General features: G+C 43.2%; 3 protein-coding genes across 5 annotated transcripts; all 3 read right to left on the reverse strand.

Moving 5' to 3' along the window:
- Positions 1-30,208: 30,208 nt before the first annotated feature.
- On the reverse strand, positions 30,209-66,265 carry LOC130192480 (tyrosine-protein kinase CSK). The gene is made up of 13 exons (XM_056412502.1): positions 66,068-66,265; positions 46,984-47,066; positions 44,048-44,161; positions 41,035-41,147; positions 38,085-38,304; positions 34,943-35,036; positions 34,753-34,818; positions 34,549-34,648; positions 34,371-34,461; positions 34,070-34,143; positions 32,195-32,390; positions 31,781-31,867; positions 30,209-31,611 (listed from the first exon to the last, which is right to left on the reverse strand). Exons 2-13 carry the CDS (start codon positions 46,996-46,998, stop codon positions 31,429-31,431), a joined length of 1,353 nt encoding a protein of 450 aa, XP_056268477.1. The 5' UTR covers positions 46,999-47,066; positions 66,068-66,265; the 3' UTR covers positions 30,209-31,428.
- A 6,981-nt stretch (positions 66,266-73,246) lies between these two features.
- On the reverse strand, positions 73,247-96,697 carry LOC130192563 (enhancer of mRNA-decapping protein 3-like). 3 transcript variants are annotated; one of them, XM_056412645.1, is made up of 8 exons: positions 96,238-96,697; positions 95,557-95,736; positions 94,741-94,937; positions 88,014-88,367; positions 77,896-77,949; positions 77,626-77,779; positions 75,880-76,097; positions 73,247-75,538 (listed from the first exon to the last, which is right to left on the reverse strand). In XM_056412645.1, the coding sequence occupies exons 2-8, from the start codon at positions 95,718-95,720 to the stop codon at positions 75,204-75,206; spliced, it is 1,476 nt and encodes a 491-aa protein (XP_056268620.1). In that variant the 5' UTR covers positions 95,721-95,736; positions 96,238-96,697; the 3' UTR covers positions 73,247-75,203. The 3 variants fall into 3 exon arrangements, with proteins under 3 accessions (XP_056268620.1, XP_056268619.1, XP_056268621.1); XM_056412644.1 differs by having other exon boundaries at positions 77,896-77,952; XM_056412646.1 differs by lacking the exon at positions 77,896-77,949.
- Positions 96,698-96,936: 239 nt separating this feature from the next.
- LOC130192580 (cytochrome P450 1A1) lies at positions 96,937-100,600 on the reverse strand. Its single transcript, XM_056412667.1, has 7 exons — positions 100,459-100,600; positions 99,154-100,048; positions 98,913-99,039; positions 98,681-98,770; positions 98,436-98,559; positions 98,183-98,269; positions 96,937-98,071 (listed from the first exon to the last, which is right to left on the reverse strand). Exons 2-7 carry the CDS (start codon positions 99,991-99,993, stop codon positions 97,774-97,776), a joined length of 1,566 nt encoding a protein of 521 aa, XP_056268642.1. The 5' UTR covers positions 99,994-100,048; positions 100,459-100,600; the 3' UTR covers positions 96,937-97,773.
- Between the last annotated feature and the right edge of the window lie 19,866 nt (positions 100,601-120,466).

Here is a 120,466-nt window from a genome sequence, read left to right on the forward strand (position 1 = left end):
TCTGTGAAGCTAGACACACTCTACCTGCACCATCAGGGCCTGTGAAGCTAGACACACTCTACCTGCACCAGGGCCTGTGAACGGCGATTCAGCATTGCAGGACTCATAATAGGATTTCATAGTATTCATATATTGCTAAGTTCATCCTAGCTCATACTCCTTGTTCATGGCGGCCACAACACCCAAACAAATAAACTTCATAATTCTCAAAATGCTGACCCTTTGTTTTGTTTTTTAACAGCATTTACTTTTACTTTTACTTTCAATACTTAAGTACATTTAATATCAGAAAATAACTTTTGATACTTAAAGCCCCACTATGTAGTTTTTCCCTTTTAGCGCCCCCTTCATTTTTTTAGGTATTTAACGTTTACTTCAGTGTCGTAAATACCCAGTTACGATAGATGCAGCCTCGCATACACTTGTATTGAGTTGGGATCATGTGTTGTCCTGTATTATAATTATTATTATTGTTATTATTTGTACGTGTCACGGGTTATAAAAGGTGACGAGGGGGAGGTGACGCAAGGTTTTTTTTGTTTGGAGCGCGCTGACAGGCGGCGGACTCAGAACGGCAGCAATCCGGCGACTGTTTCTATTTTGGATTCATACCAACGGGCGGGATCACTAATAGAAGACTGCGCAGGAACACTGTGAACTGGGCCAGCACCTACCGGACTAGGGTGAAGTAGCGCGGGGATTGAACGCGGCGCCTCGCCACGTTTCCGCCTGGTCGGTCAGCTGTTTGCCGGCTTTTGGGGGGGGGGGGGGGGGGTGTGTGTGCGTGCAGTCATTTACTTTTGTTTGGGGGGACTGCAAAGACTTTGGGGACTGTCAGGATCCGGGGATTATATTTCGTTTTGAGTGGGTTTGATTTTTTTGTGTATGTGTTCATTTTGGGGGCTTGCAGATGCATTGAATTTGATTTAATATAATAACATTTGGGTTTCCGCATATCGACTGTGTGTTTTTCTTTTACGACCATTTGAGCAGAGAGAGTTAACACCAGAATTCGCAGATCCGCCCATTCCCTCTTTTTTTTAGCGTATTGTACCTTTTTCCCTTGATTTAGTTGCTAAGTGCGAATGAAACAACATAACCAAAAGAATGACAACATTTAGTTTAGATGAAATACCGATGGCGTTTTCAGCCTATATACGTTGTTTTCTAAATGTTTGAATGTGGAGTACGTGTGATCGAATACAATATTGTTGACAACACCAAAAAGCTACATAAAAAAGCTACCCTTATACTGGAGCTGCGAGCGTGGAGTAGCACTTTATGACATTGCGTAATCACTGCCAGAAAGTAGGTCGAAGTACATCCGCCCCGGAGCGAGCGGCTCCAGAATCTTACATAGCGGAGTTATTTCCCCACAGACCCCCGATGGCAATAGCGGAGGCGCAAATCGTCATATTAAAAGTCATTGTAGCGGCACCATTTTTTTCAAGCTGTTATTTTAAGGTACAATTGTTACATAGTGTTGCTTTAAGTACAAAAAAAATCAGATACTTTAATACTTTTACTCAAGTAGTATTCTCATAGGTGACTTTTACTTTTACTTGAGTAATTTTCCAGTCAAGTATCTTTACTTTTACTCAAGTATGACTTTTGGGTACTTTATACACCACTGGGCGCAGGGGAAATGCAGAAAGACCTTTATTGATAACTTCACATATTACACACGGTCAAAGTACACCGACATAAAACTAAGTCATGAATAAATAAATGTTGAAATGCTTGTACCTTATTGTAAATGTTTACGTTACGGCATTAACAAGTTACGCCTGCGCATGCGCGACAGCGACTTGCCAGGTCTTACCTCCGTGAGTTCGGCTTTTCTGCTGTTGTCCTTCAAAACAAAAGCTCAACATTGAGCTTTTTTCTTGTCTGGTGGAGCAATCTGGTTTACTTGAAAGTGATTGCAATTGTATTAATTCTAATATTTGAAAAAGCATAGATACAGGAGTCACAAATGGGGATCTCATATTTATTATTTTTAGAATTATTTAAATCTTGTTGAAAAAAATCACCAAATCAAAGACCAGGAGCTGCATTACTGACAGACAGCTCACAGACTGCCTCAGACTGTCTGTCTGCTTATGAACTAACTACAAGCTCACAGACATAGTTCAGTCACAGCCATCACACTGACTGGAGTCACATGACTTGATGGCATTGTGACGAAGCTACACATAGACAGCTGTTTGAAGGTCTGTGGTTTTGGGAGGGTTAATCATTTTCAAAAAAATGCCCCCGCCCCTGAGATTTTTTTCATGAGCCGCCACTGGTCGTATGTGTACAGACTGTAAAGCCCTCTGAGGCAAATTTGTAATTTGTGATATTAGGCTGTACAAAATAAACTGAATTTAATTTAATTGAAATATTAGTCATACAAAACCCGATGCTGGAGGATTATCGCCATGCCGTCTTGTCCTCTCCATCACTGAGTGAAAGGCGTGATGAGGTCACCCTGCTCACCCTCGCCATCACACTCGAGGACAGTTCCTCCCCCTTGCTCGGATTCCCGCCTGCAGCCTCTACTACACTCAGGTCCTCGTCGTACCACGACGAGTAAACCAATAGACAGAGCTCTCTCCTTCACTCCTCGTTCTCTTAAATAGTCCTTTAAAGTACCTATTTTTATTTCATGGATTGTGCTCTTCGAAACTGTATTTTAAACTCATATATTTCCGTCACTGGTGACAGGAACCCCGACTGGGATTCCAATTACACGATGGCGTGGTTGAAACTGTGAAAAGAGGCTGCCAAGACGACGCACTCGGCGACAGAATTCACAGCAGAGAAATACGTGGATCAAGAGCAGTGTTGGGAGTAACGCGTTACTTTGTAACGCGTTACTGTAATTCCACTACTTTTAGCGGTAACGAGAGTGTAACGAAGTATTTTTTTAAATCAACTAACGCAGTTACAGTTACTGAAATTTAAATGAGTTCGTTACTCGCATTACTCTCTTTTGTGAAAAATGAACACTTGCAGACAAGAAGACAAGCTAGGCTACTTTAGCTGCTTCTGATCTGACATCGCAGGACCTTGGTGGCGCAATGATATTGTAACGTCTCGGACGTTATGGCACTGATGACACGGAGACGGGACGACGTTATTATTCCTCCCTTTATTGGGCATCCACCAACACAGACAGCGTGCTCCTCTCGGCTCAGCAGCTCGAATGTCAACAACAACGGTTCCCGTCAACCACCCGTAACTTCCGTTTTCCGACAGGTTAACCCCGCCTCCCCTCTACTCCGCCAATCACAGGCACGCCTCCCCTCTACTCCGCCAATCACAGGCACGCCCCCTCGACCAGCAAGCACGGTGCCACACTGTGATTGACAGCCACTTCCAGTGTTGCCAGGTCCGCGGTTTTTGCCGCTGGTTGAATTTTGTGTCCGCTGGTTCGGGTAGACCTATTTTGCATGCAAATTACATGAATATCTTTAAATAAAAATCCATATTTTAAATGAAATAATTTATTTATACCCAAATCCTACCAAACTGACTCCAGATCAGCACGTACACGCCGACACATCCGCGCACACAGGTGAGCACCCCCCCCCCCTCAATTATATGATATGCAGCACCTCAAGGCACCTTTGTTTTCTCTTTTAATTAGTGTTAATACTGTAGGCCAATCACTTTTATTTCATTGGGCCTAATGTGGTAAAAAAAAAACACTGTTAAATCACTGAGACAGTTACAACATGTTTATTGTGTTTGACTGTTCATGACATTAAAAAAGCAGACATAAAAGTAACTTAAAAGTTACTTTCCCTAGTAACTAATTACTTTGGATATACAGTAACTAGTAAAGTAATTCAATTACTTTTAAAAGAAGTAACTAGTAACTATAACTAATTACTAATTTTCAGTAACTTGCCCAACACTGATCAAGAGTGAGAACGACGAAACACAAATGTTCAGGGAATTGACCGAAATAGGTTGTGTAAAATAAAAAAAGAGAAGAAAAAAAGGCCCAAAACAGCTGCTTCTAAAATAGCCAGCGGACTGGGACTGCGCTGCAGAAAGGAGAGAGACACATCATCACTTTAAATTAGGGCTGTCAGCGTTAACGCGTTAATCTATGCGATTAATTTGCCCGCGATTAACGCACTAAAATATTTTAACGCATTAACGCAACTTTGTTTACTTCCGGTGTGCGTTGAAGTTGTTGCACTCCTCTGAGTGTCAAGCCGCAGCAGTCCGCCTCCTTCCTCCCGTCTGCTCCTCGATATTCACAGAGAAACAGAGGGCGACGTGTCGGACGGAAGGTGCAGGCAGTGTTGCCAGGTCCGCGGTTTTCCCGCGGAATTGGGCTACTTTTGAAGTGTTGCCGCGGGTTGAATTTTTTGTCCGCTGGTTTGGGAAGACCTATTTTGCATGCAAATTACATGAATATTTATAAATAAAAATCCATATCTTAAATGAAATAAATTATTTATACCCAAATCCTACCAAACTGACTCCAGATTAGCACGTACACGCCGACACATCCGCGCACATAGGTGAGCACACTCTCACTAGCACCCCCCACCCCCCATATATGCAAAAGCCTTTAAAAGGTGAATTTAAATTTTTTTGTAAAATCGAGAAAATGAGCCCAGACTCCAGAGGGTTAACATGACATATTTGTCAGTTTTCCAAGGCCACTGGTTCTGCTGTTCAGTGTTAAAGATGACAGGACCAATGGGGTCTCAAATACACCTTTGTTTACTAATCTGGATGTTTCACTGAAGAAACAATTTATCATCCACGATATTAAATACCTCGCTGGCACTTTATAGGTAGGAGCCTCTTTGAAAACACAGCTCTGTGTGAAGTTTTGTCTTTAAAAAAGAATACAATTAAACAAGTGTCTAAAATACACGCTGTCTCAAGTGATTACTCGTTCATTTAGAAGATTTAGTCTTTAGAAGAAAAAAAACCTTTTAATCGAGATTAATCGCGATTAATGAATTTCAAGATGTGCGATTAATTAGTTAATTTTTTTTAATCGATTGACAGCCCTACTTTAAATACAGTTAGTTAGTTTGGGTGCGGGCTGCCTCTCGGTTCGGCCTCTTGATTCTATTTAATGGAATTACTAATGTCCCAGCAGGCCATGATATTTTAGACAATGATGTCTTTAATAATCACTTTCCTAACACACAAACAAACACACACACACACACACTCACACACACTCTCTCAAGTATTGTTTAATCTGCACATAGTGCATTAAGTGTTGCTGCCAACCTGTTTAAAAAACACTTTCAAGAAACCGGCCGACATCAAATGTTGCTCCTACCTCCATGCATGCGTAGACTCGTATTAATATCAACATGCTCCAATTCCGAGTGTTTAAATGCATGAACTTGTATAAGCGTAATTAGCTCCGGTGCATTAAAGCCCTTATGAGCACTTTGCAGCTTTTACTTCATGGTTAAGATTTGAGTCTACGCTATGAGCATATGGCTGGCGGCTCAGCCCGCTCCGGTGCTGTGATGTCGAGTTTAGCTTTTCTTTCCTCTTGTGCTTCTTCGACACCTCTCCCTCACTGCTCTCACCCCCCCCCCCCCCCCCCACACACACACACACACTCTTCTATAACCCTTCCGTCTTATCCTCTCTCGCCCTCCTTCCTTACCCTCAGCCCTAATTCCTTCCCTCTGTCAAATCTCTACCATCCTCCCTCCCATCCCTCCTCACGTCTCCCCCTGCCTCATTTATACCTCCTGCCTGAGTGGAGCGTCAGAGCACAACGGGTTAGCGACGGCTGAACTTAAATGGAATGAGAAAACCGTAAAATTCTCCTTCGTGGAATAGAAGCAAACAATCGGCAGTGTGAGGAGATGAGAGGAGAGGAGAGGAGAGGAGAGGCAGTGAGATGAGTAAGACAAGGATGGAGAGAAATGGCTGCTGGGATGGCTGGAAGATGAGGTGAAGGTCACTGGAGAGGTGGAGGGAGGGAGTGACAGAGAATGATGATGGTCTTTTAATTCCAGATGCCATTTATATGGAATCTTTCCATTGGAATTTTGAATTATTGCAGATAAAACTTGAGTTGGCCAACGTTTATGAGACTCAAGCACATTTTGTGTTGTATTTCATCTAAAAGAACATTTGAACATTGTTCTAACCACATTTCCCAGCAAATGCATTTGTGCTCTTCCATTTCCTTCATCCCAAAGTCAGTGGGCTTTTTGATTGGCTCTCTGGTTAACTGGCTTGTAACTCATTTTACACAGTGGCCAAACGGTGGAATTACAACTTCTGGGTTCGCCACATGACGCCATTGGGCCCCGAAATACCTTTTCCCAGAGAAAGGCACACAATCTAAAATAGCCTTATTTTAAATAATTAGCCTGCAAATACTGCAAACGAACATCCAAAGTGAGATGACTCAATCTTGCAGAAGCATTTGTATCATTAACTTTCATCAGAATGATTTTTCGTCAAATGTATTTTTTAATTACACCTATTTAGCAATCCTGAACCTTTGGTTTGACATTCTCAATGGATTCATTACACACTATACGATATATATACTTCATCTTTCCCATGATGCAGCATGCCCTATCTTATTTATACATCTCATCATCTTGCCATGACCCCTGAGGTCTGCCTGAAGTGTCATTCTCCATCTGTTTCTTGTGTGTTGGAGTTACAGCTAAATTTCTCCCTCCCCATCTCCTCTCGTTCTCTCTTTCTCTCTCTCTATCCCTCTCTGCTCTCTCTCTCGTAGCCATGCCAACAACATGCATCAGTTTCTTCTGCTTACATAACTCCCCTCCCCCAACAGCACAAGGAGAAGTTATGACAGAAGTTATGTCCCCAAGTCTGTACCACGCTCCTCACTCCTGCTCCTCCTGCACAATAACACAAGCACATGCACATGTGTGCTTTGCTGTCACTGAACGATGACGTCTCCCGGCACAGAGTCACATTCGGTTGAGTCACAGCAGAGGTGTGCCTTGGTGTGTTTACACTATGAGCACCAACTTACAGTCTGACCTCAGACAACCTGCACTTTGGTTTATCTTTATCCTGGCTAGCTCCCCTCCCCCTTTCTCCCACCACCCCCCTTCAGAAAAAATGGGAAAATTCAAGGATTCAAAGCAAACAATGGAGAAGAAAAGGGAGTGTCCGCCTCAGGAATGAGAGAGATTTTCTGGATTTTTGAGATCCGTATGGCCTGCAGCCTCCACAGTCCTCACTGTCACCCACACTGACCCAACTTCTGCCACAATATCCTCACCGACCGCGTGTTTACGTGTGTGTGTGTGTGTGTATGTGTGTGTGTTTGCTCTGGCACGCGTGCAGCTTCCCTGTCTGTCCATTCACCGGAAGGTTTAGAGCAGCGATGTTGAACACGGTCTCAGCGGACACAACCGATCTGACAACAGCTGAACCGCCGCGAACACGCGGCCGCGTGGAGTTGAGTCAGACTGGAGCGGGGGCATTCTCATGCGCTATAAATAGGCGTCCGGCATTTGTTTCCAATCATCAAATTGTGCCGCGAGAGCTTTTTGACGGCAGCATGCAAACATGTGGGGGGAGCAGATTGAATGGCTATCTCTTACTACCTGATTAAACTGTTCCATCTAAAACATCTGTTTTATATTTTTCATACGCTACATGTGTGACATATGCTGCAACCAACTCTTCCTCACAGAGCTGCCGCTCCGGATGAACTCCCCCAAGCTCGCCTTTGCCGATGACCTCATCTGATCTCGGCCCTGGCACATCACTGCTCCTGAATTCCAGTTATCCTGAGAGGGCTCATAACTGTAAGCACCTAAATATGAACACACGCACACACACACACACACACACACAGTGACTTAGCGAGAGGCCGCGTTGTTCCCCATGTGAGGAGGGAGTATGAGTCAGTGTGTGTACGTGTGCACGTGCAGCGAGGATGGGTGGAGGTGGGGCTCGTCCTCATCCTGTCACTTTCTCTGTTCCTCTGCCGGCTCAGGTTCTGGGAGAACCGCACGGACAAACAAACCGACCTCAGACGCAGAGCAGGTTATAGGCTGAGTTTGGGTCAGACAGCTGATTTATCTATAGGGTAATCTAGGAAAGAGAGCGATAGCGTTGTGGCGAGAGGCCCAGAAAAACAACACACACATTGGTTCGAATTTGATATTCTCTTTGAACGTTGTACGTTTCTGTCTTGTAAAGGCAGGTTCAATTAAATTGCGGATTCTGAATGAAGTCAGATGACGTTAACATACGAGCCATGGTTTCTCCACAGCCACTCGCCCAGCGGAGCGCAATGAGTTGTTACATAAGATCCTGTGTATTGGTAAATGTCTCTGCCCAACCTCAGACGACACGAGGCCCGCTCTGATGAAACCCACTGAAAACGGCTCATATGCTCTACTGAATCAAGCCCTCACCCCAAAGGAAAACTCATCATCTTCCTCCCTGTTGGAGCGATAACGGCCCCTTCCTCTCCTTTCGCTCACCAAAATTCAATTAACTCTGGCTCAATCAGAGCGTCACAGCCCAAGGTGAAGGTTAGGCGAGTTACCGAACTAGGCCGTCGCAGTCTGAGAAGTCCGGGCCGTGCGCCAGAGCCATCAAACTTCCGGTATGCTGGAGAGGATGTAGGATTTATGTGACAGGCTGCCTGAAGACATTAGCCTTCCCTTCTCGCCACGTGACTAAGACGGTTGCACGTAGACGTTCCCCCTCGCAGCCAGGGGAGAGTGTCCGTCACGGCTTGTCCTCGCCAACCATGCGACCTGTCACAGCTCAACACCGCACACCTGGCTGACGCATCACACAGGAAACGCAGCGGTTATATAAACGCCAAAACAAGACAAATCTCTTTGGATACGTTCTGCTGAACAGGTAATCAGAAAGACCAGGATGTAAACAATGCAATCAAACGTTGTGTCGTATCTGTGTCTGTTCAGTGTCCTATTTATTTGTACGTGTTGAATATCTTTTAGTGAGCTTCAGGCCAACAGACATATAGGCCTGTGTGCGACGGAGGCGCTGTATGTAACGTGATTGACAGAAGCATCTTACCACGTTTTATCAAAGATGATGGACGCTCCTTCTTGCTTCTGGTGGTGCTCTCCCTGTGGGGCTGTGAACCGGCCGAGGACACGAGATGAACGGGTTGAACTAAAGGCAGCTCTCAGTTGATGTGGTCTATATGTGATTCACAGCGAGAACATTCGCCATTAAAATGGCTCAATGTCGAGCTTAATGGCATTCACTGTAAAGAGCGGCAATTTCACCACACAGGAGGCATGCACGCCGCCGCTGCCCACAGCTGTGCACGTGCACGTCTGTGTATGTGCACAGCTGTGTATGTGTGTGGGGGCTGATGAGTAATCCAGCTTGGACCGAGGCAGGAGGCGAGCACAGACCGACCGGGCTGAACACACCGCTAATACAAATCAGTAAAGCCAGTTAGTCACTTTGGTCAAAATTCAACTTTTTGAAATCCCATTCGGAGGGTTTAAATGTCTCAATGATATAATATGGTAATAGGTTGGCAGTTCATTAAGGCAGCCCGCTGAGCACAAATTAACTTCTGACTTCTGACCGTCACCGTCGCGGCGGGAACGAGCCGCAGCAAAGTGGCTGCAGGAGCACGTAAGTGTGAAATGAAACTGTCCTCAGGCAGGAGAACAACAAAAGGTTGCATGTAACTCTTACGTAAAGTGTATCAGTGGACTGAGGTCGCTGCTGTCGGCTGCTGCTCCTGCTCTACCAGGTTGTTGAGAGAGATGCAGCTGCATGGTCACAAGGTCATCAAGAAAAGACAACACTATATATTTAGGTAGGTGTCTGAGAATGTAGCTCGACATGAGGAGCAGCATATTCAGAAAAAGCTAATTTCCCAGACATCTGCTTGCAGCGGACAGTAAACAAAGACTCCACCTCCTCCCTCACACACTCGCTCATGTAGCTGTTGGGAGGAGTTGGCTGAGCACTGCTGCACTGCTATCTGCCAGGTTTCAGTGAACACAAAGGCAAGATTGTGCTAAACATCCATCCATTCATTATCTATAACCGCTTATCCTCTTCTAATAACCTAAGCCGGTCTTTGGACTTTGGAGGAAAAGCTGGAAAACGGGGAGAACACAGAAAGCCCAACTAGTCCCGGGAATCGAATCTGATCTCCTCTTACTGTGAGGCAACGGATCTAGCTACAACAACGCCATGAAAAACTGTTTAATAAATAATGGTTTCCCTGTGAAAGACCTGGTGTTTAATGACGCTTAAAGAACAGATATAAAATATCATATTAGGGGATTAGTTGAGTGCATCTTGTTCATTCTACGACTGGAACATGAAGTCCTGCTTCTGGCCGTTGATGAGTACGAGGCAGTGGGTCCATGCACAATGACAGGGAAAAGGGGATTAAACGCCACCCTCATCCGGAGTTCTATCAGTAAATCCCAAAAGGCTAGAGTCAGGGACCAGGGTGAGAGGGGAGAGCGAAGCGAGAGGATTGATAATTACTGAGCAGGTTATTGAGGCTTCTGTGCCTCAGCCTGCATCGTCTGGCTGAAGCCTCAGTACTCCAGATCTTCTTGGGTGGAGGTCATCTGAACGGAAACCACTGCGAGCAGTAGTGACGTGCGGTGAGGTTCATGGTTGGTGAGGCACTGACTCCTTTAGTGTCAGATTTACAAATATATAAACCCAAAAGTGTAGCTTATTCAATTGGCTGCTGGTTATTTCATGTCTCATCAGCATTCTTCACACAACACACACGCGCACACACACACACACGGTACATATTACAGATACGTAAAGGTAAACAAAAGTTTGAAGCACACCTTTTAGCTCCGGCATTGGTCTACCTGTGTTAATCACGTCCACTTTTGACTGAAATTCCAGTTTTGAGACATTTTTAAGCTTAGATATATATATACTCCTCTTCAGGCACGTGCACAGACATTTTGGGGGGCAGGTGCTCAAACCAAAAAAAAGGGCACCCAATGCCAAAAAAAAATTCTGACAGAGTTGAAGCATTAGCATCAATACACTAGTGAAGCTGTCCTCGACCTGCGTCTCCTCTGGGCAGCATCAGACAGCTAGCTTACATTTTCTTTATGAATAAAGATGAATTATTATTAGTGCTGTGAAAAATAACGCGTTAACTCAGTTAATCCAATTACAGGTTTAACTAGTTTTTTTTTTTTTAACGCATTTAACGCATGCGCAGAATGAGCTTCCAATCCGTCTGTTGTTGGTCGTTGGGACGAAAAAAAAGTCACTTGCAAAATGAGCTTCCAATCCACCACTTCAATCTGAACTCTGTCCGCTCTCATGCAGACGGTCTGTTCATCGGTAATGATCCTTCCGCAGGTTCACCTACGGAAACCTTGTTACGACTTTTACTTCCTGTAGATCAGGGTCTCAGCACCCGCCAGTCGATCGCGGCGTAGTGTTGGTAGATCGCATGACATTAAAAAGATTGGCCCGCCCCCTGACATGTTCTCTATAGCACGTCTTTGTTCTTTATTAAACTAAACGTCTGTTGTTGATCGTATCTCCACAGCAGCATGTCATCTCTGTCTCTACGCGTTGCGTTAACACTTATCGATCTCCGTCTGGCGCGCCACAGAGCTCCGTGCGCGCATCGGGACCGAGCAAAAAAAGTCACTTGTCAATCTGTCCACCTTTAGATTGTATCATGGTGGAGTTAATGGTTGACAAACAAGAGAAAGATGTTCTGTTTAACCCTCCTGTTACCTTTACATTTACTGACATATTTTACCCTCGGGGTCAATTTGACCCCAGCAATTAAAACCTCCAGAAAATTATTAGAATTAATATTGTTTCCCAAGTTTAAGTGTGAGGTACTTTATGTTTGTTTGTTGACTACCTAAATAGCCCTTTAAATAAATAAAAAGGTGATATTTCTGATATGTTTGACACAGTGAAAAACAGCCTGGGGTCAAATTGACCCCAAAGAACACCGACATTAAACATTGAATGGGGTCAAATTGACCCGAAAGGTAACAGGAGGGTTAAACATTCTGTTTAGGATGAAGATGTATTAATGTTCCATATGGAAGAAAACTGCTAAATAACTGCTGAGTTGCAGCACCATTGTATAGAAGAATGTATAAATGTATATATCCGTCTTTTGTCAGAAATCTCTATGTTCTCACAAAATATACCGAGAATATCGGTAATATGTGATTAATCATGATTAATCCACAAAAACCTGTGATTAACCCGATTAAAAATTTTAATCGTTTCACAGCCCTAATTATTATATAGCAACAACAGTACAAGCGTTCTGATTGGCTAATGGGCGTCATGCCAGCCACGTATCGCCCTCCTCGCTGGTCTGATACGGATCCGTATTGCCCTCTTACGTCATTTTCAAAATGAGCGATATTGATAGACATCAACAGCCAAGAGCAGTGGTCCTCAAACTAAGGCCCGTGGGCCGGATACGGCCCGCCTCCACATTTGGCCCGGCCCTCTGAACAAGAGAGGCCTTATGATTTTTTTTCAGTCTGGCCACGCAAATCCTAGACTAGCCCGTTAAATAGAACGGAATAAGAATCAGTCAGTGGGGCTCACAGAGACGTGCATGCATTTGGCGCCGGGCTGGCTTTGTTATAGTTGCTATATATATTTTTGCAATGGTCTGAATTTCACTTTGAACACCTTAAATATCTGAATTTGGTGATTCTGCAGCTTTATTTCTATTGTTCTGCTTCACTTATAATTCTCTGGTGAAGCTGCTCCTGCTGCACCGTGTTTACTCCTCTTTTCTGCATTTTTAAGACAGAGAGGAGGACAATGTCGGTTGGAAAGCCACTAGCGGAGTGGAGCGGAATCACAATGGTGACTCCCAGGGGCCGTGGGGCCCTTCACCCTCTGCTTATTGGTATGTGTGTTGGCACGGTCCACCCTCCTTCCCACTGGCAACCAGCAGGCCGGGGGCCCCGGGGCAGGGGGAGGGTAAATGTCAGGAGGAAAATGCAGATTCATGCTGACAAGCGGCGCAGAAAACATGTTCTCTGCGACTCGGTGGAACCTTTGATATTTCTCAAAAGTCAAATGAACATGTCAGCCAACACTCCAGGGCAACTATTGGGTTATTTAAAGAGGAGGTTCAGAAAGCAAGCCGGTGTTACATCACAGGCAGCAGAGACTGTTTCCGTGCAGCTCAGCGGACACGGCTCTCTCCTTTTGTTGTGGTCGTTATCCTCCTCCAGTCTCCCTCTGTCTGTGAGCCATCACCGGCTCTCAGAGACATTGCGACGGTGGGCCGGTAGAGGAGACGACGCATACTGGCTCGCATTAGTCCGTCATTACATCGCTGCAGAGCTCTCGAGTAGTAATATAAGGACAGTATTGAGGGGTGGGAGGGGAGGGGAGGGGAGAGGGGGAAGGGGGGCGGCAGTGCTGTATGTTAATGACAGCTCTGTCTGTTAATGGGTGTGTGTGTGTGTATGTGAGGGTGTGTTGGGGGGCTCATGCATGTGCTGTAGTTGGCAGGGGGGCGCTGTTTGGGGCTGCCTTTATTTACACCGTTGAAATATCTAATAATAGTGTGCCTGCTCCTAGTTAAGTGATAAAAACCTTGTATACCCTTTTCTATTATTTTACACAATTGAGGAAAAAAAGGCCATGGGAAAAAACCTTAATTATGGTTATTTATTTTTAAAATGTAAACATATTAAACAGGTATATGCAGGTAAGACACCAATGCATGTCGTCCATGCAATGTTTTAGTGTATTAACTTAATAAAATGAACAGTATGTGGTTTGTATGTGTTGGTTTTAGGCTTTTATAAGTCCTTTTCCTGGGCTTTTATTATCGGTATAGGGGTGTTTTTTCGAGGGAGGAGGAGGAGGTGTAGGAGGGGAGGGTTATTAAATAAGTATATATAATAAAAGTGTTAAAAGGGGTATGCTATTGGCGAATCGGTGCATCCTGCATGCTAAGTATTATGCTATTTGAAGCGTGGCATACAACGTCTTGGCTGGATCACTGTGTATGTACAGCTGATGCTCATGACTGTCTCCAGGATGTTGCAATCTTGTATGAGCTACAGCAGATCACATACCTGTCTCTATGATATTGCATGTTGAGAGTCTACCTGAGTTGACCAGTAATGATGATAACCATGAACACCACTTTAAAGTAGATTGGTCAAAGCTCACAGAAGATGATTTATTGTATTACAATCCACAAACTGATAAGAGCCTCAGAAATATTGATATACCGCTTGATGCGATTCTGTGTGGCAACATCAACTGTAAAAATCAAAACCACAATAATAATCTCTGTGTAATGTATGATAACATTGTGAATTGTCTAAATAATATAAGCAAATCATTTTGTAAAAAAAAGGCTAAACAACATAATCTTAGGCCAGGATGGAATGAATATGTGTCTGAACTCCATAGAGAAGCTAGAGAAGCTTTTAAAAACTGGGTTTTATCAGGAAAAGCAAGACATGGTCCAGAGTGCGAACACAAGAAACACACAAATGCACGATTTAAATATGCTGTGCGCTTCATTAAAAGAAATGAACAGGCCATGAGGGCAAACTCCATGGCCAACATTTTCAGCAGAATAATGCCCTTGACTTCTGGAAAGAAGTTAAAGTTGTCAATAACATGAAGACGCCTCTGCCATCCAGTATTGATGGGGCAGATGGTTCGGACAGTATTGCTGATCTGTGGAGTAAACACTATAGGGACATTTTCAATAGTGTTAAGAGTGACACATTTAATATTGGTAATGTTCCTAATGATGCTGGTGTGTGTAGACCTGATGAAGTGTTGTATGCTATTGAAAAATTGTCATTGAACAAAGCATGTGGCCTTGACCAAATAACAGCAGAACATCTGAGGCATGCTAGCAACAGGTTGTCAGTGTTACTTGCTGTGTGTTTTTCTGGTTTTTTAATGCACGGCGTACTTCCTGACTCTATGCTCACTGTGTTGTTAGTGCCAGTAATCAAAAATAAAACTGGTAAAATATCTAGCATTGACAACTATCGACCAATTGCTCTGGCCAGTATACTTTCTAAAGTATTAGAACGAATCCTCTTAGATAGGCTTCAAGATTACATCTTAACCACTGATAATCAATTTGGTTTTAAAAGTAAACATAGCACAGACTTATGTATATATGCACTGAAGGAAATTGTTAGTAAGTACAGGAGACATAACACCACAGTATTTATGTGTTTCCTGGATGCATCTAAAGCTTTTGATCGAATTAATCATTCCAAATTGTTTGTCAAATTACAAGAGCGTAGGGTGCCACCATATTTGATTCGGATTTTTCACTTTTGGTATGCGCGTCAAACCATGCGAGTTAGATGGGGTAAGAGTGTATCTGCACCCTTCCCAGTGACAAATGGTGTCCGACAAGGTGGAATACTGTCCCCATGCACTGTTTAATCTCTATATGGATGACCTCTCTAAGGAGTTAAAGGTGTAAGACAGGATGTATGGTGGGAGAAAGTCTTATTAATCATCTCATCTACGCTGACGACTTGGTGGTCCTGTCACCTTATAGTGCTGGCTTACAGCAATTGCTCAGAGTGTGCTCAAGGTATGGGGTGGACTATGATATAGAATAGAATATACACTTTTATTTATCCCCAAGGGGAAATTAGTTCTCTGCATTTAACCCATCCTTAGTTATTAAGGAGCAGTGGGCTATCGAGTTCAACTCCAAAAAGAGTGTTATTATGATAGCAAAAACCAGGGAGGATCAGAAGCTACATTTTCCTTCATTCTTTTTGGGAGTCCAGGAGTTAAATGTGGTTCAGAAATACAGGTATTTGGGTCACATCATCAGGAACGACCTCAGTGATGATGATGATGTGCAGAGGCAGTGTTGCAAACTGTATGCACAAGCCAACATCCTGGCACGTAAATTTCATATGTGTACAGAAGATGTTAAAACTGCTCTGTTTTGAGCCTACTGTACACCTCTGTATACAGCCCACCTGTGGTGCAGTTATAGTAAAGGGAAAATGAAAAAGATGCAGGGGGCTTTCAATGATGCCTTCAGAATCCTGCTCAAGCTTCCGAGATAGACAAGTGCAAGTCAGATGTTTGTGAGCCGGAATGTTCCCACTTTTCATGCTGTTTTGAGGAATTTTATGTATAAATTTAAATGTCGACTAAATGTCTTTGAGAATGTAGTTATAAAAGCCTTGGCTGACCCAGCACTGAGTGATACCAGGTATTCGTCTTGTTTCTGGAAGCAATGGAACAAATGTTTGTATGTTTTTTAATCCCGAGTGATTTTTGTGGCTGCAATGGCTGGACCGGTGTCCTCGTATTGTATTTTATATATTGTTGTTGTATTTGTGTTTGTTGTTTTATGGACCCATGAGTCTGGAATAAAGATATATATATATTTGAATGGGCTGTTGTTTTAGACTTTTATAAGTCCTGTTCCTGACCTTTATTATCGATATATGACTGTTTTAAGAGATCCTGTGCCTTTATTATCGATATATGACTGATTTTGAGAATTAGTAGCAGGGTGGCCTAAACATTGGTGTAGGAGGGGAGGGGTTATTAAATAAGTATATATAATAAAAGTGTTAAAAGGGGGTAGGCTATTTGAAGGTGGGCTGTTGTTTTAGACTTTTATAAGTCCTGTTCCTGACCTTTATTATCGATATATGACTGTTTTAAGAGATCCGGTGCCTTTATTATCGATATATGACTGATTTTGAGAATTAGTAGCAGTGTGACCTAAACCTTGGCAAGACAGTGTCTCAGCATGTGTCCTGAGGATGGTGGTTTGTATGTTATTGGCCGTTGTATTCCCTTTTCTATTATTTTACACAACTGAGGAAAAAAGGTCATTGACAGTATTTGGGGGAGGAGGGGAGGGGAGAGGAGGTGGGGAGGGGAGAGGGGGGGGGCGGTAGCGCTGTATGTTAATGACAGCTCTGTCTGTTAATGGGGTGTGTGTGTGTGTGTATGTGAGGGGGTGTTGGGGAGGGGGGGTCATGCACGTGCTGTAGTTGGCAGGGGGGCGCTGTTGGGGCTGCCTTTATTGGCACCGTTGAAATATCTAATAATGGTGTGCATGATCCTAGTTAAGTGATAAAAACCTTGTATACCCTTTTCTATTATTTTACACAATTGAGGAAAAAAGGCCATGGGAAAAACCTTAATTATGTTTTTTATTTTTTAAATGTAAACATATTAAGCAGGCAGGTAAGACACCAATGCATGTAATCCATGCAATGTTTTAGGGAATTAACTTAATAAAATGAACAGTATGTGGTTTGTATGTGTTGGTTTTAGGCTTTTATAAGTCCTTTTCCTGGGCTTTTATTATCGGTATAGGAGTGTTTTTTCGAGGGAGGAGGAGGAGGTGTAGGAGAGGAGGGGTTATTAAATAAGTATATATAATAAAAGTGTTAAAAGGGGTATGCTATTTGAATGGGCTGTTGTTTTAGACTTTTATAAGTCCTGTTCCTGACCTTTATTATCGATATATGACTGTTTTAAGAGATCCTGTGCCTTTATTATCGATATATGACGGATTTTGAGAATTAGTAGCAGGGTGGCCTAAACATTGGTGTAGGAGGGGAGGGGTTATTAAATAAGTATGTATAATAAAAGTGTTAAAAGGGGTATGCTATTTGAATGGGCTGTTGTTTTAGACTTTTATAAGTCCTGTTCCTGACCTTTATTATCGATATATGACTGTTTTAAGAGATCCTGTGCCTTTATTATCGATATATGACTGATTTTGAGAATTAGTAGCAGTGGGGCCTAAACCTTGGGGGGGAAAGACAGTGTCTCAGAATGTGTCCTGAGGATGGTGGTTTGTATGTTATTGGCCGCTGTATTCCCTTTTCTATTATTTTACACAACAGAGGAAAATAGGTCATGTACCCTTCACCATGATTTGTCAACATTTTGCGAAAAAAATGACATGATGTTATTATAGTGAAGCCATATTGTGAATAGGTTGTGCCAATAGTGGTGTTCTATTTTCTATTTCTCAACATGTATATAATGTAGGTTTATTTATTTATGTACAATACATATTTATTGGAGAAAAAAAAATGTAATGGTCATTTTTTATTTGCACACACATCATGAAGCTTTATCTGCAATATGAAGTAATTTCTCAGTCCCATCTTTATCATTTTGTTGAATGTGGGACGGACCACATAATTTTTACTCAAAAACGATAATAACAAATATAGTTTCCCACATTTATTTACATGTATCTAGCATTGTATTCAGATATTTCACTGCTTTTGTGAACCTATGACCTTTGGTAAACCAATTTCAAACACCAAAACAGTTCGTCCACATGAGTAAAGGCGTGTTTTCAGAAGAGATATGAAGATTTTTTTTTAAATCGAACATCAATTTTCAGCTTTAGGGCCATATTTTCTCTTTCCACTTGTACCGGAGGACAATTGTGACTCATTATATAGAGAGCTGAGACAATACGTCCATTATTTTGAGGGGTATAAAACAATAAGAATTATTGGAGCTTGATTTAATTTGTTGTGTAATAATATGTTTTGAATGTTGAAAGTGATTCCATTGATCATTTTTCCAGTAAACGTCGATTTCTTTAACTTTGCACCTTCAATTGAAATGTATAAAAATCAGACGCAATCTACATGATTACATGATGTGACCAAATGATCCTGGCCCGGCCCCATCTGTCACATTTTAGAACCGATTGCGGCCCGCAAGTCAAAAAGGTTGCACAACCAATGCCCCAATGCATGTAGTCCATGCAATGTTTTCGGGAATTAACTTAATAAAATGAACAGTATGTGGTTTGTATGTGTTGTTTTAGGCTTTTATAAGTCCTTTACGGGGCGTTTATAAGCCCTTTTCCGGAGCTTTTATTCTCGATATAGGGGTGTGTTTTTTTGAGGGAGGAGGAGAAGGAGTAGGAGGGGAGGGGGGATATTAAAGAAGTATATGAAATAAAAGGGTCAAAAGTTAGAGTGGGTATACGTCGCACCTCGTCAGACACATTTATACATCTCAGGAGTGGTACATTGCTATTGCCAACCAGTTGATAGTCTACAATATCACTATATACATATATGTTATAACAGCCCCCCTGCAGTTCAACCTGCCAGGTGTCGATATTTCTCTGAAATTCATACGGGCTAAAGATGCATTTGCCCTAATGACAGCAGCGGATACGCTGTACAGAGTTAAGATTGTATCAGCCAGTATTTTTGTGAAAAAGGTTATTGTGGCCCCCACTGTCAGGATGGCTCATAGCCGAGCCCTACAGCACACAAATGCTAAATATGCTCTTGACAGAGTGGCTTTAAAAACTTTTTCCATACCCGCGGGGACAAGAGTATGCAATCAGGAGAATTTATACAGGGGCCAGCTCCCTAAATTCATGGTATTATGCTTTGTGGACAATGAAGGATATACCGTTAGCTACGCAAGAAACCCTTTTAATTTTGAACACTATGATTTAGAGTATTTGTGCATCTCTGCAGACGGACAGGCACATCCATCAAGACCGTTCCAGCCATCGTTCCAAAACGGTCTCTACACCAGAGAATATTACCATATGATTCAAACTACAGGGAGGCATTTAAAGGACAGACCGTTGGCTGTCACCCGCAATGATTTTGGGAATGGTTACTCAATGTTCTGCATTAATCTGGAGCCTGACGAAGGATGTTCGGGGAACGTGTCTCTGATTAGAACAGGCAACGTTCGTCTGGAGGCTCGATTCCGTGTACCTCTGCCTAGAACAGTGACGTTGATATGTTATTCAGTGTTTGACTCTGTACTTGAGATATCAAATCAGCGCCAGGTATTGATGGATGCATATTGATGGATACCTGCTGAAATACGATGAATACCATAGAGTTGACTAGTATAGTCAGAAATTGCGTGATTAATGGCACACGTTTTGTGGGGGTACTGGCCTGTGATCACCTATCAGACAGAATTATACACGTAAGAAATCAGGATTTAGAAAAGACCACAGCACCGAGACAGCACCGGTGAAAATTACAAATTACCTCTTAATGGCAGCAGATAAAGGACTCCTCTCTGTCCTGGTCTTGTTAGACCTTAGTGCTGCATTCGACACCATTGACCATGACATCCTGTTACAGAGACTGGAGCAGTCGATTGGCATTTCAGGCACGGCACTAATTTGGTTTAAATCCTATTTATCAGATCGATCACAATTTGTATTTGTAAACGATGACGCCTCGATAACCACCGACGTTAATCACGGAGTTCCACAAGGTTCTGTGCTTGGACCAATTTTATTTACCTTATACAGGACTGTCTCAGAAAATTAGAATATTGTGATAAAGTTCTTTATTTTCTGTAATGCAATTCAAAAAACAAAAATGTCATGCATTCTGGATTCATTACAAATCAACTGAAATATTGCAAGCCTTTTATTCTTTTAATATTGCTGATTATGGCTTACAGCTTAAGAAAACTCTAAAATCCTATCTCATAAAATTTTAATATTTCCTCAGACCAAGTAAAAAAAAAGATTTATAACAGCTGAGTGTTTGTCAAGGCTCAGGAAACCCTTGCAGGTGTTTCGAGTGAATTAGACAATTCAAGTGATTTGTTTAATACCCTACTAGTATACTTTTTCATGATATTCTAATATTTAGAGATAGGATATTTGAGTTTTCTTAAGCTGTAAGCCATAATCAGCAATAAATCAGAATAAAAGGCTTGCAATATTTCAGTTGATTTGTAATGAATCCAGAATGCATGACATTTTTGTTTTTTTAATTGCATTACAGAAAATAAAGAACTTCATCACAATATTCTAATTTTCTGAGACAGTCCTGTACATGCTTCATTTGGGCAATATTATCAGGAAACACTCCATAAACTTTCATTGTTATGCAGATGATACTCAACTATATCTATCGATAAAACCAGAGGAGAGCAACCAACTCGGTAAAATTCAAGCATGTCTTAACCCTTGTGTTGCCTTCGGGTCATTTTGACCCGATTCAATATTTAACCCTCCTGTCGCCTTCGGGTCAATTTGACCCGATTCAATGTTTAATGTCGGTGTTCTTTCGGGAGTCAACAAACAAACATAAAGTACCTCACACTTAAACTTGGAAAACAATATTAATTCTAATAATTTTCTGGAGATTTTAATAGCTGGGGTCATATTGACCTCAAGGGTAAAATATGTTAGAAAATATAAAGGCGACAGGAGGGTGAAACATTGAATCGGGTCAAATTGACCCGAAGGCAACACAAGGGTTAAAGACATAAAAACATGGATGACCTGCAACTTCTTGATGTTAAACTCAGACAAAACCGAAGTAATTTTAATCGGCCCTGAGCACCTCAGAGAGCAATTATCTGGTGATGTGGTTTCTGTAGACGGCATTGCCCTGGCATCCAACACCACTGTAAAGAATCTTGGCGTTATCTTTGATCGGGACTTGTCCTTTAACTCCCACGTAAAGCAAATCTCAAGGACTGCATTCTTTCATCTACGTAATATTTCAAAAATCAGGCACATCTTGTCTCAAAAAGATGCAGAAAAATTGGTTCATGCGTTTGTTACTTCGAGACTGGATTACTGCAACTCCTTATTATCAGGCTGCTCTAATAAGTCTCTTAGATCCCTCCAGTTGATCCAGAATGCTGCAGCTCGTATTCTCACTAAAACTAAGAAAAGAGATCACATCACTCCTGCACTAGCTGCTCTGCACTGGCTACCCATAAAATCAAGAATCACTTTTAAAATTATTCTCTTAACGTACAAAGCCTTGATTGGTGATGCACCATCATATCTTAAGGAGCTTGTAGTACCATATTGCCCCACTAGAGAGCTACGCTCACTAAATGCGGGACTACTTGTAGTTCCTAGAGTCTTAAAAAGTAGAATGGGAGCCAGAGCCTTTAGTTATCAAGCTCCTCTTCTATGGAACCAGCTTCCACCTTCAGTCCGGGAGGCAGACACAGTCACCTCGTTTAAGAGTCGACTTAAGACTTTCCTCTTTGACAGAGCTTATAGTTAGGGCTGAATCAGGTTCACCTGGTCCAGCCCCTTGATATGCTGCTATAGGCTTATAGGCTGCTGGGGGACGTTTTAGGATGCACTGAGTACCTATCTCCTCTTTTTTCTCTCCTTAAGGATGAATTTTCATCTCTCAATCACACGTTACTAACTCTGCTTTCTCCCCGGAGTCCTTTTGACTTCACGTCTCATGGGGTCATCGGACCCTATGAGACGGCATAGATCCTATCTGCCTGATGGATCATCGAGGTCTGGGTCGTGGAATTCCTGCTCCTGACTACGCCACTGTCCTGTTGAGACTCTGCCCACTGTTGAGACTCCGCCCACTCCTCCTCCCCACCGCCATCTGCCTGATGGATCGTGGAGGTCTCCATCGTGGAATATGCCTACTATGAACTATTCATACACTCTGTCACATTCATTGAATGTATTTAAACTCTAAATCTGTCCTTCTGTACACATTACATCTATTGCACCTGTCCATTCTGGAGAGGGATCCTCCTCTGTTGCTCTCCTGAAGGTTTCTTCCCTTTTTTTTTTCCCCCTGAAGGGTTATTTGGGAGTTTTTCCTGATCCGATGCGAGGTTTTGGGGCAGGGATGTCTATGTGTACAGATTGTAAAGCACTCCGAGACAAATTTGTAATTTTTTTAATTGGGCTATACAAATGAACTGAATTGAATTGAATTGAATTGATGCTGCATCAGAGGAAATGGAGCGTGCGGCAGAATAATAACCTGAATGCGGCACATGGTGAACAAAGGAGGGATTCAGGATGCAACAACCTCCAACGCCACAAAACCCCAGAGACACGGCAACAAGGGGGCCTGAATGCAACAAAAAAAAGATAAAGTGGCACTTGTGTGTGTGAAAGGCTGACATCACGCGAACATAAACGTCCCCAAATATAGCAACTAATTGCAACAGGAAACTGCATATTTTTAGGCTGCTTTTCGGCAAAGTGGCGAGTCCCAAACAGGAAAAGGCATGTGATGCGCCCGAGTGATGTGTCCGTGTGAAAGGATCCTGTCACCGAGGACATTTGCACATTTGACACAGCCGGCCGCACACTGGCCTGATAACGTCAATACCGTTTCCGTCATCTCCTGTCAGCCCAACCGCTCCTTGTCACTGAAACGGGCAGGATATGGAGCCTCGACTCCCACGCTGACTTAATGACGGGGCTGGAGCTGCACAAACAGGCCGCTCAGGGTCAGTAACTTAGGGGGAACCCCCCCCGCAGTGAGAAGGTTGATACCACTCTTTGCAGGGCAAACTGTGGCGCCACATATAGCCAGCAACGTGTTAGCTTAGCATACATTCCCCAAAACTATTCTTTCAACATGACTAAACAGGTATAGAACCTCCATCGAAAAATAGATGGAAAGTCTATAATTAATTATCGTTTCAGAAATGGTGTTAAGAGACAGAATTAAGCCTGTGACTGTGTTGAAATGACTCTTTATTATCACATATTCAGGTGCCCTTGACAACGACCTCCAGGTGCTTCGGTGTCACTGACTTTTACAGTGCAAATACAGTGCATGGGCTTGTGCTTTGGGGGGAGGGGGGGCGGGGGGTAATGCTGTGTGATCCGGGCCAGAGAAGCGCGTCTTCCCGGTGAGTCTTGTGTCTTTAAGAAATCTGCCATGCGATAAACTGGCAACGGCCCATGCTGTGACGCATGTGAATGTGTCAGGTCCAGGGCGGCGATGCACATGCTAACTCCACAACAACAACAGACCACACACAAAAACAGCACGTGCAGCCCTCGGCATCTTCCTCGGAGTCGCTCCCCCCCCATCCCGAAAATGGAGTTGGCGTAATCAGATTAAATTCAGAAGCTAATTGGTTGCCGCTGAGTTTGTGCCTCTGCTGCACGGATCCATAACTTATCGAAGGCTGATTAACGCATCAACCCTCCTGCTTGTGCCTACTCAGAACTCAGAGCTGTGTGGTTGTCAGGATGCTTACGTGTGAACGGCCGACCGAGGCATCCAGACGCCAAAGCTGCACGTTAACATCTCTCCCGTCACCACAGTCAGGCACGTGCACAGACATTTTGGGGGGCAGGTGCTCAAACCAAAAAAAAGGGCACCTAATGCCAAAAAAAAATAGTGACCGAGTTGAAGCATTAGCAGTAAAACACTGATGATGCTGTCCTCGACCTGCGTTTCCTCTGGCAGCATCAGACCGCTAGCTTACATTTTCTTTATGAATAAAGATGAATTATTATATAGCAACAGCAGTACAAGCGTTCTGATTGGCTAATGGGTCGTCATGCCAGCCACGTATCGCCCTCCTCGCTGGTCTGACACGGATCCGTATTGCCCTCTTACGTCATTTTCAAAATGAGCGATATTGATAGACATCAACAGCCAAGAGCAGTGGTCCTCAAACTAAGGCCCGCGGGCCGGATACAGCCCGCCTCCACATTTGGCCCGGCCCTCTGAACAAGAGAGGCCGTATGATTTTTTTTTTCAGTCTGGCCAAGCAAATCCTAGACTAGCCCCTGTTAAATAGAACGGAATAAGAATAAAAATTGAAACATTTTACCCACCACACTCTCTCTTCTATCTCTTCTCTCTCTCCCTCTCTCTATTCTCTAAACATAACTAACGTCAGTAAACAGCTGCAAAGCTTTGAAATCACGGATTTCGTGAGTTTTTGTTTGTTTATTTTTTTAGGAAACGTCGGACCAGTTGTGACGTCATGTTTTCAGCAGCGCTAATGTTGTGGTTGATTTATCACAAAACAACGTCAGGGGACAAACACCGTCATGACCTGTGTGTCTGATGCTGCGGGTCAGAGGAGAAGGAGGTGCAGCCGTTTGGTCAGTAGGGGCGAGATCCCCCTAGCGACGCTGGCACTCAGTGGCACCTCAGTGGCAAGTCTGTGGTAAGTGCCGCTCGGTGCCAGTACTCAGCGACAACTCACTGGCACCTCACTGGCAACTCACTGGCAACTCACTGGCAACTCACTGGCACCTCACTGGCACCTCACTGGCAACTCACTGGCACCTCACTGGCACCTCACTGGCAACTCACTGGCACCTCACTGGCAACTCACTGGCACCTCACTGGCAACTCACTGGCACCTCACTGGCACCTCAGTGCATAGATAATGTATTTTTTTAGACTTAGTTAAAATATGCAATACGATATTGCTGTACAATACTGCTGTACTATATTGAATATTGTTTTGCTACTACTACGTTTCACTTCGTAATATATAACACTTATATACCATGATATGTATAATGTACCCGCCTTTCTTTAATAATAAAAAATATATAATTATTTTTTTTACCATGTCATACTGTTATACCTCCATGAAATTCTCCTTTGAGGAGATGCCACTGTTAGTCTAAAGTTTAAGCACTGGCACTCAGTGACACTTGCCGGCACTTGCCATCAGTTGCCAGCAGTTGCCAGCAGATGCCACTACTAGTCAAAAAGTGCCACTACTAGTTAAAAAGTGCCACTACTAGTCAAAAAGTGCCACTACTAGTCAAAAAGTGCCAGCAGACGGAGGGTCGGCCGCAGTGACGAGTCTGCGACGATTTAGTGACAAGCTTCACTGAAGTGCCCGGACAGCGGAAGAAATCACTTTCATGATCACAGAATGGAGGAGCTGCGGTTTAGCTAGATAGATAGATAGCTAAAATAGCTAGATACACAGATGGATGTGTGTGTATATATATAAAAAAGACACTAATTAATATATATATATAGTGTCTTTAGACACTACTGACAATATGCAATAAGATAGTGCTGTACATTACTGCTGTACTATATTTAATATTGTTTTGCTACTACTACGTTTCACTTCGTAATCTATTACACTTATATACCATGATATTGTAACGTCTCGGACGTTATGGCACTGATGACACGGAGACGGGACGACGTTATTAATCCTCCCTTTATTGGGCATCCACCAACACAGACAGCGTGTTCCTCTCAGCTTAGCAGGTCGAAAGTCAACAACAACGGTTCCCGTCAACCACCCTTAACTCCCGTTTTCCGACAGGTTAACCCCGCCTCCCCTCTACTCCGCCAATCACAGGCACGCCCCCTCGACCAGCATGCACGGTGCCACACTGTGATTGACAGCCACTTCACAGGGTCGCTACAATATATTACGAAGTGAAACGTAGTAGAAGCAAAACAATATTAAATATAGTACAGCAGTAATGTACAGCACTATCGCATATTGTAAGTAAGTGTCTACAAAAAGACACTATATATATATATATATATATATATATCCATCTGTGTATCTAGCTATTTTAGCTATCTATCTATCTATCTATCTAGCTAAACCGCAGCTCCTCCATTCTGTGATCATGAAAGTGATTTCTTCCGCTGTCCGGGCACTTCAGTGAAGCTTGTCACTAAATCGTCGCAGACTCGTCACTGCGGCCGACCCTCCGTCTGCTGGCACTTTTTGACTAGTAGTGGCACTTTTTGACTAGTAGTGGCACTTTTTAACTAGTAGTGGCACTTTTTGACTAGTAGTGGCATCTGCTGGCAACTGATGGCAACTGATGGCAAGTGCCGGCAAGTGTCACTGAGTGCCAGTGCTTAAACTTTAGACTAACAGTGGCATCTCCTCAAAGGAGAATTTCATGGAGGTATAACAGTATGACATGGTAAAAAAAATAATTATATATTTTTTATTATTAAAGAAAGGCGGGTACATTATACATATCATGGTATATAAGTGTTATATATTACGAAGTGAAACGTAGTAGTAGCAAAACAATATTCAATATAGTACAGCAGTATTGTACAGCAATATCGTATTGCATATTTTAACTAAGTCTAAAAAAATACATTATCTATGCACTGAGGTGCCAGTGAGGTGCCAGTGAGTTGTCGCTGAGTACTGGCACCGAGCGGCACTTGCCACAGACTTGCCACTGAGGTGCCAGTGAGGTGCCAGTGAGTTGTCGGTGCCAGTGATTGCACTCGCCCTCTCTCCGTTTGGTAGTGCGAGGAGCACTGCGCGGAGGAGGAAGTGGAGGAGGGGGGGGGCACGTCGGGGGGGGGGGGCTCGTGAGCGTCGCGGAGCATGTCGGGGCGAAATTCTCAAATAAATGCCCCGTCGGATATTAAAACACATTTGGGGGGACTTGATGACAGAGAGAGTAACTTGTATTCTTAAATACTGATGAATGAAAAATGTGGCTCCAACAAAAAGGGCACTTTACTCATCCAGGGCAAAGGGGCTGGTGCTTGAGCACCACTAGGGCTCTATCTGTGCACGTGCCTGACCACAGTGATATCTCCAGTTGGGCTTTACGTTTTAATATGTGCCACAATATCTCAAGGGCTACTGTTCTGATTTGGACTGATGTCTAAATAAAGGACGTCTGCCAGCCAGCACGCTGTTCTGGCTCTTCTGACCCACACCGCTCGAGACAGCGGGTCAAAGTTCAAAGTGCAATGATAGATAGATAGATAGATATATACTTTATTAATCCCCAAGGGGAAATTTGTCGAGACAGTAGCAGCAACACACAAGAATTTAAAAAAAAACACAAAATATAAGAAACAGGGATGAAAGATATATAAGTGTACAAGTAAGATAAAGTAAAATACAAAACAAAATATATATGTAATATACAACACACATGCATACACAACACACAACAACATTGGATATTGTATAGTTTATTCTCATTCTTATTCTTTTTTTAGTCTGCTACTGCTGTCGGGTGTTTTGCACATAAGAATTTCACAAACCGATTATACTTGTATAAAAGGGGATGTGACAATAAAAACTTGAAACTTGAAACTTGAACTGACAAATCAAATACAAAAATATTAAATATAGACAGAGTGCAAAAAGCAAAGTGTGTGTATGAGTGCAGAGCAAATTAAATGAAGGGTTAGGGTGATCTGGCAAGAGGTGAACTGTTGTAGAGCCTCATAGCCGTCGGCAGGAATGTTCTCCTGTATCTGTCCTTGTGGCAGCGGAGCGTGAGGAGACGTCTGGAGAAAGTACTCCTCTGTCCCTGTAGGAGGTGGTGGAGAGGGTGGTCCGGGTTGTCCAATATGGACACCAGTTTCTTCAACGTCCTCCTCTCCACCACCTGTTCCAGGAGCTCCAGCTGGCAGCCGATGATGGAGCCAGCCTTCCTAACCAGTTTGTTAAGACGGCTGGTGTCACCGGCTCCGATATGAGAAGAAGTAACAAAGTCCCTCCCCTTTTGGATAAAATGTGTACAATATTTAACAGCAAGCGACGAATATTCTTATTTAAATCTAGTTTGAATTGTGACTTGAATTAAAATCTGAATCAAACACTTGAAGGATAAGACTGCGAAAACACGCAATTAGAGTCGCCATCTTCGGATATGGCCTTTGCCAATTTTTTTGCAGCCGATTAACGGAAGATAACATATTTGGTCAGCGGAATGAGTGACGTAGCGTAGCGACAGCGACTTGTCAATCACGGTGAACCCGCCCTAAACCTTATTACGCTTTATGGTCTATTTGACTCTAAATGGACCATAAATTACTAAATGAACATCATGCTGTATTGAAGAAAACTTGAGATTGAGACCATAAACTCATGTTTACTGAGGGAATAACTCAAGTGAGAAGTAGTCATTTTCTCATAGACTTTTATACAATCTGACTTATTTTTGAAACCAGAGGAGTCGCCTGTTAATGTGAAACAAATATCTTAAATTGACAAATTCATGCCACAGCCTACAGTGCATGTTTCTCCTGAGAAAAGATTCAATGGGGGGGGGGGGGGAGTACTTTGAAGGGCACAACGGGCAGTAATACCAAAACTCCTTCCCAGATGCAGTTTAATCCGATATTAGGCCTCAGACTGTCTTAAGCCTCCTAGCCGTGACGTTTGGAAGTCAGGCGACATCCAAAAATCGTCTAATGAGCCGAGGGCGGAGAGGAACTCTGCAGCAGCCCGTCTCGTGCTGCCGTCGCAGGGCGGTGGAACCCGAGCCGGCGTGATGCGTCCTGACAGCGGCACAGTCGTGGCCACGAGCACACACGGCCTCTCTTACGTAACCAGCCCGTTGTCACCGCCCCTGTCCCGTCAGAGGACTCGCACAGCGCCCGGCTGTCAAAACACCGACACTCCTTCACACCTTGAAGGCTCCGCTGACGCTTCACCACCTGTTCGTGGCACTTCTGCAATCAAAAGAAAGACGATCGCCGGAGGACTTTATTTATAGAGGTCGGTCCTTTGGAGAACAAATGCGAGACGCACTGCTTTACAGAGCACCGGGAGCAGTGGGTCTCGTGACCCCCGAGACCCACCCTCCCACAGCGCCGAAGTTTAAAAATCCCAAATTACTATTTTCGGGTTGTTTTATGAGACTCAGACACAAACACTCTAGTCGCTGTTTTAAAACCTGTTGTAGCAATGTAAACCCGACACCCGGATGGCCCTTTGAGCAAGGCATTCATCTTTTGCATCACTCACAGGCCCTGTATGTGCACCCTCCTGTTCATACTGGACATGAGGAAATAGGGTCCCCCACTCTAAGATATGGGGGACACCATCTACAGTGCGTTTGTGCGGACATTTATTTTTGTAATAAATAAAAACAATGCATTTTGAAACATAACTCTGAATATCTCTTCCATTGTGATCGTGTTAGTAACGAATCTGGACATGGTCAGCAGAAACCGTGGAAATGTTTAGTGATTAAAATGATTCCAATGTGTATAAATAAGGGTTGGACTTGCACCATGTGACCCCACCTTTAGTACATTCACCCCGATCTCACGCGTTTCCTCATACGCTCCAGGACTGTAAACCATGTTACAACTCGAAAAGCGTTCTCACGATCTCCATTTTGGAACCAGGATGATTTATCAGCTTTATCAACTAGTCCTACCCAGCTGCCCTTGAGCAAGGCGCTTCTCCCTGATCCACTCCAGCGGGGCTCTGAAGTGACAGGTAGCATCCAAGTGTGGAAGAAGATGAACGTGAACCAGATTGCAAACTTCCCTGAGTTGAATTAATCAAACAGAAAATTTTGGATTTCTTTATGGCCAAATATTCGACTTCCTGCTGTTTAATATTTCCACCATGAAGGACTCCGGGTGTTATTTACATAAAAGCCCAATATGTTAAACTCAAAGACTGTGTGCCTCTGGATCTCCACCCACATACACACTGATCCAATGATGCAGGTGTCTCCACACTGTTCAGATGGAATGATTTATTCATAATCATGATAGCATAATAAAACAATGAACATTGAAAGCACTGACAGTTGAACCCAAGGCCTCTCCCAGCATGCACCACTCCGACCCCAGCGTTCACAGAGACACTGAACGTTCCTAACGCCAAGAGACTTCTGGCTTCTTAAAGTCCTTTTTTTATTTGTTACTCTCCGCCCTAGTCAGTTTTTTCCTTGTTCGTTTTTACTTTTGTTGAATCCTTTAAATATATTTTGAAATAAAAAAACACACCCACTGATGATGAAACAACCGTGTTTGTGAACTGCCTCTCTGCCCTTCTCCCGTTATTGTCCTGCCCCCCACCCCCCTCTCCCAGTATTGGTTAGAGAACATATATTGATACTGGCCCCCTGAATCCTCTTTCTTCCTGTTCACGCTCTCTTCATGGACACGTGGTACAAAAAAAATAAAAAATACATCCCAGTCTGACTGGGTGAGGATGGAGGTGCAGGAGATGACACTAAAATAAAAATAAAACACGGTTCGATATCCTCCCTGAAAAAAAATTAAAGCAATACAAAATATCTCTTAAAAAAAGGAATTCTAAATAATAATAATAATAATAAAAGACATGCTGGAGGGAAGTCTGGAGCTCTGTAGACTGGAGGCACTGTAGCACAGAGCGAAGGCCCCACGCCTGACACCACGCCGGGGGGGGGGGGGGGGGGGGGGATGGAATGACAAGAGAGCTGGGCTGAATTAATGCAGAGCAAGACAGCGATGCAGAAATCCAGAAATGATGGGGGGGGGGGGAGATTGAGAGGAAAGAGCACCTGACGAACGTGGAGAAAAAAGGCCAGCCTTCCCTCCAGTTAATGCCATGTTCAGGAGAGGAGGAAGGAAAACAAGATTGGAAAAAGAAGGATCTTCCAGGTGGAGGAGGAAGAGAAACTTTGACCAAGAGAGGAAAGAGAGAGAGAGCGAGCAGCGGTGGGAATAGAGGAGAGAAAACAGTCCGGGAAAAGCTTTACAACACAAACAGGGAAACGGTCCTTGTGTGGCTGCAGAGGGCGGCTGGCGGGAACCCTGAGGTCAAAGGTCGGGTTTGGGGCACAGTAGGGCAGTCCCACAGGTCATTGGGCTGGGCAGGCAGGAGGAAGATGCTGTGGTTCCTCTTCTTCTCCTCTTCCTCCTCCGACCACCACTGTGTCTCGCCATGCTCTCCCCCCTACCCCCCTCCTCTTCACAGGTAGAGCTCCTTGGCTCTGATATGCTGCAGCTTCTCCCTCAGCATGTGGAAAGAGGGCCGCACGACAGAGTCCAGGGTCCAGCACTGCTTCATCAGGTCGTACACCACGGGCGAGCAGCCGTCCGGGGCGTCCATCTTGTATCCCTTCTCCACCCGGGGCACCACCTCTTTCAGTGGCTGAGAGAGAGAGAGAGATGTTGAGCATGTTGACTGATATTCAGCCGGTAGTAAAGTAAAACGACGAAATATGTAAATGCCACAATGCAGAAATATTGAAATTTAATAAAGCAAATATCGGTCGCACGCACGCACGCACACACACACACACACACACTTCGGCACTCACAATTCTAGGATAAGGTACGCGCCCGAAGGAGTAGATCTCCCAAAGTAGGATTCCGTAACTCCAGACATCTGACTTGGTGGAAAACCTCTGTCGGACAGGAAAACGAAATAGAGTGAGGAAACATGACTAGAGTGACGATAAACACAGACGCAACAAAAAAAATGCACTCAGTGAGTTGGAATTCCATATCAAAAGAGCAGATTTGAAAGACTTAATGGGAAGAAGATGAAGGAAGTTAAACACTATCAAATAAAGTCCCCAGTGGGATTCCAGTCCAAAAGGAGTAAATCCTGAGCACTCAGAACTGCAGACAGCAGGGTTGGCATCACATAGAACACTCTTCTCTTTAACTCTTCTTAATGCTGCTAGAGGAGCACAGAGGCATGAGCCCCGGTCTGTTTCACCGCCTCTCACCTTCTCTCTTATTGCCTCGGGGGAGGTCCACTTGACGGGCAGCTTGGCCATGTCCTGTATGGAGGACGCCTCCTTGGTGAGGCCGAAGTCGCTGACCTTGGCGATGTTGTCGTCGGACACCAGCACGTTGCGGGCCGCCAGGTCTCTGTGGACGAAGTTGTTGGCCTCCAGGTACTCCATGGCTTCGCACACGTCACTGGGCGACACGGCGAGAGGAGGAAAGATGACAAGATGAGGTCAAACCCGCAGGCGTGCGTCCCCTCCCTTAATCTACGTGGACATCGTTGTGGCTTTTCCAAACACGTCGAATCACAAACGCAGCTCAAGTCTGATCTATGTGTGACAAGTGCAAATGCTATTGTTGATAATCTGTTATTATTTTGAATAGTGATTTGCCCATGTTTTATTTGAGCTATTTGTGTTGAGGGTTGATTGGTAATTGTTTTATCAGTCATCTACTGAGTAGCATGATCAGCTATCTGGGATCCATTACTTTTGGCTGCGCCTGGATACTCGGAGGATTCGCGGGGTTTTCCTCAAACCAGCTTGCTGAGAAAACGCCACAACATCACTCATGTGATTATGTCTCCCCTTATTCAGGGAGGGTCATGTTGCTCTACAGTGGTGAAATGCTTGTAATGATTTCCTGATGAGTCCAAGGTGACGAGAGAATGTATATGTTGTTTTCAAAATAAGTTCAGAGAGAGAACAGTGTAATGTAGCGCTAGCCCCGATTACCTCGTTGGCTAGCACTAGCGCTGATTAGCTCATTACAGGGCTCGCAAGTGTCACGCATTGAGCGTGAGACTCACGCATTTCGGTCTTAACTCACGCACTCCCGCCACACATCGTATTTCTCACGCTGAAAAAAACTCGGCTATTTAATGTTTGAATGCAGGGGTGCTCAATACGTCGATCGTGGTCGCCGCAGAGCTCTGACGCCGGCCCCCCCCCCCTGTCAACAACGCTCAGCCGTGATGCGCGCACAGGTGAGCACACTCTCACTAGCACCCAGTGGTGTAGTCCAGGGTATACGCAGGTATACGGCGTATACCCACTTATTTTTCAGTCAGCATTGCGTATACCCAACTATCAATCACCGCTGGTGCCTGGTGCGCATTATTTATAAAACAGGGTGTTTATCCTTTACTGTATGGAAGGGCTCTTCAATAGGCGTCCCGCGGGCCGAATCCGGTCCCCGAGCTGCTTTGGACTGGCCCCCGGAGTGTGCTCCAGTAAAAAAAAATGTCTCGCCCCCCCCCCTCCCGTCAACAACTCTCCTTTGCGCGAGTATACCCACTTCTCCAGGGACCACTACGCCACTGATAGCACCCCCCCCCCCCCCCCCGGGTGCTGATGGGTGCTGATGGAAATGTCACGCTTGCCTGTCTTCAAAACTTGAGAGCCCTGCATTAGCTGTGATTATGTCTCCCTTTATTCAGGGGCGTAACATATGCAGGAAAGGTGGTGAGGATTGAAGCGGTCACACGGCTCACAATGTGAAAATGAATCCTAAAATACTTCCTTGTTTTGATGCCTGCTGATCGGAGTGTTTACACTCGTATAACATTTGCACTAATTTTGAGTTGTGCCGGGTCACAGAGTCGGCTAAATGACTGTAAATTAAAAAATGTTTAAAAAAGACTTTAAGTTGAGGCACTTGCAGATAAAGCAGCCGCGCATCAAGAGACCAGCGTGGCGCTTGCTTGGGTAAACAAAGGCCTATTTATGCCACTTTGTGAGCGTGACAACATTCCTTTGAAGCTCCATTCAGATCCCGGCAGCAGCTTAGCTCTCGACCCGAGATGTGCCGATTAATCGCTTGTCTGTTGTACGAAAGTCATGAGAACAGGAAGAGAGATGAAGAAGACTCACAGCGAGAACTTGAGTAAGCAGTCTCCGCTGAGCACGGTCCGGCCTCGGGAGCGCAGGTAGTCGACGAGGCTGCCCTGTGACACAGAGGGGAAGGGGGGGGGGGGGTCAGCCTGATGAGAAGTTGCCAGAGAGAAACTCGGGGACGCCACTGCTCCGAGCTTCGTACACAAATCCCCTCTAAAACGGCTTCCGCGTTTGTAGAGATTCAACAAACCACTTACGGGTTCATCAAACACTCGGTAAACACATTTTAAAACATGGCAAGAAGATTGTGAGAAGAAAAAAAACGCGTGGGACAAACCTTCGCCATGTACTCTGTGACGATGTAGAGACTGCCCCTCTCTTCCACAATCACCCCGAGCAACTGCACCAGGTTGTTGTGCCTTAGTTGCCTGAGAGCAGAAAACAGATGATGGTAATAAAAAAACAACTTGTGATAGAAAAAAACCGTTTATTCATTAATCATCAAGGGGTCTCACGTCATGACGGAGGCCTCGGCGATGAAGGCCTGCGCCGTGGCGTCATTTTTGATGCACTTGACCGCCACCTTGTTCCCTCTGTAGTCTCCGACCATCACGTCTGACGAGGACACAGACGGGGAAGATGTTTTGGTTCAATATGAGAGGCGAGCGAGGCCGCTTGTTACTACGGCTCTGAAGTGTGAAAAGGAATGATGTCCTCACCTCCAAACTCCCCCTTGCCAATGGTCTGCAGGAGCTTCAGCTCCTTCCTGTTCAGGGCCCAGCCGCCTGCCAAGAGAGGACAACACTTAACAGACCTCACAGTCCACGAGTCAGGCTACAAGTCTCATGACATTACTGTAAAAATATATATATATATATATATTCATTAATAAGCTCAGCGTGTCCTTACTCCTGGAGAACTCGTCTTGTGCGGCCACCGTTCCCTCCATCAGCTTGGGTTTGATCAGCCGGGTGCAAAGGCCATCGGCGTCTTTGGTGTAGTGCTGCGGACAGACAGGAGACAATCACATGAAAATATTTTATTACGTCAGTGTGTTACGGTTTTACTCGATACAAATCCAGGCTGTCATTTTTATAAAAGGGTTACGTCGTCTGCAGAATATAATACAATGGTTCACTCCGACTCTGCCGTCTTCGACCTATTGAAGGATCACGGGCCGGAAAGATCACATCGGAGTGGCGTTCGCCTTCACCAAGAGATTGTGAAGGGGAGGATGGCGGTCTTGAGGAAATTCCCGCCACAAAAGATGGAATGAAATAGGAGATACGTGGGATATGTGATGCATATTTGAGCACTGCGCTCCTCAAATCAGCTCCGGCACACGGGGAATTATTAGGTTTTGATGGCGTGAAGAGAGTCGTTAACTTCTTTCTTACAGTTTGACACTTGTCTCATACACAAACATAATTGGAATAAAAGCAGATCACTGAAACCCAGTGCAGCCGTCGAGACTTCGTTCATCGATTCGAGGTGACGGGATCGGGGAAATGAATTAACCTCCGCTGACGATTGGTGGTCCGCATGAGGCGTCTTTTGAGAGGAGCTGTGAAGGCTTCTTGTGGGAACTGGCAGCAGCGACAAGTGTGTGAGTGTGAGAGAGGTCAATGCATCGGATCTACACAACCACCACCACCACCCAGAGACGCAGCTAACCAAACGACCCGTCAATATCTGCTCAGAGGCCTGAAATCAGACTCGACATTGTGACCTTGTGAAAGCAGACGCCACGTTTTGGACGCCAGAGAGAGAAATGTGAGAATACAAAAAAGTCTTCCAAACGAACATGGGTCATCAAACCTCTTTGTGACCACTACGCAGGAATTAATTAAAGAATGAGAAGAAGCTACCCCACCAACAACAAAACAAATGGGGTGTTTTAATGTTATACAACTGCAGCATGCCGAATTGACCACAGAGTGCAAGTTATCGTGGCAACCACCAGGGGGCAGCATGGTGAAGGAGGAGGGGGGGTTGTGGTCCAATGCATTGTTCAGCACCAACACTCACATGTGGCCACATATGTTGAATAACAACACCCAGAAACTCATTTACACAAATGTAGATTTACAATAACTCACAATGTTGCATAATTAGCACTCAACACTACGTTAAAATATTTTTCTAGTTCTCATTTGTGCTGGATAAATCGAGATCCTCTCATATGTAATCAAAGCAGAAGGGTGTAATCACAGAGTAAAAACACCAAATGATGAATGTTGCTGGAAAAATAAACTTTCCCCCGTGTTGTCACACCCTTCGGAACCACAGGGAGCCATCTTTGTTTCACTCCATGCCGAATCGCGGCATTCATGTGACACATAATGACACTGTTGGCTGCTGGGATTGACAGGGAGGAGTATGTGTGTGTATGTATATATATATATATATATATATATATATATATATATATAGGCGAAGACTACTGTGAGGGGCCAATGAGAGCGAGCCAGATGAACATACAAGAATGCGAGGCATCCTCTCACAGCCCGTTATGGAGAGAAAGGAGAAGGCACAGGGGAATGCAGATGGCGGGGAGGGTAAAGATGGAGGGGGAGAGGGAGAGAGAGAGAGAGAGAAACTGAGGGCGGGCGAGGCCAGGGAAGAGGTGTATAACAAAGAGAGAAGGAGAGGAAGCAATATGCCAGGTATAGACGAGGGAGGTGGAGGGAAAATAAGTGGAAGGCAGAAGCAAGCCTGGGGGGGTGTGAACGAGAGAGAGAGAGAGAGAGAGAGAGATAAGATTGCGGGCTGATATCGAGAAAGCAGCGGGGACGTAGATGGTCTCGGTGCCAGCTGGCACAATCCTGTCATCTACTTCCAAATGGCCCGCGAGGCAAAGAGATGGGGTCCAATTAAAAGTGCGACAGGCGCCAATCCAGCTTCTCTCTTTATCTGAGAGAATGAAAAGCACCCCCCCCCCCCAATCTTTTTTTCTCTCTCCTACCCTCCACCATCAATGTCTCCTACCTTACCCTCTCCACATTCTGTCCTTCCACTGAACCGGCACGCAGATAACAGGCAGCGAGTGAGAGGATCAGACGGCTTTTTAAAGACTGTGAACAATTACTTGAGTGCAATTTTCTTTTTACAGTGGGGAACTCCATGGGGACACTCAGAGTGTTTGTGTTTGTGTGTGTTTCTTGTGTTTACAGAGTTACGTAATCATACTGCGCATGATTGATCGCAGTTTAACTCAATTTAATTGTACTTGTCGTTTAGCATCGGCACACCTTTTCAAGCTGGATTCTAAATCTCAACCATAACAGGATGAATACATACAGTACATCCTCAAAACAGACCTGGATTGCTTCAATAACCTAAATATGACTCAACACAAAGTGAGAACCAATGCAAAGTGAACGAGATGACTTTTTTGTCCCCAGGTTAAAAAACAAGAGGTGATGAAAATTCAATACAGCCACTCGGGGCTTTAACTAATGCATGACTGCAGATTATTTGGTTTATAGAATGTTAGAACATTTTGAAGGATACAATATCCTCGAGTCTGACGGGAAGTCTTCAATTTAGCATGTTTAGTCCAACAGATACTCCATAGCCCAAAAATATTCAGTTAACCATCACAACAATTCCTCTCAACTGAGAAGCAGCAAAAGGGGAATATGTGACTTTTTTGGGTAAAAAAAGGGAAGAAGATTAACAAATAATCAAACTGACTTTCAGCTCTCCAGTCTTTCTGAGGAAACTGCACTATGGCATACAATTTGTGGAATCCTAAATCCGGTTCTCAGCTGCAGTATAACGAGTTGCCGGTAGCCTGAAAATGTTAGCGTGACATCTTGATGGCGCTTTAGGAGAGAGGAAGTATCTTCACAGGCAACATGAAACAAGACAACATGTCAGTGAGTGGTCAGAGGTTTCATTTTCTTTGCGAACAACTTCCTTTCCTACCTCTTTGTGGTTTGGCTGAAACACTCTCGACTTTCGGTTCCCACTCAACGGCACTGATATAGAGCGGCCAGTGCACAATGCTGTCGGTACCTAAACGCGCTGGAAGATAGGAGTCCCTCACCTCAACCAGCTGCATGAGGTTCTCAAAGTACTCCTCCTCGTCGATGGTGAGCTTGCCGTTGTGGTAGATGATGCGGTAATGCTCCACCTTGCCGTCGCAGCTGACGCACAGGGTGTAATCTCCGGGGTAGTTGGTGCTCTCCCTCACCAGGAACAAGCCCGTCTCCGGAGGGTAGAGGAGCCGCTCGGCCTGCTCCCGAGTTATCTTCCCGTGGAACCAGCTGCGTGGAGAGGGGAGGGGGGGTGGACAGAACGTTAACGGCAAGATGAGGTGAGAAACAAAAAAGGGAAATATTATGGGGAGAAAGTGTTTAAACAAAAAACAACAAAACAAAATACACAGACATAATCCTCACTGGGTTTCTGTGTTTACCAGCAAAATAATTGTGACCTGTGGTCTCCAAAAATGTTTAAGTGAATTGCATTTCCTCTTAGAAATGTGGCTCCTCTTGACTCCCTCTAATCCGAGAGTAGCTTGTGTGTGTCCACTAAAGTAGCCCTTTGGTGGACACAAACAAGGCGCTCTATTCACGGCAATTAACCACCGCCGTACACTACATCACGGTAAAACAAAGGCACAAAACATGTGGTGAACAACAGGGAAGGAAGGCAGCGGGGTCGAACACCCCGGTTTTCTTTGGTGGCGAGGTTCACATTATGTGTGGCAGATGTCAGCCACACGGGGGCAGCAGAGGGAACAGGCTGTCCAGAGGAAGGGAGGCGAGGACTGTATCCACCGGCCAGTATCAGTCAAGCGGTCAGGGCGCGACTGGGGACAGGGGGAACCACAGCTGAACCCTTATGTAACCCAGAAGAGGAGGAGAGTTCTTCTTTGAGACATCTGTTAGAGATTCATAATAAAATCAATGAGTCCCCTGTGGGAATGGAGGGAAAGGGGCTCCAGAAGAACGACTTCTGATGACTTGAGTGTTTTCTAAAAAAAAAGGGCGGTGTAACGGAAGGAGGTCATCAAGCAGAACTGTTTAGGAGTCTTCTCATTCCTTTGAGCGTCATAAGTGGTTGGGGAAAAAAAGAGTAAAAAGTGTACAACAGACTGCAAGAATCATACCATGATCACTCAAAGTGACCATCTCCAAAGTTAAATCCAATCGGAGCAGCAACGTAGGAGGAGCTCTGGACTTTAGCAGCTCATGCACGTTTCCAAAGCCCTCCTGGTTGCACGAGGCTAAACTAAAGTTAGCTCTTCAGACCACACATGCAGCATCGAGCCAGAGCCGAGTGACCCCCGCGGCCGCGTTGAAATCAGTGCAGACAGGCGGCGTGAGTGGCGACAAAAAGGGAGAGGTGAAAGCTCTCAGCGGCCGGCTGGCGAAGTGAGACAAAGAGGGTCAAAAGTCGATTTCAATGTTTCCTGCCAACAGGATGTTACAGTGGCATGCCGTGGACTCTAAGCGCCGCTGAACAATACGACGCAAGGACAGGGCGGTTGAGTCACACAACACACGCCCTAATATTACAAAGTCAATATTATTATAACACATTTGATTATATTCTCTATCAGCACACAGCTAGAAAGACTGACTAGCTGTATTTAACAATACACGGGAATGGTGGGAAATATTATACCGCTATGAAACTTCCCCAGTTGATTATTTATATAAATACGCTTTTATCAATTAGCATTTGGAAGAATTAGAATTAGAAGATCTACAGATGCAAAAAGACAAAGCAGTGAAACAAAAACACCTAAATGTGTATTTTGGATGTTTTCTTTCCACTAGTCTGGAAGAAGACCAGAACCCAACATCTTAATTTTGTGTTATTGTAATTAGTGGTTGGTAGATTTGGATGCAAAAAAAACACTGGTGTGTGTGCGTGTGTGTGTGTGTGTGTGTGTGTTCTGAGGACCCTCAGAGGGCCACACTGGTTTGTCCGGGGCAGTTTTAAAGGACTGTACTCGACACAGATGAGACCAGCAGTGAGGCTACGCGCTAACGGAAAATGGGAGGTTCTGTGTTTGCTTCTGGCCTCTGACACTTAAGAATATTAATGCATTAAACTTTAAATCTCAAATGTCCTCCACTAAAGGATTTTTTGTTAATCTTCTTTTATTAAAAAAGAACCATGTGCTGTATTTCAAGGTGCCATATAAACATAGTTTATAGTTCATTATTATGAATGCAGTTGATGGTGGAGCATGTCTCACAGAGCACCACTTCTCTGCGAGAGAGTTCCTCTTATTATCATCAGACACTTCCTCTTAACCGAAACCGTTCAATTAAAAGCTTCTCTTAATCTGTAAAGTCGCACGCAATTGCTCACGCAGCTTTTCAGATGACGGCATTTCATAACTTGTGATGATACCGCTGAGGCCCGGGTGCTCTCGGCCGGCCTGTCTCGCTTCATTTGCATAGGCCTTTCGTTAAGTTTTCCTCTTTTTTTGCTCTTTAAAAAAAGAAAAGCTGCCGTTTCAAAGAGCCCGATTAAATGTCGTGCGCAGCTGGTCCCGGCCTCCGTGGCAGCCGGACGCAGCCGAGACAGAACACACAGAGTACGAGCCCAAAGACGGTAAAAGACGGAATTTCCACCTTTTGATGATTTAACTCACTTCTGACATCACCACACACACACACACACACACACACACACACACACACACACACACACACACACACACACACACACACACACACACACACACACACACACACACACACACACACACACACACACACACACACACACACACACACACACACACACACACACACACACACACACACACACACACACACACACACACACACACTTTTATTTGGAGTACCGATGAAAATAGGCATGTTATGAACTCAAAATGTATGTAGACAAGACCAAAACATAATTCAAAACAATGTTTAAATGAGTATGTTTCTAATCAAATACACAAGACATTGATTACAAACGGAAACGTTAGATTGGGTTTCCTCCTCCATTACCCTCCCGGTACTTACGGCATAAGACTAAGCTTCCCTCCTGATTTGACTCCTTCTCTTTTCTGGACGTAGTTCGCCGGGATGGTGCCCTCTCTGCCCACCGAGTTCCTCGCTCTGTACCAGTTGGGATCCTGAAACCAAACACAGCCTTAGTGCTGCTGATAATAACCGGGAGTCTTCCCGTGCATGGCGAGCAATTAATGTCCCTTATATCCCTCCCTAAACGCAGCTGGCAGCAGAAGTGATGCTTACATAGCTGCAGCACTCAACACATAGTGGAGAATGGATAATTAAATCCACTTATTGGCATAAACTGTTGAAGAAATTATGTTCACTGGCATCTCGGGTTATATATTTAACCGATATACCGGATCCTGTAGCTCTTATTTTCGAGCTCGTAGACATACATTACAGTTTATTTTGCAAATTGCATTGGACTGTTGAGTATTTCAGTTGATATATTAATGGTATTAGGATATTAGCATCAACTATAAACTATTGGAATTAGTTTGTAATTTAACGCAAAACAAAAAAATACGAACATCAATTCTTATGTAAAGACAGGAGTCATTTAAGTGAAGATACTGTGGCCCAAATACGACATTACGCACTGATTGCAAGTTACTAAATGTTATTGTTTGCTGAAACAAATCAGTTATATGAAACTGCTGCGTTGGCCATTGTAAGCTAGAAGAAGCACCTGTTCTTTTACCGATCAATAACAAACTGCTTTCTGAGACCTGGAAGAAGACGTGGTAATATATAAGATGACATGATTGTAAAATGTTCTTTTACCCTCAAAATTGCAATTGCAAGTTTCAAGTATTAATGATCATTAACTGTGGAAACAGAAACTGTGCCATATAATTCTAGATAATTAACTCTTTTTGAATTGTGTGTATGTATGTATATATATATATATATATATATATATATATATTAGAGATGCACCGATCAGGTTTTTTGGTGCCGATCACCGATCACTGAAATCAGTATCTGCCGATCCGATAATACCGATCACCGATCACGGTGTCGATTGAAGCATTCTATTTATTGTGTAGCATTATTGCCTAGGAATATGAGGAAATACATATATAAAGCACCTCAAACATTAAAGAAATTACCGATTTCTTTAAACATTTAGGACTTTTACTTTGAAAAATGCCCGAGTTGATACATTAAAATTGATTGATTGCCAGTGTAGGGGATTTCAGATATACAGGACTGTCTCAGAAAATTAGAATATTGTGATGAAGTTCTTTATTTTCTGTAATGCAATTAAAAAAACAAAAATGTCATGCATTCTGGATTCATTACAAATCAACTGAAATATTGCAAGCCTTTTATTCTGATTTATTGCTGATTATGGCTTACAGCTTAAGAAAACTCAAATATCCTATCTCTAAATATTAGAATATCATGAAAAAGTATACTAGTAGGGTATTAAACAAATCACTTGAATTGTCTAATTAACTCGAAACACCTGCAAGGGTTTCCTGAGCCTTGACAAACACTCAGCTGTTATAAATCTTTTTTTTTACTTGGTCTGAGGAAATATTAAAATTTTATGAGATAGGATTTTAGAGTTTTCTTAAGCTGTAAGCCATAATCAGCAATATTAAAATAATAAAAGGCGTGCAATATTTCAGTTGATTTGTAATGAATCCAGAATGCATGACATTTTTGTTTTTTTAATTGCATTACAGAAAATAAAGAACTTTATCACAATATTCTAATTTTCTGAGACAGTCCTGTATATGGAACACATATGCATCATTCATTTCCTGGAACTCTTGGGGAAATCTATATACAGGACTTTTCTGAACACCCAAAAGTCTGACTTATTTTTATAAACTCTTCCTTGGTACAGTAAAAATGTTTTAATGTTAGCATAATTTAAGCTAAATCTCAGAAATGATCTCTAAATATACAAAATCAGTTCATTGTTTACTTTTATATGTTAGTGTATGATTTGTCGACATCTTATTTTGACAAACGGATGTTGTTTAACCTGGTTCTTTCCGCTAACTTTGCAAAACCGGATGTTGTCACTTAAATCCTTCCGCTAACTTTATCAAAACCCTCGCGCGCTCCCGATCGAATGCGTTTACCGTGAACATCAGTCTATCGGGGCAGACATGTGAGTGTCGGCTGATTTGACTGCAGTGATTCAACTCGGGGGACGGGGACGCCGCTCGGTGCGTGAGGATCCCCTCGTGGACCTCTGACCTCTGCCGGCCCTCGCCGGGCGCATCGTCTCCGTTGCGGTTCGCTGCGATTGAAACGTCTCTGATAGTTCTCGCAGATGTTACGTCATCTGATCGGCCAAGTTTGATCGGCCGTTTTGAGAACGCCGATCAAAAGAGATAATGGGAATATCGGCCGATCAGATCGGTGCATCCCTAATATATATACACACATATACACTACCGTTCAAGAGTTTGGGGTCATCCAGACAATTTCGTGTCTTCCATGAAAACTCACTTTTATTTATCAAATGAATTGAAAATTGAATAGAAAATATAGTCAAGACATTGACAAGGTGAGAAATAATGATTAATATTTGAAGTATTAATTTTGTTCTACAAACTTCAAGCTCAAAGGAAGGCCAGTTGTATAGCTTGTATCACCAGCATAACTGTTTTCAGCTGTGCTAGCATAATTGCACAAGGGTTTTCTAATCAGACATTAGTCTTCTAAGGCGATTAGCAAACACAATGTACCATTAAAACACTGGAGTGATAGTTGATGGAAATGAGCCTCTATACATCTCTGGAGATATTTCATTAGAAACCAGACGTTTCCACCTAGAATAGTCATTTACCACATTAACAATGTATAGTGTGTATTTTTGATTAATTTAATGTTATCTTTATTGAAAAAACAGTGCTTTTCTTTGAAAACTAAAGACATTTCTCAGTGACCCCAAACTATTGAACGGTAGTGTATATATATATATATATACATACATATACATACATACATATAGATATAGATATATATATACATACACATACACACACAAACTCACCCTGGTGGCTCCAATGATGGTCAGTAAATCTCCTTTACAGAAAGGCAGGTCCTGTTCGTTGGCAGTCTGGAAGTTGTACTTGGCTACACACTCTGTGCCAGTCGACCATGGTGCCTACATCACGCAAGACATAGAGGAACAAACGTTTTGTGATTTTTCACACAAACACACACACAGCGCCACCATTTGTTATTAATTGGTAAGAAGACAAAAAAAAACAGACCATATCTTAAAATCAGATTGAGAGCATGCACAGATCCCTGGTAATAACATATCTCTGTGGATACACCCCGAGGTAGCTGTGTAAATCCTAGCAAAAGGTTGAGGAGACTGCCCTGCGGAGAGCAGGAACTACAGAGGCAGTGAAGTTGAGTTGAAGAAGGCCGGAAAAAAACCGGTGAAACCAATAGACCGGATATAATGCCTTCAAACTAAGTATGTGGTTTTAGGCTGATTATTTCACATTGCCGCAGAAAAACTACATTACACCAAGCGGCAACCTCTGGGTCTGTTAAGTCAAACCAATGTGGAAGGGCGGGGCCATCGTGATTGACAAGTCGCTACCACGCCCAGAATCGTTACGGCCATCTTTAGGTCAGTCCTCGGCAGTCCAAATATGGTCATTTCCATTCAGTGGTTGCAACATTTCAAGATGGCAATGGCTAAAATGCTAAACTTCAGTTTTCCCAAACTACAGTCCACAAACCAATGGGTGAGGTCATGACAACTTTGTCCACGTCTTATACAGTCTATGCATAATACCAGATACCGCACTCTGATCTTTCGGTATGCGAGGGGAAAATGTGTATCGAAAAACAAAATGTGTTTCAGCTCTCTGGTCTAGTTTAACTTGTTTCTTTAAGGATATGATACACTTTCATTATCTACAGTCCATAGCTTACAGGATTTAGGAGTTTCTCCGTTTTAGTCAGCGGCTGTCAGTCTGCTATTATTTTGGCCAACTGTGGCCTTCTCACAGCTCGCTATCCTGTTACTGCAGTGGGCTAAATGCACTAAACTTAATTAAAACAAACCATCCGCCCACATGAAGTTGCTTGCACTGTGATGGACTCATTCTCATTGCTGCGTTCCAAATTAGTTATGTCTCATGTAAACAGCATATTCTGTTTGGACATTATGAATTAGGCCTTATTCCAAAGGGAGCATTTTCCGAGTAAGACCTCTGGGACGTGCCGATGTTGTTCATGTTTTAGGGGCATTCTTTGGACATATTCAGCGCATTCGGAGTATCCATCTCAATCTGGATTTTTTACAGATCTTTGGGACCCACTCTCAGCGCGTTGTACACAAACCGATTGACCAATAGTTTTCAAAGTTAAAGTAAAGATGAATGCCTTAAGAAAAGGAGAAACTCTTCTACTTTTAAGCAAAAATCTGTGATGTTTTTAAGACAGTGGATTTCCACAGCTGTATGTAAACGTGAATATTCGTTGTTATTAGCCATGTAAACAGTTTGAGGAAAAAAAAATGTTTAGGTCATTGACGTCGTCAATGACAGCCCAGCTGGAACAGTCTTCAGTTTTTTCAGTGAACCCTCAACAGATATGAATTGATAACCAATGAGACACCAACAGGTGGAACAACTTCCACCTTCATTCATCTTTTTGGTGTGTCGAGGTGTGTGAGCTCAGGTCATTTCCTCAAACACAAAACCTCAAGACAAAAATAACCTGTGAGGGACATCTGCTCATCTTAAACAAAGTCATTACATCACAGTCGCTGCCTCAGAATGTGCTTTTCCGAGGGCGTCTTGAAAGGCCAGCTGCGCTCATCGTCAGTCACTCTGAATAATGTAAACGTGGCAGCAGCGTGCCTAAAATACAAATGAAATGACAGCTGGCATGAGGATGCTTTGTGCATTCAGTTTGAGCCCGTTAGATTGGGAGCGGCGGTCGTGATCAAAAGCATACCACGGTAGAGGATGAGATGAAACGAGAAAGCCAAGAGCACAAAGCAGCAGGTGTGAGGGAGCCGGTGAGGTCCTCGTACGAGTCGCTTTACTCCCGGAGAACGGGGGCGTCTGAAGCAGTCTCAGTCAGTACCGCATGGTGAGTTAAGCCGTGATTAACAACAAAAGGACTTTATGACAACTGTTTTTACTGGGCAGGGTGTGTTACTGCGGATATTTCCTTGAGGATCTTTCGTCATTTAAAATTATAGCCGAGCGCAATACGAAACTATGGAAGAAAACCACACACTGCGTCTCACCTGAAGTTGCATTCACATTTTATATCAAACTGAAATTGACTGAAAATAAAAACATGACATTCAAGTTAGGATCCAAAAACCTCTTCTTTGACCTCTTGATCTAGTTCTAGAAACACACTATCACTGAATCCATAATGCATAAATGGTGCTAAAAAAGGCAAAAGTAGCTCAAATATTCTGAGATTAATTATTGATTGTGGTATTACAACATCAAATATTATTAGTTGCAATTCGGATTTACTACCCAAAAAACATGATGAAATCACCAGATTGCTAGTAAGAATCCAGCCTCCATCCGTTTAAAAAATATTATATTATTTTTATGTTCTCTGTAGTGGAGCACTGTCCTGTGTTAGATCAAAAACTGACCGAGATCAATAAGGACAGAAGCGGGAGGGAAAGTGATCGGAAGTCAGCTCTTGTGAAGCATTAGTTAAAGCAAGGCGGCGGTCGGGTAATGTGAAACCACTATCAACGTTGATAGATGCATGCTCTCCAGCTGTGTGCATTCATGCCGTGCTACAGATGCAGGTTTCTGTCAGCACCTCCTGCTCACGCTGGCGTATGTGCTACTGGATAGATCATCTTCATCGAGTCAAGTCATCTCAGGGAAAGAGACTGTGACCAAAAAGTTTATATTTTGAATATAAAAAAATACATAACAAAACAAGTCGTTGAAAGAAGTCACCTTGAAAAAGTTCACTTACATGCATCCCAGACATGATGAAGGGAATTGGGCAGCAGGTGTCCTCGGCAGGTCGCGGTCACTGTTCAGCCAGTACCATCAGAGCTGTGACACAACAACAAAAAAAGCTTTACAAATACCAACAACAATCACTTTATTTCACAGGAGAAGATGTGTTCCGACTCGCTTGTTTTAGACTCATAAGACCACCGCTGACAGTGGTCCATATTGTAATATGTTGACGTGTGTATGCACATCCCCAAAACTAAACAACCACAGCTTGCTTCCCAGTGAAGTAGAAGAACGGCCAACATAAGAAAGTTAAAGTCCTTCAGTTTAGGAAAGCTAGGGGTGCAAATGCATCAAAGAAGCCTTTAGGTGAATATGTAAAACACGCAGTGCACATGTAAAATGAAGAAGAGATATGTTGTGGCAACAATGACAAATATGGATTCATATTATTGTAAACAAATCCTACTTCTCTACAAATGTCATTCACACGTATTCTTATAATTTTAGTTGAATAAGAATGATACATCATGAAATAAAATAATTTTATAGCACAACAAATTCAATAGTTTCTGCACTTTTACAACGTTCTTTTACATCTCCCTAAACAAAAGAAACTTTTCTAAGATATGCAAGACCGATTTCAGTATATAATATTCAATATCTGTGATTCCAAAGTGTGCGTTTTCCACCCCATCTCTTAACCGCGACACGGACCTTTAAAAAGGTGTTCAATCAGCCGTTTAAAAAGGTGTAATATTAACTGAATGAGGCCTCCCGCAGTGGCTTCTCACATCCGACCAGCCAAGAGAACGGGAAGTTTAAAAAAATGGGACGGGAGGTGAGTGAGAGGGAGGAAGTGGCTGACGCATATTTTCCAGTGCTTTGAACGAGTTAGGGAGAAGCCTTTAGTTGTCCAGAGTGAGTACTCTTAACAACAACTTCAGTTTAATTCATAGCGCAACGATCCCGTCCAGAAATTATGTTCTTTAACATCTCCCTTCTCTTTGATTATGTCCCAGTCCGTTTGCATGGACAGTAACCTTTAGTCCACCTAGCGAGACGGTAATAATAATAATAAAAATGTTATTTATATAGCACCTTTAAAAACAATGTTTACAAAGTGCTCCACAGAGAGTCAAAGCTAAACAAGTGGAATAGAAAGAAACCAATATTACTTTTAAAAGTATATATTAAAATTAAAAATTAAAAATAAATTAAAAACCAAATACATTTAAAATACATTTAAAACAGACAAACTAAATTAGGGGAACCAACGTTCTGCATACAAAGACTAGATCACTTAAAAGCTGTTCTATAAAAATGGGTTTTAAGAAGTGATTTAAAAGAAGTTACTGGTTCTGCAAGCTTTATCCCCTCTAGTCTTCCCACATGCAGGGCCATATTGTCATCTAAGACCCGTGAAAAAGATGCATCTTCTTCCGGCCGGCGCGATCCCCGAGAGCATCCATGGCCAGGCTTCAGAGTGCCGGCGTGTCCCACGTTCAAACAGGAAGCGGCCTAATTGCAGATCTGTATATGCACACTGATAGAGACAAATATATCCGAGGCCAAGCTGCTCTGCTGCGCCCAGAGGGCACCCGCTTCACTCCCCCCCCCTCTGCTTTTACATTTTTAGTGCTGGAAAAGAGCACTGCGGCTCACTAGCCTGCAGCCACGCCACCGAGCCAGGAGCGAGAGAGAGAGCAATTGAGAGAGAGAATGAGAGAGAGAGAGAGAGAGATATTCTTATCTCTCTCCAGCACTGAGGAATGCCTGCAAGCTGTTCAAGAGCTTCGGCATCACAAGACTCAAGTGGTGCTCTGTAAAGGCTGCGAGTGAAATGAGTTCTGCTTCAATTCAATCGTCTTGGGCGGACATACACTTTCTCACAGAGAATCGTTGAAATGAAACCCCCATGCTGAAAACAAATGCGTTGTCATCCTGTCCATGTTTGAGGATCAAAAAGAAGGCGTAGATGCTCCACGGCCAGGTGTTACGCATTGTATTGTGTAATGTTGCCCTTTCTGAGTATCTATGTAGCATATGTTTTAAGATAAACAATGGCTATGCTTCAAAAAAAGAAAAGAAAGCAAGGTGCTACGTGCATTTGGACATGTTGCTGCAGTTACCAGTCAGAAGATTAAATACAAAACCAGGAAGTCCAGGCTTATCAGATACCAAGACAGTGCACAATAGTGTACAGGACTGTCTCAGAAAATTAGAATATTGTGATAAAGTTCTTTATTTTCTGTAATGCAATTAAAAAAACAAAAATGTCATGCATTCTGGATTCATTACAAATCAACTGAAATATTGCAAGCCTTTTATTCTTTTAATATTGCTGATTATGGCTTACAGCTTAAGAAAACTCAAATATCCTATCTCTAAATATTAGAATATCATGAAAAAGTATACTAGTAGGGTATTAAACAAATCACTTGAATCGTCTAATTAACTCGAAACACCTGGAAACACATTTTCAAATGTTTGATTTTGTTTTGCTGTTATAAATCTTTTTTTTTTACTTGGTCTGAGGAAATATTCAAATTTTATGAGATAGGATTTTAGAGTTTTCTTAAGCTGTAAGCCATAATCAGCAATATTAAAAGAATAAAAGGCTTGCAATATTTCAGTTGATTTGTAATGAATCCAGAATGCATGACATTTTTGTTTTTTTAATTGCATTACAGAAAATAAAGAACTTTATCACAATATTCTAATTTTCTGAGACAGTCCTGTATATTCCTTTAAAAACACGATTTTACATCTCCGGAAAGTTATTACCACAGCGAAGACATGGCAGGTCTTGATGTCTGCCATGTTAAACAGCAGAATTAGAAATGGTGCATGGTATTTTTATGTTTTATGCGGTGCTATAGTTGGTCCACGCACATGATCGAGGACTAGCCGAGCGCCTGACACCAACCTACCAGATGCATCACTGACAACGTGCGGCATCCTTCGTTGCACTTCCGTGGGCGCGGTGCTTTATCTCCTGCCACGCCGGATGACAGCAGTATTATTACCTTTTGTGTCCTGCATGCATTAGAACTACTGTTCTGTTCTACTTTTACTCTCGGTCTCATTCTTTGTGCTCCACTTCTGCTGCTGCACTGGCGGCGCTTTGATGAATCTAGATGAAAGTGATTAGAGTGACTGTGGGCTCTTGTTGCTCATCTACTAATCTCGTTACACCGCATTAATATTTCACTGCACTGTGCCTTGAAGACAGATCCCTGCATATTCATTATTCACTTTGCAGAATAAAGCAATGTTTTGTTTCCGTTCTTCCCCAGCATCCAGACTCCTGGAGCTCCATGTTGCTCTGTTCCAACACAAAGCAGAGCCTGCAAAAACAATAAAATACAAAAACAACCTGTGGCAAGTCTGGATCTTTGCTCTCAGCCACCCGGGCCTTGTTGTGGTCTTCTCAAAGGTGTTGGAAAACAAGTCAGCTCCGTCTCTTCCACCTTGTGGAGCTATCCGTGAATTAAAGATTCCTGCTACACTCACATATTATTACAGATAATAAAACAGTAACTTTGAAAATGTACAAACGTGTTCCCTTTGAAAGGTATGCTGTCGTTAGTGTAGTTCATTTGGGTCTCTGATTGTCATATTGTTTCTTTTGCAGCAGAGTTTCCAACAGCTTATTGTGCTTCTCTTTGCTCTCCATAGATGTTATTATATTTGGACATCAATTATTTATCTTTTATAAAAAGACAAAAAATACACCACGAAGAAGAAGTAAAAAAAGTTCCCAAGCAAATGAGTTTCCCAGTTCTCTTGATAATTCTGAGCGATCCATCTCTACATTTCTGCAACATAGGCTCCCATTTAAAATGTCAGACATTTACCTTGCACTTACAATCCAGCTCATAATAGCTCCGTTTGTGCCGGAACCTGCTATGTCAACGTTTAGCCGAATGTTGCTCGGTCAGACCTCCAGATCAATAAAACTTGGCTGGAAATCACCAGAGAGCTGGTGTTCAACTGAGAATGTTGTTGTCAGATTCCTGCAACTATGGTGGCAAAAGCCTCGGGTTACGTGAACAGGAAGTCTGCTCCAAGCAGGTCCAAGGCCATCCGCAGATTACGGTCCTGCTAACACAGCATCTACCGGGGCTTATAAAAGCCTACCTTTAAAATCAGGATGTCACTAATTGTGCCGAGAGAAATTACATTTACTGAGCCACCGTTTAAGCAACAGCTCTCATCTCACTCGACAAAGGACGGCATTAAATAAAATCAACCAGTAAACAACATTCCCATCAAATTGCAAGTCTGGTAATGCGACACAAGAGCTCTGTATGCTGCAGAGAGCACTATCCACACCACACCAACAGGATTAAGGGAGCATTCGATCTAGGGTTGTTTTTTTGAAAATGAGAACCATAGTATGTCAAGCCAACTCCAGACGCAGAGATCAACATCTGTTTACATCCAGGCCGGTCTGTGACCAACTGACTGCCTTCCTGTATGAGGAGAATGTTTGGCTACAGCCGGGCAAATTGTTGTCAACCTGTGTTTAAAGGTTTATTTACAGTATTGTATAACCACATTTACAGAGACTGTCTATCTCTAACCATGTCAAAATCCCATCAACAATATCTTATCTCTTAAAAAAGGGGCTTTTCAAGGCTAGCATCTCAAGTATAGGGCAGCTATGGCTATCCAACCTTGACTCAGGCTCAAAGAGAGTGTATATGTTAGAGTGTACACTAAGCAAAATAAACAGGGGGAAATATGGAAATGTGACCTACTAGGTATGCAAATACACAACATAAGCTCACAAAAACAACAATCACGATGCAGAGTAGACAGCATGGAAGTGTCAACAACAAATGACTGGTGGCTGCATCACATTTCCCCGTATGTAAAGTACTTGACAGCAGGCCCGGCAGACGATGAACCAATGTGAGGCGAATTACTCGTCAGTGAACAAATACAATACCTCTGGTTGGGAAATATGCAAATACAAGACGAGTGGACAAAAGCGAGGTAATAGACTTTTGTGCCCGTCATCAATTAGTGTTTACCCGTCATGGTTTCACATCTACAGACATTCATCTGTCGACAGACGCGTTGCTGCTTCTAATTACAGGATAAACCTGTCGTCATCTACTTGACCACTCCGCTGTTCAAACTGTGAGCCCCGGCTTCCAGTAACCACGTTGAGTTGTGTGTGTGAGAAATACATCCTGATCAAAGGAAATGCAGGAGGTTACGTCGAGTGCAAACCAACAGTAAGTGCAAGTCTAGCGATAAGTGGTTCGCACGGTAAACCACGGACAACCACGACGTCTTCAGTACATCGCCGCATAGTGCAAGGCCGAATAGAAGAAGCAGAAAAAACAACCAAATAAGAAATTGTTTTTTACCATTTATTTATCATTGCAGGACTGAAAAAAAGAAAGAAAGAATGTGAAGTGCAAAGTCATGTGAAGGTCTTGAGGCGGCTGGTCAAGTGGCTGATGATGCTTTTCTCATCTCATTTACACGTATGCATGATGTGCCTGTCGCTGTGTTCAGCTCCACATCTGGGTATTGTATGCGAGGTATTCCAAGGTCCGGAGAGAACAATAGACAACCCTTTTTTACTTGTTCTCACCGTCAGTGCCCGCTGGGCATGTGAAGTACAGCAGGCAGTCGGGCTCAGACATACCGACCGGAGTGAATGAGCTGAAGACGCCTGAAGCTGCAAAGATGGGGTTGGCAGTCACAGCAGCATACAACAGACAGGCTGAACTCAATGCCATCAGGTACTTACTTCTATATTAAGTAGATATGCTAATCTAGAAATTAGTCAACCAGCACTTGAAGCCAATCCTTTATCATCTGCAGGTACACTAGACCATTGGAGGCCACATTGCATATAACTAAATAGACGTTACAGACGGACAGGAGAGAGCTAAGAGTAAATAATAAAAAGGGAGTCGATCTCGGAGTAAAATATAAGTTGAGACTGTGGCTTAATCAATCAATATCGGTCCCTGCCATCTGCCATGTGAAGCATTTCTAGCCATCTTTTTTATTATTATTTGTATTCCTGTGGTGCCCTTTTCGCTGTCCCAATGAAACTCTGTTTTCCCTGCTCTTCTCTTTGGCTCAGCCGCCAGCGAAAGGAAACATGAACGAAGGGTTGAGGTTACTTTTTGCCAACAAATAAAAAAATAAACGCTGCCCAACACAACCACAGTCTTCTAGCGGTCAACCGACTGCTGCACTGGAAGGATTAGAGATTAAGTGCCTTGCTCAAGTGTATCTCACTGTTAATCGCTCTGGGAGAGGGATAGCCAGATTAAAGACTTGGCCTCTGGACAGATTCACCAGATGGCTCGGAGGTTTGAACTAACAACCTCCAGTGCACACTTTACACTAGATCTCTTTTCTGACTTTCAGACGGTGATACGACTGAGTACACACACACACACACTCTCACTGCAACGAGGAATACCAACAAAAGTACACAAGAGGTAGGAATGCGAGAGATCTTAGTTATATTGCCTATCCATGAGTGTCACGATGTGTACAGGATGTGGACCCAGCGGATGTGGACCCAGCGACAATAGTACAATGATCCCACAACAAATGTTCTCAAAACGACATACTAAGTTTCTTTCTTCTTTTGTTTTATACATTTAGCAGTTTGGCTTTTACCCTGTTCTGAAATGGTTCTATTATGATTTACAGTATATATCGTGATATATATCGTTATCGCAATAGCTGCAATGTATATCGCAATATGGATTTTAGGCCATATCGCCCATCCCTAACAAGAGGTGGCCTACTGAAATTCAGGACTGAGCAAGAGGGGAAAAATGATTCACATCCTTTTTCTTTGCAAGTCACACACACACCCACACACACCCACCCCCACACCCACACACACACACACACATGGGTGGGTAAGACTGGCGGCCCTTCTGCCTGCCGGAAGGAGTGGCGGGCCCAATCTCACCGCCGGTGATGGATTACAAAAGCAGGAAGTGGGAGAAAGAAAGGAAGTGTGAAAGTCCTCTCCTCTGCCCTCCTGAGCCTCTGTGAGGCTGCCGGATTTCAGAACGCCAAGGGGAGGAAGGGTAGTGGCGGCGGCTTATTGTTTGAGCTCCGTGCGCTGTGGTTCCAGTGTCAGCTATTTATATCCTCTCAATACCCATGCAGGCGGCGTCAGGCTGCAGTCGCTTTCTCATCATCGCATCGGTTACGGAAACTGTTAAAGATAGTCGGCCTGCTCGTACTGCTTTGTTTTTTCAGAATTTCCTCCACTAAGTTTGGGCCACGTTGGCTGCTGCATCCTGGACTGTGCGCTGTTTTAGAGAAGCGCCACATACAAAAAATAAGAGTTGTTTAATTAACCAAATAACCTACCATGAAATTGGGGGATTTGTTCGAGAAAGTTTATTCCTCGTTTGGGTCAAGCTTTCCAGCATCTGCAACGACATCTCATGATAATATCAACATGGTACATTTTTCTCAGACTTTAGAAAGCTACATCTTAAAGAATGACATAAGCATTATATTATTTGCCACTATTTTGTGAAAAAGAGATAATGTCCCACTGCGATTTTCTCTGCAACCGACAACGTGAAAACCTAAACTTCATCATTTTTATATTTTAACCCTTGTGTTGCCTTCGGGTCATTTTGACCCGATTCAATATTTAACCCTCCTGTCGCCTTCGGGTCAATTTGACCCGATTCAATGTTTAATGTCGGTGTTCTTTCGGGAGTCAACAAACAAACAAAGTACCTCACACTTAAACTTGGAAAACAATATTAATTCTAATAATTTTCTGGAGATTTTAATAGCTGGGGTCATATTGACCTCAAGGGTAAAATATGTTAGTAAATATAAAGGTAACAGGAGGGTGAAACATTGAATCGGGTCAAATTGACCCGAAGGCAACACAAGGGTTAAGCAGTGTCGTGGTGAGGAATCAAAAGTACAGTAAAAACACTGTATATGTGTGTCTGCAGCTGTGCAGACTTGGCACCAACCGACCTAGACCGTACGCATGAGATTAAGAGGCAATATTGCCAGCGGAGTTATTCATGCATCTGTGTTAAAAAAAAAGAAAAAAAGAGTGCAACAAGAGGATGGAGTGACTAAGGACTACTCTGGGAGTGAAAAATGATATGTGGAGGCAGATAGGAGTAGGATGCAATCGTGGAGAGTTGGAGTGGGGGATTCTGGGAGGCTCTGTGCGCTTCTGACAAGACTCCTGCTTGGCAGCAGGTGTACACACACACACCCCGTATCCTCTGACTGACATGAATATACAGTCCCCACAAAATGCCCTCATCCTCTGGCCTAATATATGCTGCTCCTTCCACACATATGCAAAACGCATTCTGCAACCATGGTTTAATATATGCTGTCTCCCAGACACACGCACACATACAGAAGTTTCATCAAACATCCCACGAGGTGAGAGAGAATGAGCGAGGAAGACGAGGGAGGGGTGGGGGGGAGCTGCTTGCCGCTGCTTTCTCCTCCTCCTTTGATGGCAACACATGACAAACCCTCCATTCAGACCAGAGGAGGAGGAGGAGGAGACGAGGCTGCGAAGCACGAGGATGGAAACACAAAGAATGTCATTAGCAGCAGCCACAGCAGGGGGCTGGTGCAATATGGCAGCGGCATTAGTGGTGACTGGAGCTCCAAATCTCTTCAAATAAAAAAAAAGCATTCAGGGGCCACAGCACTGACACCATGGAGGGAAAACCACACTCGGTGCACTAGAAACAATCTAAAGGACGTAGAGAGGGAGGCATGTAGCGAGAAGCTAAAAGGCAAAAATCTATTAAAAAAACACTGGAATAGTATTTGTCTACAAATAAAAGAAAATATGAAAAAGAGAGATTATACAGATTACCTGAGCAAATTGAGAAATGTATTGTGCACATTGGGTGGGTGCAGCCTTTAAGAAGAAGGTAGACACAAAGACAGATAGGAATAGAATAAGAGCCGTACTTTCTTTATGAAACACGAGACACACTCATCAGGTTGTCAAGCTCAACACGAGGAGTAGACGGGCGGTTCAAGTCTGTGGCGCTGGAAAAACTGTGCAGGCGCTTCCGTGCCGGCATTCCTCCTGAAATGACTTTTAAATATATAATTTGGCAGTATTGGCAAAAAGCGTGGTCTGTCAGTTGAAGCTGTCCTGATGATGTTCATTGTTCTGTTCAATTAGTTATGAATTTGAGCTGCAGTTCAGGCCCAGGCAAACATTTTGGGTTATGCAACATTGTCTGATCGAAAATTAAACCATTTGAGCTTTTTGAAATTCAAGAAAAACGTTTAGTTTCCAAGGAAGCATGTTTGAGTTGGAATTCAGAGATTTATGGCGATCGAGAGAGAGACGGAGGCAGCACAACAACTGACATGGGGAGAGGTAGAACTGGGAGATGATACAGAGAGAGAGAGAGAGAGAGGAAGGGTGTAGCAATGGAGGAGTAAAGGGGAGTGGAGCAGAGGGGTGTTCGAGACGGAGGAGAGAGACGGACGTGGAAGTGGTTTCTGTGTCTGCCGCTGCTTAATATTAACAGCAGTCATGTGTCGGTTCCAATGCCAGCCATGAATAATGGAGACTCCACCCAGCTATGCCAGCGCTCTGAATTATTAATTTGCGACCAGACTTGCATTAGCACACAGTGGGGGGCGCTCTTCGCAGCGGGGCACCGGCATGGCGGCCTGCTTAGCCCCAACCGCATTCATTCCGGAGTTTGTGCGCGTGTGAGCTGGTAATAATAATAACACATTTCATTTATATAACGCTTTCCACAATACAAATTTTACAAACATTTTAAATGATCATAAAAAAGCTATACAATAAAATATAGAGCAAACAATCACATTAAAACAATTCTGAAGAGGTGGGCGATGCCCAAATTGATTGATGAATACCCCAAATCAGCCAAAGCCCATTGTTCAATGTAATTAAACCAAATGTAAGGGATACAGTACATGATGTTGACCATGCACTCTATCTTTTACCTCTCACACAGCTAACTCTGCAATCCTAAACCGTCATCACCAATGGTAACAAGTTGTAAATACGATCAGCTTTCCCATCACGATATTCTCTCCCATATGACTTGAATACTGCACAATGTTTGGGAAAAAGAAAGGTGATCGTGTTGAATGTATATATAATAAAGCAGAAAGGCAAAAGCTCCCCATGCGAGTTGATGTTACTGTTGTGATTGTTTTGGGGACCAGCCCCACAGCAGACAAACGATTCTAACTCATTCGGGAAAACATTCTAGAAATCTGCAAAAACAGATTGTTGATATATATTATAAACTGCACAGTAAAAGGCCATATTGTTTCCACCACCAGATGCTTTGTTCAAGGATTAATCGCGCCTGATGTCACACCGATGTCACACGGATGTCCACCTAACTCACCTGATTGTCGTCACATCATTATTTTCAGGGGCACGGATCAATAATCATGGAAGTATGGGCTTTCGATCAACACCTACACAATGCCAATACGAAAAGAGGAGAATTTGGCTCCCCAGATTTTCTAGGTGAAAGTGATTAAATGAAGAAAAAAACAAGAACAACTGCCTAAGCAATATCCAGCAAAAATAACCAGATAATAATCACTACCGCTTCAGCGACAATAGCGCGACCCTGAAGACCATGTTATGTAGGTCATCAGTATATTTTCATAGGCTCAGTTGAGAATTGTAGCCTAATTATCTGACATGAAAAGTGCCTGGCGGATGAAAATCCGCTTTGATGGTACGTCATGCATTGTGGGTGAAGGTCTGGGCTTGTGTGTGCGTGGGAGTCAGAGATGAAACACGGTGGCGTGTGGTGTCACGTCTCCCCATATGCAGCATGCCCCAATTTGACACACACAATGTCATGTTGACTAAAAAGAGCATACAGCCGAGTTAAAGTATTTGAATGCACATGTTTGTACCACATTCAGTCGGTCTTCAGCTGTAGAAGAGGGGACACTGGGAGATGGGAAACGATATGGGTGAGGAAACCTGGGAGACAGTCACTGACACACTCGTGAATTTTTGCTAATGCAGAGCCAATGTTTGCAGAGGCAGCAACTGCACATCTCGCCCGTGGAGAGCAGGGCTCAGGGATTTCTCTGGTGAATTCACTAAAGCCTCGCGCTCACGCAGACGCAGGCGCGCGCAGCCTGAGAGAGAAGTCTAAATGGGCCAGTACATTTTCCACATTCCCCCAGGGAACAATGTACAATTTTGTATGCTGCGAAATTTCTATTGAACACGATTTTACAAAAGAACAAAACACCCGTCTAAATGTAACCTGGTTCATGTTAAATAAAACCAAGACCGAACCGCAGGTCAGGGCATAGCATTAATTGTTCTTACAGATCATACCAGGTACTAAATAGTTAATTTTTTTATATCAATTAGTCTATTCTGACAATCGATTCATTGTTGGGAGTCAGGTTTTTTTGCAAGAATATTTCTCTGGCAAAAATAAGAATGTTTTCTGCCACCTTAGACTTATTTTATGCTACATAAATGTTCAGTAAACTGAACACATTTCTATTCCATTTGCTGGCATTTTGTAGACCCGACAATTAATAGAGAAAAATAACCGACAGTTTAACTGAAAATGAGAATCATCATCATTTTCATTATTCATTTGTCTCCGATTATCTTTTTAGCCTGTAAACTGTCCTGTAGAATAGTCCAAAACAAACCAGTTAAATAATTATATTCAATTTACAATTACACAAAGAGAAACACTGCACATTTGCGTAGCGACTGTTATCTTGGCAGGCTTACTGACGCAAACGAGTAGCAAAGTGATTGTCGATACATTTTCTGTCAACCAGCGTATCGATGAATTGTTTCGGCATTAAAATTGGATTTCTGCGTGTAACCGTGCGTTGCATTTTTACAGTTAAGCAGCATAACGCATGCTCTTAAGAATGGAGTGCAACGAGACTCCTGCCGTGTGCCGGCTTCACCCCGCTCAATACGTTTCAGCCTCACGCGAGTACTTCACTGCTGCAATAACGTCACGGTGACAACATGAAGGGCCTCACGGGCTCAATGCAGGAAGCATGTTTGGCAACAAGCATTGAAAATAATCTGCAACCTAACATGGCGGGCTGGACACAATAAGGTTGACACTGAAACAAGCTGAATAATGTGTGGGCAGGGGGTGTCTGCGTATCCGAAATGGCTGGTGAATTATTGCGGTCCCCAGAGGGTCGAGGCAGAAACCCGAGACCGGTGGCTTTGTTTTGCTCACTATGCGGACCCCTTGGTTGACCCCGGGGCATGGAACAGCAGACGGGGAGCGACCCTGTAATAATATACATAGAGTACGAGTCCAGATTGGGTGTGCAAGTGGAATGGGGGGGAAGTGTCGATGCACTTGTGGGTAAGGCAACGGGTCAGCAACGTCTGCATCGACTATGAATGTAACTGCAGTAATTCCTTTTCCTCAATTGTGTTTCTGGGTGGGTAACCCTTAGTGGGACAACTTCCGATGAGACCCTGCATCAGATGGAGGAGGGGGGTGCTAGTGGGAGTGCTCACCTGTGTGCGCGGGGCAGAGCGGCGATGCGCGCCGACATCGGAGCTCTGCAGCGCGCGAGACGGAGAGCCGAGAAGTGTTAACGCGACACGTAGAGACAGAATGACATGCTGCTGTGGAGATACGATCAATAACAGACGGCTGTTTAGTTTAATAAAAAACAACGGGTTAGGGTTAGGCGTCTTTAAGAAAAGGGACCTTGAATTACTTCTGCTGTAATCTGGCGCGATAGAGAAATTACAGGGTGGCGGGCGGAGATTTCAGGGGGGCGGGGCGCCACCCTGATAGAATGGTTGGGGAAACACTGCGTTGCCATCCAGAGTTTGCTAATGAGAATAGGTTAATGAATGAAAGCTAATCGTTTAACCAAATGCATTTTCAAGATTTCGGAACTTGTTGTATTGCTGCTTTTAGCCCCATTCATGAGTGCATGCAACAACTCGCATGCAGAGTGAAGGTATCCCGAGTAAGAGATGACAGGCTGCGCGCATGAGAAGCTAATGAGCGAGATGAGCATATAAATTTAACAAATGTGGAGTGGGGCTAGCTGTCGTGTTGGCACTGAGGATCTAAATAAATAATCAAACTTGATCAAATACTGGGGAATATAATGGACTACAGGAAGCGGAGAGGAGAGCACACCCCCATCTCCATAGACGGAGTTGCAGTAGAGAGGGTCAGCAGCTTCAAGTTCCTCGGCGTGCACATCTCCGAGGACCTCACATGGACCACGCACACCACTCACGTGGTGAAAAGGGCCCAACAACGCCTGTATTTCCTTAGGCGACTGAGGAAATTCAACATGGCCCCCCGCATCCTCAGAACATTCTACACCAGTACCATCGAGAGTGTTCTGACAGGTTGCATCACCGTCTGGTACGGGAACTGCACCGCCCTGGAGCGTAGGGCACTACAGATGGTGCGGTCGGCACAGTACATCGTTGGAGGTGAGCTTCCCTCCATCCTGGACATATACACCAGGCGGTGCGTGGCCAGGGCCAAACGGATGATGAAAGACAATAACCACCCCGGCCACAAACTGTTCACCCTTCTACCGTCAGGCAGGCGATACCGCAGTATCAAGTGCCGCACAAACAGACTGAGGACAGCTTCTTCAGTCAGGCCATCAGGCTGCTGAACAAGGACTGAGACCCTCATTAACACTACACACCAGAACATATTCTGTGAATATCTATGGCCATGGTGTATATTTTATTACATTGTTTATATATATATATATATTGTATGTATATACATATATATATATATATTGTCTCAAAAAAGTGTATATTTTATTACATTGTTTTATATATATATATTGTCATGATGTATATTCTATTACATTGTTTTATATATATATTGTTAATACTTTCTTCTTTTTTTGTGTGTGGATATTGTATAGTTTATTCTCATTCTTATTCTTTTTTTAGTCTGCTACTGCTGTCGGGTGTTTTGCACATAAGAATTTCACAAACCGATTATACTTGTATAAAAGGGGATGTGACAATAAAAACTTGAAACTTGAAACTTGAATTTGTCAGAATTATGTCACTCCCAGGATTTGCACGTATATGATGAGAGAAGATAAATCCTAAAGAATGATCTATATGCCTTGTATTGCTAAATACATCATTCTATATCCATGTATGCACCTGTGATGCTACCTTCCTCTTAGTAAGTCATGGGCTCATCAGCTGGTGCATCAGAAACAAGCCCAGATGGAGGCCGCAGTCAACAATAAGCATCTCTACGCTGTGCAGGTTTTTAATCTCTCAATTGAAAACATCAGGGAAAGAATGTTTGCACACACACACACACACACACACACACACACACACACACACACACACACACACACACACACACACACACACACACACACACACACACACACACACACACACACACACACACACACACACACACGCACACACACACACACACACACACACACACACGCACACGCACACGGTTTGCGCTCTGTGACATCATTAGAGTAGGCTCATTTACACGTATCTTTATGAAACTCAACTGTGCGATGCATTTCAAGACAAGACTCATGTGTGGGACGGCGGCTAAAAGAGGAGGCGAGGGAGCCTCCCCCGCTGAGACGGGATTCATTGTCATCCTCGTGGTCATCAGCGAGTCATCCTGTGATTCCTCCAGGACAGTCACAATAACGGCAACGGGGTTTACTACGTGGATAAGGGAGAAACCCCCATCAGGTTTATACTGACTGCTGACTTCCTCTTCATCTCAACATACTGACCTACATACGAAGGACCCTAGTGAACCAGGACACGAGCGTTGTTGCGGTGTGCAGGGAGACAGGAGATCAGACACTGTGGGTGAGCAAGGGAGAACCTGCGGCACGGTCCACTTCCTGTTTGACGAGGGAACTTGTGTCCTGAGCTCAGAGATCCCTTTGACACATCATCTACGTGCAGGTGACACAGTGCAACTCTCCATGGTATTAGTAACTGTTCATGGGTTAAAAGACCAGATGTTAATGTCTTTTGGGGTTAAGCCACTGAAAAAGATGCCTGACAAATAAAAATGTGTGCAATAAAAAAGAAAATCCCCACTGAACTCAATCTTGGCCTAAAACAGTACTTTTGATTTGCAGCGTTGCCTCAAACAAAATATACATATACACAATATGGAAGCAGCTGTCACTACTTTATATATATATATATATATATATATATATATATTCATGGGGACAAACAGGACAAAACCTTCAGGAGAGTAACAGAGGAGGATGCCTCTCCCCGGATGGAATTGATTCTTATTTTGCTATGACCCTAACGCACATTTCGGACATATTCCATTTTCAAGATGTGGGCGGCTTCAACCTGAATCATCACAAAACAATAAGAAAAATCACGGTCTTGGTCATAGCCATCGTTTCACACAGCAAAGTGACGAAGACCCAGATGAGTAAGGCGACAACATCGATAGGCAACTGAAGTTCTCACAAAAGGCGAGGAACTAAAAAGGACACAATGCAATCACCGCAGGTAGGAAATTGTTATGTGAATAATAGAAACCTTTCACCAGCAGGTTACAGGAACCGGTGAGGTGAGGGTCTATGTTACCACCATAGGTCCAGTAACATCACATCAACAGTGCAAAGAGGAAACAATGTTATATGACTTATTAGATGGTATACTCTTTTGCATTATCATTTATCCGTGTGAGAAAGAGTTCACGGTGGGAAGTCTCTGCACGCCACGTACATCGTGAGAGAGTGGGCATGTGTCAGGCCCACGGCTCTACTCATTGCCTACATTGTGCAGCTCGCCAGCAGGCGTGGTTGAAGAAGCCTCCCGGCCCTTCAAGGAGCTGCCTGGCCGCCCGGCCGCTGCCCAGATGGAGAGACCTCGCTGAGTTAGCGCGCAAGATGGCAGCCACAATGCCGCTATTCTACTGGGCGGCGTGATCACTGGGAGGGAGGATGTGACCAACTCCACGATGCTTCGCAAGGCAACACTTGTATAACACAGTAAGAAATTAAAAAGAGTGTCATGGCAAAGACAAATTACCTGCAGACTTAAATTATAGACAAAAACGTATCTGCAACTTTTTTAATAATGGATTCATTTTGGTGGCAAAATAACAGAAAATGTTCGTCTTAAATGTGCATATTTGCTGTTTTTTTAATCAATTTTTTTCAGCTGTTGCTGGCAATTATTGTAATAACTTTGGGTTTTGGACTGTTGAAGAAATACCAAACGGCTAAACAATTAATCTGGATAATAATCTGCAGAATTACTGATAATTAAAATAACCAGTAATGGCAGCCCTAACAGAAACTCATAGATAACTAAATAAATAGTATGTTTCAAACAGTTTGAATAGGATTCGACCCAAACAAAAGTGGCAGTAATGTCAGTAATCGTAATATGATAATACACCTCCTCAGTCTCTCAACACGTTTAAAAAGAGGACGCACTACAGGTGAAGAGCAGATCTGTAATGTTTACAATGAAGCTGCATAACTCGGGGATATGCACGAAACCTTATAAAAGACACAATAAAAAGCCATCACGGTGTGTATCTGGGTATAAAGACACATGAGCCGCTAACGCACGATACCAGGCTGCTGAAACGCAAGCGGACGCCGAGTTTGTGACGTTGAGTGCATCTCCACAGAGTGACCCCTCCCGTCGGGCAGAGCTGTCTGCGCACCAGCTGTGATGTCCTGTTGCTTGGGAGTGTCAGTATACTGTTAAGCTCTGCACCGGCGTCTCCGTGATGAATCCCCCTCTGTTATTGCACTTGCTGATGAAAGAGACAGCGGACATTGGGAAGAAGGGGCGGGACTAAACACGGCCATTGTGTGGAGGTCAGCAGGGGTCCTTCGACAGGCTTCAAATGGGCAATGAGATGGTCAGTGTACATACAGAGGAGCCATTACCTTCTTGCTGAGAGCGCATGTGACGGGCTTAACGCAAGACAGCAACGCGGCTCAGCCCCCTCACAGCTTTTATGATCGACCAGACACTGAGGGTTTATTGACCCCCGTTTCCCCCCTCCCCCTCACAGCTAGACATATCCGATGGACATGTCCTGTCACCTATAGTCCTCGTCAAGCTGCACCTCAATTAGACTACTCCGATCTAGCCAGTAGTCGGTCCGAGAGATGGAGAAAGAGCCATTGACAAAGAAGAACTTAGTGTGGGCGAAGCCACCTTACGAGATGAGCCCTGACTTAGCAGAGGGGAGGGCTGCAGACTCACGACTGAGACCAGCAGTCAACTGAGAGTGCCGATGATATTTGTCAGTGACAGGTCAGATAACAAGCGACTGCTCTGAGATAATTTGCTACCATTAGATTGGTTCCCCAAAAACAGCCCGAGTACGATTGTAAGTGCATTAAGCAGAGCAGTCGGGCATTCCTTATCCAGAGAACACGGGAACTCTGAAATACATAGTCTGCAAAGTAACAATGGAGGCCAACGATGGACACTGCCCCGCTTCTGGCAGTCATGCCACAGCTTGCAACTGTATGTACATTTCAGTTCCCAATGGACAAACAAGGCCAAAACTGCTATTATAATTATTATAAAATAAGTAAAAAGCAGCATTTAGCAAAGAGCACAATTACATTTGTTAGGCATTTAATGTTCGTTAATCTGAGTATTTGCCATTTGTGTCATTCAGCAAGACGCCAGAGCTCTTCCATCTCTTATGATGGTGTTCAGTAGTCTAACCCTGACCGTTGACCTCCCTGAGGAAGGAGGTTCAAGAGAAAAACTACATCCCTATGGGGGCAGCTGTAGCTCAGTGGGGTAAGAGGGTCATCCTGCAACTGCAAGGTTGTGGGTTCGATCCCCGCTCTCCCCATTAGTTGCAAGTCGAAGTGTCCTTGAGCAAGGCACTGAACCCCCAGTTGCTTCCCGGGCGCATCACTGCAGCCCACTGCTCCTTAATAACTAAGGATGGGTTAAATGCAGAGAACTAATTTCCCTTTGGGGATTAATAAAAGTGTATCTTTATTTATTTATAAACAGTCTGATCATAACTGTGTTGCTGTTGTGTTTTTTTATCAGCTGAGTTACAATTATTATAAGTCACAATTATATAAACAGTGACTTAAATATACTTAAAACAAAGACAAATGCTTAAGAATGTCACAATGGAATACACACAATAGAGAATAGCGGTGTTCTAAACCGTCGGACAGAATCTTGCTTCTAATGCTCCTTGTTCCTAGCATAAAAAAACGGTAACAAAACGGTCCAGACCGCAGTATAGGGAGAAGTTGTACTTATTTTATTTTATTGCGACGACACCCAACTGTCCCGTTACATTGACCGTCTTAAGCGCGTCCAAAACGAGGCACCCGCTTGTAGCACACCGTTGTAACGGTCGTCGTTTCACCGACCCTCGGCTTCAGATGTGGGTTCTCCGACAGCAACGAGCCAGGACAGCATGTGTGTGGACAGACAGGGAACACGCAGAGAGAACCGTCACACAAAAAGGTTCAACACAACAAAACCTAAGCGACATGGGTGTCCGACTATGGAACCAGAAAGAGAGAGGATGGTGGGTGACTGGGAGTTTTTTTCTTTTTTTGGGAAAAGCTGCAACCCCACTACAACAAAAACACATTAGTGTACAACGGAGACGACACCACGGACGTCTTTAAAACGGCTACCGTGTTGTATTGTCTACGTGCGAGCGCGTTTGTTGCTCTGCTATCAACCCCAGCGAAGGCACCGAGGGGACCCGTACGGAGGGCTACACATCTAGTTTGGACCTAGCATAAACAGTGTCCGATAATGGGTCTCGCGACGTTACATTGGACGTTACTAGCAGCTAGCGCCAGCGGGTATAACGTTATCTCCGTGCGATGTAACGGTGTCTATCGCAACACGTCCAAGCCCTCGAGTGAACGCGAAGTACACCACAGAACAGAATGCCCCAACAACAAGGACCGTTAACGTTTCTACCGCAGCTTCCCGAGCTAAACCCGTTGCAGCGGTAGCAGCAGCGGCAACACAACGAGACAAAACAGTGACTGCACTGTGGCCAACTCACCCCCAAAAAGATACCGCTGTGTTGCCGACCAGATGTTGCTGCAAATTAGCGATGAAGGCCCATTAGGATGACTCCTTGGGTGGCTGGGGGGCATCCAGGTTTAGCGGCGTTGAGGTTAGACAATCCCAGACGTGGCTTTGCATTGACGTTTTTTCCGTACTCTGCTTGCATAAGTGTATACGTTTTTGCGCGTGGGGGTGGGGGGGGGGGCAGCTCTGAGAGGCCCTGCTGCTGGATGAAATGGTCTCCGCTCCGTCGGAGCAACACGCATGCGCAGAGGGATAGGGGCAGCCACGGGGGGCGCGAGAGGTCTGCTAGCACAGCCGCGTGGCCAACTGCTGATACTGTCAACTGATGGCAGACTTGTTACTGGGGGAGATATTTCCCCCGAGGCTGTAGACCTGCATGCTTGGAAACGAAAGCAAATATCACGAAAGCTTGAAAGCATATGGCGTTCTACTGATCTGGTAGATTCAAGAATCCCGCTTAGTTTGCGAGATAGTCTTTCTTTCAATCATTTTATTTTAAGTTTTTACTTTACAAGTTACACCAGACAAGCAAAAACAACAACGAATAAATAAAAATTCCATAACAACCAACTATACGAACAATCAGACAACGAAAAAAAAAATCACAAACATAAATCATAAATCATCCTCTTCCATATTGAACCTACTATCACCATTCATTCACAGAGTCACTTGGGTCCCAAGATTGGAAAGCCTCTTCTTATGGTTTCGGCATAGTCCTCGCCAATAAAATCCATAAAAGGGTTCCAGACAGAAAAGAACCCGTTCATGTCTCCTTGGAGAACATGTGTGAGTCTTTCCGGTGGCAGCAGTTGTAGGACATTGTGAAGCCAACTACAGACAGACGGTGTGGTGCTGTCAATCCACTGCTGTAGGATAGACAGCCGAGCGCAGGACCATAGAAGACTGAGGATTCTCCTATGTTTATTTAATACAGGCAGAGTGTAGGCCTCGGATACATATGAGAGGATTGAGCTCAATATGACATTTTATTATGGAAGATATTTGGTTCCCAATTACAATCCAAAAGTTATTCATTTCCAGGGAGAGCCAAATTAAATGCAATTCAGTTTATTTAATTGTATAGCCCATTTTCACAAATAAAAAATTTGTCTCAGAGGGCTTTACAATCTGTACATATAGACATCCCTGTCCCAAAACCTCACATCGGATAAGGAAAAACTCCCAAACAACCCTTCACGGGGGGGAAAGAGAAGAAACCTTCAGGAGAGCAACAGAGGAGGATCCCTCTCCAGGATGGACAGGTGCAATAGATGTCATGTGACCAGAAGGACAGATTAGAGTTAAAATACATTCAATGAATATGACAGAGTGTATGAATAGTTGGTAGTAGGCATATTCCACGATGGAGACCTCCACGATCCATCAGGCAGATGGAGGTAGAGGAGCAGTGGGCGGAGTCTCAACAGTGGGCGGAGTCTCAACAGGGCAATGGCGTAGTTGATAGTAGGCATATTCTACGATCCAGACCTCGATGGTCCATCAGGCAGATAGGATCTATGACGTGAAGTCAAAAGGACTCTGGGGAGGAAGCAGACTTAGTAATGTGCAATAGAGAGATACAAATGCATCCATAAGCACATAAGTATCAACATGCTGCTTACACCTTAAACATACGGCAGAACAGTCTTTGTCATATGTGCTCCTATAGTATATGGGGTAGTTTGGAATTTATGTATATTTTAAATTGAATTTCTTGTGATTTTTAACTAATACATATTTGTTTACTATTTAACATGATTGTTTTCCATTGGTGAGCAGTAATTGTAGTTTTAAGATCCTGTTCCCATGATTATCTGATGCTGTGAGTACATAATTTACTTAAGGACAGCAGTTTATAATAAGTATAGCTTGTTTTTTCCTCTTCAATTCAATTCAATTCAGTTTATTTGTATAGCCCAATTTCACAAATTACAAATTTGTCTCGGAGTGCTTTACAATCTGTACACATAGACATCCCTGCCCCAAAACCTCACATCGGACCAGGAAAAACTCCCAAATAACCCTTCAGGGGAAAAAGGAAGAAACCTGGAGGAGAGCAACAGAGGAGGATCCCTCTCCTAGGATGGACAGATGCAATAGATGTAATGTGTACAGAAGGACAGATTTAGAGTTAAAATACATTCAATGAATATGACAGAGTGTATGAATAGTTCATAGTAGGCATATTCCACGATGGAGACCTCCACGATCCATCAGGCAGATGGCGGTGGGGAGGAGGAGTGGCGGAGTCTCAACAGGACAGTGGCGTAGTCATGAGCAGGAATTCCACGACCAGACGATCCATCAGGCAGATAGGATCTATGCCGTCTCATAGGGTCCGATGACCCCATGAGACGTAAAGTCAAAGGACTTCGGGAGAAAGCAGAGTTAGTAACGTGTGATTGAGAGATGAAAATTCATCCTTAAGGAGAGAAAAAGAGGAGATAGGTACTCAGTGCATCCTAAAACGTCCCCGGCAGCTATAAGCCTATAGCAGCATATCAAGGCTGGACCAGGTGAACCTGATTCAGCCCTAACTATAAACTCTGTCAAGAGGAAGGTCTTAAGTCTACTCTTAAACGAGGTGACTGTGTCTGCCTCCCGGACTGAAATTGGAAGCTGGTTCCATAAAGAGGAGCTTGATAACTAAAGGCTCTGGCTCCCATTCTACTTTTAAGACTCTAGGAACTACAAGTAGTCCGCATTTAGTGAGCGTGGCTCTCTAGTGGGGCAATATGTACGACAAGCTCCTTAAGATATGATGGAGCATCACCAATCAAGGCTTTGTAGGTTAAGAGAAGAATTTTAAAAGTGATTCTTGATTTTACTGGGAGCCAGTGCAGAGCAGCTAGTGCAGGAGTGATGTGATCTCTTTTCTTAGTTTTAGTGAGAACACGAGCTGCAGCATTCTGGATCAACTGGAGGGACCTAAGAGATTTATTAGAGCAGCCTGCTAATAAGGAGTTGCAGTAATCCAGTCTCGAAGTAAGGAACGTGAACCAATTTTCTGCATCTTTTGAGACAAGATGTGCCTGATTTTGAAATATTACGTAGATGAAAGAATGCAGTCCTTGAGATTTGCTTTACGTGGGAGTTAAAGGACAAGTCGATCAAAGATAACGCCAAGATTCTTTACAGTGGTGTTGGATGCCAGGGCAATGCCGTCTACAGAATCCACATCACCAGATAATTGATCTCTGAGGTGCTCAGGGCGATTAAAATTACTTGGTTTTGTCTGAGTTTAACATCAAGTTGCAGGTCATCCATGTTTTTATGTCTTTAAGACATGCTTGAATTTTACAGAGTTGGTTGCTCTCCTCTGGTTTTATCGATAAATATAGTTGAGTGTCATCTGCGTAACAATGAAAGTTTATGGAGTGTTTCCTGATAATATTGCCCAAAGGAAGCATGTATAAGGTAAATAAAATTGGTCCAAGCACAGAACCTTGTGGAACTCCGTGATTAACGTTGGTGGTTATCGGCGTCATCGTTTACAAATACAAACTGAGATCGATCTGATAAATAGGATTTAAACCAAATTAGTGCCGTGCCTGAAATGCCAATCGACTGCTCCAGTCTCTGTAACAGGATGTCATGGTCAATGGTGTCGAATGCAGCACTAAGGTCTAACAAGACCAGGACAGAGAGGAGTCCTTTATCTGCTGCCATTAAGAGGTCATTTGTAATTTTCACCAGTGCCGTCTCGGTGCTGTGGTGTTTTCTAAATCCTGATTGAAATTTCTCAAATAAACTATTATGATGTAGAAAGTCGCACAACTGATTTGCGACCACTTTCTCAAGGATCTTGGAGAGGAAGGAGAGGTTAGAGATCGGTCTGTAGTTAGCCAATACCTCTGGATCCAGAGTGGGCTTCTTCAGGAGAGGTTTAATAACAGCCACCTTGAAGGAGTGTGGTACGTGGCCTGTTAGCAGAGACACATTGATAATATCTAATAGAGAGCCGCCAATTAAAGGCAAAACGTCTTTAAGCAGCCTCGTCGGGATGGGGTCCAAGAGACAGGTAGACGTGTTCGAAGTAGAAACCGTTGAAAATAATTGGTCACGGTTGATAGGAGAAAATCCCTCCAAATATACACCAGGGCATACAGCGGTTTCCAAGGCCATTCCACTTGAGAACAGATTGGCACTGGTTATGGGCAAGAGATTCTTAATCTTGTCCCTAATAGTTAAAATCTTTTCATTAAAGAAGTTCATAAAGTCATTACCACTGAGGTTCATAGGAATGCTCGGCTCCACAGAGCTGTGACTCTCTGTCAGCCTGGCTACAGTGCTGAAGAGAAACCTGGGGTTGTTTTTATTTTTTTCTATTATTGATGAGTAATAGGCTGCTCTGGCATTACGGAGGGCCTTCTTATATGTTTTAAGACTATCTCGCCAAACTAAGCGGGATTCTTCGAGATTAGTTGAACGCCATATGCTCAAGCTTTAAGTGACGCTTGCTTCAGTTTGGGTCTGAGGGTTATACCAGGAGCAAACCTCCTCTTCCTCACTGTCTTCTTCTTCAGAGGGGCTATCGAGTCCAGTGTCATTCTCAGAGAGCCTATGGCACTGTCAACAAGATGATCAATCTGGGACGGACTAAAGTTAGACCAGGAGTCCTCTGTTATATTGAGACGTGGTATCGAATCAAATACAGAAGGAATCGCTTCTTTAAATTTAGCTACAGCACTGTCAGTTAGACATCTGGTGTAGAAACTTTTGACTAACGGAGTACACTCCGGTAGTATAAATTCAAAAGTTATGAGGTTGTGGTCTGACAACCTTCAGCTGGCAGACTTGGTGAATCACTGATTCAATCAGCTCTTGGTCCACGACCTTCTTTGTATTGGGGTACAGAGTTTAAGAAACTAAGAATTTGTAAGAAACGGAAAAATTGTGTTTTGGGTAGCCCATACTCATCCTGAAGTTGATTAAAAGACTTTAATCAGTCTAAACTAACCGCAAACTGCATTCGCCCTATGTCAGCTGGGATCGGCTCCAGCGCCCCGCGACCCTAATGAGGATGAAGCGGTATTGATAATGGATGGATGGATATTTAAATGTGTCACCTATCAGAAGGGCTTTAATCGTTTTTTGAGTGCTGTAACTGGAAAATTATAACTGTTATTTGATCAATAGCATGGTAAAGTAATACAAATTAATATAGTTATACAAATAAAAATAAAATAACAAAATCTAATTAAAAGTACAAAAGTAATAAAAAAGTAAAAAAGTAATGAAAAAGTACAAATGAAATAAAAAGTACAAAATAAAAAAGTAATAAAAAGTACAAAAGTAATGAAAAAGTACAAAAGTAATGAAAAGTACAAAGTAATGAAAAAGTAAAAAAGTAAATAAAAAAAAGTAAAAAAGTAATGAAATTATGAAAAAGTTAAAAAGTACTAAAAAGTAAGAAAAAAGGTAAGAAGTAATAAAAAAGATAGAAAGTAGTAAAAAAGTTACAAATAGTTCAAACGTATGTAATATGTAATAAAGTATTAAAAACCAGTTGCACTCACATCTATGGGAAATTTAGAGATGATTTAACCTGAGCATGTCTTTGGACTGTGGGAGCCACCCCAACCGGGAAATGAACCCACGGCCCTCTTGCTGTGAGGCGACCGTGTTGGCCGCTCCACCAACGTGAAGCCCCACCCATCTAACCTTTCCTCATAGTTGAGGAGAGACTGGATTCTCAAACATGAGGGAATAGTTGAGAAAGGACAGGAGGGCTGTCCTTGTTGCGCCCCCAAGAACACTCTGCAGCTTCCTCTCTTTGCTGGTTCTGATGAGGTGGATAGTGTATCAAATGTCATTCCCCAAGAAGCTGGCGGAAGGAATGAAACTGCCATTCTCCCAGGGTAAAACACATGTCTGCTCATCTCTCCTGTTATGAAAAAGAGTAAGGATATTAATACGCTATAGACAGGCATTGTTTCCAAACAATATAGTTTCTGAACCTTAAGTCCTTTGTTGAGGCACACTATTTACATGTCAGTGGCAGGCAGGCAGGCAGGCTACCCCCATATCTCCTGTGCCCTGAACATCTTGTGGAAAAGTACATGGAGGTGAACTCCCCCCACCCATCTCCTGTGTACATGGAGGTGAATTAACACCCCCCCCCCCCCCCAAGTCATGTGACTCAAATAACAATGTAGAGTGAAGTGTCTTAACAAGAAAGGATCTTCATTCCTTGTGACCATCCCAAACTACCTGCATCCGACTATGAGTATACTTTTATATACACCGTATCACATTCTGCTGTTCTCTGTTTTAACAGTGGTGGAGAAAGTATACAGAACTTCTACTTCAGTAAAAATATAAATATTAATACCACCACATGGTGGTCCTGCATTAAAAAATAAATAAAAGTAAAAGTTACAATTACTTACTATGTTTTAATATGCTGCTGGTCGTTTAATCTATAATTACACCTTTATTAGTTGAGTGTAATACATGTGGAGCAGTTAATATACGTGATATGTTAAAGTAAAACTTCATCAGTAACGTTAACCGAGGAGAAGTGCGCGTTTAGTGAAGTGACGGGAGTCAATAAAAAGAGAAACTCCGTGACTGAAAAAACACAACCAACTTTACAGTGCGAACAAGAGACTGTCAAGACTAATTTTCATTACATGTTAGTTCATTGTAATAAGTTAGAACGACTTACTGCTTGACGTAACGGTGGAGCTCCAGAGATCCGTATGTGCAGTCGGTCCTTCTCACAGCAGACTGAATGAGACGGAGGAGGGGGAGGAGCGGGAGCTCTTCACTGAAAACAGCGCCACTGAGCTGCGAGTGGCCAGAGATATATTACATCGGCGATTTTAGACACCGCCATAGAGAATGAATGGGAAGCTGTTTAGGAGGACTAGAAGAGGGACAAAAAAGGTATGGAATAAATAGAATAATAAGTTTATTAAAGAAGACAAGAACAATACTTGGACTGCTGAAGCATTCCAACTAATAAATTATCATACATTTTGTACACAATTATAGTTGGGTAAAAGTAGAGGCTCTTCCTCCTAAATATATAGTATCCAGCAGCGTCACACCAAAATACAATATAGTGAGCGTCTCAAAACGGCACTTGGGATTAGTTTTTGAAGTGTTGTATTTCCGCAATGACCACAAATGACACATCTCACAATTTTACACAGATTTTTTAATTGCATATAAAGGAGTGTCCAACCTGTAGCTTCTGCATCGTTTCAGAAGACCATCACATGTCTACCTAAAGACACATTATATAGACACACATTTTTTATAGGACGCTCTCCATAATGCTATTCACACGACTTACACACGGCTGTCAGAAAGAAAAAAACGTGACGGCAACAAATCAGTCAAAATATCTTCAACATTGTCCAGTTGAGTTGACTTCACTTCTGAAAAATAAATACAAATGTGAGGTACAAACCCATCGGCACTAAATTCACATTATTTTGTACTGCAAGGTTTTCCTCGCCCCCCTCACAATACATAGATCTCAAGATCCACCCAAATAAAATTGACAATAATTTTTTTATTTCTTTATTACAATCATGATCACATTTTAAGTGTTTCCTTTAGTCTTTGCTGTAATGCAGAGGGAAAAAGTTAAGCTCTGAAAAAGCAGAGAAAGAAGCTGCAGTGTCTAAAACTGCTCGTGTTTCCCCGAGTGGAGGTTTGATTTATATTGATTTTCCAACCAACAACAGATTAAGCTTAATCCACTCTGCTCCCCCTCCGAGCTGTGCGCACCTGGATCTGGGCAGTTTCTGGTATTGGGTAAACTCTCCGGTCCCAGATCTGTTGTGGAGCTGCCAATTGAAACACTCTTGTTCACCACAAATGACTCAATTCTTTCCAACTGTTTTTGGCAGAGAGCCGCAGATGCAGCTTTAATCAAAAAAGCATCACCCCTCCATCACACATTTGGTCCAGAGACGACTGAAGTGCAATAAATGATTTATCGGCTCCAATGTGTTGCAGTTAGTGGAGTGAAAAGTCTGCAAAAAGGGCATTTATTACTTTTGGCTACACAATAACTTAAACGCTCCAAAAAAAAGACACCAGCATAATTTTAAAAGTGAGTAGCTGCCAGATGAAAAATGTGATTGTCATTTTAACTTGTAACGGTGACAGTTTGCTGATCTGAGGTTTTAACAGAAGATCGCTACGGTAACCAAATGAAAGGAATGGTTACTTCGGGGGCTGAAACCGAGGTGTAAAAAATGGAAAATAACAATTAGGTTTCATCCAACCAAACAAGCCGTAATCCCAAATTAAAGGGATTAAGAGATAAACCTGGTCCAAGATGTTGTTGGTCCATGGAATGTGTGATAAATAAATCCTGTCTAACTGCAAGATTTCAGAAACAGGAAATTAGTTGCCATCTACTTTTCATGTTTAATGTTAGTGGTTAAGAACTCACCAGACAGGGCAAAGAGGCTATTGGATGTACTGTAAATGCAAATATAAAGTTTGTACATGTTTCAAACATTGTTCCTGAGACGTATTCCAAAAATAAATACAAATAACACAAATATAAATTCTGTATAAGAGCAACGTTTCAGTGAAACATGCTATGACCATTACTTGACAAAAAACACCAATTTAAATGTGGGTCCCACATTGCATTAAATTGAAAGACAATGGACGTGTTTGCCAGATGAATGTCAGGTCTGGGTTGGCAGGCGGCTTTGGGCCGAGCGAAGCTCGGGGTCGGGGACCGGCCTCCACATGCAATCTGGAGGAGGAAACAGGAACTGTGGCTCTGTTACTCTGACTGGTCACAGGATCAGAGGTCGCGGACTCAGTGGTCAGCGTTTTGTAAACACATTCCCATAGTCATCCAGAGCCCTTATCAAAACACACCAAAGAACAGGAAACCTTTCCCTCTCAAAAACAAACGCTGTCGCACGCAACGCGCGGCACCACCCCCACCCCTCCCCCCCCACCCCTCCCCTCCGGGAGTTTCCAGAGGTTCAGCAAGGAAATAACTACACCATATGCTTTCAGACATGTTCTGAAGTTGTATCCAGTTTCTGACCAGATCGTACCATTCCCCACTGAGGGGAGCAGACCTATTGTAACTAAGTTCAAAGTCAGTGGCTTCTGCGCTATGGCGTGTGCAGGGGAATGACAAATTTACATCCAAATGGTGAACAGTAGCAGATTCCAACTTCCTGGAAAACCAGTTTCGGGATGCCAATGTCACAGAGGTAGACCCGGCTCTCCGTCTCGGCCAACGGTAAAGGAAGGCCCAAAGAGAGGGTCCACTTCGCCTCGACAGTCTGATGCGGACCGCCGATCGCGGGGTCGATACTCAGGACGGGAGCACGGTTCTGGTTGGCCCAGTCGACGGCTGATTGGTACCAGGACTGCTCCCTCAGCATTGGGTTCTCGTGGCAGTCCAGGCAGTTGATGACCAGGTCGACTGGGCTTGTCGGCAGGTCTGGATCAGAGGAGAACGAGATGTTGATGAGCACAGTGTTTCACAAAGGTACAAAGATACTTGGGATCCAGCTAATAACTGAAACCAGGAGACACTCATAGTTATGCACGTACATTAATTGTAAATGTGTGGAGTCATAAATTAGCGTAAATATCAAAATAACATGCCCACTGCTCCACTAGAGGGCGACATTTCTCTGTGCTGGTCTGTCCCAACAGGACACCAGCCGGTCCTCTCAGACACTGAATCATGCCCAGAGATCATCATGGCCCTCTCCAGTGCACCGACTCTACAGCCGATTTCACAATCCACCGGCTCTCTGTACTCTCGGTGTGTCCTACCTTTGACGCTGGCCACCTGCTTGTTGCCGGTCCTGGTGTAGAGGTGGACCTCGCCAGTGACCGACTCCTGCATCTTGACAAAATTGGGCAGAAACAGGATGACCTCCACCCCGTGGTTGGCCAAGTGTCTGCCGCAGCTGACACCCTGGGCTCCCTGGATGTGTGGCCCACACAGGAGGACGACAGTGGGCCTCTGGTGGACGTTTTTGGGGGTGAGTCTGGAGACATTTAAGATATGACAGTATTATGCAGGAAGAAAGACATCGGGGCAGTATTCATAGGTTAAACAATAAATATGTGATCAAACAAACGGCATCATATCCAACATGCTGACTGGCCAACGTCCAACAAAGGATGCCACATGTTAGGTTGAAGACACCTCAACATACATGAAACACGAAGAGGCAAATAAAGGAAGGTTAAAAGACTACGTCCACATTTGCTTCAAAAAGATAGAATGAACATGCATAGAAAAACTTTAGAAAACCTAAACATCAATAGCAAAGCTAGTGGTAGTAAAAAAATAGATGTATTCTAGTAATTTGAAATGAAAAGTATGACATAGTCCATTAACTCTGCCTAAATGCATTTATTTGGTCTCATTTATAAAGTAGTTAAAAGTGTGTATAAGTTTGCAATAAGATGCATGAAACAAAGCTGTGATTTATAAAACCTATATTTCTTTAATATTTCTGTTGAAGATCATGTGAGGTGATTGGAAAAGAAATGGTCAAAAACATTAATTTATGAACAGATATTCTCGGAATGTCAGAAGACATTTATTTTTAGAATGATTAAAAAAATGTCCATACCCATTTAACTGCTGATTCAGGGCTCTGATCAATCTAAATAATAAAATAACAGCTTCATAATGAACTAGACGCCTTTCGTCCACCTGTGCTGCTATCTATAGTGGCTGGTAAGCAGAACTTTATAGAAAATTATTTGGTTAGCTTTCCAACTTCATCCAGTTATTAAGTATCTGCTTCAGTTTTTTGCAAAACAAATTACATGTGTCACTTTCTAACTAAAAACCTAAGAATATTTTTGGGTTGTAATCACAGGGACTTTAGTGAAGAAGTTGCCACATTGTTGTCCACCATCTTATTTATAATGACAACTTTAAAATGTTCCATTAGTTTGTTTTTAATACTCGACATACACGCAACAAATTTGAAGTTTGATTTAACGCTCGAGTATCTGGACACTTTTTGAGTTGGACTTGAAGGACCGTATGACCGATGGGGAAACAGTGCAACGCCAGTGGTTCTGTTATTACAATGCAAAATTGCATTTGATCTGAGCTGTGGCTCTAGTGTAAACTTGAGACACAGGTAGTAGAGCGCTGCTAAACTGATGAAAGAGTCAGAGACGACAAACCCGTTTGTTATACGAGCCTCGGTGCAGCCGTTCTTTGATCTTAAATAAGTCGACACCGCTAGTGAAGGTAAACACCGAACAGGGCTGCTTCAGTTTGTTAGGGTGCTCTCGACCCGCCGTGTGACCACTCGCTGTCGTGCCTTTCTAAGAAAATAAACCCTGGAGGAGGGAGTGTCAGGGTTAACGCCATGTAACATATAGGGACATGCTGGTAAAGATGATTGCCATGAAAACAGGAATAACATGTCATGAAAACAAATAAGGTTGGGCGGACCTGCTCCGATGATTGAATAACTACTCGGAGGAGGACGCTTGGCCGACAGCGGCTCCATCTCCAGGCGTCACACCCACAGTGGTATTTCTCACCTGTTTGGTCCGCCCAGCAGGGTGAGCGCCATCTGACTGGAGCAGACGCCGGTTGTCTCCAGCCTGCGCTCGAGGGACAGGCCCCATCGCTCCGCGGCCGCCAGCAGACGCTTGTGAAGCTCATAGGGGATGCTGGGAACCACCAGGCCCGAATCTGCAGAGAAATGGGATGGAGAGCACGTCAATGCCGGTGTATCTATGCATGCATGTATACATAGAGAGGGGGGGGGGGTCGGGGGGAGAGATTAACCCTTCCTCCTCATAACCCACTATTGCTCTCATTACGGAAGATTCTCCATTTCCTCTCCCGTTTGTCGCTGCCGTCTGCTGAAACAAAGAGAAGATTGGCAGCCTTTACAAAACTTGACAAACGCGAGACAGCCAGAGTGAGACGCCCATTCCCCGCAGGGTCCCGAGTTCACACGCACCATCCCCGCGGTGTCGGACCCATCCCCAGCCCTGAGCTCTGGGCGGGACCCCCCACGTCGGCTACCGTCTCAGTCAAAACATGCGGCATGTTGGCGTGACAGCAAAGGGGACAAGCATATATATATACACATATATGTGTGTGTATATACAGTGCATCTGGAAAGTATTCACAGCACTTCATTTTTTCCACATTTTGTTATGTTACAGCCTTATTCCAAAATGGATTAAATTCATTATTTTCCTCAACATTCGACACACAACAACCCATAATGACAGTGAAAACTGTTTTTTGCTAATTTTTGCAACTCTGTTAAAAATAAAGAACGAAAACATAACATGTACATAAGTATTCACAGCCTTTGCTCAATACTTTGTTGAAGCACCTTTGGCAGCAATTACAGCCTCAAGTCTTCTTGGGTATGATTCCACAAGCGTGGCACACCTATTTCTGGGCAGTTTCTCCCATTCTTCTTTGCAGAACCTCTCAAGTTCCATCAGGTTGGATGGGGAGCGTCGGTGCACAGCCATTTTCAGATCTCTCCAGAGATGTTCAATCGGGTTCAAGTCCGGGCTCTGGCTGGGCCACTCCAGGACCTTCACAGAGTCGTCCCGAAGCCACTCCTTTGTTATCTCGGCTGTGTGCTTCGGGTCGTTGTCCTGTTGGAAGATGAACCGTCGCCCCAGTCTGAGGTCCAGAGCGCTTTGGAGCATGTTTTCATCGAGGATGTCTCTGTACATTGCTGCATTCATCTTTCCCTCAATCCTGACTCGTCTCCCAGTTCCTCCCGCTGAAAAACATCCCCACAGCATGATGCTGCCACCACCATGCTTCACTGTAGGGATGGTATTGGCCAGGTGATGAGCAGTGCCTGGTTTCCTCCAGACATGACGCTTGGCATTCAGGCCAAAGAGTTCAATCTGTTTCATCAGGCCAGAGAATTTTATTTCTCATGGTCTGAGAGTCCTTCAGGTGCTTTTTTGCAAACTCTAGGCGGGCTGTCATGTGCTTTTTACTAAGGAGTGGCTTCCGTCTGGCCACTCTACCAAACAGGCCTGATTTGTGGAGTGCTGCAGAGATGGTTGTCCTTCTGGAAGGTTCTCCTCTCTTCATAGAACAACGCTGGAGCTCTGTCAGAGTGACCATCGGGTTCCTGGTCACCTCCCTGACTAAGGCCCTTCTCCCCCGATCGCTCAGTCTGGCTGGGCGGCCGACTCTAGGAAGAGTCCTGGTGGTTCCAAACTTCTTCCATTTCCGGATGATGGAGGCCGCTGTGCTCATTGGGACTTTCAATGCTGCAGAAATCTTTCTGTACCCTTCGCCAGATCTGTGCCTCGATACAATTCTGTCTCGGAGGTCTATAGATAATTCCTTTAACTTCATGGCTTGGTTTATGCTCTGATATGCACTGTCAACTGTGATACCTTAGATAGACAGGTGTGTGCCTTTCTCAATCATGTCCAATCAACTGAATTTAGCACAGGTGGACTCCAATCAAACATCTCAAGGATGATCAGTGGAAACAGGATGCACCTGAGCTAAATGTTGAGTGTCATGGCAAAGGCTGTGAATACTTATGTACATGTTATGTTTTCATTCTTTATTTTTAACAGATTTGCAAAAAACAGTTTTCACTTTGTCATTATGGGTTGTTGTGTGTAGAATGTTGAGGAAAATAATGAATTTAATCTATTTTGGAATAAGGCTGTAACATAACAAAATGTGGAAAAAGTGAAGCACTGTGAATACTTTCCGGATGCACTGTATATATATGTGTGTGTGTATATATATACATACACACTAGGGATGCACCGATCTGATCGGCGCCGATCCATATCGGCCGATATTCCCATTATCGGTTTTGATCGGCGTTCTCAAAACGGCCGATCAGATGACGTAACACCGGCGAGAACTATCAGACGTTTCAATCGCCGCGCACCGCAGCGGAGACGATGCGCCCGGCGAGGGCCGCAGAGTGAGAGGTCCACGAGGGGATCCTCACCACCGAGCGGCGTCCCCGTCCCCCGAGTTGAATCACTGGGTCAACTCAGCTGACTCTCACATGTCTGCCCCTAGAGACTGATGATGACGGTAAACACATTCGATCGGGAGCGCGCAAGGGTTTTGATAAAGTTAGCAGAAGGATTTAAGTGACATCCGGTTTTGCAAAGTTAGCAGAAAGAACCACGTGAAAAAACATCCGTTTTTCAAAATAAGATGTCGACAAATCATACATGATCATAGAAAAGTAAACAATGAACTGATTTTGTATCTTTATAAATCGTTTCTGAGATTTAGCTTAAATTATGCTAACATTAAAACATGTTTACTGTACCAAGGAAGAGTTTATAAAAAATAAGTCAGACTTTTGTATGTTAAGAAAAGTCCTGTATATAGATTTCCCCAAGAGTTCCAGGAAATGAATAATGCAGATATGTTCCATACATATCTGAAATTCCCTACAATAGCAATCAAACTATTTTAATTTGTCAATTAGGACATTTTTCAAAATAAAAGTCCTAAATGTTTAAAGAAATGGGTAATTTCTTTCATGTTTGAGTTGCTTTATATATGTATTTCCTCATAGTCCTAGGCAATACTGCTCCACAATAAATAGAATGCTTCAATCGACACCGTGATCGGTATTATCGGATCGGCAGATACTGATTTCAGTGATCGGCACCAAAAACCTGATCGGTGCATCTCTAATATATATATATACACATATATATACACACATATATACAGGACTGTCTCAGAAAATTAGAATATTGTGATAAAGTTCTTTATTTTCTGTAATGCAATTAAAAAAACAAAAATGTCATGCATTCTGGATTCATTACAAATCAACTGAAATATTGCAAGCCTTTTATTCTTTTAATATTGCTGATTATGGCTTACAGCTTAAGAAAACTCTAAAATCCTATCTCATAAAATTTTAATATTTCCTCAGACCAAGTAAAAAAAAGATTTATAACAGCTGAGTGTTTGTCAAGGCTCAGGAAACCCTTGCAGGTGTTTCGAGTTAATTAGACAATTCAAGTGATTTGTTTAATACCCTACTAGTATACTTTTTTATGATATTCTAATATTTAGAGATAGGATATTTGAGTTTTCTTAAGCTGTAAGCCATAATCAGCAATAAATCAGAATAAAAGGCTTGCAATATTTCAGTTGATTTGTAATGAATCCAGAATGCATGACATTTTTGTTTTTTTAATTGCATTACAGAAAATAAAGAACTTCATCACAATATTCTAATTTTCTGAGACAGTCCTGTATATATTAGTGCTGTGAAAAATAACGCGTTAACTCAGTTAATTAAATTACAGGATTAATTAGTTTTGTTTTTTTAACGCATGTGCAGAATGAGCTTCCAATCCGTCTGTTGTTGGTCGTCTCTCCAGCAGCATGTCATTCTGTCTCTAGTGTCGCGTTAACACGACTCCGATCTCCGTCTCGCGCGCCGCAGAGCTCGGATGCCGGCGTGTGAGCGCACATCGGGACGAAAAAAAGTCACTTGCGCACACACATACAGGACTGTCTCAGAAAATTAGAATATTGTGATAAAGTTCTTTATTTTCTGTAATGCAATTAAAAAAACAAAAATGTCATGCATTCTGGATTCATTACAAATCAACTGAAATATTGCAAGCCTTTTATTCTTTTAATATTGCTGATTATGGCTTACAGCTTAAGAAAACTCTAAAATCCTATCTCATAAAATTTAAATATTTCCTCAGACCAAGTAAAAAAAAAAGATTTATAACAGCTGAGTGTTTGTCAAGGCTCAGGAAACCCTTGCAGGTGTTTCGAGTTAATTAGACAATTCAAGTGATTTGTTTAATACCCTACTAGTATACTTTTTCATGATATTCTAATATTTAGAGATAGGATATTTGAGTTTTCTTAAGCTGTAAGCCATAATCAGCAATATTAAAAGAATAAAAGGCTTGCAATATTTCAGTTGATTTGTAATGAATCCAGAATGCATGACATTTTTGTTTTTTTAATTGCATTACAGAAAATAAAGAACTTCATCACAATATTCTAATTTTCTGAGACAGTCCTGTATATAAATATATATACACACATATATATATATATATATATATACACACATACAGGACTGTCTCAGAAAATTAGAATATTGTGATAAAGTTCTTTATTTTCTGTAATGCAATTAAAAAAACAAAAATGTCATGCATTCTGGATTCATTACAAATCAACTGAAATATTGCAAGCCTTTTATTCTTTTAATATTGCTGATTATGGCTTACAGCTTAAGAAAACTCAAATATCCTATCTCTAAATATTAGAATATCATGAAAAAGTATACTAGTAGGGTATTAAACAAATCACTTGAATCGTCTAATTAACTCGAAACACCTGGAAACACATTTTCAAATGTTTGATTTTGTTTTGCTGTTATAAATCTTTTTTTTAACTTGGTCTGAGGAAATATTCAAATTTTATGAGATAGGATTTTAGAGTTTTCTTAAGCTGTAAGCCATAATCAGCAATATTAAAAGAATAAAAGGCTTGCAATATTTCAGTTGATTTGTAATGAATCCAGAATGCATGACATTTTTGTTTTTTTAATTGCATTACAGAAAATAAAGAACTTTATCACAATATTCTAATTTTCTGAGACAGTCCTGTATATATATACATACACACATATATATATATGACTAAACATGTGCGAGGGAGGTGTGGCGGTAACAGTGGACTCAACAATTGTTGACTGATCTACCAAAGGCTATTAAACAAAGTTAAGATAAGTAATTCATAGACATTTTTGGTTGGAATATGTCAAATTATTTGCAGTTGTCATTTCTGGATAGTACAACGCAAAGCATTTGAAGGAATGCACAACTTTTTTCAATACTTTAATGAAGCACGTGTATAATGACAACGCCTCCAATACTCTCTGTATTGCCATGGCGACAGGTTCTGGGCCCCTACAACTATACAGTTAGCTTCTTCTTTTTTTACATTAGGGGCCAACGTGCCACACCAGGCCTCATGCGGGAATCTATACACATTTCCTCTTTTATGAGCTAAAAAAGGAAAATAGTAGTTATACCCGATTGGTTCTTATTTAGCTGGCAACCCATTGATTTGTGGAATTACCCGATGGCTTTGTATATTTAGTTATTTTTTACTCAAAAAATGCAAGGGTGGTCCAACTCAAGGTTTTAATTTAAGGAACACATACATGTTTTGTAATTATGATAATATTGGTCCAATTAAGACTATAACACTTAAATATCCTTTGTTCGACGTCTGAAGAGCTTATATATTGCTCTTTCATGCTTTTTGATTTTCCTGCCACAGCAATGCCGACTCTAGACAATCACATGTTTACTTTAACAGTACCTCCATCTCACTGCTGCAAAAACTCTTCTTCCAACAGGCATTTTTTCAGGACATGAGCGTCTGCTCGAGCATTTGCATACGTGCCCAACACCTGCTCTTGTACTGCGTTTAGGGAGCGTAACCTGTTGCTAATTCGCCCACGATGTCTGATACATGCATCAACGCCTGGGTAAGAGCATATTTGGATGGTGAGGATAGTTTGGTGGAGTTGACTTGAATTCAGAGAAATACAAGAGAATGTTGCTGCACGAGGCGCATTGCTCGCTGATGTAGACAAAGTCCGTTTGTAAACGGGGAAGCAAGGCAACAACTGCGGCAAAGCGGTGGCGGCTCATGAGTGATCACTGGAGCCACCATCCTTCTTTTGAGGAAAAACGCGTCAATCCCTTTATTGTCCCCGACTATTACAGAACGATAGCTCAACCTTTTATCACTGTACTAACTGAAGTGTGCGGAAACCTTTTAAAGAGCCTTTTTGCTAATCCTTGGCTGTCTACTGCCCGTGGCAGATCAGAAGGGTAACGAAAGTCAAGCTACGGGGGACTGCAGGGTTCAGGATCCCTTTGATAAAGGAAGAGGCGCCCTCATTGGCTTCCTACGGATCTCTGGCCTGGTAGCCGAGAGCTTGGTGGCCTCAATAGCGCGCATGAATTTTCGCACACCGAGGCAACATTTCGCCCTGGCATAATCAGAGTGACCCCCCCCCCCCCGTTCACAAGATCATTATTTAGAAACACAGAGGCTCATGCCGTGCTTGGCGCACATTCTTGCTTATCTTGAGGTCGGCCCCTGCTCCCCTCCCACAATTCTTTTATTGATACCGCACAAAGACGGTTAATACATGACCGAAATGCCCCACGAGAGCGATAAGCAGAGGAGACGAGTCAACTGCTCCTTGTCATGCAAACTGCTGCCTCGTGTACAGCGCGCTGAGGAAGTGGGAGTTGCACTCGTGCACAGATTGCTATTAAACCAGCCCGCCAGGTGCGCACACACACACCGGCTGGATGCGGGCCATGTGTGTTTGAGGCTGGGTGAGGGAGGGTTAGACAAGGCGGTTCCATTCCTCTCCGCCGCACCGCCAGAGTTGAACTCCGTTGACCTCTACTCTGGGGCGGTAACAAGAAAGGTCACCGAACAGCACCTTAATGTGGTAATCTGTGAGATTCCTTTTTATTTTCTTCTCTATTTTAGTCATATCAGTGCTCACTGTTGGGTTGGTTGGGGAGGGGCCACATATCAACTGATCGTATCTCATTGGGTATTCTGTTAGCAGAGTTCTCCTCTTTAGATTGGTCTTCAGCGTGAGTGATGCCACTGCTCGTGTCAAAACAGGAGTCTACAATCATGAAAGGAGCTGCCCGTCTGACATCATACTGTTTTCTCTGTGGCATTTGAAGCAGTTCAGCATATTAGGCCATCATCGCATCAAAATCCTGCACACTGTTGATCTCTGGATTTTGAGAACTTTGAAGCAAGCAGGTAACATTGAATATGAAGGTCTGCAGATCAGAACGCCAAAACCGCAGCTTGAAAGTTAAAACGCATCACGTCCCCACGCTCGCCTTCTCTTTCCCCGACAGCACGCAGGTTTGGGTGAAGATCAATGCACGCGCAGGAGCTTCACATCCATCCCAAGGTCATTGTGTCATGAGGGTTAACATATTTTGTGATGACACACATTTCTTTTGCATCCTGCTTTCTCCAAAGCGATATGAACGATATAAAAAAACAAAAAAAAACTAGGAAAACCAGCTGACAGTTCGCTTGACTGCAGTTTGTGCCGCTGCATGGCTTGTTTTGCTCCGACGAGGCGTTGCTGCAATACTGGAGACAATCATACCGCAAGACAAGAGCGGAACTAAACTTACACTGTCTGAAACAATTCTTGACACAATTAACAATAGTCTACAGAAACAGGCCTGTCAAACACCCATGCCAGCACGCCATGGCAACCCTTGTACACAGGCAAGCACTATGTTGTTCTTTCTCTCTCCTCATACTGTTGACTTATCTGTTTACTGGCAGAGATTCCGGGTCAAGAGTGCTGCGGCTTCTTCCTGCTTCAGAGGTGCTGTTTATGTAAGGCTGTGCGGCGGCACGCTAATTACAGAGTGCAGAGGACGAGGATTATGATGACAGCCCTGGGAAGCAGATCTGCCTGCACAGTAAGAAGAGGAGGCTCTGCTCCAGCAGCTCTTTACCGAGCTGCTCGCTGTCACCACGGGCAGATGGCGATACGTGGTCCCCCGTCATCCTTGTTCTATTATGGTTCAGGGGAAAGAGAGAGATACTGCACATGAAACTTTGAGCGCTGAACCGAGAGATTTCACCGGAGGAATGACTTCCCCAACTCGCTCCACCGTGGCCATGCACACAACCTTATCTTGAGACCAGACACAGGTGGAGTTTGATCCTAGTTGTCGTGCGACACCTACTCACACACCGTGCGACTCAGCCCTTTTTGTCCCTGACGCCACCCTCCACTGTTCCTATGGAGGGACGCTGGGGCCTGTGAAAGCATGCCATTCACTTATCTTATGTTTGTGTTAACCAGTTATGCAACGCTCAGGTTCCTAGAGTGAGCAGGAGTGTGATAAAGGACGTGTTCATCGTCTCTGTGGGCCTATTACAGGGCGAGTGGGGAGGAGTCAAAAGTCATGATGCCCGGTAACCAGGAAGTTATGATTCCAGTCAACCTGCCCCAAGGTGACCTTTATCTGGCAAATGCATTCACTAATCTGCCATTAAAGGGTACCTGTTGAGATCGCGAATATGTAGCCAGATCAAAAGATAATGTGTTTCTAAAGGTTATTCATGCACTGACGGTCCAGTATTCAATAACAATACGTAGTTTAGGCTGTTCAAAGTCCCTCAACTCCGACAAGCTTCATTGCACTGGTGCTTGAATATGGCGCCGGTGGTGTGACGTCACATCGTTGATAGATCGACAGCCAGCCACAGCGGATGTGTTCAGAAACCAATGTAAACAACGTCGAGCGCTCGCAAACAAATGCTGAGAACTTGATAATAATAAAGAAACGGGCGAAATATGGACGATGAAAGATTGTCAGATTCAGCAACTGGATACTTGTATGAACCATTAAAAGCAGACTATCCCCATTTAGTTAATTGTGACAGCGATAGCGATGATTCTGATGAAGTTGATGCCGAAGGACCGCCGGTCCAGATGCTTCACCGTGCGGACCGTGCACGCAAGTCGGCGGACGTTTGGTGCAGTTGTGGGAAATGTGTGCCACAAAAAACAGACATAGAGTGCATTTGTTGTAAAGAACACGAACTTATGTCCGATGATATAGTGTCATTAGACCTCATCTGCTTCACACAAAAGCGTGAGCTTGATAGCTACATCGCGCATAAGCCAGCGCTGGAGATGTCTTTCATTGATGCAATGATCGGCCGACATGTTCGGGGGCCTGCACCGAGGAGAACTGTCAAATCGGTAAGTTTGCCAGTTGTTTCATGTAGGCTAATTTGCGATCACCAGAGTTGGTGTGATTATTACTAATATTCTGAATATATGGATCGAAGTGATCTTCACATACCACGGAGTTTCTGCTGAATGTAAATGTTTTTAAAGTATGCCCGGTTCCTAAATTGTGCAGCCACTTCTTCGCGAGCACCTTCTTTTCCTCTGTACTAGGTTTGGGCACGCAAAATAACTTTTTAGTCTTGTGAGTCCGTTTATTATTTAGACAACCGAACGCCTTGCACTGCACCATCTTGGCGTGAACTCCAGACGTGAACTGGTTTGAGGCCACCGATCTATCCCAAGAAGCAACGCGTGTAGAAGTGGCTCCGGATTGGCTGAATTCCTTTCAACGACTCTACGTCATAGTGACCTTTGACATGAGTAAATAACTGGCAATATGTCTGCGCCCTGAAGCGTTCACGGACTCGGAATGTTGACAAAGAAATGTAAAGCCTCGTGCTATGCGTGACTTGTTGACAATAGCGGCGGGGAAAATATGATTTATTTGATGCGCCTAATGGATGTAGCACGTTGTTGTTTTGGGCTACAGGTACCCTTTAAGTCAATAACAGCAAGTTGTTGTTTCTGTTTTTAATATTAACGAACAGTGTTTTGGTCCACCGCATCAGTACCTATAATAAAAACGGATATCTAAAAAAGGAAAAATAGGGTAATTATATGTAGTTATGAAAAAATAAGGCTATATACGGGTTTTTTTCACAAACTGGCACTGTATTTTATTGAAAAAGTTACGCAACCGGCGGTAGAAGGTGCATTTGAATAAGAAATATGTAAAATATCACTTTTATATATTTAGAATATATTTATATATATATCTCAAACTATTTTTTGTACAGACTTACGGCCCTGTGTTTCATGGGTCATATCAGGAACAACTACAGAATTGGTGAGGCAAATCGAACATCAGCCTTCGAGCTGAAAGCCGGCAGCCCTAAAACCTCTTTCTATATCTGTCTTTGCAAAAGTTTAAATATGTGTTGCTGCCATATCGACTGAACTAAAGGAATCAAGAGTAAAGAAACTCCCACCAATGCGTGAGTGTGTCCACATGCACTCTGTTCTCACCGGTACAGTATTCTTTGCCCTCGTGCTGGGGCACCGTTATCTGCCGGTATATGACGGGCTTCGCCTCCAAGATATTCTCGTCATGGCGGTAGGACAGGGGCTTATGATCGCCCTGCACGTTGTGATGCGGCGCCCTGTTGCTTTGGCCGGCGGTCCCTTCGATCTGGGAGAAGACGGCGGCTTTGTCGAACAGAGCCAGGTTCCCCTCAAAGTCGAAGTCCGCGCCCATGTTCTCATCGGTCCCGCCTCCGAAGCACTCGTCGTCCCTGGTCCTCGTCGGGCCTCCGTTCCTCACACTGTTCTTCTTTTGTGCGGCCTGCATCGCCCCTCTGCTGTTAGACGAACCTGCAGGGGCTGGAGACATTAAGATGGACGCCAAGTCAGTCATCAACCGCACTCATGCCCGACCTTTACACTTTGTAATGTAATATTTGTCGTATCGTTTGATTTGCCCACCTCTATCAAATCACCTGTGTTTTGCAAAAAAGTAAAACAAAAAAACATAGATTCACTTGGATCACGTCCCAAGGGTACTAGACTGGATCCACATGTCCAAATACTCACATCCGATTCAATGATTTATTACTGCACTGGCCCGCTAAAATAAGTAAATAAATGGAGAAGCTCTGGTGTCAACAACACTCTATGTGGACAGCTTCATTTCAATGCTGAATGTTTACTGAATAAGTCTGCAATTCTACTTTTTAGAAAATCTTTGTTTGTTTACCAACATTATGGCACATATAATTCCAATGATTTAAGGTTTACGTACTGATATTATAAGAAGAGATAGGTTGAATTGATAACCGGAAAATCTAAGGAGACATTTTGGCAACACAATTAGCATATACACATAAAAGTAAGGTAGGAATATATTGGTTAGCAGATTAATGAGTTTGTCAACTACTATAACTTCCCTTTGTGATCACCTAATAATGGATGCTGGTGTATAGATTTAATAAATGACAATATAGTGAAACACATTATCTAAAATAAGTTATAATTGCTGACAAATTCAAAATATAAAGCTGCGTAAAGCTACATAAATATATGTTATAAATCATTTATCAAATGCTTGTATAATACAAATAAAGAGTGACATTTCCAATATATCCTGGAGTTTAAGATGAAAACATTGACATTTTAGAGAAAGAACACTTTTAAGAACACTATAGCTGTTAAACTGAGGGCGGACAGAGAGGAGGAGGCGTTGCGCCGGGCTAACAAGGGCCTAGTTTGGTTTTAATCTCAAATCCAAAATACACCAATAACCGAGGAATCCGTGTTCATATTTGTATCACTTCTGAAGGAGCTATGAGCAGTCTTGCTGTTCATCAGGCACACACACACACACACCTTTGTTTTTAACGTAGCTCGGTCTGGTAACTCCTCTTATCCTCTCGGTTGGTTACTTTAACCCGCAGAGAACACAGCAGACGCACAAAACATACAATGGCCGACCGAACGGTATGATATATGAAGTTTACATACATGTATGTGCAAACAAAATCCTTAATGAACAGAGAAAAAAGAAAAAGAAAGAAAAAAAGAAAAAAAGAACTGGAAAAACCTGGCCTTCAACCCCAACCACGCTGAGCTCTCACGCTAACCGGGAGAGAGAGAGGCAGTCTCACGCTACTGTCACTGTGACAGCTAAGGTACTTTGGACTCTCACGCAAGGTACTGGGAGGCTCATTCACAGCACACTGGTATCAATACCAAAGCCACTAAACGACTCCAGGTCATAATGAGGCCTGACAAGCACCAATGCAGACAGCACTGATTTGTTTTTGTTTTCGAAAGTAGTCATCTTAAAGCTGTTCACTCCCCTCTAAATACAAGTGCACTGGTATTCATAAGTGATTTGCTGAGCGGGACAAACAGCTTGTTTTTTGTGTGAGGAGGGTGGTGGGTTGGTGCGTTCACCTGTGAGAACAAGGACGAAAGCCAGCAGGCTTTTTAGCACACGACAACAATGACTTTATTTACAAGGAAGTGTTTTGTCATGCTACGAATCTGAAAATCTGAATGAACCGGTCAGAGCTCCAAGTCAAACAGGCTAATGAATAACAAGCGAGGAGATGGAAAGTGGAGTTTGCGGATTTCCGTTTGGACAAACTTGCCACCGCAAATTAGTACACAGGTCCACAGGCCAGGAATATTTCAAATGGAAATGTGGGCTTTGGGCAAACTGTACTGTTAAATATACACACACACACACATTGAAAACAATGCTCAATTTCAGGGCCATTTCAAAGCCATCTCCCAACTGGTCACTAAACATTTGACATTCAATTTCAATGTTTAACTCCAGGGCTCGAAGACGCAACACTCAAGCCGTCACCAGAGTCCTGTGATTCACTCAGTGCGTTTACATGATGGTATAATTCGAATCTTGCTTTAGTCGGACTATGCTATCTTTTGGGGGATCTGCTGTTATCCCAATATACATGGCAGTGAGTAATTCGAATCATTGGCCGAAAGCATGTCATATCCGATACGATAGGTGGTGCTGTTTTCATTACAACTCGTGGTGATACAGCCATTTCCGCTTGACCTCTTGACCACCACCAACAACAACATTTCGAGAAAGATGGCGAACAGAGAGCGAGGCGAAGCTACATCCCTCTACTATTCTTCCATGGTGTTAATAGGAGTACAGCGAATGCAAATGGCACTATTGGCTGAGTTGATAATGGAGAGAAGACGCCGTCGCCGAAGGTACACGGAGAATTTAATTTATCGTCTCTTTCGACTTCCGGGTCACGACATGGGAGGGAGGGAGGAGGGCGGCGGGATCTCGAGCATGCGCAAAGACGCAAAGTCCAGTTCCGAATCGAATTCACCGTTACATGCCGCGAGAGTCGAATTATCAACTGGATCGGACCGAGCTATCCAGAGGTGTTAATCGGATCGTAGTCGGACCGCACATAGTCCGATCCGACATAGGTGTTTACATGAAACGGATAATTCGATTTCAGTCCGACTAAGCCAATAATTCGATTGCATGTAAACGCACTGAGTGTGGAGTCGAAGTAACCATCAAGAAAAGAGAAAACCAGCAGATACGGGTTTGGATACAAAGATCAACGAGACTGCCAAGTGGGTCAAATCTACAGGCTAAAGGAGGGTAAATGCGTGCAAATGCCAGACCAAAGAGACTTCCGGGGATAACAACTTTGCGTCCAATTACCATCCAGTCAGAGATGGCGGTGGGAGAGCAATGCGGAGCAACTGCGAGCGAGGCACTGGTAACATACAGGAGTTGCTCCGAGCTTTAATGTTGGAGATCTGTACACATACTGGGAACCTCTTTGGGAAAGTTTGGAGTTGCATGAGTGTGAAGCTAAATAAAACAGAGAAAAACTTCCCCTCAACCATAAAGGTTTACAAGAAAGCGATTTGTAGGGAGAAAAAAACACTAAACAGCACAGAATTTAATTTAATAAGGTAAAATGCTGGTTAGGTTAATGATTTTCATTAGTGCAAAGCCTTATAGTGCTCTTCTAAAAATGCACTTTTCAATGAGTTCAGCTTTGATTTGATTGGAATTCCACTCCACATCATTCACAAAATCGGTTCCTAAATTCCCATCCTACTCTCCCAGAAAGATAAACGGCAGATATTCAGAGAACCATTTCTGGAATCTGCGATCTTGGATAAGCAACGCTCCCTCCCTGCTTTCCCTTTTATGTGGCTGGGGGGGCTTCTTGGGAGCATGGCATCGCGTGTGAAAGGACCGGCCCTGCCCAGGCCACTCAGCACTTTGGCCCCATGCAATTTGGACATTAGCTCCCCTGCCACCAGCCTGAGAGCTGGAGATTAAAATAAAAAAAACACACAAAAAGGTAAACAGTGCTTCCACAATTGGTAAATGTGTGGTGTTGTTGCCTTCCAAGCTCACTGGGACGACATGGCTTCCTGTCAGGGAGGAGGAGGAGGGGGGGGGGGGTGGCAGGGCTCTGAGGCCTGGCATTTGCATAACCTCCTCTCCACGAGGAGGGAGGGGGAATGTTTATTGATCTTAGTCACACACATATTGTAAAGAAGAACTTTGGTACAAGTCTTTAGCACGCTATGGGAATCTTAGGAGGACAGGACGGTGTTGCTTATGCTTCTGTATAGGAACAAGTGAGCTGCAGGGAGTAAATAGCTATGAGTCCTGCTGCCACAAAACAAAAATAGTGCAATATTTATTTTCAAAGGGAACAAACAGTCTTCCTGAGTCTTCCATGCACAGGAAACGCACCAAGGCAAAGGTCATTTTTACAACCCGGCTGAGGAACATTACGCAGCGTCTATTATAGCCAATGCTATTGACCTTTGACTCCACCATTGTTTGGTGAGCATGAGTGTGAAAGTGAACTGGCTTTAACGGATTCTGGCAGAGGACACGGAGACTTCCTGCTGACAGGAAGAAAATGCTGTTTTTAGGCTTCATCTAATCAGGGAGGTTGAGCAACACATTCTGATGTTTACAGTGCACATGGACAAATGTGTGGACGGGGAGAATGCAGATGTGCATTGTATGTATTATTGTGGAACGGCAGAACGGTCTTTACCATTTAATGGGTATTTAGAGGTTGATTTCTATGAACTAAACTAGAACACATTTGCCATAATAACAAGAAAACTATGTTAAATTAAAGATATAACTTTTTTCTCCGTTAGACTATAACACAAATATCTGGAAACAAAATATCCAAAAGCATGACATAGTAGAGCCTCTTAACTTGGAATTTAGAGAGTCGTTGTTACAAAGACGGCTACAGATGACTCGTATTAAACTGAAGAATGACTCTCGAAATCTGCCAGAGACGGAACAGCGGTCACAAGTTGACCCTCATCACCACGAAAGACTGCAAGTCACCGGACAAGAAACCAGCTCATCAACACTACAAACCACAACCTCTCCGGACTAGAGTAGATATCAACCCCTCTTTAACACAGTCTGAGCTCGAATGTTAAGCTTCACAATGGCAGAATGTTTTGGCGAGGGCCACTGTGTTGCACGACATTGCTTGGTCTTCCTGTTAACATGGCTAAAAGACAACAACTATGGAACAATCCCAATCTCCACCCTCACGGAATGTGATGCGCATTCCAGCAAAGTCTGTGAATTCTGTCCCATTGTCAAATGGTTGAGTGTTTGAGGGCAGACATTTTGAGCACTTTATGAATCCTTTCCATGACAGGGATTTAACCACAAATTCACAGCAACGTGACGTTAAACACAGGGTTACCAGTGGAGCATGGAGACAAACAAAGGGGACGGCATACGATTGAGTGCCTGGCAAATTTACTCAGAAACATTAAGGATTAAAAATGGAACATTGCACATAAAAACAGAAATTATTTTACACAGATGATTTATTCTTCAACCGTTGAGCTCCATTTAGATATTAAAGGCATTTTGTCAAAAATAAGCAATTTGATCAATAACTCAACTTGATTCGTTTGTTTTTTTAACAAACACTTTGATGCAGGTTATATAAACAGCTCCTTCAGTGACAGACTACTTCACTTGCAATATGTGACAGTGCTTTTTTTAAATTATTTTTTTACTGTTGCTTCTTATTGCTGTAACATTGAAAATTGATTCATGTGTTTTTTTCCAAGACATCAATGAGCCACACTGTTGCAGTGTGTGACATGTTCCTTTATTTATATAAAAATAATTAAATCTACAGGTCCTACTTATTTTAGAAAATAACTGCGTAGTAATGTGCTGAAATCACATATTTGTGACCCATTTTTAAAGATGCATTTCCTCAGAAACAACTAAAGGTCTTGGGGCTGACAACCACATTCATAACTGCTGGGGTCGTCAAAAAGTATGCAGAATCAAACCACTGTCCTGCTGGTTTAAATCGTTTTATGAGATTTACAATCATCACTCTTTTTGGGGCACTGGAGTATGAAGCGTAAGAGGTTGTTTACAACTTTTCAGCGTCATCTGACGTCTCAAAAATCATCCGATCTGTCTGGGAAAATGTACTTCCTTCCCATTGGGGATTAGAAAACATCGCGCACGTCTGTTGGACAATCAAAAACATCGACCTGGAGTGACTACATTTTCAGCCTATATTCGTTCACAACTTTCTGGAACTTCTAACAAGAGTTGGGTAAAATCATACACTACGGTGTGTCACATTTCCTTCTGACAATGAACAATATCTATGTTTTTTTTGTTCGGCCAACGCTGTGGGAAATTCCTGACAGAACTCAACAAACTAAGAAAACAATAGAACTGTGATTTAGGAACGAGGAAATGCAGTAACACGGTGGATAAGCAACATCTTTAAATAAACGGGGTATTCCTAAACTAGGACAAGGTGCCAAATTGTCATAATATTTTGGACCATTTTCTAAAAATAGCTTCTTTAAGTTCTAGTATTCCACTGCACAATGATGTTCTACTTGGACAGTGTATACTTGTTGTAGCTGGTTTAGCACCTTCAGCGTTGGGTGTTGTAGACTTCGGGACAAAACCTGATTCTGTTATCTGCCACTGTCAGCATAATTTATGTATCCAATACTCAAAAGAACGCCAAAACATTAATTACACATGAGAAGTCAAACTATTTAAATGAATGATTTTTTTATGTATGTGGCATTCTGCACTGCCCCTCATTATTAAGCATAATAAAACTCTAGTGTCCGTAGTTTCTACCAAAGACAGTTAACCATGAATGGTGATGGAACCCAGGCTCACGCATCTGCCTACCTCTGCGGAGGATGGTGATTGGTGCAGAGCTGGAGTAGGAGCCGCTGCTTGTCACATGAGGTAGAGAGACTCTGTTACTCTGTCCATGGCGTGCTGAAGGTATGAAGCTGGATTCTGTTGCAGCTCCCTGACCGGTGCTGGGCTGGTTGACTATATTCTGGATATCTAGGAACTTCAACTCCTTGATATCAATGGCACTATAAAAGACAAAAATCAAATGATTGAGCTCACTCCAACTGCAATTGCAGTTTCAGTCAGCATGCCAAAGCTTACAACGATCAGACATGGTCTGTGGAGCTCATAGGGTGGGAAAAAGGCACCAACATTGAAAGAACAAAGGATTTCATTGAAATACCTCCAACAAGGTTGCACGATACTAATATTTGGTCAAAATAAAAACTGGTATTTAATTCAACACCTAGAGCTAAACCTGAATTGAAAGTACAAATAGTGTTATTTGAATGAAAACAAAACTCCCACATCTATAAGAAAAATAAGAATTTTAGAATAGTTAAAAAAATGCTCAAAAGCACAATCTTGTTTTGATAATACATTGTTTTACTATATCCAACATTAAAACAGATCACTTGTTCATCAGTCCTCTGTTCCAAATTTCATTGAGACCTTTTAACGACATTTGACAAAATATTATCTCCTTGGTGGCGGTTATATATGTAAACCTGATTCATGGTTGAATGCAAAACGTAGAGGCTTGTGTGTGTGGGAGGATAATTTCCTTTTAAAGCCGTCAAAGTTGTGCATTTTGTTGTTCTGTTGAATCAAGACAAAAGTGTGCGCGTCCTTCTTCTTTCTTACCTGAAAGTGACTTCAGGAAGAGGGCATTTGACCCCGTTGTGATAGGGCTGTCTCAGAGAAATGGTCTGGCTGGCGTGATCGACAGACAACACCTCTCCCTGATAAACTCCCAACGTCAGCCCGCAGTTTATAGACACAACACTACCCAACCAGTCTGTGGCCATTCTGCTGCCTGTGATCCTATAGTTCAAAGACATAAACAAGATAAATCAACCTATAGCAGCCGTAGCAGTAACTTCCTGTCTAGTTCAGCCAAGCCTGTCGTAGCAATTGAGGACAATTATGATATTACAAGATTTAGCGACCTGCGAAAACTTATATTTCGCAGTTTTAAAAACACAAAGACACTTTACCGGCGGATTTAGGCATTTTAGACATGGGATTCCGTAAAAGAAATGTTGGGGGGGACTTGGACTTATTGCACTACAGTATTTCCTAAATCATAGCTATATGGGATTCATTTGAGGTTTGATAATCTGGCTGTCAACGAAGACGGCATACAAACCGTCATGGTCTTCTGGTAAACTCAATAACGTTGCAGCACCTGATCTTAATTAGCTCGCTAATGGGTCCACGCTGCACCCCTGCAGGGTAACGTCGGCTCATTCGTGAGGTAACGTTACTTCCACCGGCGAAGAGAAGACACAAAGGCAATTAAGCGATAGTTAAAGTGTACTTTACCTGTGATACCTGGTAGGCAGCGTAGTGTTGTGCTCGACGTGCTAATGGGTGTTCATTTACGCTTCACAACGCGCCGTTAGCGAGCTTGGTGCGAATGCTAGCTTGACGTTAGCGTTAATTAAAAAAGCTTTCCCGCCTGTGTCTGAGGTAGGAACATCTGGACAGGTGAAATAACTTAAAATTACAGCGATACGAGGTCAGTGTTCATATAAATATAAGGACAATCTCGAAACTAACGCCAACTAGTTAAACTGTACAACCGGTGAGCTGCGCTAACTAGCTGGACGGCTATCATTGGCTTCGTCTCGTTCCGCTCCTGTTGGCTTTTTATCCAAGTTGACTGCTGTGAAGTTGAGACGAGTGTTTAACTTCTCTTGAATACTCAACCCGCAACTTTTCAATCGTTAACGGACATATATACCGTAACGATAAATCTGTGAAAGCAAAGTGACAAGCTAAACTCCAGCTGTTGTTGGTGCCGTTTCCGGTTTGATACGCGACGTCACTTCCTTAATCTCCCACGTGGGTTTGTTGTGATTTTTTTTGTATTTCTCTCTCAAGTTTCAATCGTTTCACTCGAGAGCTCTGATATAGTCTGATATGGTGTCACAGTTTTACACACCAGTGACTATTCATCCTTATGCGATGACCATGACTGGTTTTTTTCCTCTTAAATCAAGCAAACAATAGGAACACGTGTGTCATTACAACATAGTTTATTTGTGTGACTGATTAAAAGATCAAATGTCCTTAAATGCTATACAATCATCAATTAGAGATACAAAATACAAATTTGTATCGCCTACGAGTATGTTCCAAAAATAAATCACTAGAACTCTTTTGGTGTCCTGATATTTCAATTGGATGCACAGCAAAACTATTTCACCTCAAAACAAACACTAAGCACATTAAGAAAAACTTTATATAATACAAAATAACTTGATATACATACAAAATCACATTTTGGGATACAAATATAGCTTTAGTGTCTTAAATCCACAATATAATGGAATCCAGAAAAAGAAAAAGAAATTCTTACAGGTGTTAATTGTATCATTATCATGTAATATCTGCTCAGTTCAGAATCGTGTCACAGAGGATAACAACTGCAACATTAATGCATGTCTGGTAAAAATGACCATGTGTCCCAAAGTTGAACAAGGCAACTTAGTCTCTGAGTTATTTAAAACTTCTTAACGGCAGCAGTTTTAGTTCCAAAACACAGGAGAAGCAGGCATCTCCTTATACTTCACTGCGAAGCACCAACCATGTGCAGGAATATCTCGTCGAGAACCCCAAAAAACTTGACAAAGATATGTTCACATAAACACAGACATCTCTTGACAATCTGCAATAAGCACATTTCACACATCTGCTTCAATGTCCTCAGCTCTGTAGATCAAATTCAGCATCCGGTGCCTTACATACTGAGAAAGATGCCTCTTTCTCTGACCGATAGCATGACGATGACCCCCCCATACAGTGTTGAGAGCCAACGTAACATAACCTTTTGAGTCACACATATTGTAAATGCCTTCACTGCTCACTCCTCGCTCGCATCGTCGCTTTCAGGTGGCAGCGCTTGTGCTTCATCGTGAGGCCGTATTCTGGGGTCATGTCCGGCAGCTCTCCGGGCATGGCGCGGAAGTTCAGCTTCTGGACGATGATTGCCAGGAAGAGGTAGACCTCGTTCCGCGCGATGACCTCGCCGATGCATCGCCGCTTCCCCATGCCGAAGGCCATCACCCGCTCCCCCTCCAGCTTGTTGACCGTGGTGCCGTCAGCGCTCAGGAAACGGTCCGGGTTAAAGGTGGACGGGTCTTTCCACAGCTCGCTGAAAAGGACAGAGGATGAAGAAGATAAGATGTGCTGCACAATAGTAAAACCGGTTTGCACTGGGGAAGCAGTATCAGTTGTCTTCAACTGTTTAAATTAATAGACTTACGGATCTTGGTTGACCTGCCACTGATTGATGAAGACGCAGGTGTCTTTGGGAATGAAGTAGCCATTCAGAGACGTGTCTTTTGTTGTGCTGAAAAAAGAAAGAACAAAGTGTTTGTCTGCTGCGTATTTAGAAATGTTCCTCCAGGTTTACGTGCTGTGTGGTCCTGCAAGAGTTCAGCACGTCCACAAAGCACTAATTTCCACCGGCACGGGTGGAACTCAAATGCATCTTAAAATATGGGAATGAATCTCACCAGTGAGGGATGGTGAATGGCAGAAACGAAGAATGGCGAAGGAGCTCAAGGATGAACGCCTCCAGAAAGGGCATGTTTTGTTTGTCGGAGAGAAGGGGAGTGCGATGCAGACCCACTTTGTCCTCTGGAAAAAGGAAAAGGGATCAAAATGAGCGTTCCTGCATTTCTGGTTTTTACCCCACTTTTGTGATATGAATGGAATAGCTGAGGAAGTGTTTTGTGAAAAAGACAATGACTGTACTTACTCAGCTCTTGATAAAGCCTCTCCTGTATCTCTGGGTAAGCCACCAAGTACATCACTGCCCAAGACAGAGTAGTGGAGATGGTGTCAAAACCTGGAAGAGAAACACAACCTTTGTAAGGACACTTAAATGTGTTTATTCATCCATGCATACTCATGTATTTATTTATTTATCTCTAATTATTCACAGTCACTTCTTGATCAGATCATTTAACTTGAGAAGAAATGCAACCTACCAGCTCCAAACAGGTCATTGACAATTCCCACAATCTTCTCGTCTGACATCTGGACGTTGGAGTTCTCATCCAGCTTCCGGTCCTCACAGTGATCGATGAGGGAGTCGGTGATGTCACGAATGTGGTCCTGGAAGAAGAGGATTGCATGTTCATATGCCGCGTTTGGGGAGGTGGGCAAAGGGGGCGGGTTCATTTGAAAATAATGCTAATTTTAAATAAAAAACGTGAAAGAGACGCATACCTTGTCATAGGTGGCGTAGTGCTCGCTGACGATCTTCTGCACGAACGCGTTGAAGCGCGCGTTGATAGCTTTGAACTTCTTTATCGAGGTGTTGGGCAGGAACCGGAGAGCCGGGATGAAGTCCGCGGGGTTGCCGCTCCCCACCACCTGGCTGAACTCGTCACTGAGGTTCACCAGGTTCAGTAGCTCCTGGTCGTCGTGGTTGTAGCGGCGACCGAAGCACATGCCGCAGATCACGTTGGCGACGGAGACCACGATGTGGCGGAAGGGGTCGAAGCTGCCGTCGGCCTCCATGACGGTGTTGAGCTGCTCGATCAGGTAGTTTCCCTCCTTGCAGACGTGCTCCTCCAGCATGCACGAGTACTCCGGGGTCGTGCCCTCCAGGGTGGAGAAGGAGCGCAGCGCGCTATAGGCCAGCTTTCTGCGGGCGCGCCACACGCCGGCCTGGTCCGTGCTGAAGGCCAGGCTCTTGCCTTCGTTGATGAGCTTGAAGCTGTACAGGTCAGGTCGGCCAGCGAAGTCTTCCCCTTGCTTGATGAGGGCCTGGCGCAGCGTGGCGCTGCCGCTCAGCACGACCACGGGGCGCATGCCAATCTGGATCTGGAAGACGTCCCCGTAGCGCTTGCTCATGGCGGTGAGGCTCAGGTAGGGCCTGCTGCCCACCTCCAGCACGTTCCCGATGATGGGCAGGGGCTTCGGCCCGGGCAGCCGACGGAGCCCTTCGGGGATCTCGGTGTGGAAAAACTTGAATATCAGGTAGACCACACACATCGTTGTCATGGCAACCAGACTCTCAGACACAGAGACCGAACCGATGAACGGTAGTATCATAAGGACCATGATGACGACTTGTTATTTGTTCCTTTTTCTTTTTTTAAACTGGCTTCTGTACAACCTGGAAATTAAATAGGAGGGGCATTAGATGAGGGCAGGAGGAGGAGAAGTGTTGTGCAACATGTTGACTACATGCGCCATAAAGTGTGAAGTAACTAAAGTTACATGGCGCAAGGCACGTGTTTGTTATTAATTTGACTCTATACGTTCGCATGTTGCACACAAACAGCAACTTGCTTTACTCTGCAACATAGTTGGCAATGTTACCGCCATATGACTCACAGCAGTGAGCCCATTAATAAAACGTAGAGTACACTTTAACAAGGTGCAATTGCAAAGAGCGCACGCACACGTATTAACAGCAATGCTGGCAAAAAAACCAATATGCACTCAACACTTTGCTCCTATGACGTTGACAGTATCTGCTCAGTTTGAAACCATTGTGTCCTCATGTGCTTGTAAAAGTCTTACCTTGGCGGAGCGGCAACGGAGCAGCAATGCTGTGATCCTAGAGAGATATTAGGAGAATAAAATACAATATATCTGTATATATCGTTTAGTAGAGGCAATGCCCGAGTTTGCTCTCTTAATGTCTCCAAAACAGAGAATGGGCTCTTGCTCTTATAGTGCGCTCCACACTTTCATTGGCTGCTCTTCATGACGTAATCCACCCCCCCTCCCTCTCCGCTCGCTCTCTTGTCATGAATGAAGTTTACTGAGAAAAGGTGTGTGCGTGAGTTTATATGTGTGTGCGAGCGAGATACTTTATGTCAATGAAGCAATTGACAATCACATTTTAAAGTAGTTGGAAGACAGCTTTTATGTTGTTATTACAGTTATCTTTTTATAATCCTTTTTTGATTACAATATATGGACTACAACATAGGTTATAATTTGAATGCCTACACATACATGCGCTTTGGGTTAGGGTTAGGATTTAGGGCGCGTGTATTGTGATGTCAAACTTGACTTGAATGAGGGGAGCTTGTTGTGAACGTTGAGGTAACATCGTTATTGGAAAGACAGAGACGAAATTTGGCTTATGCAAGAAAAAAAACAGGGTCTATCACAAATGCATTGAAAGCAATTCTAGTCTAAATATCAAGACCATTTCCCCATCTGTTTGCCCTGCAGTGACACAATCAATGTTTTGGTGCGTGAGAACAGACGTTTTGCGACAACTTGCATGCAGCTATACCACCCAGGCGGCTCTCAGTCCTGATGCAACAGCCAAATGCCATGTCGTGCTTATACCTGTTACTTCTGCATGCGCTGGAGTTAACGATTGACCAGTTGCGTGAGAGCCACTGATCAAACCCTCACCTCTCCTTTGAGGAGGAGGAGGAGGATGGGTGGGGGTGAGGGTGTGGGATGTGGGAGGAAGCTGGAGTGCAAGGGTTTAGACGAGTTCAATACCATTCCTCTGTCTCCATATTTGCAACCTGCCAAGCAATTTCCAAGAAGCTCTGGTCCTTTTGGGGTATTAAAAAAACAAAAACAAAAACAAAAACACACATATATATATATATATATATATATATATATATATATATATTACTTCATTTGATAGTTGAGCCTGTTTAAACTTGTAATATGTTCGGCTATGGTTTGCTGCAGTCCCACTGAGGCAGCAGTGTGTCGCGTGTCACTCTGCGCTCATTGCGCAACATGTGTGAAAGAAACACCTGAGATATGTGACGGTCGGCGATGGAGAAAGGACACATTTAAAGGTGGCCTTCGTGTTTCTGCTTCAACAGCTATCAGATAGCTTTATTGATCTGATTTGTCATTCATTTATAAAGGATTTTCAACATATCGTAAACTTTATCACAGATAACATGGAATCAATGGATGAAGGACTAAATCCCTCACTATATTTAAAAGTGAATCGTTACCATAATCAGTGACTATACACAAAGTCTATTGTTTATGAGAAGGCTATTTTATTCGCAAAACTAACACACATGTGTTTCTTTTATTTTACATCGGAGTATATGAAAAGACAGTTAGAATTTGGGGGATTTATTTCGTGTTTGCATCTCTTAAATTATGTTCTAATGTAGCAAATGGCATTGGAATAAACATCATGTTGTCCCCTGAAATCAGATATTACAAAAAACACCTGCTTCACAGCCAAGTTTATCCATTAAAGTGTATGTGGCATTCCTGAAGGTTTCCTATATGCTGGTAAAGCGCATTAAAGCGCTACAAATAAAATATATTATTATTATAAGCGTGTCCAACATGCCCTCCCCTTCCGAATGTATTGATGTTAAGGTAACAACAGCATGTTGGCAAATTTATTTTAGAGGCTTAGACCAGACCGCCCTTTGAATTTGAAGTGACTTGTTTGTGATTAGAAGTAGCCCACACACATTTCATGTAAAACCATCGTCCAACATGCAGAATACTGCGACCCCCCCCCCCCCACACACACACACACACACGCACACACAGGGGGGGGAGGGGGGGGGGTAGTGGGGGGCAGTAGGGGGGGGGGGTTTAGTTATTTATTTGCTGCCCTGATCTTCCCGGACTGTGTGTGTGCATGTGTGTATGTGTGTGTGTGCATGTGTGTGCGCGCGTGCGTGTGCAGGGACTCCGCCGTGCGCCGCGTGGCTGCGCCTCTGGTGCTGCAGGTTGCGTGAGAAGCGGAGCTGCCGTCCAGAGGGGAGGGTCCCGGTCTTCTGGACAATCCCAAATCTGCTTGGCCAAGTCACGCGAAGGCGGCAGCCTCTGGAAAAGACACAAGGGTCTTAAACTCGCCGAACAAAGAGCGCAGGACGCCAGACTCTCTCCCACCCCCTCCCCCACCCCCGCTTGGGCACGAAGGTGCACATATTTGCGCGCTAGCTTCTGTACATTCGAGGATCTTGGGGCTTAGGAGTCATGCAATCTGCCACTCAGGCTTCACTCGGCGCGGTCATGCAACGCGGTGCGTGGGGCCCGAGCAGCCACCAAACGGCACCACAGTTATGAAAACTGGAACTTAAAAGTCAGCCTTTCTCACCCAGCAGGTCCCATGGAGCCATGCATCACTTTGTTACTTGTAAATCAGGGCGCAAGAAAAAGAAAAGAAAAGAGACGTTATTTGAGAAGGGATTTAATTATCCCTGCGTTTACATACAGTTATAAACTGTCATTGTATACAAACACATTTTATGAGAATACATACCAAATAAACAAAATATAGACAAACAATACGGGAGCTAAATATGAAAATGTAGAGAAAGTGAACAGAATTAAAGATGAACGTGCACGGTGGACCGCCTGCAGGTGAGGGCCGGCTGCATTCTCAGCGGGCTCTCCGGCTGCAGGAGAGAGTGTCAGATCCCAGCAGGTGAGCGGCATTCAAAGCTGGAGACTGGGCGACTGTAAATGTCACACAACGGTGCTAAAACAACCGATCACGTGAACTGTTGCTGTGTCTGTGTGTGTGTGGGGGGGGGATAGCGGAGCAGAGGTGGAAGGAGTCCGTTGGGAGACTGTGGTGAGGTTATCTTCTTACTTCTTCAAGAGATTAAAGAGATCAGATTACGACTACAATACGGGCCGTGAGGAGCTGTGAGTTGACCACACACCAGAGCGGCGGCGGGTCACGTCAGGATGCTCGGGACGAGCTGGAATGCAGAGCTGGGGGTGTGAGTTCCCTCTCTGTCCGTGTGGAGGGGAGGAACCAAAAAAAAGAAGAGTTTTGCCCTCAGCCATATACACCTCCTAAATTCTTGGACATAAAAGCAGGTGTAATGACATGTGAAGGTTGTTAGTTTCTACTCACGCAGAGGCTGTCACGCACACACCTCCAGAGCAGCTGCGTGCCTCCGTTTCATCGTTTTTCTCTCTTCTTTCCTTGTGTTGTGATATATTATTCTGCCACGAAACCCTTCAAGACATTTAGAGATAAAAGTAATGATCATAAAATTATTGCATTTTCATGCAGTTTGACCAGTGCTCCTTCTTTAATTCATATATGGTTTATTTGGCTTAGGTATAGAAATGAGATGCACATGTGATAAACAAAAGGAATACTTCTCCTTTAAAACCATTGACGGTGGTGTGTTCCTAAATAATAAAAACAACCGGCAAAGTTGCTCAGAGTTGTTTATGGGTATGCTATATGTAAAAGTTGTTTTCTAGTTTTCTTTTTTTAATTGTTTGTACAAATATCGAATATGGACGGAACACTGAGGCTTTGTCGGGCATTACTGTTTGTAACCTGCAACTTCGATGATGTCATTAAAAGGGGGTGCTCGTGCACGTAACTGAGGCTAACGTCAGCAAACCAGCTCATGACACACAACGTATCTTAGGAGCTTTTGTCTCCGGGAGCAAGCTGTCCCCTCTAACGCCGAGTTAACACATATCAGCCCTTTTCCTTTGTAATCACATTTCCACCTGTTGCTCTCAAGAAGATATTGTCAACATTAAAAGAAGAAGCAGATGCTGCAATAACTTTTTGTCCTGACTGTGGGTTTAGCTCTGCGGGGTATACATTGATCATAGTTCCTGTGAACGGTGTCTCACGCGAGGCCCCTCCCCGCCTCACCACCAGGGAGACTTCTAAAAAGTTTGCAAAGCTCCCGCCAAAACCACAGAGGGCAGCCAACTGAACTTTGTAAAGTTGGTGGAGTGCCACTTTAAAAAATAAATAATACGTTGATAAACCTTTACATGTAAAGACACCGCTGCTCCGCTGTCAAAGAGAACAATGGCTGACCAACGGGCTCCTGCGTGTGCAAACCGTAATAGGATTATTTTGGACTGCAGGTCATGACACCCCACATGAACGTTTGACCTAATGCACATTTACAATCCTGTGCACTGCATGCAGATAAGAAAGTAATAACGGGAACTACATCACGTCAGGTGCTCAAAGCAGGTTTTTAGTTAAGTATATGTCTGCCTCAACTTTCACAAAAACTGCACTCGACATCTTCCAGTAAGGGCCTCCTGTTCTGGGGTCAAAGTGCTCCATTTGAAAGCGAAGCAACGATATGGCGCCGCACTCCGACTGCTGGTGCATGGCCCTCTGCTGAATGGTATACGCATAGGATACTGTTGGTTGTACCTTTTGGGGTTATTCACAGTATTGATAGGGTTTATTTTATTAAAACATGTCCCTTTTCAGTTTTACGATGCCATTCCTGTGAAAACGTTGGCGTGTACATTTTCATAAAACCTGTGGATTTACAAGTAAAAATAAAGAAATATTGAAAACAAAATAGTATACTTTTAATTGTTTTGTACAGACTGGTCCCCAACAGTGTCAATATAGTATTGACTCATGACTAAACAAAATTAAGTGCAAGTTTAATATTTATGGCTGTGGTGTGGCTAACTTTAACTACCTCGTATATAATCAAAATTAACTCAACATGAAGCTTTATAATCAGTATCAGCTAATGTGGAAGTGGTACTTTAAGGAGACATGTCGTGCTCATTTCCAGGTTCACTTGTATTTTTGGATCCTAAACATTATGAACGTAAAACAAACTTTGTCCATTGGAATATCTGGAATATCATTCTCCATTTTTAGAATATGTTGAAAACTGGCTGGTGTGGATTTCTCCATGGATCGAGGGTCTTGATACTGTCCCAATTTATATCGCAGTTGGACTCATTTATAATGAAAAGGCATTTAAACATGTTCTTGTAGAAACCCAAAACAGAGGCAGAGAACAGGGGCCAGGGTGGCTCACCCTGCACATAAGCACCAACAAAACAGCGGATCAGCCCCACTGCTGATGTGCCTTTTCACGGGCCACCCTGAACTCAGCACAAACACGATGGAGCGTTTCGGTGAGGGAAATACTTTTCCTGTGTGTTTGCGTGGAAGGGAGAGAAAGAGCTCGTACGTGCATGTGTGCGTGTGTCTGTGTGTGCGTGCGTGTGGTTTGTGTGTGTGTGTGTGTGTGCGTGAGGGTCTGAGGGGGGCACTGGGTCACCTTCCCTTCCTGACCTGGCGTGAACACCAGATTAGTAACTGAGCGAAATGGTTTCCCCTCACTACAGCCCTCCGTCCTAATGCGAGCCGGTATTTGCGCTGCGCGGCCATAACAATAGTTGCGTGCGGAAATATCTCAGTCATCCGTCTTTCTGTCACCTCTCCCTCTCGCACGGAACACGAAGGTGTCACAGCCGATCACGATAGGCACGGCAAAAGGAAGTCGAGGTCATAATGGGAAATTCCGTTAAATTGCGTGTCTGAGGAGTCATGACCCGCGCAGCAAGACAAGCAGCACACTGTGCGTGTGAGAATATTTGGCTTATTCTCCAGTGGAATGTAGCAGAATGGATCACGTGGCTTAATTAGAGGCTGAACATCCCTTTAGGTTTACAATGGGATTTATTTCCCTGATCATAAGTGTTAGCTTATTACGCATTATTTAGACGAAAACTAAATGGAATTAACTGAAGTTATCAAAAACAGGTGTTACTTACAATAACCAGAACATGGAATATATCACACAACATAGTTCTGCATGTTTGTTTGTTTCATTCCCGAACACAAATAGTGTGCATAATCCACAGCAAAGCGACTGGCATGCCTATGTATATGTAGCTCCAATAAAATGATCAAACATAGGCTTTCACCATCACTGGCTGGTCACATACAGAATAGAGAAAGTTTATTTTAATGTATTCTGGGCATGGTTTAAGTTTGACATTTATCATTAAGTAAGAAAAAACATTTAAAAATTATATTAAAAAGCCCATAAAAATGCCTGCATATATGTTTAAAGAAACCACGAAACCAAATTAGAAGTTACAAGTCTTCTTAAACATGCATATTAAAAAGTATGGCCTCGGTGTGTGTATCCTGACTGCATGCAGCATCACACACCATCCACTTCCTTCTGCAAGAGAGTCAATGAGTAAATTGAGGTCATGATCCTAACTGTCTGGCCACAGCGCTATGCTGCTATGGCGCCATGTTGTAAGAAAAAGAAAAAAACATGTGGAAGACAAAATGTCCCAGGAAAGTGTTTAAATCTCCAATAATCAATATGTTTTATATTAACATTGAAATAATATATATAACAAATATAAACACATGTCAGCTGATCTTGGGGTTGCATTGATTCTCTTCAGCAGGAGAAAGCAGCTTTTTTTATCATAACAAATAAAAATCTAGCAACTCCAGTCAGATGGTGATAAAAGTCACAGATCTAAATAAACGATAATTTGTCAGACTGTGCTGTGACCCAATATTCATTGCAGTTATTAAACAACTGATTTGAAGTGCAAAAAGATCGAAATAAAATACAATTAAAATACAATTTGGAAATTGGCAAGAATTTCTTGTTCCCTATATCTGAAATATAAGATCGTAATTCTACCTTGGTGATTATTACCACCGCATGTACATCTCTTATATCTCATGGTCATATTGGTCATATTTGCCCACTTAGCCTCTGTCTATGATGAGTTTCTCTGTGGCATTTATTCTGGAAGCCAATCCCTTTTTCTTTAGGGGAAATAAGATATGGATAAGCTTGTCACGCAAAACATCATGCATGATACAAATTAACCTCTTCTGCCCCCTACAAACACACACACACGTATACACGCGCGCGTGCGCAGTTAAACCTCTCTGCAAACCAACGGGGCCGTCAACCAGCCTGTCATGGACGGGGTAATCCACCCATAATCATGCCAGCAAAGAGGTCTCACTCAGACCCTTTTTCTGGGGACCCTAAGGAATGCGCCGAGGTAGCTTACAGTGGGGTTGGCATCAAGAGAGGAATTTAGCATAACAGTTGTTTTGGATAATACCCTTTAAAATCAGGACTTGAATTGTCTCTTTCTTTTGTTATCACTCATTTTTAGACATTGGAAATGTCAACAATTAGTGTGTGTGAAACAATAAGAAACCTGTTTTGTTTAATTTAAAAATAAAACAATATTTATCATCATTAGGATGTTTAGTGAGCTTGGTGGCAAACGTAGCAAATGTATTTAACATTAGCAGGAATGACGTGTGCGTTAATGTCACCTTTAACTGTATTTATAGGCTTCAAATAAATATTCTCAATTTTCCCAGAAACATCTCTGTCCACATTTCCAGGTTGATGGAGAACTTTAAAAGGGCACTTTAAAAGGACACTTTTCCTTTAATAGAGACAAGAACCGAAAAAAATCAAAAGTTGTAAACAGAAATACTCGGCCATTAAAAATATGGTATTATGTGGTTACAGAGTGAGTCCTCCCCTAATAGACGATCTGCGGGTTAATCATTGTGCATTGCGTGCAGACTGTGTTTGCACGGACAGAGCCAAGGGTCGGGAGGTTGTGTACAGAAAGAGCTGAGGGAGGTATCAGTCACTCTTTTCTATCAAAACAATCATCGACCGTTTTTTTAGACAGCACGCTAAGTTGTGTAAAAAAAAAAAACCAGACCAACCAAGTGCGTAGTTATGCATGCGCAGGCATACTGCGCATTTGTAGGTTGGTATATCTGCGAGGAAAAAAAAGTTAGGACGTGCCTCTTAACCCTCCTGATGCCTTCGGGTCAATTTGACCCGATTCAATGTTTAACCCTCCTGTTACCTTTATATTTACTGACATATTTTACCCTTGGGATCAATTTGACCCCAGCAATTAAAACCTCCAGAAAATTATTAGAATTAATATTGTTTTCCAAGTTTAAGTGTGAGGCACTTTATGTTTGTTTGTTGACTACCGAAAGAACACCGATATTAAACATTGAATCGGGTCAAATTGACCCGAAGGCATCAGGAGGGTTAAGCACCATGGTTTTCCTGGGTACCATGAGGAAACACTATTAGCTTGCAACCATTCTAGGCCTCTCTACACACACCAGCTCCTCACAGGAGAATGAATAAACACAATAATGCGTTTGTCACCGCTCTGATCTGCTGTGTCTTGAGTGGTGGACACTCAGCACTTAGTGGAGGTGAAGTGTGGACACAGGAAAGCAGACTAACAGTCAAACACAGTGTTCATCCATCTAATATGAGCAAACCCCTCCATTTCCTGCTTTTGAATTAAACCAACGTTTAAAAAAATAAATTAAGTGTTAGAATACCTTTTGTTACCAACTGACATCGGTTCATTATTTTGTTGTGCACAAGACTGAAGTCTGGCCGCGCTGACCTTTGTACAAAATACCCAAACCACAGAAGAGAGTCGGGTTTGTCCGTGGAGCGATCAGGAAGCGTGCTTATCCAGGTTTGTGATGACTGTCTGCTATCTATGTGTCCTCAGGCCTAATTACTGCAGCGGCAGTTAGGAGAACAATACAAAACAAAACATGTAATCAGTTGTGGTGAATTCAGGCATTCAGAAAACCAACCTTTCCTCAATCCTCAACCATAAGGGGAACTCCGTAGGAACAGAAAAGCCATCGTTAGACGGTGGAGAGAGAGAACTGCTTTTTAAGGACACTATGTGAGTGGCAGTGATGATTACCAGCCACGGATAATGTATGATAATGGATTCTCTCTCAGCCCACCTCGCTTCCATTTGGCCAGCGGGTGTCATATCCATCCTCAGCCGCAAACCTAGCAAAAGTACACTGCCGTTTCCTCCATGTCATCGACGCATTGCATCTCGATTCTACAAAAGACATTTCTATACGTACTTCCTGTTAGGTCTATCATACTTGCGCGCGTGTGTTGTGTATCACAGCGCAGAATTAGCCGTTTGATGGTTTTATTTTTCAAAGAAATCCACGTATCTTCAGTCCCTCCTTCGTGACTCAAACTCTTCCCCTAAATTGCAACAGACAGTAGTCCCACTGTTTAACACTGTCATCAGATTCTGGGATAAACAATCGCACGGAGGGACTCAACACGCTAATCTGTAAACCCATAACGGATTGATACAACTTCCCACGTCTCGTGCGTCCAATAAACTCTAGCACAGCGGGTTTTAGACTGAACAGAATGCTCAGCAGACATGGATAATTTGCTCGTGTGAGGAAGCTCTAGTTGTGCAAGTACACGTGTGGCACGGAGGCCATTGTGTGCCAAGCTTTATCTCCTTAATTAGTTCTCTTTGCCACCAGTTAATCATTTGTGCATGCCACACCGAATTCATTACACGCAGTGGGAGAACAGGGGCAGGCTGACGACACCCTGACGGATAGTACTGATTTAGCTGCTGGACAGCAGGGTAAATTACACAGCCACCGGCCCTCCTGTTGTACCAGCGGGAATAGACTTAATCGGGCGCATTGTGAAGCACTCCGGCGTCTGATCCCTCTGTGTCTCGACATGCTCTTTTGTGCAATGCAGCGAGCGCCAAGGAGGCAGAAGATGAAAAGAAACGTACGGCGGCTGAAACAGGCAGCCCGCTAGGCTTGTATGCGTTTGCATGCATGCGTGTCAACACAGTGTACTTGTGCAGTTTCACAACGTTATGCTCAGGTTATTTGCAGTGATGGAGTATTTAGTTGTCTGGGAAAGTGGCAATGCATAAAGGAAAAGTGAGCAAACGACACACTTCTATGTACTTCATACAAGCGCGTACATGTAACATGTCCATATACTGCAATGCAATCCAGACAGACAAAAGCTGGATTGAAAAGGCGATGGCTGCTGTGTGCTGTGCTGGCATGTGTGATAAGTAAAGGCAGTAATCCAACAGCGTGTTAGCTCACAGGCCCTCACACAGCAGGAGATTAAAGATGGTGATCATGATACGGGAACGTTAAAGAGACACGACAGCGACCGCTGAAGGACCCGCCACACCTGGCGCGCGCATACATATGTTGCAACGCTGATGCGTCAAAGCACCACCAGACATGATTGTGTGAGAACGAAAGGAGAGAGGAGTCTAGTTGTTTTGTTGCCATTCGGTGTAACTTGGCTTAAAAAATTTCACAGAATTAAAATTTTGATCCCCACAGGGCAGCGCCTGCTCGACATCCACCCATCTCTGGGATGCGTGAGCATCTCGTAAACAAACGGCACAACAAAATAATGAATACACAAAGGTGGCTCGCCTCCCGCTGCCCTCCTTCTGCTTCACACCATCCACGCTCTGCTTAATTTGAAATGAGAAATAGAAAAAGCAGAGAGGTCGTAGCATTTGATCGTAGCAGTTCGCACTGTGAGAAGAAGATCTCACCAGGGAACGACGCTGATGTCATGTCGCATGCAGCATGGACAGGACACGGTGTTCACACATGTCTGCCCTCCCGTGTCACATCAAATTAGCTTAAAAATAGCTCTGCCCATTACCCTGCCTGTCAAGTGAGACATCTTTCTGATTTGATCACAAGCCAGTTCTCAGCCATTCATGAGTAATCATAATTGTAGCAGATTCATAAAAAAGAAAACACCTGCCTCATATATTACTGCTTGGCCTCGGGTGATTGCACCGTAGCTTTTTCATAGCCCAACTGCGTGTCTTTGATGTTTTTATGTGTTCTGCATGGTGATATTAAGATCATTCTGGCTACTACTAGTATGTTACAACTACAAGTGGCCTTGAAATTGCACTGGGTGTTATCTAATCTCTAGGTTTGGTCAAAGATCAATAGCAGTCAGTTCAATGAGCTCTCCAATGATATCAATCATTTCGTTTGCAAAGAGGTGCTAGTATCAGCTGTTGTGTATCATTTCATGTGTCAAATAAACACCAGCCCTTTTGTTGCAGAGTCAGCGGCGAACCCAGTGCTGACGTCATCAGCAGGAAAGGTGGATACTCCAGCTGCTGCATAAAGTAGTAGTGGTAGATAAGACCAGCACCATTCTCTGTGAATGTTTACCTGTTCCGGTGCGATCTGGCAGATTCCAAGGTCAAAGGTCACCTTTGTTCCTGTATAGCGTTTTGAAGTAGCAACGTGTCGACGCAGAAGTCATTGTCCTTTCTTCCCGTCGACCACCGGAGAATGTTGAAGAAATTGATGATGAAGAAGGAACTCTGAGAGACACAGCACTTTGTAAGAATATACAGTTTTATTCTAAAAGGTACAGGTCAAAAAGTAGGCGCCTAGGTAGCCTGGAGACTTTCAGGTGCCGAATTGAGAAAATCTACTGATAATACATTCTGCTACATGTTATATGCAAGTCGAAAAGGAGGCGTTCTGCTCCAATCTATAGGCAGGCTGCCTCATTTGGGAAGGTTTCTACCCCCCCATATGGTCCCATTCTACACAAAGGCCTCTCACCACAGAAACCTTGTGATCCTCTGAGTCCAGAACTACCTATGGCCTATAGATTTAAGAGACCCAACACCCTGCTGTAATGGAAAATACACAACATCTTCAAAAGGCAATCCAACACCCAATGTGCAATATTCCACTACATGATATTTAATTATCACTCCGTCGCAGCTATGACATTTTTCTTGCAAAGTGCTGGGCAAGCTGTTTAGACTGCAGACAAATGTGGCAACACGTTGTGCCCTGGTCTGTGATTGAACGTACGCTTCAGTTCAAAGAAGACTTCAGTTCAACAGGGTGCAATTTAGAATATATTCCCTCGAATAGGCAAAACCATCTACTTCTACTGGTTTTCCGTTTTCGGCTAGTCAGTAGCAGTATATGACACAAGTTTATATTTAACATAAACTATAAAATATATTAAATATTACATTTCCTTGGTTATTTTGTCATACATAGTATGTATTATGTTTGTTGAGGTTGTCCAATGTCATGTGTCGAGACAATACAATATTCGTTATCTTGTCATGATTGCTTTCTCTTTAACCTTTCCCACTACATAATCAGAATCAGAGCTTTATTGGCCATGTATGTGTGCACATACATGGAATTTGACACGGGTTACACGTACGCTCTGTAGTGTTGGGGGGCTCTTCCTAAAGTCTACTGTCATCTCCATAGTTGTGGGTTTGTTCAGCTCTAGGTTGTTCAGAGGACCAGCTGTTCAACGTCTGGAAGCAGAATCATCCCTGTTCTTGATGAGGCCGATGGCCGCTGTGTCATCTACGAATTTCAGGAGTTCAACAGACGGGTGCCCTGAGGAGCAGTCGCTACCGTTAGGTGTAGCACGCATGCCTGGGGGGCGCCAGTGCTTATAGTCCGGGTGCTGGATGTGATATCACCCAGCCTCACCTGCTGCATCCTGTCAGGAAGTTATTGATTCACTGACAGGTGGAGGCTGGCACTGGGAGCTGGGAGAGTTTATGCTGAAGTGCCTCAGGGATAATGGTGTTGAATGCTGACCTGAAATCCACAAACACAAAAGTAATATAAAATAACCTAAGTAACTCATAACCATAAAATCCAACGCGTTGCCAAAAGAACAACTAATTACTAGTCTTTACAACATGCAGTAGAGCCGGTTGTACTTACGACACTTGTGTCAGAAGTCAGGTAATGAGAAACCACATCCTGCTTTCTGCAGATAGGTGTTGCACAACAATGTGTGAATTACGGTACAGGTCATAAATTGCAAGATTAATTCAGTAATTTTCTCATAGACTTCTATACAATCAGACTTATTTTTGCAACCGGATGAGTCGCCCCCTGATGGCCATTATAATTAATGCAGGTTTAAGGCACTTCCACATTCGTTTCACCTTTATGACCCAGCTGCTGATTTGAACTTCATGTTTAGCATGCAGGCATGAAGTGGTCTCGTTCTTTTGATCTATCACAAAGAAAGGAAATAAGTGGATTTCCCTAAAATGTGGAGCTATTTCTTCAAAAGATATTTGTGGTTCTGCCACTAGCAATTACTGCCCCTAGCAATTGCGTTGGTGAGGACATTGTCAAAAGATAGACCAAAGCTCGGAAAATAAGACCCAAGTTCTAATAAACTTCAATTATCCCATTAAGTTTGTATCTTGGTTACACCCTACAATAACATAAATAATGTAGAAAAAGCCTAGAAGGTATTTAAACTATCTTTAGACATCTGTAGATGAACTCAAAACAGAATATTTGTGATTGCAACACCAGGTATCTAAAAAAGAATGTGTACATTGCGCATGCAATTTCCGTGCAGAGTGCATACAGAGGGCAGGAAAGGAAGTGAATTGAAATGTTTATTCACGGGTGTGGCACCAACAATGTCCTTGCCAAGTTTACACCTTAATTTCTTGTACATGCACAAAGCCATGTCAGTAAATGTGCAGGTATGCCACACTGCATTCCAGTTCTGGTAGAGTGACTCATATATGCTTTCGAGCCATTAGCATGACAGCCCCTATCTTGCACATTTCATGTTGGGGAGATATTTCTTTTGAGAAGAGAAGTGAAAGAGTGTAACAATTTAGAAAAGATTTGACGAAGTCGTACACATGCGCAATCCTGCATCTCCAGAGCGTCAGTTTATAGAGGTCCCCGTTAAGTAAATTACAATATACTAAAGTACACTCTGAACAGAAGGATCTGCATGTAATGCTTCGCATATGTTTGTTTCTCCTCCGAGTATAATTAAAGCTCTGGGCTGCACAGTGAGCACAATCTTGGAGACACTCCCGTGCAACAGATGAATGAAAACAACTTTTTGTGAATGACAGCAGCTGCTTGACAAACAGTTCTCTGTGTGTCATTCAATACCTTTTCCTCGTGAGGATACAATGTTTTCTTTGGCAGTGACAACTGCCCTACAACTTGCGGCAGATGAGAACTCTTGAAAGTATAGGCATGGGAGCTGTTTACCATTTTAGCTCAGTTCGATTGAGTTCTTTCCTCAAGTCTAATGATATATATATATATATACATATGTAACACTACTAGTTAATGTGGTACAACCCTCATCACACCATGCCATGGAACAAAGTCATATTTGGAAGTTAAGCAATCAAAAAAGACAACGTTAGAGTGAAACGGATGCTAAAGTGTGACTAATAGTTTAGACATATTTTATGCATATACGTTTCCACCAAATGCAAAGTGACTTTTTTTGGTGTGGGGGTGTGTGTGTGTGTGGGGGGGGGGCAGTCAATGAAATTCAAAGTCAATGCAAAGACGCAAATAGTGACGCAAATACGCAAAACTCATGGTATGCTGCGTTTGAAAACCAATCAGCGTTGAGATTCTATCATCACCGACGATAGGACAGTGTTGAATCAGAAATGCAGGAAAAAAAGCAGAATATTGTCTTTGGGTTTGGTATGAACACTGAACACACAGAGGACAGTTGATAGGCAATCAAGACTGAGACACTGAGAAGAAGCCAGAAAAAATCGTATGTGCATTGGAGTGACCTTTTTGCTCTTTAGCTCTTTAGAATTGGAACGTTTGAACAGTGTATACTATTATATGAATGTTTCCTTGCTTTTTACAATGCTATTGGTGAACTTGCTTGGCAGTCGCTGAACGTTCTCGCTCAGCGGGGAATGGCCGTGGCAACAGCAACACAATCCTATGGACTTAGCACCCAATAAAAAACCCCAGTAGTGTCCAGTGGAGCCAGGGGCGATACGGGTGGGACTGAACCCAGATCGTGCAAGCACGCATCATGCGCTTGGTTGAAGTCATTTTAAAAAAATGTTTTTATCAGATAGCATAATTGGAACCTGCAAAGCCAGTGTCTTGCCAAATCAGTTTTCACTGCAAGATTCAAATCTGGAAAACACTGCTTGACTTGAGTCCGACAGTTGTTTAGCATCTCGACAATCACCAACAGCAAGTTTGAAAATCAGAGGCATATCGTCCTCAGAGCCCAAATACTGGTGTGAAGGAGAGAATTGGATATTTTGGACAGCCGTTTTCTTCCATAGCAAACAGCTGTTGAGCCTTGACAGACCTCACTGAGCGAAGCCAACATTGTGGACTGGGTAGCTCAAAAGGAACTCAAATGAACTGCTTTTAATGAAAAGAGAATGCCATGATCTCGGATTTGAGGGTAGTGATTACCATGCCAACCATACATCTCTGCTCCAGTCTACACAATGATGTCTCCAAACAGGAAACTCAGTTGCACCTTGATTCCCCCAATTTTTTTTAACATAGTCATCTCGATTGTTGGCCAGTGTCATCTTGTTTTTTTTGCAACCAGCAATGAAGAGGGTGGAGCTAAGTACAACAAATGGGACCATGAACTCATGTTTGCAATGTCTATTGAGGTAATAATTTAAATTTAAACGAGAATTAGACATTTTTTCATAAACTTCTATACAATCTGAAGTTTAAGGCACAACCTTATTGGCTTCACTTTCCGAATTGTTGTGTTGCCGCCTGCTGTAGACTCTTGTTCAACAATGGGACAACCAACCTCTTTCTCAATGCAAGGTCATTTCTTCACAATATCCATGTGACAGTGAAAATACATGTCATCCATGAAAACTTTGCAGTATTTAAAGCAGTCTGCCTTTTCTTTGCGTAATAATACTGTTCTTCTCAGTTGAGTCCAGTCCAACCTTCAGCACCTCTCATTGATATAATTCACCAGCTGGGTTTGGGCCAACTCTTTGCGTAGTAAGATTACATGACTAGCGTAACATGGTCATTCAGATCTCTTAGTGAGACTATAGGGGATAATATTTCTGGATCGTGGTCCATGCCTACTACGAACTAGTCATACCCTCTGTCATACTCATTGAATGTGTTTTAACTCTGTAATGATTCCTTCTGTACACATGACATCTATTGCTTCTGTCCATCCTGGAGAGCCATCCTCTTCTGTTGCTCTCCTGAAGGTTTCTTCCCTTTTTTTCCCAGTGAAAGGTTTTTTTTATTTCTTGGGAGTTTTTCCTGATCCGATGTGAGGTCCTGGGACAGGAATGTTGTATGTGTACAGATTGTAAAGCCCTCTGAGGAAAATTAGTAATTTGTGATATTGGGCTATATTAAATAATCTGAATTGAATTGAATAGTTTGGTCTCCCTGACTTACCATGGATTCACTTGGCTTTACATTACATTACATGTCATTTAGCAGATGCTTTTATCCAAAGCGACTTACAATAAGTGCATTCAACCTAGAGTACAAACCAAGAACTACAAGAACACAGGAAGCAACACTTCCTCAACTCAGTCGAACCACAAAAGCACCACAATAAGTGCCATCCCAGTGCCACTGAAATGCAAATCTGTGTTTTAATCCAGATATAGTCGGAAAAGATGTGTTTTCAGTCTCAGGCGGAAGATGTAGAGACTTTCTGCTGTCCTGATGTCAGTGAGGAGCTCGTTCCACCACTGAGGAGCCAGGACAGCAAACAGTCTGGATTTCGAGTGATTAGCTCGAGGTGCAGGAGTCACAAGTCGGTTGGCTGTTGCCGAGCGGAGCGAACGTGCCGGGGTGTACGGTGTGACCATATCCCGGATGTAGACGGGGCCCGATCCGTTCAGAGCACGGTACGCCAGAACCAGTGTTTTGAAGCGGATGCGGGCAGCCACCGGTAACCAGTGAAGAGATCGAAGGAGCGGAGTGGTGTGGGTGAATTTCGGGAGACTGAAGACCAGTCGAGCTGCTGCATTCTGGATGAGCTGCAGAGGTCGGATGGCCTAACCTGGCTGACCTTCAATGTGACTGTGGTCCAACAAAACTAAGGAACACTCAACTATATTTATATAATCCTTTTTTTAAAGGCTGATTCCTCAAGAATGTCGAGTGAAAAGGTGAAAATAAAAGGAAACGAGGAGACATTTTTCAAATTCTACACATTAAGGTGCATGATATCAGCGACTGGCTGCTTCCATCCCAAATCTGTGTAACTATTACCCTTCAATAGGCTTTATGTGCGTCAACAGCACAGCTATAAGTGTGTGTGATTCACAGATAAATATGCCCACAATGGCGAATATAATCTAAATTACGGTAACCGAGGGCTGAGTACAAAACATAAATACCACTGAGGGCAGTGCCAGGTTTAATAACATGCTCTTGTTTTATGAACAAACTTTCATGACCCAGCAGGCACTACTCTGTAGTTACCTTAACTATTATCAACTGTATGGGCATGCTCTCTCTCTCTGTGTGAAAAGAAAGAAGTCCCCAGTAGAAACGTCAGTCTTGAAACAACCGCTTTGGTGTAGCTGCAGAAAAACCATTAACAGCTGATAGACTGGCAGCACGGATTTCTTTTCATTCACTCAATTTGGTTGAGTAGTCAAGAGTTTTCTACATCTAAGCACTGCGGAAATGCCACTGTGCCCTCAGGGCAAACCCATCAAAGAGACACGATGAAACGACACCACACGCTGTTGATGGTCCCTGATTTCTATGATGGAGTAGATCAAAACACCTTTTTAACTGCCTGTCAAACACTTTTATAAGTGGAATGTTTCCTCCCTTGTACTTCCCACCTCCAGTCCGTACACCTGGTGATGCACAGTAGCATGCACATGTACCAGCGCCTGCACATCTTGCATTCGCATGCATTTTTTTTGTTGCTTTACATAGTAAAACATCCAATAAATAAATGAGGTGCAGACGCTCAACCTGCACATTTTAGATTCCTATCAAAGCCACATGTGTTTAGACTGCTGCTGCACCAAATCCAAACATCCATTTCATGGAATTTCACAAATCCGTTCTCAATTTCTATGAGCCGCTCATGAGGGAAGTCGAGTTGACTCTGACTTACTCAGTTTTCTTCCTAGTCCACAGATTGTGAAATAATAAGAATAAGAATACGGAACTGTCCAATGCATCTATCTGTCTGTCTGTCTGTCTGTCTGTCTATCTGTCTGTCTATCTGTCTGTCTGTCTGTCTATCTATCTATCTATCTATCTGGGGCAGTATCGCTTAGCAAGTGGTACCTATTAGTACCGCTACAGTTTGTACCGCACAAGGGCACATATGTGCAACAATAAATAATTGACCTGAATATTCTAAAAGGATATGAAAACACCCCCCCAAAAAATTATTAAAAAATCTGATTGGCTACAGATAGGACTATGTTGAAGGAAACGCATGTACAAGTTGAGCGGCCGGGGAGTCTTACAAATATGTGCACAAATGTGTAGCGATCCACAAACAAATGAACATTTAAATCAACAAACAAATAGACAAATCCAGCTAGAAGTGCATAAATATATTTGTGATTTTTCTTTTACATTTATATAAATCATAATTTATTTACGTGTGCATTGGAATGTATTTGTGAAACATTGTGCGTGCATTTGTAAATTGAATATATTTGTGAATTGTTCTGTGCACATTTGTGAATCTTCTTGTTTACATTTGTGAGTCTCCCTGTGTGCATTTGCCATTATTGAGACTGATCTGACCCCATAGATGTCGAGCTCGGCAGTATAAATCTGTAAGCTCCTGCTGCTAGATCAACAATGATAAAAAAGGGCACTAGAATTCCAGTCTCCGTACCACTCTCCAGCCAGTTACAGGCGGCTGCTGTCCAAGCGAGACCTTTGTAATGGTGGGAGTTTTGTCAAAATGCTACTGGTGTCTACGCATGCGGTTTGCCGAGCTCTAATTGAATTATCAGCCGCTTGGAAATTCCAATATCATAGAAACTACTATGATGGCTGAAAAGTCTGTCCGAAAACAACCGTTTGTGGTGCTGTGCTGTGCTTTGTGTGTCTGCAGGTTAAAACCTGAATGCTCTAGGTGTCTTGAACAGATCCTTTGCCCACATGAGTGCCATTGGTTGATTTAGGGGTTGACTCATGCCATCACAGTTACCCAGCTGTGGTTTGGCCCCAGCATATCAAAAAGTCCTTGATTTCACACAACAGGTATAAGTGGGAAGCAAACAAATCAGATTAACTGCCATTGCAAAACCAAACACTGCTGACAGGATATGTTACAACATGTATTTGTTTTGAAGAATGTGAGGACTCTAGGAACACACGTCATTGCTGCAATATTAATATTTTCTGAAATCATAAAACAATGTGTAGAATGCCGCCATTATGTTGCTGACAGGGAGATGATTGATGGGGCAACGTTGTGCAAAGAGTTTCCGCTGTGAGAACAGATTCAATTTAGGAGACATTAATCAGTGTTCATCATGTCCTCAGAAACATGTTTGGAAATTGGCTAACAGATTTTATGTAGTAAAAGCTGCGAAAGTTATTGTGTATTGGCCAAATCCTTACTGACTTGAAAAGTAAACAGAGCAAAAACAGAAAAGTACTTTGTGCTGAGTGATAATGTAGAAAAGGTAAGTTATGATTACGTACCAGTCTCTCCATTCCATATATTCTCCAAAAGTAAGCCCACCGAAAAGGCTTATTGAATCCTTGTTGGTTCAGGGAACAAACTAGACTGTTGATAAAGCTAATGCTAAAGGTGAGATAATGTAACTAACACAACACATTGTTGCTGTAGTTGGAATATCTGAAAGTTTCCAACTTTAAAAAAACTCTGCATGGACTGACTTATTGGACGATTGACCCTTAGCTTTGCCCTGCATTCTGCTGCTACTCTTGTCAAGCTTAGCGCTACCATGGAGCCCACACTTTCATTAACTACTCCTCCTAAATACACATCAACACATGTTAGGAAGAACGAAAGAATGAAGAACAAAACGACTTCAGAGAGAAGCAGACAGAAGGATCTACAATACAATATGCATTGGAATGATATATCCAGGGTGATTCAACAACAAAGAAATTTCAGTTTTATTCACT

This window comes from Pseudoliparis swirei, chromosome 4, assembly GCF_029220125.1.
Source record: "Pseudoliparis swirei isolate HS2019 ecotype Mariana Trench chromosome 4, NWPU_hadal_v1, whole genome shotgun sequence".
Classification (NCBI taxonomy): domain Eukaryota; kingdom Metazoa; phylum Chordata; class Actinopteri; order Perciformes; family Liparidae; genus Pseudoliparis; species Pseudoliparis swirei.

Excerpts from the sequence above, each read along its gene's own strand:
- LOC130192480 (XM_056412502.1), bottom strand. Across the intron at positions 32,391-34,069 it reads TGCTTACTCAAGTTCTCGCT|TGACGTGTGCGAAGCCATGG; the intron begins GTGAGTCTTCTT and ends CGTGTCGCCCAG. Across the intron at positions 31,868-32,194 it reads CCGAGGCAATAAGAGAGAAG|AGGTTTTCCACCAAGTCAGA; the intron begins GTGAGAGGCGGT and ends CCTGTCCGACAG.
- LOC130192563 (XM_056412644.1), bottom strand. The coding sequence starts at position 95,720 with ATGGCCACAGACTGGTTGGGTAGTGTTGTGTCTATAAACTGCGGGCTG. Across the intron at positions 94,938-95,556 it reads CTTCCTGAAGTCACTTTCAG|TGCCATTGATATCAAGGAGT; the intron begins GTAAGAAAGAAG and ends TGTCTTTTATAG. Across the intron at positions 77,953-88,013 it reads GGGCAAAGAATACTGTACCG|CAGACGGCAGCGACAAACGG; the intron begins GTGAGAACAGAG and ends TCTTTGTTTCAG.
- LOC130192580 (XM_056412667.1), bottom strand. The coding sequence starts at position 99,993 with ATGGTCCTTATGATACTACCGTTCATCGGTTCGGTCTCTGTGTCTGAG. Across the intron at positions 98,771-98,912 it reads CAATGACCTGTTTGGAGCTG|GTTTTGACACCATCTCCACT; the intron begins GTAGGTTGCATT and ends TTTCTCTTCCAG. Across the intron at positions 98,270-98,435 it reads CCATTCACCATCCCTCACTG|CACAACAAAAGACACGTCTC; the intron begins GTGAGATTCATT and ends TTCTTTTTTCAG.